Raw genomic sequence first — 115,338 nt, forward strand, 5'->3', positions numbered from 1 at the left:
GTTCATGAGAATGATGCACGGAAATAATGAACTGAGAAGAAATAGTTTTTTGCAAAACCCGTGCCTGTTTCACAAAATTGCAACCCAAACCTGCATATTTGAGGGAACTATTCCCAAAAGCCACATGGCAAATGAGTGCACGTATTAAAAAATAAAAAGCAAGCATAACACGCCAAATGTGACAGATTTGCAAAAATTGAGAAACGGAGAGGGAACTGATACTAATAGATTTCCAAAGAGGGAAGGAATGATAGTGGCAGTTTTGTAAAGAAGTGAAGGAACTGATATTGACAGAACAGCCCAGCTCTAGTTCCTAACGCAGGGTGTCCCTGGGAGGGAATGTCAAAAAGGCAACATATTGGCCTTCGCAACGCAGTAGAAGCCCTGCCTCTTTTTATATATGGCGCACGTGATAAAAAACAGGCTTCAGTTGCACAGTTGCAGCCGCCATCTTGAAGCCCATGATGCCCCACCCTGGATGTCCCTTCTGCTGCCTTCGTATCATCAACGTGAGAAATATTTCCACCAAGGAAGAGAAATCTTCCCTCACCACTTGTTTATTCTTTTGGAGAAAGGCAACACACTTGAAAAATAACTCCCAACCTTGTTGTGTTACCTCCACATCGTGAAGATTTTCCACATGCAGTAGAATGAACCCTCTACAGTAGTAAGGCGGGGTTGTACCACCTTCACAGGACGGAGAGATACTATCGTTGACGGCTCCCCCAACTATTGAACTTCACAGAAAGTAAAATCCCCACACATTTGGGAGAAAAACTGTAGCCATCCACTCACTCCCATAGTGCTATTCTACCAAATACAGCAGTGTTGTTTCAATGTAGGGATTCTGAGCATCCCATTATCGCATGCAATGCAATCAATACACATTCAATATCTGTATACCGTATACCACCCAGTGTCACAATGGCTTGTAACTTTAATAAAATAAATAAAAATGATGATGATGGCGACGATGATGATGGTGTCTATCTTGTCCTCCAGCAGCTCAAAGTAGCAGAGATAACACTTTCTCCTCCAACTATGTCCCCACTGCAACAGCTGTACGAGATAGGCTGAGCTAAGTCTAGTTTCATGGGTTGGATGTGAACCAACATCTTGGTCACTATACCACACTGGCTCAGCAAGGGTCTAATGGAGCTCAGTGCAAGGTCTGGAGAAGCCTGGTGCCCTTACCATGATCTCTGCATGTCATTGTCCCGGGCTTCTTCTTCAAGGCTCTGTTGGCGCCTTCGGTGCAAGGAGGTAGGATTGGCCTAGAAAGAAAAGATGGATCTGTTTAATTCAATTACTATTAGGAGAAATCCAGGGGGTGTCAGTAAGCGGGGTGGGTGACGAGAGAAATGAGGGAGGACAGGGTGGTAATTTGAGTTGGGTAGGGCCAGCTGGAATTTTCCAACTTTTTTGGCCTTGAGGTCAGATGGGTTCTAGATCTTCTGTTTGTTATCACTCAGTTAAGCCCATGTCATGGTTCTTGCTACCGTTTCTGTGTCAAAATGGCTAGAAATTATTTTCAGCAATTGGGCCAGAAAAATTCCAAGCTGTAGTCAAAGGGGTTCTTTGGACCACAAAGGAGTGTGGCCAGATGGCCCTTGACTGGCCACACTTGTTGTTTGGGATACAGAATCCACAGTGCTCACCACCAAAGCCGGTACCTGTTTGTTTATTTACTTAAAAAATTAAAAGGGCTTTCTCTGCCTTTCTGCCAGCACAGGCAATACAGAGAAAAATTGTAATTAAAACAGCAGCATGTCAGTAATAAACAATCAACATGAGAACACAAGCATTCACTATAATAAACATAGAGAGTCAAGAGATCACAAAAATATTAAGCCTCATTCATCATTCATCACCCCTCACTTAGCGACTGCCTCATATAGCGACTGTTTGCAATTACGAAGGAGATGAAAAAATAACTTTGCAGCCAGTCCTCGCCCTGATGACCTTTGCAGGCTTGTAGAGCAAAGGAAAGCTGAAGTAAGATCATAAGTACAGTTGCAGTTTCATTTAGTGACTGCTTTGCTTAATGACCAAGTTGCCGGTCCCAATGGTGGTTGCTAAATGAGGACTACCTGTAACAGCATGATGCAAAGGAGCTTCCAGTGGAAGACCCTGCCTTGGCAGACAAAACAGAACTGGATTCCTTTAACAAGGCTTCAGTTGGGATGTGCAAACAGCATAATCAGTGTCAATCAACAAATGGTTCAGAACATGCCAGATGAGCTTTAGGACCCTGGCAAAGAGACGCGATACCTGATTCGCCCCCCAAACGATACAGGTTTCTCCAGTTCAACGAGGAGATATCATAGTCATAGAATTCTTGGATGCCCTGGGCTGACTTAGCCCGAATGTTGTATAATTCATGGTCAATCCGCCTCTTTATCTGCAACCTGGTTTGTCCTCCTGCGAAGGGGAGAAAGAATAAGTGATCCTCCGCATTCCTTTTCTCCTGTAAAACACTGCATTGCTTTCAGGAAGAACTGCCTCACTCTTTTCCTGCCATTTCTGGAGCTGATGAGAAGACAGCCAGCATCAAACTCTCAGGGGCCCAGCTGGTCACCAAGATATCTCAACCTTTTTCGTAGGAGGAAGATGGATGGATGAACTACAGGTCCTTGCTTTGCGTGCCCTAGATGCAAGACTCATATTCCTTGTAAGGAATGTCATTTAACAAAATGGAAAAAACCTTTTGGCTGGGGGCCCCAAGATGGACTCTTCACTGCAATGCAATCAATTTATACTGATCTGAGGGCCAAGTCCTACATTCCAATTAATGCAGTTGTACTTCAGTTGCTCTGTGTCCATCTTTTGCCTCCCGCCCCTTTGGTGAAGCAGAGCAGAGGTCCCAGACTTTGACTATTAGTGAGAAAATATCAACCTTGTTTTTCCACCCTGACCTCATCCTCTCCATGTTCATGTCCTTGGGTGAACGGTATGGTATTTTATTAACAAATCATGGTTAATCAAATGATGGTTTAATGGAATATGTGAACCAGGTTTTTGGCTGTACTCCACAGTATCACATCATCTCAGGTGGAAGAACCCTACATGGGAGGACTAAAATGGCACTCTGTGCATGCTTGCTAACTGAGCTTTCTAGCTGAGATGTCACGTGAACAAACTGCTTATGATAGCGAAATGCTTTCAGCTATGGCTTTTCTTTTCCATTCGCGCTACCTCCATCCCAGAATTATACACAGAGTCCAGATTGATTTTCCAAATCAGTGTTTTCCCAACAATCTGTTCATGAGGGAAAAACAGAATAGCTCTGGAATGCTTTGTGACTGAGAGCCCTCAATCTGGAAATGCCTTGCATCTGCAGGGGAAAAAAAAAATCCATCCAAGATCTGCTGGCTGTTCTGCTCTGTTGGAAGGGATCTTGGGGTCATTTGGTGACTCTTTTTTCTCCAAAACATGCTAAAGCATTTCAGAGAGACGGCCACCACTTATCCTTTGAGATAGGTCAGGTTAGGAAACTGGAAGGTTCCAGGAATACTACTTTATCCTTGTCAGATATAATAACCGAATCTTGAAAACCTCTGCCATTTCTTAAATCAAACACCATCATGGTGGGGTTCTTCTGAGTCACCTTCTCATGCCTCCCCTTTCCCCAGGACTGAGTTGCCTTTCATTTTTTCCCTTAATGGCTCTTGCGTGATCTCCCCCTTGTTCCACCACCCGAACAAAAGAGAATGAAACGGAGGGCAGCCACTGAAGTATGGACTGTAGACATCCTGAAGAAAACAAATACATTCCACAGGATTTCATCATTAATCCCCTGCCCAACAGAACAGGAAACAATACACCAGATTGAAAGCGCAGGAGCATTGCTGAATGAGACAGGGAGGTGAGTAAACATCCAGGTGGACTTTGCCACAAGGAAGCAGCTACTGAATACCTCTGCAATGTCCATTCCCTCCTTCTCTTGGCCTGCAACCACTTTCCGCGGGTTCGAGGGCTGCACTGGGCTTTGCGCGATGAGGTGCATTAGAAAAGTAGGCGGGGCCAGGATTCTGGTGGTTTTAAGGGGTAAAATGGGCTTTAAGGCTTGAACTGAATCTCCTGACTCTTTAAAAAACACACCAAAAAAAGGGGGGGGGGTGGAATAGTTGATCCTATCTACCCTGGGAAGGTTCCATAGCCCATAGAATAGATGACAGGAGGCTGAATGTGATGCACGGGCTACATTTTTTAAACCCCTGCCTTGGTAAAACTAACAACAAACCCATGATCGTGTCTACACACAGTAGATAGTTCCAGAAATTCAGTGGGACCAGGACATTTTGCTGCCTGGAAAAAAGAGGGCGCACCCACAACCCCTAACCTCACTTGACTTACAGAACCCAACCAGAACTTAGGTTAACACTGACTATCGCAAGCAATCCAGCTAGCGTACAAGGGCTACCCAACACCCTGATTTTTGTGCCCCCAGGTCTCAATCCAGTAGCATCACTGAATTTCAGCACTGCAGTTAGGAAACATCAGCAGGGTGATTTCCTAACATGTTCATGTACAAAACCCATGAAAACTTTAGGATATGTTCCCAAATATGCTAAATAGAGTTTTGAAAAAAGAGAACCAAACTGTGCCAGAAAAGACCGCACCCAACAGCCAATTGTTCTGGTTCTGCCCACATTGGTGCTGTAGTTCTGCCCCACCTGGTCTGGCCAGCAGCCTCTCCCCACCCAAAAACATTAAGTGCAGCTTCCAGACTCCAAAGCTGCTCACCCCTGTGCACTTTCTCTTTCTTTCTCCAATGCACTTTCTCCAATGCACTTTTCTTTCTCCAATGCACTGGCAGGTAGCAGGTCAGCTTTGGAAGACATGTTGCTTTACCTACTAACTCTGTCTTCCAAGGTAGATGAAGCCAGGGGAGATTCAAAACAAATACAGGTAGTCCTCAACTTACGACCATTCATTTAATGACCATTCAAAGTTATGACAGCACTGAAAAGTGACTTACCACCAGTCCTTGCACTTATGACCACCACAGCATCCCTGCAGTCACATGATCAAAATTCGGGTGCTTGACAACCAGCGTGTCTTTATGACAGTTGCCGCATCCTGAGGGTCACATGATCGCCATTTGTGACCTTTTCAGGGGGCTTCTGACAAGCAAAGTCAATGGGGGAAGCTGGATTCACTTAATGACTGTGTGATTCACTTAACGACCATGGCAAAAAGGTTCTAAAATTGGGCATCTCACTTAATGACCATACTACTTAGCGACGGAAGTGCCAGTCCCAACTGTGGTCATAAGATGAAGACTACCTGTAGTCAAGGGCCACTATTGTTCCATCACACACAGCTTCTTGCTCCACCTATGGTTAGGCTTGGCCCTAAGCCTCTGTCTATAATCAAGCATCAAGCAAACATCACTGAAGCAGGACTACATCTTTTCTTTGTTTCCTCCCTCCGACCCTCTGGCTCTTCCTTCTGTTATTTCTTCTTAGTTAAATTCTAGAGTGTTATTTCGTTAGGGTTTTCTTGTTCTCTGGAAAGGCCCCAGATATGTTGAGGGCGCAGCATACAAATCATGCTGGAGTCCAATATTTCATAGTTGCATGGAATGGATGTTTTCGAAATTCTGTTCCCAGCTAAACGCAGGAAAGCAATGCCTCAGAATCACTAAAGAAGGGAAGACCCCAGAACTATGCTGGAACCAAGAACCATGATAGAATGCATGTTTGGTTTTTTCCCCATAGCATCTTACCCAGAACCAGCGTCCAACTAGATATGTCATTCAGGTTGTTGAAGCAGTGAGCAGCTGTTAGAACCCAGGTGTCTGAAACCAAGGCGCCTCGGCAAGAAGAATCCGCACGATGCTAGAGCAAAAATTAGTTCAATGTAAGGTTAACATCCCAGAATTGTGCTGTAGGTCAGCCTTCCTTGATCTGGGGGCCCTTCAGATTCCCGTCCTTACCCATCCAACGGGACCAATTATCTGGGATAAAGCTAGTTAACCTCGGGGGGCCACACTCCTGTAAGCCCCTACAGAAATCTGGGAAGAGGAAAGAGATCACAATGGCTTGGGGGGCAGCGATGGAGAATCCCCTGTACTCACTGTGTTTTGCAGAAGCACGTGCCACGGGCTCTTCTGATCCCATCTTGCGCTGTCAGAGTAGTTTGCCAAACCACATATGTCCTCCAAATCTCTGGGGTCTAAGATTAGGTTAGAAAATTAACAAATCTGGGGGAAAACTGATGATCATCAGTCGTGACATTTTCCACCCTGGGTTGTATCCTTTCTACACAGATGTTCAAGCTCTACATCGCCTATCACTTTTTCAGCACACCAACACAATGTGCCTTCCGTCCCAAGGCCCCCATTGACTTGGTTTAGTGACAAAATTTCTCACTTTTTTTTTTTAGATTTTTTTATCCCGCCTTTATTATTTTTATAAACAACCCAAGCCGGTGAACGTACCAAATACTCCTTCCTCCTCCTCTTTTCCCCACAACAACAACCCTGTGAGGTGAGTTGGGCTGAGGGAGAGTGACTGGCCCAAAGTCACCCAGCTGGCTTTCGTGCCCAAGGCAGGACACATTACCAGAAATGAGGTTCGGAGATTAGCTTCGGCATGTGGAAAATCAACCTGTGTATGTCAACATTTTACTCTGTGTGTGTGTGTTTGTGTGCGCCTTTGAGACAGTGTTGGCTCCTGGCGACTGCCTGGACAAGTCCCTGCAGTTTTCTTGGCAAGATTTTCAGAAGTGGCTTGCTATGGCCTTCTTCCTACGGTTGAGGGCACCCAGTTGGCTTTGTGCCCAAGGCGGGACTAGATCTCAAAGACTCACAATGTCTAGCCTGGTGCCTTCAACACTACACCAAACTGGCTCTCTTATTTCCAGCACTGCAAAAAGCAGTTGTCATTTCTATTTCATTCTGAATCTTATTACCTGCTTTGCATAAATAAAATGTTCCAAAATAGGGAAACAAACAATTGAACCAATTGAACCACCTACAACTGAACAAATTCATTCATTCATTCATTCATTCATTCATTCATTCATTCATTCATTCATTCATTCATTCATTCATTCTCATATATATATTCATTCTTCCTTATATTAATTAATTATTCATTCTTCCTTATATTAAATTAATTAATTAATTAAATAAATAAATAAATAAATAAATAAGGGAGAAATGATGCAGGAAGGGCTGGTTACATACAGGCTGGAATATCTACTTTGCGGGGGCCTCTTCCCCCAGAAATTCTTCCATCACTGGCCAATCCATTGCTCTACCCTAACCTAACCTTAACCTTAACCCAGAGAGATGGCCCAGCCATTTCATTGCCCAACGATGTCATGACCACCGCCTCAGAAGGTAATGCAAGCCAAGAGTTCTAGTGAAATGATATCCCGCCCCCCACCCGAAAATTTCTGTGCAGAATCCAGATGAAAACACAGAAGCAAAATGGTGGGAAAGAGTCCACCCATGTTGCTTTGCCTCTCTGGTTACAAAACATGTATCTTCATGAACATTGACGTGTTAACAGCCTGTCATTTCTAACACGTGGTTTGTAGACCAAAAACGTTATGGAGAGAAATGTTTGAAAGGCCCTAGAACCCTTTGTCCTGAAACACACACCCAAGATGATAAAAGCCTACAGGATGAATGCTGCTCAGTGGAAGGTGGCGAGACTTGTGTCCTTTCATTTGCACAGTTGGCCCAGCATGCCAATTGTGATCCTTCTTGAGCCAAGAACAGTTATCCACACTTTGGTTACAACCCATCCTGACTACTGCCATGCATTTTACATGGGGCTACCCTCTAAAGTGTCCTGAAATTGTGGAGTCCTTGGTGCTCTCTGTTTGCTTGCAGATGTTTCATTACCCACCTCACTCGCACTGATGATGCTACCTAGTCAGGTAATGAAATGTCTACAAGCAAACAGCCAAGCTCAGAGAGCACCAAGGACTCCACAGTTCGACCCTGAACTACAGATATTCCCTTCTAGTGTCCTGAAACTGCAACAGCTGCAGAACATAGCAGCCAGGCTGCTGACGGGTGCAAGATACAAGGATCATGTGGGGCTGTCCTGAAGGATCTGCATCGGCCTCCTGTATGTCATTTAACCATCGAAGCCCTAGATGGCTTAGAGGCAGGTTATCTATGAGACTGCTCTCCTGCTACCAACCTGAGTCACTTTGTGTGAGATGGGTGGCTATAGAAATGCAATATATAATCTAACCAACAAACAAACCTCCCCAGGAGAGGCCCTTCTGAAGATGCTTTCTTAGTAATGTTGTGAGTCAAACTGAGTGTATATTTGTCATTTTCTCTAGGTATGCCAACTGAAGGAATACAAAAATTGTTGCAAAGCCCCTTGGGTTTCTGTGAGAGCTTCACACCTAGGATATTTCAGCAGCTGCTTTGAAATGCAGGAACCCAGAACAAGGGTCCTTTGTTTGGTGTCAAGCTCCCACCGATGGCACAAGAAGCAAGCTGAACCTTGGGCAGATGTATCAACCCCTTGCCCCTTTTCCCCCTTGCCCGCCCCCCCCCCCATCCCTGGTGAAGGAGAGAGATCCTACACACCCAGCACATCTTCAAAAGCTTTCCTGAGTTCCTGTGGATTTTCCATCACAAAGACATGCCGTTCCCCTGTCTTCTTGGATGCAATCTCATTCATGGCACTCCAGTCCACTTCAAGGTTTCCAATGCCAAAAACATAGATATCTGAATGAAACAACAACAGGACATGTTTTCACAGGACAGCCTGGAAGGGAAGATGGGACAGTCCCCAAATCTGATCAACAGGGGTTCTTTCAGATTCATTAAGCCGGTTAATTAGCAGCGAAATGCAAGAATGAACGGGTCGGATGCATTAAAAGCCGTAGGAAATAAGAAAATAAGAACTTAACCTTTTAGAATTCATTTTGAGGGAAATTAAGCAGATGGGGAAGATTTCCAGCAAACATGAGAGGAACACAGCTGGGTTTTTTATACTGTGTTCTATGAACCCTGAGAAGGTTTGCAGTGACCTAGAATTTTATTACCATTTCTCTGCGGGTTGCCCAGGAAAATACCTTAACTGAAATTACTTTTCCTGGAGAGATGCAGGAGCAAATATATTTTCTATTTTCAATTATTTCTGCATGAGATACTAGCATGACTTTTTAAAATTTGCTCCTGCGGCTTTCCAGCAGCACCTTTTTCAACGGCTCTCTTTCTAGTGTGTTAATCATGGATGAGCTGCTAAATTTCCTACTTCCATATCGGCACGAACTGGCAGCACATCTCCTGGGTTTTAGACAGGAGTTGCCCCTAATCTTACATCTCCTGGGAGCATTTGCAAGGAAGCCATGTCCTGGACAGCCTTCCCCAAATGTTCCCTGAAAATGGAAGTGGTGCTTCACGTGAAGCCTGATCTCAGCTCTTCATGATGACCCTTGGATTTTGCGAGAGATTGAGACAGCAGAGGTGGGGAAAAGAAGTTTGGTTTATCTAGAAGAAGCCATTCAGAAGAAGCAATGCAATCCAGATGTGAGAGACAACCTGGGAAAAAAGGAGAAAAAAATGACTTCTTCTATATTGATCGTATTGAGTGATCATATTTATTATCGATCATATTTATATAGCTGCCCATCTCACAAAAGAGTGATTCTGGGTGGCGTACAACGCTCAATTAAAAACCCATAAATACATATAAAACAATCATTAAAACTATAAAAACGATAAGAAACACATAAAAGAGGAGAGTTCTCTATTAACTATATTAACTGTAGTAAGGGAGCTATTGCAAAATCTCCCCGGTCCCCTGGGAGCCCCAGGCCTGGTCACATACCCAGGTTTTGAGGGACTTGCAGAATGTTGAGAGGGATGGAGCTAATCTCACTTCCTGGGGGAGAAGATTCCACAAGGTGGGTACCATGGCAGACAAGGCCCATCTCCTGGGACCTGCCAAATGGAATTCCCTGACAGGCGGGACCCACAGCATGCCTTCTCTGGCAGACCTGATGGGATAGGCAGATGTAATTGGGGAGTGGTGGTCCCTCAAATAACCCAGCCCCATGCCATGAAGGACTTTAAAGATCAAAACCAGCACCTTGAATTGGACCCAGAAGCAGACTGCCAATCAAAAAATGATTTCTTGAGGATCTCCTCATAACAATCAGAGAAAATCAAGTCTTGTGGCTTCATAAAAACAAACCCATTTATTTTGCATCATGTCGTTGACTCTAGTCCACAACAGCTAAGCTACTGTATACTATGGTAGGTTTTCAGTTGAGCAGTAGTTCGGTCTGCTTTAGGAAAACAAGACTCTTGAGGGGGCTCTCGCTGTCACAAAGTAGTCCAATGATTCTCTTGAAAAATCAAGCATGATTTTCTTGACTCACCGAGATAATCTTTTCGGTTTGCTCTCACATTCACGAGTTCTTCTATCTGGCGCACTGCAGTTTTGGGAGAACCTCCAAGATTGGATTTCCCTTAAGACAACAAAAAGGTTAGAAGACAAAATCGGAGAGCAATTCCCAGCTCATGTGCTAAGGCAAAACAAGTGGGGCAAGAGGAACAATTTGTGGAAAATTCAGAGATGATCATACTGAACTGGTGTGCATGTTCTTAAATGAAAAAGACAAATATGCAAGTTAAGAAAAATGGAGACATGGCATAATTCCTGGGCAGCATGGAGATCATAATCAGGCAGGCCTCTGACTATGTTAAAAACAAGTGGTACGGGAACTTTTTAAAATCCATTTGATCTATAGGCTGGAGCTTGGCTCTGAAACACATGGCAGCCTTGCTTTATACCAAGTCAGACTAGTTCTCCATCTGGTGGAAGCTTTTCAAGGCCACAAGAAGATGTTTCCATCACGTTCCCAGGTGGTCAAAAGAGGGGATCAAGAGAGGGATGGTCAAAAGAGCTCCTCTTAGAACAGGAGGGGGGGCTTTCTGTGGTCAAGGACTGCACTCCAAAAAATGGGTCCTGCTGATGTAACTTTCCCTTTCTGTCACATTAAAATACACGCACACAAACACACACGTAAAACTTGGCAGCAATTTTTGAAAGTTTTCTGCAAGGGGGCAAAGCTTTGGGGAAGGACAGGTGGGGTACCACATCTTATATTAATTCTGAAATTATGAGGATCTAGTTCCTCCCCCCACCCACCCAAAAAAGCTTGGGTAACTGGAAGAGAATCAGAAAAATGGACTGTCCTCCTCATCTACTATTCCTCAACAGAGTCCAACCCTCACCCTCATCCTCCTTTAAGCTTCTCTTTCCCCTTGCCATGGTTCCCATGTAGCTAAGCTGCAACAACAATGGGAAGAAAAGAGGTGGATGTTCTCTTTTCTCTGACATCCTGGTCTCTCTCTCATATTGGTAACCCACTGAATCAGTCATGGATATCCAGTGGTTTACAGTAATAGAAAACGTCATACAAGTGGGGGGGGGGGAAACCATAAATAATTAAAACATCCATAGTAAAGACATATAAAATAAGTTCACCTGATTCCAGTGGAACCCATGATCCCCAATATAAGCCAACCAAATTAAAATAACATCAATTGCTAAAAGTTCATAGTCTTCAACACTAAGTTTGGCAATTCTGGGAGAGCGAGGGGGATGGAAGAAATAGTGTTGCCCAAGGGCTTCAGAAATTACAGAGTGAACTACATCTTCCTCTTCCACATCCACTCAGATGGCTTGGCAATCCCAACACTATAGCACATGGCACGAGGACAAATTTGATTCTCCCAAGGTTTCTACTGGGAATCCACGGATGGCTTGCCTTCACTGCTGCTTTTGCTGTTGGAATTATTTTAGTAGTGGCTGGAACAACTTTTGGTGGGAAGAGTGACGGAGACAGGAAAGCCACCAAATTTCATTGTCAAGTCCAAGACCGTTGGCTGTATCTCGATTCCTACTTGATGCTGGGTACTGAATGTGGATATTTCTTCATTCAACGCATGTACTGTCACTGAATTAGGGCCCTACCCCTTTGACTGCCTGCACTTATCAAGGTAGAGAGTTCTTTATCATACCCAATGTTTTCTATCAGTTGTTGGCCAAGGAAGCCTCGTGCCTAGAGATTATCTACCTTATCCTAAGTCAATCATGCCGCTTACAACAGCGCTGGCTAGATGGTGAATGATCTCTCCCCACCCCCCACCCCCAAAAGGACTTTCAATCTCCCCATTTCTCCTCACCATCTGTGAGCAGAATGATGGCGTGGCGGACTTTGCTCCACTGGTCTTTGGAAACGGCTTCTTCGTTAATCATCATCCAGTAAACAGAAGTAAGGGCTGCGTGAATGTTGGTTCCAGTCGCATTGCCGTGATCTGCAAAAAGGGTTCAATAGTCTTGAGAGTTCTTCTTTTTTTAACCACATTTTCTCTAAGGTGTGAGATACTTTAAAATATAAATGCAGAATACAAAACGACAATATCCCAGCACAATGCAGGAGGCAGCAAGCGGGAACTACAATCGATAGCATTCCCCAGGGCTTTGTTGATTTCTTCTATTCATATATGAAAAGAGTGGAGAATGCTATCCTTGGGCATGGATGAATAAGAGTGCTGCCATAGATTTCATTAAGCATCTAGACCATCACACTTTGCAGTGGGGTGAATGCTGCTATGAAAAAAAATCAGGCTCATCTTTTTTCATGCAAAAATCCTCAAAGCAAACCAACCAGTTTGGTCCAGCAGGATGGATACACTCTGGATCCCATTAGTTGAAGAACATCACCTTGCAGGACCCCGGAAACACACCTTCTCTGCTGCGATTGCTGTCCTCTGGAATGATCTCCCCCGTCCCGAGATTTGTGGGGCTCCCTCCCTTCCGTTGTTTGGGAAATTGTAGAAGACCTGGTTGTTCTCCCAAGCCTTGGGGACAGGGGGATTGTGGGGCCCCCTTTTGATTGTACTTTGTTTTCTTTCGGCTTGGTTTAATTTGTTTTTGTTTTTATATTTTGCTCTTCTGCTTTGTGGAATTGTTCTTGTAATAAATTGGTAAGGTAAGGTAAGGTAAGGTAAGGTAAGGTAAGGTAAGGTAAGGTAAGGTAAAATAAAATAAAATAAAATAAAATAAAATAAAATAAAATAAAATAAAATAAAACAAAATAGAAAACTATGCTTCTGACTGTGTGGAAACAGCAGTACTCTGGTTATATTTTACTAAAGTGCTCAGAGACGGTAGATTTGCATTTTAAAGACCTGCACTGCAGAGATTTATCCATCAATGATAAGTGGATTCATTTCAAAGAATGAAAATCTGGTAATATATATTTAAAGAAAAGATTCAGGTGCCCTTTACGTTAATGGTTTAGTAAATTAGGGGAAGATAACTTACATATCTCTGTAGGCTAGGAGACGTTGTAAACAGCTATGCCATTTTCTGTGGATTTTTTATTTTATTTTTTATTTTATTTTTTATTTTAATCTCCCAAACCAATATAATGTTCTACTAACACAGACACTGAGAGCCAGTTTGGTGTCAGGGTTAAGGCACCAGGCTAGAAACAGGGAGAGTGAGTTCCACCTTAGGCACGAAGCCAGCTGGGTGGACTTGGGTCAGCCCCTCTCTTCAGCCCTAGGAAGGAAGCCGTAGCAAACCAAATCTTGCCAAGAAAACTGCAGGGACGTGTCCAGGCAGTTGCCAGGAGTCAAGGCAGACCAAAACAAAACAAAAATACAGGCACTAAATCAAACAGGCGTTTTATGAATGTTCTGTGGAAGGGAGATGAGGAGGACCGTATTTTGGTGAGGTTTATACCTGTAGCTGGGAACTTCAAAGTTTCTGGTTTTTGCATTCTAGCAAGATTTACCTAAAAGCTTTTTCCTTCCTTAGTCAGTCCTGTGCTAATCTTTTTTTCCCTCAAACACAATTCCTGTTGGTAGACAACATTAACGAACACAGTGCCATATTCACTGTATTTATAATACAATCACACAGCAGTGTACGCTGTTGTAATTCCGGGGGAGATACGGTGGCGTTTGAAAGATTACCCTCTGTTTTAGCCTTTGTTTTCATAACACAAATGCACGTAGTAAGCCCCAGACATACTATCTCCGTGCCACTACAGCAGGGTTCCTCAACCTCAGCAACTCTAAGATGGGTGGACTTCAACTCAATTCTGGGAGTTGAAGTCCACCCATCTTAAAGTTGCTGAGGTTGAGGAACCTTGCACTACAGGACAAAATCACAGCATCAGTTTTTCTGTCTTCTCTAGGACTATCCTATCTGGGCTGCCAACATCTGGATGACCACCACTGTGTGGTCTGCATTTTTGAGATGGTAGCCCAAATGGATATGGCAGCCCAAATGGATATGATAGCTCAACTTTCCAACAACTCATAGGCCAAAGGCAAGGTTGACTTGACTGGCTTCCATAACAGCAAGGCAGCAAGATTTTGGGAATGGGTGGGAAGGAAGCACACGAGGCAAAACAAATGGTCGAGGCTTGAAGCAAGCATCCAAGCTTTTCTTCATTCTCTTGATGGCTGCCAGCACAAATTAAGTTTACTTCCAGGACAGCTATCTGATGTTGGACATGTCCTTCTAGACAAAAATCCAAAAATCCTATGTATGTGTATGCGTGAGTGAGAAAGAGAGCAGGGAAAAAGTATGAACATGATATTGTATATGTGTATGAGACATTTGTGGGTAAGGGGAGAGTCTCTCTATACAATGACACAACGACGTGGGGCTTGCATCATAAACTTGCATCAGACACTTGCCTGTTTTGACCACTCCCCCCTCTGAGACACCACTGATGAGAAGCAATATATAAATATTTTAATTGAAAAAAGGGCTTCAGGGAAGCTCGCAGCCAGACCATGCAGAATCCACCGGCGGTAGCTAGCGGGGAAAAGAGGAACTGAAAGCGCCGCTAATTAACGGGCCACCTGCGCCCAGCCAAACAGGAAAACCGCAGCGGAAGCTTTTAACTATAAACTGATAACGGCGCGAGCCAGCAATGAACGGGGCCGCAGGCAGCGAAACAAGATCGCAACGCAGCACAGAACCCGCGGGCTTGCACGTAACGGGGAGGAACCAACCCAGCTGGAGGGGGACTGGCAATCAAGGACAATGGACCCTGACTGATCCTGCCATCATGAACAATCAAGGGGGATTATTGGGGGCCAATAATCCGCAGCTGCAACGTGATCGCGGGGCGGGAAAAAAGCGCGGGAAGGGGGGAATATAACAAGTGATGCAATTGTACCAAGCCAGTCCTGGCTTTGCTTGTGACTACTACATTACGCATGAGTAAACCTTCTTTGTGAACCACACGTGTCACGAGAGTTTCTCTGTCGAACGGGGCAAACCTCACATAAAGCCAGGACTCACCGTTAGCGCTACCCGGTACCACCGAGGAGCGTTTCCTTTTCCAGTACAGGCATGACCAGCGACGAGGAATCCGTGGGTCAGCTGGAGCACGAGGAACCCAGGCTCGAGGAGGGACGGTCAGAGCCACCCAGGAGCGACGGGACAGCGGCCAGGACCGGGCACCCTCCAGCCGAGCGGTGGTCGATGGGTGTGAACCAAGGGCCAGACGGTTCAGGCGTCACGATGACCCGAGGTTCAGGGTCCCGGAACCGCGAGTGGGACGAGAAGTTCGCCCGACTAGAGGAGAGAGTCGAGCGGCGCCTAGACGCCATGGAGGCGATGCTCCAGACCCTGCTACAGAGAGTGGGACCACCGGCGGTGAGCGAGGGGGCGAGCAACAGGGGTGGCGGTCCGGCACCTCAGCCGGCACCGCCCACGATGCCCCGGTCGGTGGACCGACGGGCGGCAGACGCCCTGAGACTTCGAGGTATCACTGGAAAGTTCTCAGGGGACCCTGAACAGCTGCCGCACTTTTTGACGCACATTAGGGGGTTCATGCAAAGGGGTGGTCACCTATTCGCTAGGGACGAGGATAGAGTATCCTACGTGGCCGAGCTGCTAGATGGTCAAGCAGCTAGCTGGGTGGTCGGACTATACGATGCCAACGCGGCGGAACTACGGAGTTTCCCGGACTTCATGCAGGCGCTCCGGGACAGATTCGAGGACACATTGAGCGCCAAGCGGGCGGAGGACGACATCCTGCAGTTCAGACAGCGGGGCAAGTCGGTATCAGAGTACGCCCTGGAGTTCCGGAGGTTGGCAGAGAAGCTCACAGACTGGCCGGAGTCCCTGAGGGTGAAGTATTTTAAGAGGGGGCTCAATCCAGAGATCCTGGAGCGGGCACTGGGGCGGGACGACCTGTCCACAGTGAAAGATTGGATCTGGCTGGCCGGAACGGCTGAATCGGCATGGCAGCAGATCCAACAGAGCGCGAGGCGACGGGACCAGACGAGGGACCAGCCGAGGGAGAGAACCCCCGAGGAAAGGCGGAGCAGTCGGCGGCAGTCCACCGGGGTGCGAGAGGCGACCAGAGCCCCGAACCTGTGCTTCCGGTGCGGAGGCAGAGGCCACCGAGCGGCGCAGTGCCCGACGGAGCGGGAAGGAGCCTCACCACGGCCTGAAGTCAAGCCCCCGCGTGCGACCGGGAAAAGGGCCGGCGACCGACCGCGGAAGGGGGCAGTGGCGGCGGTGACCGAGAAAGGACGCGGGGGGTGGTCGACCCCGGAGACGGCGTCCTCCGGAGAGGACTCGGAGCCGGCGGGAAACGAGGCGCGCTCGCACTGAACGGCGTCCCAGTGCGAGCAGGGGAGTCGAGGCACGCGGACCCAATAGGAGATGAGGACTGCCCTCCGTTCTGGGTGAGAATACACATCCGGGGGGTGAGATCCGGAGGGGAGGCACAGCTGCGGGCGCTACTGGATTCAGGCTGCACCCACTGCTTGATGCACCCAGCTGTGGTCTCGGGGCTCGGATTACAGCTGAGGCGCCTCCGGGAGCCCATTGCATTCAGCCAGCTAGACGGCACGCTGGCGGGGGGGGCCAGCTCAGTATTACACCGAGCCGGTCCAGATGACGATCGGGAGTCACCGGGAAGAACTGAGATTTGTGGTGGTCCCGGTGGCCGACTACGCGGTGGTACTCGGCTTGGCGTGGCTGCGGCGACGGAACCCACGGGTCGACTGGACGGCGGAGGCAGTGCGGTTCGGGGTCGACAGACCGGCAACGTGCGAGAGCAGAGGGGACCGAGCCGTGGAGACGGGTGCGGCCGCAACCACAGACGGGCAAGTGGAGGGTCCGGGACACCAGGAGACGGGGCGAGAGCAGACGGAGCCTGAGACCCGGCCGGCAACAGCAGCAGCAGCAGCGCCGGGACCCCGGAGACCCGCAACGATCCCGAGGCGTGGGGAGGCAGCGGCGACTGGCGAGACAACCGCAAAGAGAGAGGCCGGGCCCGGGGAACCCACGACGGGCGGCGGAATCCCAAGGCAGTATCGAGACCTGGTGGCAGCGTTCGGGGAGGAGTCCGACCAGCTCCCACCACACCGGCCCAGTGATTGCGCCATCGAGTTAGAGCCAGGGGCGACCCTGCCTAAGCCGAAAATGTACTCCCTGTCAAGGAGAGAGATGGGGGCTCTGCGGGAGTTCATAGACAAGAACCTAGCGCGGGGATTCATCCAACCCGCGAATTCACCATTAGCGGCCCCGGTACTATTCCGGGAGAAGAAGGATGGCTCGCTCCGAATGTGCGTGGACTACCGGGGGCTGAACGCAATCAGCACGGAGTACAAATACCCCCTCCCCCTGATGAAGGACTTGATGTCGCATCTGTCTAAGGGGAGGGTGTTCACAAAACTGGACTTGCGCGAAGCTTACTTCAGAGTCAGGATCCGCGCAAAAGATGAGTGGAAGACGGTGTTCAACACGCCGCTCGGAAGCTACCAGTTTTCCGTGATGCCGTTCAGATTAAAAGGGGCCCCGGGGGTATTTATGCAGCTAATAAATGAGGTGCTGCACGACCTACTCTACCGGGGCATCCTGATCTACCTGGACGACATCCTCATCTACACCGAAACCCTGGCGGAGCACGTGAGCCTGGTGCGCACGGTGCTCCAGAGACTGCTGAAGGCACAGCTGTACGCAAAGCTATCGAAATGCGAGTTCCATCGAGAGCAACTAGACTACCTCGGCTACCGAATATCCAGCCGGGGAATTGAGATGGACCCGGCGAAAGTAAAGGATGTCCTGGGCTGGGAAGCGCCGCGAACCCGGAGGCAACTCCAAAGCTTCCTAGGGTTTGCGAACTTCTATAGACAGTTTATCCCGAACTTCGCCCAAATCGCCCTTCCCCTAACCGACCTGCTAAAGACCAAGGGCACTGGGAAACCCCCCAAGCCCAGCATGGCACTTGCGTGGACTGCAGAATGCCAGGGGGCGTTTGAGGAGCTAAAACGGCGGTTCACAGCGGAGCCGATCCTGCGCCATCCCGACCCAGATCGGCGGTTTATAATCCAAGTAGATGCGTCAGACGTGGCAACGGGGGCAGTCCTGCTCCAGCCCAGCCCGGAGGGGGCCATCTACCCATGCGCCTACGCCTCCCGCAAATTCACCGAGATGGAGAGGAGGTGGATGGTGTGGGAGAAAGAGGCGTACGCAGTCAAGTGGGCACTGGCCACGTGGAGGCATCTACTGGAGGGGGCAGCTGAACCGTTCGAGGTGTGAACGGACCATAAGAACCTCGAGGCCCTGAAGACCCCGCGTAAGCTATCCCTCAAACAGGCGCGGTGGTCCCAATACTTCGGGAGGTTCAGGTTCACACTAAAACACATCCCCGGGAAGCGCAACTTCCTAGCAGATGGACTGTCTCGCATGCCTCAGCACGCCAGCCTACGGGAGGAGATCGTGGACTCCATCATCCCTGCCAGCAGACTGGCTGCAAAGGCGGTGACCCGAAGCCAGACCAAGGGGGAGCGACGGGACGCGGCGCCTGAAGTAAGGCAAGGGTTCGCGGAGGCGGCGAAGTGGGACGCTTGGCTCAAGCAGAATCGAGAGGCGCTAACCAGCCAAGAGGGGTTGTGGTGGCACGAAGGAAAGCTGTACGTGCCCGAGGGTTGCCGACGGGAGGTCATGGAAAGAGCCCACGACAGCCGGAGCGCGGGGCATTACGGCTTCGTAAAGACGCTCCACTTAATCCGGCGGCAGTTTTGGTGGCCCACGCTCCGTAAGGACGTGGAGGCGTACTCGGGGGGTTGCCCGGTGTGCGCGACGGCGAAAGGGGCCAAAGGCAAACCTAGAGGGCTACTCCAGTCGGTAGCGGAACCCGACGGCCCATGGCAAGAGGTCGCCATGGACTTCATAGTAGAGCTCCCGGAGAGTAAGGGGAAGACCGCCATTTGGGTGGTTACGGACTTATTCTCTAAACAAGCGGACTTTGTAGCGTGCCGGCGAGTCCCCACAGCAGAGGGGTTGGCGAGACTGTTCGTGCAACATGTTTACCGGCTCCACGGCGCGCCCCGACGGGTCGTCAGCGATCGGGGCGGCAACTTCATCGCGCGGTTCTGGAGGGAGTTCCTGAAGCGGGTGGGGACGAAACAAGCCCTTTCTTCCGCGGCGCATCCGCAGACGGACGGAGCCACGGAACGCCTGAACGGGGGGCTCGAACAGTACCTGCGCTGCTACGTGGGGCACCAACAGGACGATTGGGCGGAGCTACTACCATTTGCGGAAGTGGCATACAACAACGCCGTCCACAAGAGTACCGGGTTCTCTCCGTTCAAAGTAGCCACCGGGAGAGACTTCGTCCCCATGCCGGAGTTGCCTCAGCCGGAATCCCAGATCAACTCCCTGGATGCCTGGTTCGCCCAAATCGACGCGACCCGGCGAGCGGCGCACGCGGCATTGCAAAGAGCCAAAGCCGACTACAAGAAACACGCGGACCGCAAGAGGCTCCCCGAGGAGCAGTGGAAAGTGGGGGACCAGGTGTATCTGTCAACCAAAAACCTAAAGACGCACCAGGCATCGAAAAAACTCAGCCCGAGGTTTGTGGGGCCGTTCCCCATTGCAGAGGTCATCAATCCAGTAACCGTCAGGCTGACGCTCCCGAAAAGCCTCGGGAAGATCCACCCGGTGTTCCATTGCAGCCTGCTAAAGCTGCACCAGCCGGGGAACGCCTGGCACAAGACAGAGGGAGTGCCACCACCCATCATGGTCGGGGGGGAGCAGCATTTCGAGATCAACCAGATACTGGACGCCCGGAGGCACAAGGGGCAGACCCAGCTCCTAGTGCAATGGAAACATTTCCCCAAGTCCCACAGCGAATGGGTGAGTAAAACCCACATAAGGGCACCGGACCTAGTGCGGGACTTTTACAAAAAATACCCCGGGAAGCCGAAATAGAGCCGGGGGGGGAATTGTCTTCAGGGGGGCGGTATGTCAGGTTCAGTCAGCACGGGGCTTCAGGGAAGCATGGGGCTTCAGGGAAGCTCGCAGCCAGACCACGCGGAATCCACCGGCGGTAGCTAGCGGGGAAAAGAGGAACTGAAAGCGCCGCTAATTAACGGGCCACCTGCGCCCAGCCAAACAGGAAAACCGCAGCGGAAGCTTTTAACTATAAACTGATAACGGCGCGAGCCAACAATGAACGGGGCCGCAGGCAGCGAAACAAGATCGCGCGCAGCACAGAACCCGCGGGCTTGCACGTAACGGGGAGGGACCAACCCAAGCCGGGGGGGACTGCCCATCAAGGACAATGGACCCTGACCGAACCTGCCATCATGAACAATCAAGGGGGATTATTGGGGGCCAATAATCTGCAGCTGCAACGTGATCGCGGGGCGGGAAAAAAGCGCGGGAAGGGGGGAATATAACAAGTGATGCAATTGTACCAAGCCAGTCCTGGCTTTGCTTGTGACTACTACGTTACGCATGAGTAAACCTTCTTTGTGAACCACACGTGTCACGAGAGTTTCTCTGTCGAACGGGGCAAACCTCACAACGTACAGAGATATTGGCACAAAAATACAACGTGCAAACTGGTCTAAGTGACTACCTTTGTAATTCATATTCTTTTTCATAATGTCAAGCACCAGATCTGCATCTTCAGCTGCATCGTCCCCAATGTCGACAATTGTCTTGGGCTGGCTGGCATAAGATATGACTGAGAACTTGACCGGAACTTCAAAGCTAGCAATCTGAGGAGTGAAGAAAAGCAAAAACACAAAAAAAGAGGATTACATTTCGGAGAACATCCAATAAATAGGTAATGTTCTAACTAATTACCATCAAAGGATCTTTTTCCATATGATGTTTTTCTACCAAGGTCCCTGCATTTCACTGTAATATTTTGCAAAGAATTCTGAGGCATATTCCATAGCACTCCCTCAGTTGATATGAAGCAGGACTCAGGTCCGCTCAGTTTCAAGGTAGCCTGAATTGACCAGGAATACACAATAGTCTTGGGAGAATCAATTGTGTTGAGCAATCCCTCTTTCAGGAAACGCTGGTTGCCCTCCTATCAAAGCATCTGAAGTTTTGCTTTTCTATAGTCAGCAAGCAGAATTATAACATTAGTTCTACGTAGCGCATTTTTCTATCATGTTTTTACATGACTAAATCCCATTCAGCAAAGGTATAACTTTCAGCAAAAATATGACTTTACTGAGATCAAAGGTATAACTTTACTGAGACCAGTGGCCACTGGCAATTCACCAAAGGTGTCCTATCATGTTAATTAAAAGTTTCCTTCTTGTAGGCTCAGTCCGTTTGATGTTTTGTGCTTCAACCCAGCAGATGGAAGATTAGCAATGAATTCACTCTTAATTAGCCAGCTCCAAGTCCCCACTGCATGGCAGGAGAAGAGCTTCTAAATATAGATAGGCATGCTTGGATATTTATTACACTGATATCCCACCACAATCAAACAACTCTCAATGGTTATTTTCTCTTGGAATTTTGACAGCATGCACAGATACTCTCATAAATTTGTTGCCAGGGTTAGGCTTGGCTATTTGCAAAATGGCTGCCCCAGTGGTGTTAAACAAACAGGCAATCTGTTCTCTTCCAGTTTTCCTAGCCTTCAAGGATCTTCTCTTCTACAGGTACTCCTCGTTATCTGACTACAGGATGGACCAAAATTTATGTCACTAAGCAATTTGGTTGTTAAGAGAATTGTCACATGACTGGAGTTGATTTTATGACCTTTTCTACAACAGTTGTTAAGTGAATCACTGCGATCATTAAGTGAATCCAGCTTTCCCAATGGACATTTTTGCTGGAATTCACTTAACAACCATGTGATTCGCATAATGAACATGTGATTTGGTTAACAACCATCATAAAAAAGGTTGCAAATTGTGATCATCTGACCCCAGGGGGTGGTGTGACAGTTTGCAATGGTCATAAGTGCAAGTACAGGTCATAAAGCACTTTTTCCAAGGCTGCTGTAACTCCAAATTGTCATTAAACGTTATTAAGCGAGGACTACCTGTATACCAAGTTGCCCTTCTTGGCCTCCCCATCTTTATATAGGTGGGGAAACTTCCAAACAAAACACCAAGCTGAAGTCTCCCAGGTGGACCCTGGAAAGATTCTTATAAACTCTTCTTCCCAATCTAGTTCCCTCGAGCTGTATAGGTTCAACTCCCAGAATTCTTAATAATGATCAGGTCAACTGGGGAATTCTGGGAGTTAAAGGCCAAACATTTGGAGGGGGTCCAAGTTGGTGCAAACTTCAAAATAAAGATGCAAAAGGCTGGTGCTTTTTTTGACAGCTTGTCAAGTTTCCCTCTTGTTTTTAATTAAAATTATCCAAAAATATACATAAAAGATGGCATAGCTGAAGTACAGAGCTGGCCAGCTGCCCATGGAGATTTTCATGAATACCATCTGGCGTAATGGATTTTTTTTCCTTTTCATTATTTTACAGTGAAGTAGCCGACTTTAGGCCACAGCTATTAAAGGGCAGAATGCTGCAAATGGCTCATTTTTGCAACAAAGTTTGGGAAAATCATTTGCATTTTCTGTTGAAGTTGAATCCTGTTGAATTTTCTGTCAAACTAAAGCAGGATATTCTTTATATTTACTGAAAAGGATAGGATTAGCTGTCCGTGTTTGTTTGTGTGTCATATTAAGGATTGGAGTCACTAATACATTGATAATTTGGGGGTCAGCCAGTCTTTGCATTGTTCTTAGAAAATCCTCTTAACAATACACCAGCAGCTGAATATGCAAGAATGGAATCCAATGTTTTGCTTTGACCTCCCAGCCCTATTTCAAAACTGGCTTTTAAGGCATTTCCTCCTTGCAACATTCAAGGTGTCTGTACTGCAAACTTACAACTGAATAGGTGTGATCACCCCTCAAGGAAACCCATGAATCCGTGTTTCTCAAACTGGGCAACTTTAAGACGTGTGGACTTCAACACCCAGAATTCCCCAGCCAGCATGCTGGCTGGGGGATTCTGGGAGCTGAAGTCTTCATGGCTTAAACTTGCTAAGGTTGAGAAATACTGCTATAAATGGTAGTTCCAACATGATCTTCATCAACCTCTTAAATTTTGGAGGACACCAGGGCACTAAAAGAAGGCCCATTCAGTATTGATTAGGAACCAGATGTAGTTTTGTTCTTAATTAATTAAATGCCAGATGCAGGAGGAGATTTCCAATGGGATTGAAGCATGCAATGAATCAAAGGCGCTTGCAGAATTGAGTGCTTTTGGCAAAATGAGGAAAGCGGTGTTGCGTTGTTGCACCATTAGTTCAACCTGACATGCCCACAAAAGGGGAGGAGTTTGCTTTCATCGTTTGTCCCCTCCGGGGTGTCCACAGATGAAGTAAAAGAAGATGGTTGACACAACTGCACGATCAAAGCCCCACCCCTTTGCCCGTGCAGTGACATCACATGCATGTACAAAGGGGTGGGGCTTTGATTGAATAGTTGCAACCACTTTCTTGATTCTTTTTACTCTCCCCTGAAGATCCTGCTCCTCCTCCTCCTCCTCCTCCTCCTCCTCCTCCTCCTCCTCCTCTATTAAATGCATGCCACCTGACTCTCAACAACTCTGGCAGCCCACAACAATCAAATAAAGAAATTATGATGCCCTTGTGCTCCCCCTGGATCCCTCCAGCAAATGGTTCTGTAGTGAACGAAGGATCAACTTTTCTTTTCTCACTCCGATGCCAATAAAAATCACCTCCCCCTACCCCAGCAATTAGCTAAAACTTTCTGTTGGCACCAACAGATATTTATTTTCTAAGTTGATTTACCATACTAGTAGGGAAGGGGTGATTACTTTAGGAATGCAGTCAGGGAAAGATGGCTTAGGACCTGGTTACCTACAGGACCATCTTTCTCCTTTGCTTCTGCAAATGTGATCAGTAACATCTGGATCCCAGCTGTAAAGCACACGTATGAGTTCTATGGGATGTACTTCTTGACAGCTGTACCTGCCCTGTGGAACAGCGTGCCCCAAAGTCCATAGGGCCTCCATCCTGTTGGTCTTCCGTAAAGACCTGACTCTTTCAAGAGGCCTTGGAGTAGAGAGGAGTGATGCTCCTGATGGTGGTTGGTGGTGGAGAAGACATCCATATCAGTTATCCTTCCCAACACACAACTATTCTTCTTTTGGTTATTCTTACTTGATGAAATAATCCTACGGGTAACCTGCCTAGAGCCCCTTAGTGCAGGGAGTAAGGAAGATGACCTTGACAGAGATACGCAGGATCTGTTGCATTGGCAAAAGGGGCTGAACCATTTTTTAAGTCCAGAGTAAGAAGAGAACACTCAGAAGGGGCTCAGACAGATGCCTCTGTAATTCAATGGAATATAAGGAGGAGGAGGAAGCACAGCACAATCAGACTTGCAAGATTCTGTTATTATAGCCAATCTCAGTCAAAGGAGTTTTAGCCTTCCTGTGGAGTAGTTTTCCTCTGTGGTACCTAGTGGAGCTGACACTTACAGATTGAGGCAGCATGCAGATTGACAAATAAATAAATAAACCAACATAACCGACTCGTGTACTCTAGTCTTGGTGAAGATCCCTCTCTCACTTCCAGCATTTTGGGATTTAATTTTGTACACACTCTGATCTGGTTGTTTATCGTATGATGAGCCTGGGTTAGACCTTGATGACCATTAAGTTCAAATTAGTTTACATTTGCAGCATAAACATGTCTGGATGTCATGAGTAATCAGCGCTATTGCTAGCACCACCACCTCCCACTTCTTTATCCAAGTCATATCTACAGAAACTCACCCTGGTGATGATTTGGCTTACAGCATTTTTAAAAATAGCAAAGTTACGTTCAGTAACGCTGTGAGAAGCATCCACAAGGAAGTAAACATAGAGGAAGCTCTCTTTGGTCAGTATAAGTCTTCGGCCTAAAGATGAAGCTGGAATGGAGAAGAAAGAAATTATTACTTTCCATCCTAGGCAAACAAACCTGCTTCTTCTGATACCAGATACCAATGGATGGAAAGTGGTAGCAAGGAACTGCAGGCCAGAGGTATCTATGATGTTTCAGAGGACTTCTCAGTCATAGTGCTTGTCCTCTGGAACCCCATTCAGCCCCGAGATTCATACTGCTCCCATCTTGACTCTATTTAAGTGAATCCTTAAAACGTGGCTCTTGGGTTAAAGTGGATGATGGATTCCTTGTGGGTTGTCTTGACCTATTAGATGGCTGATGGTTTCTCCAGACTTTCTTCTTTTTGGATTAGGTACATTTTGGTTTTTATTATCTTATTTGGTAGGCTGCTTGAGTTATGACAGATTGAATTATGACAGTCTATATATTTCATCAATCAATCAATCTATCAATCAAATATGCCATAACTTATTGAGGATTTTTGAGAATAGACCAAGAGCTGTATGACAAAGGACCAAAAGTTGCCCATCTCTGCCTTAAATGAACTTAAGTTTGATGAACCATTCCACTGCTGGTGATAAATTATGAAAAAATGTGTTCATTTTGGCTTCTCAAAATTTTCTAGCTCATTTGAGGATACATTGAGGACATGGGCTGACCATTGCAAGGTTGTAGCACCATTTTCAAACTTCTAAGGTTTATTCTCTCTCTTTCTCTCTCCCTGCTACTACAAATGACATATTTGTAACTATGCTGGCAGTCTACCCACCTCCCTTGGACCTCTTCCACAATAATCCAGGCCTGGCATCATTCCTAGACATCGAGGAGATAAAACGGTGATTGCCACCAAAAAGCAAACAGAGAAATTTTCATGGAATTGGCTTGTTTTTCTCTTTTCCCTTCTACAATACGAGAACCTAGGATCCTCCAAAGAAGCTGAAAGTGATTCTGATCTCAGAAAAAGATGGACAACCCAAAGGCAAAGCCATAGAATTTGCTTTCACAACATGTACAATGAAATTGACCTGATGAATAGCCCTAACATAACCATTTTGCCTAATACACGGTTTCTCAATCTTAGCCCTGGATTCTGCAAGTGCCTGTGACGCACGGCATGCTTCAGTCCCACTGAAAATCTCCCCATGGATCTGGCATTTAATTAATTAAGAACAAAACTATATCTGGTTCCTAGTCAATATTGAATGGGCCCTCTTTTAGTGCCTCCAAAATTAGATTTTAAGAGGTTGGTGAAGATCATGTTGGAACTACCATTTATAGCAGTATTTCTCAACCTTAGCAAGTTTAAGACATGAAGACTTCAGCTCCCAGAATCCCCCAGCCAGCATGCTAGCTAGGGAATTCTAGGAGTTGAAGTCCACATATCTTAAAGTTACCAAGTTTGAACTTAACTATTGCGCTGCTGGATCAGATTAATTGTCCATAATCCTACAATATTTGTTTTGGAAGTCCACTGTCAGGACGTGAGATCAATAATCCTCTTCCCATCAACAAGTATTCAGAATCAAGTATTCAGTGGTCTCCTGAACATGACCATAACATAACTAGTAGCCATTGGCAGCCTTATCCTCCACAAATTAGACCATCGCTGGTAACTTTTCCTTTTTTCAATGTGCATCGTGCATGCATGCTTTCAATGAGTATGCATGTGCCTGGGACAGTTGACAACAAAAGGGCTGCTTTGGAATTTAGCCAATGAAAGCAAGACTGGAAGATGGTCTTCAAGAGGCCTTGAACCTTTAGAAATGCTAGTATCTTTCTAGGACTGATACTATTTCAGTGTTAGCATAAGTTGGTGATGTCCTTATTTGTCCCTCCTATATTTGCAATCAGAGAGATATTACAAAATTCCAGATTCTCCAAGGCTGGTGGTGATACCAGGACTCGTGATTGTTGCTGATCCCTGAGCTGTAATCCCAAACTATCTGATAGTAATTTGTGGAGGTCATTAAGCAAGCAATGTCCAGCAAAGCTTTTGTTGTCATGACGTCACGAGCCAAACTCTATTGTTTGGTGAAATGCAACCTTGCATGGGTGTATGAAATGAAGCTGGGGACAAGAGCCAGCACTGCAAAGCTCTCAGCTAGACTTCAAGCCCACCCCCGAAACTGCCAAGCCTCCTTGCCACGTTCGCTGCCTATGAGTACAAAGAAGCAGGAGGACCCCAAACTCTTTCCCTCCCCTTCTGATGGCTACATGGATTAAGCCCCTTTTCATCCAAACGCCCTTCTGAAACTTTGCACAAATGGGTGTTTTAGTAATAGCAGAGGAAAATGTTCTTAGTCAGATCAAGGGATCACTGGAATGGTGTCAAGCCCCACATAGCTGGGCAAGATTAAGGAAGGAAGTCCTTGGTGTTCTCTGAGCTTGATGGTTTGCTTGCAGATGTTTCATTACCCAACTAGGTAACATCATCAGTGCTAGTGAGTGTGGGATTTGCTCCCTGTTTATATACAGTAGCTTGCCTGTATATTGACTAAAAAAGCTAAGAAGGAAACAAAAGAGCAGAACACATCCTCTCCAGCAGCCCACACCCAGATAAGCAGGGATTGACACCAGACAAACAAATAAGCAGAGAACAACACCCTAATCAAGGAACTACCAAGGAGAAAACCACACCCCCACCAACACTGGCAAGCCACTGTATATAAACAGGGAGTGAACCCCACCCTCACTCACACTGATGATGTTACCTAGTTGGGTAATGAAACGTCTCCAAGCAAACAACCAAGCTCAGAGAGCACCAAGGACTCCACAGTTCAACCCTGAGCTACAGACTCTCTCTCCTACTGGAAGGAAGAACTGCGTAGATTTCTGCAAAATCTCTTTTCATGCATATCTGGGATTAATGCAGTGTCCTAGAAACTAGAAGATTATTTTTCTACTTGCTTTCTATTGAGTCCATTAGGGAGAGCCTCTCTGAATGATTTGAAATGCTTCTTCCTGGATTTCCCACCATCCAGATTGAGTTGCCATTTATGAGATAAGCTGCTAATAGATTCACCCGCTGCTATCTCTTGATTAATTATTTTCACTCACCCTTCCATTCCTTTCCCACAATCTCTCACATTACCTATTTATTTCTAAGCTATAGGCTCAGTCTGAATAAGAAGCTTCCATGACTTTTATTTAAACACACACACACACACACACACACACACAGACAAATATTTCATGATTTAGAACCAATACACAAAACTTATTGGTCTTCAAACTTCATGAAGAGGTCAATGAGCTGAAGAGTTTGGGGATTCCTGCTCTAGAATCTCTCCAAATACAGGTACCAGTACAGGTAGTCCTCACTTAATGATGGTAATTGGGACTAGCCACTCCATCCCTAAGGGACCTGGTCATAAAGCGTGACATCACATGACTGTGCCAACTTACAATGGCAGTTGTAGCAGTTCCAGTTATCGTCATTAGGTGAATCCCATGTAGTTGTTAGGCGCAATGTCACAGGATCACCATTTGCAACCTCCTGCTGGCTTCCCCATTGACTTTGCTTGTCAGAAGCTGGCAGTGAAGGTCACAAATTGCGATCATGTGACTGTGGGATGCTGCAATGTCATAATTGCAAGCCAGTTGCCAAGTGCCCAGATCACAATCACATGACCGCAGGGACACTGCGACGGCTGCAACCATGAGGACTGGTCGTAAGTACCACTTGTTTAGCACCATCATAACTTCGAACGCTCGCTGAACGACTGGTCGTTAACCGAGGACTACCTGTACTAGATGTAGGTTTGGCACTTTCAGTTATACTGCGCTTCCTGGAAGACCATGCCACTTCTGCCTGGAAAAAAATGAGTTTCTGCCCCTAGCATGAACCCAGAACCTTCCTGAAAATTCCCACTACTCACAGCCAAAATAGCTATTGTCATGTTCTACTGGAACGATTGGAATTTTAGTCTTCCTTGAACACGGATAATTATCCAATTAAGATCCCAACCTCTCTCTTGTTTATGAATCCAGCTTCACCCATAATAGTTACAACTCTGGAGAAAAGAGAACTTAGACTCACGTTGAGATGTCCCAGAAGGGTCAAACTCGAAGGCGGACACTTCACTCAGAACACCTGTCAACGAGGCTCCGAATTCAGCTTTAACATCTTCAGCTCGGTCATAAGAATAGTGGGCTGTGGGGAAGAGAGAAAGTGAACATCTTCTGTTATTGCAAGAAAGATGAAGAGATTGCTGAGAGATTGCTCTGAACCATCTTTTGTACTTAATCTGACCATGGGTTTATCATCCATTTTTCCAACCTAAGAAATGAATTCATTTTTTTCTGTTAAAACAGCCACAATATTGTTATTGTCAAATACTGGAAATGCAAAATACATCTTTATCTGATTAACTGGTATTTCAATGTGTCAAGAAAAGCATTGGCTGAATAATTAGCATGATAACAAAGTGTGTTTTAAAATCCTTTAATTCAGAGTTTTTTATTAATATCTGGAGTTCATTTGTTAGCTGTGTTAACAAAGTATCTCCGAATAGCTTGCCTTCACCATGCAGGAAAAAATATTGGTATTCCTGGCAGAAATATTCAGAGTGACTGTAATTTTTTAAAAGTTCTCCTTAGTTACATATATATAAATCCCTAAGGTGTTTTGTGCTGGTTTTGCTCCCCCCCCATTTTTGTTTTCTGTATCATTTACGTTCTGGATACTTTGTTTGATTCAATACAGAAGCAATTTTTAAAAGATGGTGGTCCCAGAGGAGGGTCAAAAAAGTCAAGATGGCCACCAGACACCTATAATCAAAGTTCCATCCCCCCCTTTTTTTTACAGGGGTTGATGTGATCCCCCTGTGGGCACCTTTGATGGTGGAAAGGCCAAGACTTGGTTTTCTAACAGGAAAACTGAGTCTAATAAGTAAGAGATAGAAGATAAAAAGCGGGGATAGAACAGAATCTAAATTAGAATCCAAATTCAAGTAGAGTAAGAATCGAACTTTGTTATATCCAAATTCCATTCTTACTGTACCTGAATTTGGCTTCTATTCTATAGACAGGATTCTTCAACCTCTCTTGAGAATTCAGACAGACAGCATGGGGTGTAATTACTTGGTATAAAACCATTTTAACAAATGCTTCTGTTTGGATCTGTTATTTCAAAGGGATAACACTGGCATTCACTGAACTTGGACTAAAATATTCCAAAGTTTTCTCTTTTTTTAACAGCTAAAACTTTATTTAGCAATAATACAGCACATGCAGATATCGATAGAGCTGTATATTCATTTCCCTCTTTTAAAAGGTACATCAACAGTGCTCTGTGCTTGTTTTATTTTTTTAGTCTTATTAAAATCCTTTTATTTTATTTAAAACAAAGGTGTTTCTTCAAAAAAGATATTATCAAAAAAGATCATTACTGATGTTATACAATTATTGCTCGATGTAGCATTAGTCAAAGACACCAAGCAGCGTGTATTAAGTTGTTTTTATGATATGAAAAAGAAGTATACATTTTTGAGTTTAGTGCCAAAATCTCAGTGCAGATCTTCAGTGCAGATCTTCAGTGGTTAAGTATGATCCCTGCTAAGTTTTATAAGTTAGAAGCAGATGTGAGATATTTTAAAACCAAAGGAAGCTGAAAGAAACAGACAAAGGTTCCGTTAGAAAGAAAAACAGGAGAGAAGTTAGAAAAATTGAATCTGAAAAATGGAGGGGAAGAACACTGTGCTGGTGAAGTGTATGAATATCTGAAAGAAGAATATTTCAGAAATGGAGAAACCTGGATGACTGGACCTTTCCAGGAGTTTGTCCTCATTTGATGCCCTCCAGATAGGTTGAACTGCAAAACATGCATTGGCAGAGGATAATGGGATTTATTGTCTAGGAAATCATGAGGGCATGAGGCTGCAGATGGGCGCCTTACTAAAAGGTCAGAATTTAACAATAACAGTAACAATAGCAATAATCATAAAGACGGGTAAGGAACATAAGAACCTGAAAGGAACAAGGGAAATTGAAAAGTAAATGCATGTAGCGAATATACAAAAGGATGGAGAAGCCAGGGAAGAAGTGGTGGCACTGGAGGTCACCTAGTCCAACCTGCTGGAAGAGAGATGTCCTTGAAATGCATACCTCTACAACTTGGCTGCGTACCAGACCATTCGCTGTCCAGCATGCAGACCCGCTGGGATGATCCAATCAAGTCTAAGCCGGTCTGACACTGGAACGAGACCTGGTCACCAAGACGGTTGCCTCTCCCTGTAGCAATCGCCCCTGGGGGGATAGCAAGGGCACGGCAGTGCCCCACTGTGGAGAGAAGAAGAAAACACCAACACAGTTGTAGAGGTGAGACTGTACCAGATGATGTGGGAAGACACATGGCTGCTGTCGTACTGCTCCCAAATGCTTCTTCATTTTTTCTCATTTTTACAGCACAGCATATTCTGTGACCTGGGTGAAGGGTGGATGGACGGTGCTATCACAAAATGTGATGATGACCACCAATCTGGATTCTAAGTGGGCAATCTTTGTTTAAGTTGAACAACTGAGCTGTTTAGCATGGAAGTTTTTTAGTGTACTTCCATAACAGAGTATATGCAACAAGAGCTTTCCCTGAACCCCAGAGAAGACAAGTTGGAGCTGGGGGTGGAGGCAGCATCTTTGTGGCCAGGAAGGGACACCTATGGGAGATGGGCATATTGAAAGCCTAACAAGATTCACCTCCATCATCGCAAACAGGGGAGGTCCCGTTCCATTGGCCGTTGGGCTGGCAGTACCGCTGGGATGAGCCAAGAAGCTGGTACCCGTCAGAGCACTCAAAACTCAGGATGTCACCAATTGGGTGAGAGTTTCGCCGTGGGCTGAAAAAGCCATTTTCAAAGCTCGTCTGCGCAGGGCAGCGTATGTCTGCAAAAGAGAAGAAACCAGAACTAAAAGAGCCAAAATGTAGGCACAGAATCTGAATTAAAATGGTAAAATGAAACTAGAAGTCATGTTTCAAATGGAAGTTATATCTTGCCTTTTTTCCATGGCATTCGTTCCTCCAGCCCTGGGAGATGGGGTAGGAAGAGAGATCACCACTGGCCCAAAGTCCCTCAGGGAGCTTCTGTGGCTGAGGGTGGACTAGAACCTGGGTCTCCACACTCCTAGTCCAGCTTTTTACCCACTAGACCACATTGGCTCTTGGGCTACAAAGAAGGGACTGACCCAGAGTCACCCAGCTACCTTCCTTAGCTGAGCAGGGAGTAAAACCTGGGTCTCCCTGCTCCTAATCCAACACCTTCACCATTACCCGATATTGGCTCTTGGGTTGAGAAGGAGGGACTGGCTCAGAATCTGCCAGGACTAGAACCCAGGTCTCCACGCTCACAACCCAACACTTCTTGTACCATCTTTAAATGTCCTCACTTATGCTGGAAAATGCTACAAACGTGAAATCTCTCCTTTCTGGTTTCACAAAGGTTTCCAGTTCCTGTTCCTGCAGAACAGCTATTGTAGCGTTGCCTCGATACTGAAGATCTCCCAGATCAGGACTGCAAAAATTCAGATAGTCACTAGATGGCAGGAAAGAGTTAGGATGGTCTTCTCCTTATGTTGCCCCCAGTGGCGGCCTGGAGTCTTGCAACCTAAATCTCGTCGTCCTTGCCCTCCAAAGCAGGACATTTAAAATGCTGGGAAACTCCTAGTCTCCACTGCGAAAGGACCAGAACCAGAAGTAAATTAATCCTGTTGGGAAATCTGGTTGCAGAGTTTTAAATCTTTCCTAATTTTTAAAGAAGCCATTGTCAAATTATGTTAAATCGTTACTGTCAACCAGAGCCCAACATGCCCCACTGCTTGGAAATGTTCTCACTGTCCTTCCCATTCCAGGCATTTCGAGGGAAAAAACATAAATGTGAAGTTTGCACTCTTTTTTGAGGGGGGGGACTTTCACCACTGGCACCCTTTGGCAAACTTACTGTAAACCTACTGTATTCTGGGCAGCCTAGGAAATTGCTACAATTGCATCAGTATAAACAGGATCTGGCAAGGGGAGAAAGAAATAAAAACGCCAATGGGTATTAGGAAACGTGATGATTTTAAATTAATACGGAATGAATACTTCATTAGAGGCCTTGGCTGACAACCATTAACGCAAACAAACCAGCATCCAAGAATAAATCAAAAGCTCAAAAGTTCTAGCTGATCAAAAACAAACCCACTCCTCCTCCCTGTGGGAACCACTGAACAAACTAGAGTGCCTCTATTTATAATTTGTTAAGTGATGTGTAAACCAGGATGTCTGTTAACAAACTATAACTACAGCTAAGAGTTGCATGCAAACTACTCTCTTGCTTGTTCAAAGAAGAATAAACCAGATAGCTCGTTCCTACGGAATACTAAACAAATCATAAACTGAGGTTTCCTACAAGTTTGCTTGGTTTGTTCCTGCGAGCAGGAGAACCCAGTTTGTTCCAGATACACAGATTTCTAATTTCTCTTGGCGTGGGAATTACATGTGAATGTAGCCAATGCATTATAAGGGAAGGCTAGAAACGTGACCAGAAGGTTCTTCATTTTTAAGGAAGATAACACTGCACTACACTTGGAGGCATTGCGAAAGAGTTGGGTTACCGTATCTGGGCTGCAAAAATCCAGACAGCGAGAAAATCTGGAATGTTGCAACCCTAGTAGAGGAACCCTCAAAAGTAAACGAGAAATTGATCACACGGCTGAAATTCTTAAGATAATGGCCAATGACAGGAAGACTGTTCCCATCTTATGGATTTATTTAGAACACTGTTTCTCAACCTTGGCAACTTTAAGACCTGTGGACTTCAACTCCCAGAATTCCCCAGCCAGCCTTGCTGGCTGGGGAATTCTGGGAGTTGAAGTCCACAGGTCTTAAAGTTGCCAAGGTTGAGAAACATTGGCTGAGACATTTATATGGCCACCCACCTTAAGCAAATAACTCTGGGCAGATAACAACAAATACAGAACCCAATACCAAAACAGAGCAGAAAAACACAATTCAAAGCAATCATAATAAAATACAAGAGATGTTTCACAAGCAATTCACATGCTCCAAAACATGCATATTGGGGTCCACGAGCAGCCTGGCTCTAAGGGAAAAGCCAGATTTTTCAGCAGGGAATATAAGCCACACTCATTTAAGCCTTTAATAGACTTAATGCACGTTATAAAACATTAACATCTCCTGTGAGAAGAAATTGGGAAGGCCCTACAAGTCCTGCTCTCTTTTATCATCTCTTACAGTACTGTCATTGTCCTGTCTATACAGGTCTTAGCGGCAGAAAATTATTATTTTTAAAGCACGGCCCCTAAAGGTTACTCAATGCTAACATAGACAGACCCCCAAGTTTTAGCAGCTGTAATGGGCAGAAGGAATAACTTAGAGGAACAGGAGGAAAAGCCAGAACCAAGACAATGGTCAGATAAGAGAAATCTGAGTCCAAGCCAGAACTGTAACCTGAGAAGGCGTCTCAGACAAGACCCTCCCTAGTTCTCACAAAGATAAAGGGAGGGAGGGGGGAAGCACATACAGACTTGTTTTGTTATGCAACCCTATACGAAAAGTAATATTAGCATTCATAACTCTGGTGTCCTAGTCTGGTCTACCTTGAAGGGCTGACAATAGCTCTTCTGGCTGAGCTCCTAATCATCAGCTCTCCCCATACTCTCTATAGAAGTAGTAATAAAAAAGTATATGAGGGGACATCCACTGAGGATGGGTCAAAAAAGCCAAAATGGCAGCTGTGACCGCACCTCTGAAGCCCCACCCCTTTTTACATGCACATGTAAAAAAGGGTGGAGCGTTGATTGTATGGTGCAGCTCCATCTTGACTTTGGTGACCCCCTCCCCACAGACGCCCTTGATACAGGATCATCGGATTCTTTCCCCAGCAGCAAATATTAAGTAGAATCTTCCTACATTGACCAGATACCCAAGCTGAAGGGAACACATTAAAGGAAAATGCCGTTCTGCCATATCAGGGCTGGTTGTGCCATCTCGTCCTTTTTACTTCCTAAAATGTCCTATTTCTGTAAAGAGGGCAGAAAGCCAGTTATGGGCCTTACCCTGGAAAAGTCAGAAATCTTTCTGGGCAGCAGCATGCTGCTCTATAAAGATTTGATTGATTGATTGATTGATTGATTGATTGATTGATTGATTGATTGATTCTGGGCAGCAGGTACCCTCGCATGATTTCCTGCAATGTGGCAGGCACCAAGTGTTAAAACAAGAATGAATTCAGTAAAACGTCCTTTGCATTTTTTAAAATTAAAAATGGCCCAAATCTCATGAGCATTTGTGCAGAAAGCCACAGATCTCAGGAGACTGGGCTATTGCATGGGATTTGGGCCATTTTTTAATGAAAATGGGTGTCATTGTGACGTATAATTTGGGAAGTCCATGGAGGCCATCTAGAGGTGTCACAGGCATCATGGGTCTTGAAGGGGCTGCATTGCATCTTCCCAACCCCTGCGAGAGTAGGCTGAAACTGCCCTAACCTGAAGATGAAGTAGGCACTAAGTAGAAGAGGATAAAAACCCAGGAATCTTGTCTAAAACATCTCATTGGGGAGGTAGGTAAGAAGGAAACAAGTCATTAAGGAAACAAGGGAAAAATGCCATCTGAACCAGACAAAGGAAGCTGGGCCTGAGGACGTGAACAGAGAAAAAAAATCCTATCAGTCAACAAAGCAAGAACTGAGCTTGGTGGTTTTCTTGCAGACATTTCGTTACCCAACTAGGTAATAGGTAACAAAATGTCTGCAAGAAAACAACCAAGCTCAGAGAACCCCAAGGACTCCACCATTCAACCCTGAGCTACAGATACTCTCTTCTATTGGTAAAACAAGAACTTTTGGGGATAAAAGAGGTCCTGAAGCCTGCCCACCTAGCTGACAAGGAGTGGGTAAGTAGGGATGAACGTGTGTGCGTGTGAAAAAGAGCAAATGTACATTCCTGCTAGGAAGATTTTGCTGCTACTTTAAATTCACTGGGTCTCCGTGAATTCCAGAGAACCTGGTGTGCCTCAGTGTTAGATTGAAAGCGATTTGGGTGTGTGCCTAATTGCTTCCCACCTGTTGCCCAGGGCTGTGTGTCTTGTCTGTTCTAGCCACGCCTATCTGGAAAACCCAGGTAGAAGGCAAGGGGGGCTTAAAGAGATCCGCTTTCCTAAACAGGCTGTGAGTGTGTGAGTGACTGACCATAAGCCGAACCTGGGGGCGCCTGTAACATCCATGGACCAAAATATTCCATGAAACCACCCACATGTAAAAAACGGACAAGTCTCTCTCTTTCTATACGTTGCAGCTTGTAAATTACCTGTCTAATTTTAGAGTGAGCTGCCAGGGAGTCCCCAGGTAGTTAAACACATACCTCTGCAACGTGCTATGTTGGTAAGGGTTCCGCTGGGGTGGTGCATTGGAGTCCACTTGGCATCTGGCTGGCAGACCCGGCTGGGTGTGGGGTACGGGTAAGTGCCAGCTGGGCAGGAAAATGTGAGGATGCTTCCTGGACGATATCCATCGGAGAGAGAGATCTTCCCCCCTTGGATAGATGCTCTTGGACACGAGGATGTTGCATCAAGGACCGAATCTTGGGTAGCAACAGCTGCAAGGCACAGGAAGGGGATGTCACTGGCTTAGGGTTTAAAATAAGCTCTTTTTATGACATTGGCCCTTGGAATTTGGGATCAATACTCCCTCCAGTTCGTGCATTAGGATTTTATGCATTGATTCGTTTATGTATTATTAGATTTATAGGCTGCCCAACTCCAGTGCAACTCTGGGTGGTCTACAATATAAAACAAATGTCTGGAAAAACAAACCCAATAAACAGATCTGCCACCCAAGGCATGGAGAAAGAGCCAGGTTTTAAGAGCTTGTTTAAAAGCAGTCAGGTTGTGGAGGGGGTGGGTGTACACATTTCTGGAGGGACATCATTCCGGACAGCACAACAGAGAAGGTCCCCTTTCTGGGTTCTATCAAATGCCTGTTTGATCAATGGGACCCAGAACATGCCAACTCTGCTGGACAGCCAGAAACTACAGAAGACAGACAGTTCCTCAGATAATCTGGCCCAACCTCATGAAGGGCTTTATAGTAACATTTATTTATTACAATTGTTTGGATACCACCACAATGGTCCTAAGCATGATATAAGAAAAAACATCTCAACAAAATAAAATAAAGCAATCCTTCAAGATGCCAGTCCAGGTCACCTCATCCGTGAAATATCCCCTGAAATAAAGTGGCTTGGATAGCCTTGAGGAAAGCCAACAAGAAGAAAGGGTGGACCTCTGGTGGCAAGATGCTCCAGAGCCTTAGGTCCACCATGGAAAAAACCTGCCTCTGGGTCTGAGCACCCCTCACCTCTCACAGGTTTGGGACCCTAAGCCGCATCACCACGAAGGAGAAATAAGACAAGGTTTCCAGAAGGAATTGTCTAGCTATGATCCTATACAGGTTTAATAGATCATCAGCAGGCTTGTGCAGATGCAAACTTTTCAGGGTCTGAAAATCTTTTCAGATGCAAACTCCTGCAGGTGTCTAGTTTGGAAAGATCTGGGCTCTCCAGATTTACCTAATCAGTGGGCTGTGAGGGCCTGGAAAAATGGGAGAACCTGTATCTTTCTAACCTGGCATCTCCAGGAGTCCACCAAACTGTTGATGATCCCTGTTCTCTGAGAAGTGGTGGATAAAGCAGGAAAGCTTCATTTGAGAAAGCTGGACTCTCCAGCTGTGTTAGGCTTCTCTCAGCTAACCAGGCCAATCAATGCAAGGATATATTTCCCAGGCTCAGACACATAGATTTATTGTAGCAAATCTATGAAGCCAACTTGGAAGATGTCCACTGACTGCTGTGCATCAAACGCGAGCTCTGTTTACAACAATCAGCATTTCAAATTCTTGCCCTTCATTCTGCAGCTTTCTCCATCAATAGGGCTAGAAGCAATTCTCTTTGGGATGGGATATACAAAGATACAGTTTCCATCTTTTCTGGTAACAGTCTGATCTACTGTTTTGATGTGAGACTTTCAAATGTTCACCAAAACAGAATGACCATAGAGGGGAGTGACCAAAGGGAAAAGAGCAAGCTCACACGAACCAGAAGTGGCTGAGAAATGCTAGGAAGGAAGGAAGGAAGGAAGGAAGGAAGGAAGGAAGGAAGGAAGGAAGGAAGGAAGGAAGGGAGGGAGGGAGGGAGGGAGGGAGGGAGGGAAAGAAGAAAGAGAAGAGAAGAGAAGAGAAGAGAAGAGAAGAGAAGAGAAGAGAAGAGAAGAGAAGAGAAGAGAAGAGAAGAGAAGAGAAGAGAGGAGAGGAGAGGAGAGGAGAGGAGAGGAGAGGAGAGGAGAGGAGAGGAGGGGAGGGGAGGAGGGGAGGGGAGGGGAGGGGAGGGGAGGGGGAGGGGGAGAAGAGAAGAGAAGAGAAGAGAAGAGAAGAGAAGAGAAGAGAAGAGAAGAGAAGAGAAGAGAAGAGAAGAGAAGAGAAGAGAAGAGAAGAGAAGAGAAGAAGGAAGGAAGGAAGGAAGGAAGGAAGGAAGGAAGGAAGGAAGGAAGGAAGGAAGGAAGGAAGGAAGAGGAGTATCTCTAAAACAAGCCAACAACTATGAGAGATTCTTTTACAGGCTTATTAAATAAATGGACTCTTAGTCTCTTATGCAAACATTCTAGGAAAAAGAGTTGCAGAAGTTTCAAAGAGACCTTACCTTAATGAACTCACTAAGAAAAGAGGGCTCCTATCTAATTTCTCCAGATTCTGTACAGTAATCCAACCCAAATTCTTGGCATTAATTCCCATTAAACAAAGTTGGTATAAATCTTTGTTTATGCTCTGCAGTGAAGGGGCTTGAGAGGTGGAATAAGATGATGAGCTCACAGAGTGGTGGCCCAGTGATCATGGTAGAGCTGCGTGTGCCAGGCCCCTTATCTAGCCTCTTGAACAGCTGCCTGTTGCCCACATGAATAATGAAGCATAGCTGCCTATTGCCATTCACCAGTTCACCAAGATTCAATACCCAGTCTTGCTGGAGTTTGCTGTTCACTTCAGCTTGGTGTTGGTTGAGGGATAAAATGCCAGACCCACGAGGTGGACCAGACCTGAAAATCTACTCCATAGGGAGACTAGAACGATACTTTATTGGTAGCCAATAAAAACTTATTTCTGACAAATCCATGCTGACTTCTACTAATTGAGCTGTTGTTTTCCAGGTACTTATGGACTGGTCACTTAAAGATATGCTCTAGAACAGGGTTCCCCAAACTGGTCAATATCAACCCTCAAGAGTTATTATTGTTATATTATTCATAGTACTATTAGCTAAAGTAGCACTTAGTAAATCATTTTCATATAATAAATGTTTAGGGGTCGATGAACAATCTGAAATTTCATGAAGGGATCGATGAGCTGAAGAGTTTAGAGAACACTGATCTAGAATCTCTTCAAATGCCAGTATCAGATTGATTGGATTGTAGTTCCCCTGGTTTTTCTTTTCTTTTCTGTCTTTATGAAAATGAAGGTAACATTTGCCCTTCTCGAGATATCTGGTATCTTACTTATTCTCCAGGATGTTCAGAAGAAAACTGATGGAGCAGTTACATACCGTTTCTTCTATCTTCTGGGAAGTGTGTTTGAAAAAAGCCCACATTGGCTTTCTTTCATTAAACTCATTCTTCTAAGTTTTCACCTTCCTGCATCATCTCTACCAATCTAGACTGCCTGCATATATTATTCTTCAATGTACTATTTATTGTCAGGAATGGAGAAAGGGACTCGTAACATTTCTGTACAATAAGCAAAAATAATCTGCTTGCTTTTGGATATTATACTGTACAGCCTGACTTGAATAAGCAATTGTCACTGCGGGTCCACATCAGGCAGAAAAATAAATTCATCAATCCCTGCCCTCCAAATTGAGATTTCAAAATGGGGGAAAAAAATGCAAACAATTTGATTTGAATCTTAATTTGCTGATGGTACAAAGTGTCTTCCCCTTCCATTTTATAGCTCACAGATTAGCCAACTTCATAGTTGCTTCACATGCTATTTCCTGCCTTCCCCAAAATAGACAGATCTGCAAGAATTGGAAAGAGAACAAAACAATAAAAAAGTGATTGGAAAGGGCTCAATTATTGGAAAAACAAGACGGAAACGCTTACTAAGAAGTACGCCTCTTTACAAATGATGGAACTATGAAAACCTGGGTAAAGAGGCGTTGGAATGAACTGTGGAAGTAAAAACTGTCCACAAACGGAGATAACAATGCAGTAGATATGCCATTGCTCTATTTGTATCCTGCTATTCCTCCAGAGCTCAAATAGCACACTCCTTTATCCTCACAACAGATTTGTGACACAGGACAGGTGCCTCCTCCCTGCAAAAATGCACCCTAGCAGTTGCTTTTTTCTGCTCTGTCCCAGCCCTTGAGGCAGATAGCTTAAAGTAGTGTTTTTTAAAGTGTGGCTCTAGGACCTCTGGGGGCCCTCCAAGACCCTCTCAATGGTCCCCCAAATCAAAATGATTTGCCAGTCTATCTTGAAAAATAATACAATATTAAAATCCCCTCAAACAATCGTGAGAAGCAGCAGTGGCAGCAAATGCATCCATTTTAATTTCTAATAGGGTCAATATCGATCAATATAACTCATGCAAACAAAAGCTCTTTTAGGGTCCTCCATAATTTTTAAAAGCGGGGAGGGGTCCTGAGAGAAAAAAGTTTAAGAAGCACTGGCTTAAAGCATCCTCTGCTCTACTGACACCTGAGTAGCATCTTCCTCCTTATCCTCACCCTGTCCGAGGGCAGCCTCAAAGCGTAAAATCTGCTAGATTTTGTCCTCCATTACACTGTGAGGAAAGTCAGTGCTTGGGAACAGAGGAGCTGGCAATGAGGGTGATGAATTTCAGGAAGGTCTAGTTTTTTGCCAACTCAAACAAGTAGGAAAAGGCCCAGATAACTTCTGGGGAAGAAATAGTGAACTGAAAATGGCTCTGCGAAAATTGGAGCTGATGACCGCAGCAGAATGAAAAGCCAATGAGTAGACTGGCTTTGTAATTCCTCTCTGGACAAGGAGAGGACATGAGATCACCCACAAGTGCTCCAGACAGTTGCTCCTTGTGAAGAGACAGCAAGGCAGTGGTCTCTGGCAGGTTTAGAACTCTGGAAAATGAGGGAATAGCCATCTTTTTGCTCAAACTGTGGTTGGAGCCTTCAAAAAGGACACTGGGTTCACATGCTTCCTTTTCTAATCACTCTTGGATATTGCTTATTAACTGCTTTTCAACTATTAGGAACCTTTGCATCAACAGGTTTTACAGCACCAGGTGAGTTTTCTTCAATCCTTAGTGAAAGAAGTTTTAAATACAAGTTTAAGGACTTAAAAAACTTTTTTTTTTTGGAATAAACAGCAAAAGGGTGATTAAAACTTTGATTTTAGAAATTACAAAGAGATTAAGAATCCAGATATATTTGAAATAAGATTTTGGAATTAATTATAAAGAATCCTTCCTGTGGGAAAATGCTTTTGTTTTGAATTCTTAAAAAAAAAACATGATAAGACTTTAAAAATTGGACACTAGAAGGAACTAAAATTACAATTAAAGGAGAAGAACACTCAGACTCAACTTACAAATACAGAATGAAGCAAAATATTTTAACATTGAACATATTGAAGGATATTTTTGAAAAATGGACCCAGAAGTTAATTTTAATAGTGTCTGCCTCTATAGATAGACTGTGTTTAAAAGATGTTACGGAAGAGGAACAAGTTTTACCTGACAAAATTGACAATGATTTGAAAGTAGATTTAAAAATGACAGGCTACAAAATATTACACTGGATACACAAAAGAAACTGGCTGATGACTTAATAATTAAAAGGGATATACAAATAATAAACCAACAGAGTGACCTGGATAATTATCCTATATTGGATTTACCGAAGAGGCTTGTTAAAGTTTTGAAGAATTTTGTGAGAAGGGACAAAGCAAAAATGAAAAGAAATCAAGTTCTAGGACATTATTTGAAGGGACTAAAGATCAAGATAGTTATAAGTAAAAGGAAGAAATATAAAGTTGGCTTATTTGATCAAGGTTAAAATAGATACGTTGTTATCTCTGGTAATCCTTAATGGACTTTTGTTGACATCAGGAGTGAAATGCAAGGTTTTACGAATTTGTTTACAGAGATGGGATATGGGAAGAAGAGATCATCTGTTTTATTTTAAGAGAAGGTGATAAGTTACTAAAATTGTTTATACTTCTTGTGATGAAGGGGGAAATCCTTTCTTTATATATTTTCTTCTTCTTTATTCTTCTTTTTCTTTCTTTTCTATTTTTTCTTTTTTCCTGCACCGTCTTTTTTTCTTTTTATTCTTTCATTTTTTTAGTTTGCATTCGTTTTTATTGCTGTAATTGTAATTTTTAATAAAATTACTATAAAAAAAAAAGCAAGCTCTACGGACTCATTCTCATGTGCTTTGCTGTGGCACAAACATGGCCCCATAGTTGATTTTTAGGTCATTTCCTCACAATGTTGTCTTTGCCTCATCCCCAGCCCGTAGCTGAAGCGGCTCAAAGTTGCCTTCAGTTTTCAGATAGCATTTTCCCTCTCCCAGCAGTTTCTCCCATAGATACAATCTAGGCAGGCTTCATCAACGATGGGCCTGCTGGCGCAGTCAGGAGTGAGATCTGCCCAGTTCCTCTCAGCTATGTTGGGCTGCTGAAGGCATATCCCGTCCCCTCCGATCCCTCAAGAACTGTCCTCTGTAGCCACTTTGGCTCACGTTGCACCAGAGGCTAGAGCCCTGGTTTCCATAGAGGCATCAGCCCCTGTAATGCCCCGCCAAACTGTGTGTCACATCTTATGTGTGCTTTTTATAAGCATGGGTTTGGTGTCCTTTGGAAAGAATGCTACACCCGTGTTGTTTTCACATGCTGTCCAACATTCTGTGCTGCGCAGAAAGTCAACCTGACCTGGGAAAGAGAACCAGGTTCTACCAGCTGTGTGTGGCTCATTCTGTCACCCCTAGGTGCATTACAGCTTTCCCACTGCTTCTGCCAAGAAGAGGTTTCACATGGCTATAGTTTACTCGTTTGATGGGTGGTGAGGTCTGTCCTGTTTTGGCCAGTCCATTCCGATTCCATAGCCAGCCATGGACTACTTCCAGATGCTGCTGGACACAAGGACAGCTGGACTCTTTTACAGTACCACCATTCCCTTTCAGCACTAGTCACAGATAGAGATCACTCATTGTACTATATTCTTTCCTGCACCATCCCAAGCCCGTACAACCTGTCCCCCAGGCTATTTTGGAGCATGGGTTCAGCACTCCTTCAGAAGACCACGAGACCCACGTTCAAAAAGTGCTCAACTGTTAGATCACACATGAAGAGCATCTCCACAGCTGCAACCAATTGGCCGTTCAACTTGACAGATGGCTAAACATGCCATTCTAAAGGCCCCTATACCTGTCTAACTCCACCCCACAGTTGTGACAGGCAACATTTGGTGAGAGGAGAAACAAAGCCCAAGGAATCTACTAATGTAGTTCCCTCAACTTCTCTGTAGCAGGGCCTGCCCTCTGATCCGGATGGTCTCCACTCTGCTCTCATTCAGAAGAACGATGAAGACCTGGTTCTTCACCCAGGGCTTTGGAAAGGGAGATTCTTCACTTCCTTCCATCTGGTCTGTCACACTTGCCATCTTTTTATTTTTTTATTTATTTTCTTTTATTATTAAATTTATATGCCACCCATCTCTCCCAGAGGGTGACTCTGGGGGGCTTACAATTAAAAACCAAGCCAATAAAAACAATAAAAATATAAATACCCCCTGATTAAAACACAAATAACAAATCTATAAAAGCAATATACAAATCAAGAAGAGGGGGGAAGCAGTATCAATCATCCCACGAGCCAGCTCCAGCAATGTGAGCCCCCATCAAGGCCCCCAGGCCATCCAGCATAGCCATGTTTTTACACCTTTGCAGAAGGCCAGGAGAGTGGGGGCAGCCCGTACCTCAGCTGGCAAGCTGTTCCACAGGGTGGGGGCCACGGCAGAAAAGGCCCTCTTCCTAGACCCTGCCAGCTGGTATTCCTTGACTGGTGTGGTCCACAACGTGCTCCTTTTTCCTTTTATTGATTTTATTGTAATTTCCTTTTCAATTGTTGTACGCCAGCCAGAGTTGTTGGGAATTGCGTGGCATACAAGTTAAATACATTATGGTTGGTCACACAGTCAGCCAGATGTTTAGACTGGATTTGGCATTTTTATTCACCTATCGAGCTCTTCCCAAGGACCTGGGATAGGCCGATGCTGTTGTTTGATGGTGTTAAAGGTATCATTGCAGGATATAAGCTGTTCCAAATAAAGCTGCCTTTTGCAATTGACTGATGGTAATTTTGTCACTGCTGATGGTCTTCAAGTGGTGCTCCAGATGTTTTGGGATTGCACCTAAGATGCCTATAACTATTGGTATACCTTGGCTTTCTTTTGCCATAGTCGTTCTACTTTTATTGGCAGGTCTTTATATTTTCTAATTTTCTCTAGTTGTTTCTCTTCTCTCCTGCTGTCTCCAGGTATTGCAAAGTCCACTGTCCAGACTTTTTTGTCTTTCTTATCAACAGTTGTTAAGTCTGGGGTGTTGTGTGGCAGGTGCTTGTCTGTTTGAATTCTAAAGTCCCAGAACACTTTAGCGTCTTCATTTTGTAATACTTTGTCTGTTTTATGGTCCCACTAGTTCTTGCTTGCAGGCCAATGGTATTTCTTGCAGATATTCCAATGGCCCATTGTTGCTCCTTTGTTATTATTATTATTACGGTTGGTCTCACAGCCAGCCAGATGTTTAGACTGGATTTGGCATTTTTATCCACCTATCAAGGACCTGGGATAGGCAGATATTGCTGTTTGATGGTATTAAAGGTATCATCGTAGGATATAAGCCGTTCCAAGTAAAGCTGCTTTTGCAACTGACTGATGGTGATTTTGTCAATGCTGATGATGTTCAAGTGGTGCTCCAGAAGTTTTGGGATTGTTATTATTATTATTACTATTATTATCTTGTCCCACATTCAGTCAATAAGGACACTACCAGTCACCACCCTTGTTATTGTGGTAAAGCAAGGATTGGCAATTTGGGGCAGCAAATTTTATGCTGGCATACTTTTCTGATGTCTCAAGGACAGTTTAAAGCTACTATCAAGTTTTGCCCTACGAATTTCTTGGATGAGCATACATTTGACCGCAGAAAACTGAAATCTGGGAATTTGAATTGAGGCTTCCCCAATCCTATTTTGGCTACAAACACAGGACAGGTTTAACCTAGGTTCATAAGCCATGATTAATTCAGTTTTGCTCCTTTTCTTACTTCATACAACACACTGAACTAACAAAAATCAACCAAACGAACTACAGTACAGGAGCCAAGTTCCCACCACACACGAGGAGGAAATGTGACTACTTCGTGAGTCAGTTTGCTGTACCAACTCAGCTTCGATCTGCTTTAGAGGGCAGATCCCGTCAAGTTCTGCAGAATTTTGCTTCCACTTGCATGAATTTCTTTGCTGGTTTACTTTACACTAGAAATCCCGTTCCCGTTTTACCTGGGAGTAAGTCTCACTAAACCGGTGGGATCTACCGGAGATCAGGCAGAATCCCAAGAAACGTAAGCGCAGGATGGAAGGCTAGGAAAAGAATACAAGAACGAGAAAGCAACATCTTGATGGGGAGTGGAGCCGCTAGACCAGTGTTGTCCAAACTTGGCCACTTTAAGATGAGTGGACTTCAACTCCCAGAAATCCCCAGCCAGCAAGGCTGGCTGGGGAATTCTGGGAATTGAAGTCCACTCATCTTAAAGTGGCCAAGTTTGGACAACACTGCGCTAGACGCTTTAAAGGTGTAATCTTGCGCAGGATCCCACGGGCATTCTGCATAGGATTAGAACTCCCAACCGGGGAGGTGGAGCGAAAGACTCGACGGGCAGGGAGCGGGGTGTCGGAAGAGCGGCCGAGAAAACTCAGCGTGACAAAATCGAGTGTCACGCGGGAATTATTCGGAAGAGGGCAGGAAAAGCGCACCGGAGCCGGGGCATAGACAGGTGCCCCGGCCGCCTCCCGCGCCCCCGCGTCCCCGGGGCTGCACCGCCGCCCCCCGCCGCCCCCAGCGCAGGCAGCAGCGAGAGGCAGGGGCGGCTACTACCTGCCACGAAGCCGGAGAGGAAACAGAGGACCGGGATCATGGTTCAACGCCGCCGCCGCCGCCGCCGCCGCCGAGCCCGGGCCGCCCTCCTCTTTCACGCCGCGCCCCGCAGAGTGGGAAATTCCGCCCCAAACTCTGCAGCCGAGGGGAGCGCCGCGCCACCGCCGCGCCCGCCTTTCCCGTTAGAGAAAAGAAAGTGAATGATGGTGGGAGGGGTGGGGTGGGGGGAGTTGATTGGTGGGAAAAGGGAGGGTTGTACAAGCTGGGTCAAAACCGCTCCGGCACCCTACTCGTGTGGCTCAGTCTGAGTCTTTCCAGCGGGTCTGAGCGGCCGTGCTCGGAAAAGGATTTTCCTGCCTTTATTTGAACTCATCGAAATCAAAGCTGCTGCGGGCGAGGTGGGTAGGGGGAAATCCTTCCCCCCACCCCCCCGGGAGAAAAATGCAGTTTGGCCATAGACGGACGTGCCCGCGCATTCCCACGTCTCTGAGCGGCACGCGCCCGCCTGCCTTCCCCGCCACCTTCGTTCTTGCCTCCTGGAGCAGCTGCTTTGACTCGGTTGGTTGGTTGGTTGGTTGGTTGGTTGGTGAATTGCTGGCTGTGGCGCTTGCACACGACGGCATGCGGAGGTTTCCCGCTCGGGCGAGCCTCCCTCCTCCCCGCCTTGATTTCCCGTAAATCCAGTTTACTTAAATTCGGAGTCAAGGCTGGGAACGCCGCCCCGATCGTTCCCACCTTGGTGAATACCTGGGTTTTCCCATCCCGGTTCCGTGGAATGGTATCACATCTCGGGGGCTTCTGACGACAAAACCAGGAGGACGTGAAACTCCTTACGGCTTTCGGGGTTGAGGATTATGGGAACTGTAATACTTGGATTTGAATATCCAGCGGGCACCCGGTTGGGAAAAAGCTGCCTGGGGCTGCTCTGCTAATTGGGCTGAATTTTAATGATTAACGTAGAGTTGGACCAGGTCGAAGGGGACAAAGGTCTCCCTTTACAGTTGTTTATCCCATTCAAAGGAGTCTCTCTGATACACCAAAAACAGAGGGGAAAAAATCCAAGTAATAACTGGGGGAATCCGTCATTTTGAGTTTCCCCCATTGTCCTCAGCCATAAATTCAGAACAAAATATCTCAAAGCAAAGGAGTTAAGCTGATTTTAGGATTGATGTCCCTTATTACTTAGGACTGATATTCCTCCTTTGCTCCAGGTGCCCAAGGAGCAGACGTGCCATTACCTCCTCCAGTTTCTCCCCACAACAACAATCTTGTGAGGTGGGATGGGCCGCAAGAGAGGTACTGGTTCAGAGTCCCCCAGGAGCTTCTGTCACTGTGGCGGGATTAGAACCTGGATCTCCCTGCTCCTACTCCGGCACCCTCCCCATGACCCCATCTTGGGTTTGGGGCTGAACGTCTGTGGCTGAAGAGGCACCAAAATCGGGGTCTCTCCTTCATTGCTACATCACCCCCATGGCTTTAGGGCTGAGAGGAAGAGACTGTCCCTACATGGCTGAATGGGGACTTAAACCTGTTCTTCATCCTGCACCTTCACTGCTACACCACACTGGCTCGGGCTGAGGGAGAGGGACCGGCCCAGGGTCCCCAGGAAATTTCTGTGGCTAAGCAAGGACTAGAATCTGGGTCCCTGTTTGGACACCTTCGTCACTGCACTGTGCAGGAACCCCAGTTCCTACGCTGTGTACAGAAGCTGACTCAATGGGCAGCAGGTAAATTGCTGCAGTGGTCTGTGGGAATGACCTTGGGAGGCAGGAGGAAGAGCCACAGCCTAGATAAATGGAATTTGAGTCCGAAGGAGGAGGGGTGGAAAAAGCGTCTCAGAAGGGACCCTCCCTAGTTTTCGGGAGAGTAAAACTGAAGGAAGGGAGGGGTAGTTTCAGACTTGCAAGATTCTGTTCGTGTAACCTTACAATAAAGAGAGAGCTAGTACTCCTGTGGGTGCTTCTGGTCTGGACTACTTTGCAAGGCTGGTAATTGCACAGAAAATGGGGTCACAACCTTCAGTGTGTTTGGCGGCAGCAGGCCAGCTTATGGGGCCAGAGTGGAAGGCACTGGGCTGTGTGTGCTCGGAGACAAGAAAAACTGGGATGAAACATTTGCGCCACCCAAAGGCCAGATAGGAGAAGACAGGTGGAAAACTGTCCTAAGTCAGAACGCTTCCAGTTTGTCTCGTCATCTGGCTAGAAGCAAAAGAGGAGAAGCCTCTAATAGTTGGGTTTGTAAAAGGCAAAATTGTGAAGTGTCCAGCAACATACTTTAAGAAGGGTGTGGACAAACCAGAAGAAGGGCAAAGAAAGGCAGCGAGAACCACCAAAAGTCTGGAACCTTGGCGGACAGATTGAGGGAACCCATTAGGTTTAGCCTTGAAAAGAAGAGCGGGATAAATAAGTTCTCCCATCAGAGCAGTGTTTCTCAACCTCAGCAACTTTAAGATGTGTGGACTTCAACTCCCAGAATTCCCCAGCCAGCCATGCTGGCTGGGGAATTCTGGGAGGTGAAGTCCACACATTTGCTGAGATTGAGAAACACTGCACCAGAGGGTCGTAATAAACATTACACACCACAAGAGTCTTTATTCTTGTTGTATGTCATGTTTATATTATGACCAAAAGGCCAAAATAGCAAAGTACATATATCATTGAAAGGTTTAGCAAAAGATAAAATAGTTTGGCAGATAAAATCAATGAATAGATACTATGCAAAACATTTCAAACCTCAAACTTATTCATAGATTAGTAAGGACCTTGTTTTTATAGCCATAGTTAAATTGCCACTGTAATTTTAGGACTTTTATCTGAGGGTAAACTTTAACATATTCAGAAATATCTCTTCCTGGCCTCAACAGTAAAATCAGCCAGATGATGTCATGCCAAAAACTCTTGTAAAAATCTCAGTGCAGTAAAATGTGGTCCACGTTTCAAAGTCAGTACCATTACAGGGACGATGTCTTTGAGAGATGGGAATCTTTTGCAGTCTACCATATCGCCTATTTGACGGCAGCACGTTTAATTTGGCTTTAGAAAGGGCGATTCTATATTTACACAAATGCATTTCCTATTGAAAGTGAGGAATTGCTAGGAATGTTAGGAAAAACATCCTAATGGAAAGAGCAAATCAGTTGTGGAATCAATTGCTAAAGAAGATGTTGCTGGGATACACTCAGAAGCTAGACAGCTTGTAGATGTCTAAAGGGAGGAAATGGGGCAAATGGCAAAATGTGGGACATCCTCACACAAAGGCCATAACTTACTGACTTGCATCAGATGTTGGGACACAAATACATGGTTCTGACATTTATATGGTTACATTACTGTGCGTGTGTGGTCATTTTGGCATCATCGCACTATGCTGTGGACATCACCGGACAGTCCTTTTGGGGATGTTTTATTTGGATCCCCAAAGTGAGCAGGGGGATGGATTCAAGGGCCTTTCTCAACACTGCAGTGCATCCCACCCCCCTTCATTCAGTTAGATTAGGAAAAGCCCTTGAAGACCGATTCAAAGGAGGTGTTAAGCAATTCTACCTTCTCCCAATTCCACTTCCTTCTCTTCTCCGTGGGACAGACCAACGGCCTCCTAGACTTTTCCTTTGGTCAGGTGGTGGTCCACTTACATGGACTCATCCCACATTCTTGCAACACTTCCTCCTCCTTGGTGTCCTCCTCTCCTTGACAACTTTCTGGGTCCTGTCCTCCTCAGAGGTCTTCACAGAAAGCTCTCTCTGTGTTCTTCATCTTCCTGAGATTTCAAGAAGAAAGAGTGGCCTCCAGTTCTTTCAATGGAAAGGAGCATTGCAGTTTGCTAACCTTCTTCCTTGTTCGCTCACCCAATTTTACTCACTGGGGCTCCTGAAGGGGACCTCAGCTGTTGATTTAAGTTTCCTGATAGATATATATGGCAGAAAATATAGAGGAAATCCAAAAGCTGTAGTGAGGTCTGCTGAAATGTCCTCTTCTGCTCAACTACTCCCCTGTTTAACTATTAAAGCTGCTCTTTTTGTCTCTGGTTACCTTAAAAGATTAGGAAAAGAAATTAGTTGAGTTTTTTTTAACTGGTACCTAAATACTATCAGGTTTACTAGCTGGCGAATTGATAAAGAGCTTAGGAGACCTCACCAGAAACATTACAACTTGAGTAAAAAAGTGAATCTCAACTCTTAAGATGAAGCAAGTCAGTTCATTTTCTATAATAGTATAAAGGAATACTTCCTGGAGAATTTAGCTCTTGATATACCATAATCTCTGAAATGAAATAAATATTTGGACAACAGAATGAACTATCAGGCCAAAGATATCCACAGACCAATCACAAATTACTTTTGACCTTATCCCTTCAGTTCTCCCCTCTTTGGGTTTGGTGGGGGTGTTTTTGCATTTTCTCTTCTTTATTCTATTACACCTATGGCTCTGTATGTATTGCTAGATTACAAGTCACAGGATTTTCCACCACTGATGAAGCTGACTGTGCCTGACAAGAGTTGAATTCAACAGTGTTCCAAAAGAGTCTATGGAATACCGCCCCCCCCCCGCTTCTTAGCATAAATGTCTTTTCCAAGTTCTTCACCATTTTATTAGTTAAATCTCTTCTGTATGGCACAAATCTTCCCTAATCGTCATTTCTGAAAGTACTAGAAGCAATATATATTTATTTATTTGCCATTATTTGTGTAATGGAATTATGGAATTGTGTAAATGTGATGGAAAGTAATTTTCTATTGCAATTGCAATCTCTAAGAAACAATAATACGATGATACAATTGCAATCTCTAGCAACAACAAAACCATAAAACTATATCATAATAGTCCTGAAAACAATATAAATTAAGACTGCTGAACAGATGGCAGGCAAAACATAGGTATCAGTTTGTTATTTCACAGTCTCATTTTTTTTTAAAATTTCACAAGCTATGTTTAACAGCTTTTTCAGAAGGTGACTAAAGTAGAGACTAGCTGGATTGCAGAGGAGAGCTTCTTTCAGAAGGTCAGGGCAGCAACTGAAAGCACTGGTTCCACACCACCGTTCCCTTCATCTCTTGGGAACATCTTCTCATGAGCAGAACAGACAGGTTGGCCACAGTCAACTTGCAAGAGATGGTCACGTGCATATCCCGGGCCCACGCGATTTAGGGCTTTATAGATTAATGCCAGCACCTTGAACTGTACTCATAACCCTACTGGAAGCCAGTCCAGTACTTACAGTGTAAGCACCATACTGCCAAGCAAGTTCATACTAGTCAGTGTGCAGGCTGCATCAATGACAGTTTCCAGGTGGTCTTCAAGCTGGAGGGTATTGTGGTAACCTCACACCCCAGCTGCAGCTGGGCAAAGGCATCACGGCTTCCGTCTGTTGATTTAGGTGGAGCTGTGAATACAGGAGCGCTGCCAAGTTGTGGACCTACTCCTTTGGAGACAACGTCATCCCCTCCAGAACCAAAAGGGGAGCCCACCAATCTACCTCTGGACAAATCGTTTCTTTTTCTTGCTGGTATTCAGTTTCAACTCCTTTCATCTCACCCAGAGTCTTAGAGCCGCCAGACATTGAGTGAGAGCTTCCACAGCATCTCTTCAGCTCCGTGTAGAGATGAATAGTTGGATATCATTCACATATTGACAATATTTCACCTTGAACTGGCAGATGACCTCCTCTGGTGGCTTCATGGAGATGATACACTGTATAGTATGGGGGAGACTATCAAGGTCTACAGTGCCCCATATAAAACCCTAACCCTATGAGCCTCATCCTTCATCCCCCATTACTACTGACTGATACCACCCACTCAGGAAGGAGAACAGCTGTAATACAGTGCCACCAGTCCCAATTCCTGTAGGTGTTCCAGAAAGATATCATGATCAATGGTATCAAAAGCAGCTGAAAAATCTAGCAGGACAAGGAAAGCTGCATTCCCAATTTTGCTGCCCTTACACATAGCACAAACCTGACTAAGGGCTCGTACATATGTTCACTTGTGTTTGCTCTTCATTTTCCACCACAAGCATCTTTTTATTTATTTACTGGGTTTATTTGCTTATATACCACTCCTGTCATTACCACCTTTGAGCAGAGGACATACCCAATGTCTATATATCAAGTTAAAACAATACAATAATGATGTTTCTAGTCACTGGAAATAACCATCATTACAATAATAAAATAAAAAAGAGTAACATAACATACTGTAACGTCTATATCACCTGTGTTAGATTTTACCATGATTTTTTTCTTTGCCACTTCATCTTCTGAAGCTCCTTGGTAAGTCTGATCTGTGGTCAGGAAGATATTGCAAAGGTGCCCACACCATAATAAACTCCATATCCCAGAAGGTAACTAGGTTTGTGGAAGAAGTGGGAACTTCCCAGCCACTATTTAGCTGGGAACTTCCAAACACCTGGGAAGCAAATTTAATTAATGTGTTAACAGCTGGAAATCTACTATGGGAAGCTGGTTGTTTAGCAATGGCACTGGAAAAACTAAATTTGTTGCATTTTGATGACTTCTGCCACTAATGAAGGCCACTGTTTAGCTGGGAACTTCCAAATGCCTGGGAAGTAAAAAATAAATAAATAAAATACTCCTTTGAAGGTAATCGCAAATTCCAAACAGGGGATGCTGTTAAATGTCAGTTTAGGCCAGTGTTTCTCAACCTTGGCCGCTTGAAGATGTGTGGACTTCAACTCCCAGAATTCCCCAGCCAGCAAGGCTGGCTGGGGAATTCTGGGAGTTGAAGTTCACACATCTTCAAGCGGCCAAGGTTGAGAAACAGTGATTTAGGCAGTTGCAGGACTTCTAAAATCTAATGACTCTGTTAACAGTTGAATATCTATCACGGGAAGCTGGTTGTTTAGCAATAGCACTCGATGAGAAAAACGAAATGTGTTGCATTCTGACGAGCTCTTGCAACTAGGAAGAGCTTGTCTGGCTGATCTCAGAGGCTGCGTGTGGACGCTGCCCTCCCAGCCTTTCGGAAGAGGACGGAGCTGCTGTCCAAAGACGGCATAGGCGGGATGCCTTCTGCTCCTTCCAGCCCATCTTCCCCTTTGGAAACCTCGTCCTTTTCCCTAAAAAGAGGGGGGGGGAAAGTCCCTCCATCTCTACAAAAGCCGTTTCCAAGGAGGGGGGACCCGTTGCCAAGGTGATTTGGAGGAGGCTGAAGAATGCACCCCTCCCCTCTGCCCTCGAGGCGCGTGTTTATGACGTCACCAGCCTTAAAGGGGAAGAGGGTGGGCATTTAAAGGATCCACGGGTGGATTCTCCCACAATGCAATGAAGTTCTTTCTGCCTCCTTCTTTCATTGACCCTTTTCGGAGTTTTTTTTCTTTTTCTTTTTTTATCTGGCTGACAAATATTGGCCCCCCATTTCTGGCCCTTTAACGAGGCCCCTTTAATTCCTTTCTCTTGGCTTGCCCTCTTTTTTGGCGATTTGGGGCCGTCCCCTCTCCTCCAAGAGAGGGGGAACCGCGATCCAGGTGAGGGGGGGGCGGGAAAAGGAAGGAGAGACTGGGGAGTGGGGTGCGGGGGCCGGCACCCGGGAGGGGGGGTCTCCGGAGCTTTGCAAGGGAGCGGAGCTGGTGCTTTGCAAGGAAGAAAGGCGCGTGCAAAGGGGGAAAGAGGGAGACCGAGCCGGAGAGCAGCAGCGGAGCGGGGGGATCGTGCGCAACTCTGCATGTGAGCGGGGAGCCTCGCGAGGGATCCCCGTCTTGGAAACGCCGTGCAAACAAGCGGAGGGGAGGGGAGCGCAAGCCTTTCTTGCAAGCCCGCGCGAAGCGGAGAGGTTGCAGGCTACGCTTTGTGCTGAGAGAGAGAGAAAAGATTCCCGCCTTTTTCTGAGTCTGCAAAGCGGTGCGGAGCCTGCCTGAGCTCGGGCTTTGCAAACGAGGAGGCGCTCCCTATCTCTTGGAGTCTCCGGCTTCGGAGGTCCAGCGCTCTGGGAGGGCACCAGGTTGGGAAAGCCGAGGAGCAGCGTTGCACGCTTCCACGTATATCTGTGCCTGCGTGTGCCCCGGGGCTTTGCCGCTTCCGAGGGCGCTCCCTTTGGCGGAATTAACGCCACACCTCTCCAGTGATCATGTGTAGAGTTAATCACACTTTCTCTTGCAAGCGCTCTGCGCTTGCAACTTTTGTGCAGCGACATAGTTCAAGCTGAAGTTCGTGCACACATCAGGATGCTTGTGTCCTGGAAAGCCACGTCCGTGGGCTGATGCATCAAACGTGGACTCTGTAAATTAAACATACAGCTGCCTTATTAGGTGAAAGATGAGCGGGACATAGAAAACATTTTGGGAAATGAGCTGAGGATACAGGCCTATGTGTGGGCTTCTCTTTTTCTGTACAGACAGTCCTCTACTTACGAACAGAGTTCCAAGAGGCTGTTCATAAGTCCATTTTGTTTGTAAATCCAACCACGGCACACCGCATGCATACGCCTGGAAGTTGACAGCACGCCACATATGTATACATGCATGCCGTAAACTTTCGGGTGTACGTATATGGCGCACCGTATGCTTCTAGGTGTACATACACATGCACACCATAAACTTCCAGGACCTTCCTTCAGGGACCTTCGTTGTTGGAGTTGTTGGAGGTTGTTCATATCAGTGAAAATTCGTAACTTGAAAGTTTGTAAGTAGAGGACTGTCTGTATATGTATATGCAATATTCATCATGGAGGAAACTGAATGGCACATAATCAAAATATGCAATATGGGCGTTGATGTTTGGAAGGGAAGGCCAGATTTGCAGATTATATTGCATGCAGGTGCTGAACTAAAGAGCAGAATAACGTTATTGGCTAGATTCCCTTAACACCGCAAGCCAAAATCAAAACAATCCTATATGGCTTGATGTGTTGTGTGAACCAAGATGGCAGCTGTGTTTGAACATCACAATAAGTCCTAGCTTTTTGGAACAAAAATGTGTTTAATCTGTTTGGCTCCCCCCCCCCCCGCAAGTATTCCTGCAGTACATGAATGATGAAGCAATCAGAAACTTGAGTTGTCACTGAAATTTAAGGAAAGGCTGGGTTCATACATCATATTAAACTAGGGTTGCTGTATTTGGACTGCAGAGCACTGTGCAACCAGTAGATGGCAGCAAAGGGTAATTCTATTTCCCAGACCTCTTTGCTGCCATCTAGTGGTGGTTTGGGGCTTTGCAACGCAGATGGGTCAACCCTGTGCTAAATTGTCATGCAGCTTGTTTAGATTTAGAACATTTATGCAGTAGTTTGTAAAATGTGGTTTATAGCTTAGTATGTGGTGTGATTCCAGCCGCATTGTGGTTAATTTTAACCATCGTTTGAAACAAACAAACTTCCACGTGAGATATGCTTCAATTTAAAATGAACCACAGTTTAGGGTACAGATGACATGCTTGACTGCTCTCATTCTAAAAAAGGAGCAGAAGGTTCAGGATGGATATATATTTCATGCCCAGCCATTAAACCTTAGTTTATAAACCACAAAGGCTGGGTTCAAAACAACATGGTAAGCTAAAACCAAATAAACCTCACTATGGCTTAACATACTGTGTGAACTCAGCCAATATTATGGATTTTGTTTTTCATTTAGTTCCCATAATCCCAATTAGGGATGATTAGTTGGGTAGGACTTGCACGCTTGGATTTACCCATGGACACACTGCTTCAAAGAGATTAGTGCCACAGGTCGAAGTAACTACTCAGATGTGCAAACTAGCAATGAAATGGAAATCGAGTGGCAATGTATGAGAGGACCCTAAATGAAAAGCTGTAGCAGATTGAGACTGGCCCAGGATTCAGAATCAAATGTGCTTTGTATACCTGAAAGAAATGGGCCAGGGCTGGGGTGAGGTGTAGGCAGGCTAAAATGGAAGCATTTGAGGGAAAAGAGCAGATTAGAGGGGATTGTTTTGGCTGAATGAGATCTGACAAAGGCCTTATTTTCTGGGGCCCTATTAATCAGAACCAACTGAGTTTACAGTTGTGCTGCCCTAGAATGTTTTAGGACACGGTCTTAAATAAAGACCATAGTGAAAGTATTGTGCTTTAAATGTGCCTTTCATTCATTTGTGGTTTTAGTGTTCCTTATGTTGGTACAATTCTAAGTTGCGTATAGCAGGGTTCCTCAACCCTCAGCAACTCTAAGATGGGTGGACTTCAACTCCCAGAATTCCCCAGCCAGCCATGGTGGCTAGGGAATTCTGGGAGTTGAAGTCCACCCATCTTAAACTTGCTGAGGTTGAGGAACCCTGGCATATAGTGCAAATCCTAAGCATGTTTGTTCAGACGTAAGCTTAACTGACTTCACTGAGCTTTGAGCTATAAAATGCACGCTTAATCTTAGAAGCAGTTACGTGTAAATAGATGTAGGATTTGTCACGTATAAGATCAGGATGGGGGCAAGTGAGATGAAGAAACCAAGTCAAAGGAAGGGAAACCAGGAGTTATTTTATGTATCAGCCAACCTTGGAAAAGATGTTAATAAAGATGGGAATCTGAGTTTCAAAAAATTGGGTAGGTCTGATGACAAGGCTGAGAAAAAATAATGTTTCTTCGGCTCGCCCGTTGTGCTAAGACTTAACTGTGGCACAAGCTGGATTCACACATTGCACTAAGCCGTAAACTAGAGTGAGCGAGTTCATACAGCATGAAACCAGATAATCAGGTTATGTCTTAGCACCTTGGACAGGTGGCATCTTTGTCCAAAGTGAGGTTATTTAAAATCTTAAATCCAGTGTCCTCTTCCTCTTTCTTTTTTTCAGTGTCTCTGTTTTCCTTGACCCTGACCCTCAGCTTCTCCTGCTCTTCCTCCCGTGTGGAATTTGGCACTCTTTTCCACCTCGCGAGAGCCAATGGCATCTGGCGTGGAGCTGCTTCGCTTCCAGCTCCCTGGCCACGAGGCGGCCACCCTGCGCAACATGAACCAGCTGCGCTTTGAGGAGCGCTTCTGTGATGTCACCATCGTGGCGGACAGCCTCAAGTTCCGTGGCCACAAGGTCATCCTGGCGGCCTGTTCCCCCTTCCTGAGAGATCAGTTCCTGCTCAACCCTTCCTCCGAACTCCAGGTTTCCCTCATGCACAGTGCCAAGATCGTAGCCGATCTTCTTCTTTCTTGTTACACTGGAGCGCTAGAGTTTGCCGTCAGGGACATTGTGAACTATCTGACAGCCGCCAGCTACCTACAGATGGAGCACGTGGTGGAGAAATGTCGAAACGCGCTCTCCCAGTTCATCGAACCCAAGATCAACCTCAAGGAGGAAACGGCCAAATTTGGAGGCTACCGGAAATTCAAGTCTTCCAGCGTAGTGGGTTGTTCTACCTCATCCAGCAAAGTGCACTCGCGCAAGAGGTTTGCTGAAGAATTCCTCAGAGTCTTGCAAATACATCCACACAAAGTTACTAGCCTGTTTGGGTGCCCCCTTCCCCATTAGTCCAAGTTCCTTCCTAAAAGGAAAAATAAATCCGTAGAAAGATCCAACTTTTTGAAAAATGTTCCCTGCCTGGTTGCCTAGAGGTGATTCTTACTCGCCACAGGCAACCAACTTAAAGATGGTTCTTAATAGTATTTCTTTAACTGTGTGCTATAAGGAATATATTGGGTAAGTAAGGTAATAGCATCATATCTGGGCAGCCAAAGAAATAACAACTGTCTGCTTCAGTCTTGTCTATCCTGCATACTTAATTTGTTTAAATGAAATGGGTTTATTTTATATGCTCAGAATTGCATGAATATTCAGTATAGCTTGGGAGTTTCTGAGACTGGAATCACAAGAAGGTTGTCATATGTAACTTGGCTGTCATAGATTTTATTTCACTTTATTTTTTATTACATTTATATGCCGCCCATCTCCCCCAGATGCAGTACCACAGATGTGGTACCACAGGGGTGAATTCTGTGTGAAGCACCTTGGACTTTGTTGTGATTGAAAATAGAGCCGCCATCATTTTTTAATGCATGGGCTGGGTTATGTCTGGCGTCCTCTGATTTGAGTGTGGGCATGCTTGCCATGAGAAACAGCTCTGGGCCTGTGATCTAGTAGCGATTCAGACTCTGTGAATCAACCCTAGAGATGTTCTCCATCCATGGAACTACTCAGAGCAGTGGCTGGAACTACCCAGGTCAGAGGGAGTTCTGAGAGGTGATAACCACCTTTCGGGAGTGTGTTTGCAACGGGCAAGGCTGATCCAGATGCAGGGAGGGAAAAGAAGTTGCCTTATATCAAATTAAGCCATTGTCCCAGTAAGTCCGATATTGTTGATTTGGGTTGGATACAGTTCTTGAGGGTGTCAGCGAGGGATTTGGGGTTTATACGTAGTCTAATGGGCATTTGTGCAAATTCTCCTGGACACAGAGACTCCTTACGAAAAGCAGTTGAAAAACAAGACAAGTATCGCACCCAGTATCTAAGCTGGTATTTCTCAATCTTGGAAGCTTAAAGATGTGTGGACTTCAACTCCCAGAATTCCCCAGCCAGCATGGCTGGCTGGGGAATTCTGGGAGTTGAAGTCCACACATCTTCAAGCGGCCAAGGTTGAGAAACACTGATCTAAGCAGATGATAAAGAGCAAGCTAGCATTTCAAAATCCTGGAAAAGCTCACCTTTCAACTCTTGCTGTCCTCAAAAGCAGCACTATTTTTTTTTTCGAGGATCAATGCCTTGCCATTGAGTTTAAAATAGTTTAACCAGAAGACACACAGCAGTTAAATGCCCAGTCCAGTAACAAAATAGTTGGAGCAAACCCCAAAAGCAGAAGGATAAAGTGTGAATAAGATATCCCATAGTAGCTTAGATTCTCAGAAGATTAACGTAGATGGTACTTTTTAATTGCTCCAATAAAAATCTGGTACATAAAACAACAGCAGCAAAGGCATGAAGTGAAAGACATTATCTGCGTGAAAATTTAATACTGAGCTAGGATTACTTAATGGAAACTTCTGTAAGGAAGAAAATAGAAGATGCGTTTTTGGATTGTATCTGCTTCCATTCCGAAGGTAAAGAACGTGCAGAAGAACCTATAAGAAAATTCTGCTCAGGGATTGGTGTTTCTTAGAGTACGTGCACACATTCACACAGACAGCAACCCCCCCATGCACTTGTGTGCTCACACACGCACACAAGCTCTGTGTGTACCTTGGAACTATCTCTAGAATTCAGCAATGTGGATTTTGGTTTCCACACTGGAGCTCAGCAGTCATTTAGAGTCTGGTAGATTTAGGCAGTAGATAGATTACATAAATAAGTAGACAAACTAGCTTGTTTGGAAAAGTTCAACATGTAGGGAGCATTACTTTTAAGTAGCATTTGATGAAGAGAGTTACTGGTTTTGAGGGAGAATTGTTTATGACTTGGACCTCAGCACACCACTCAGTAGCCAAGTGACCCATAGCTCCAGCATAGTTGCCTCTCCCCCCGTGGACATTAATGATTTGTTTAGGAGCAAATGGTGAGCAACACTGCTGGGAGTGTGAAGAGTCATGTATTCCTTTCAAAGGATCCGTTATCTGTGGATCTCAGGGTCCTTGCTAGCTTCTGGTCCTGGTTGATGCCATACCTTGCTACCTTCTGGTGGGCTATCCCACACACGTCTGCCTTTTTTGTCAGTTTTCCTCTTTGTTATGAGAAGCAAACCTATGTGAATGTTGATTAAAATCTTCCTTTTGGAGTGTATTTTCAAGGAGTAACCTCAAAGTAGGAAAGAATGCTTGCTACACATACTGTTCCCCGCTTTGCTGTACTGAGAAGAATTGCCTGCCTCCAAAGATGGATGGAGCCAATTAGACTTGAGAATATTGACTTGCAATAATGAGCCAATGGTCTGATTCCTTGTAGGACAGCAGCATTACCCATGTCTCAAACTTTCTTCCTCATGTTCTAACATTTGTATTTTTCTGGCTGATAGGTCCATTCAGCGGCCTGTTAAGCTGGAGTTCCCATTGGAAGAAGAGTTGGAGATGAAGGCAGAAGAGGAAGAGGAGGAGCAAGAGGAGGATTATGGGTATGAAGATTCTGTCTCCGATATCTGTATTGTGAAGATTGAATCAGCCATGGAAGTGGCTCAGCGGCAGAAGAAGCAGCAACAGCAACAGTTGGGCACCAGCTGGAGCAAAGATACGTCTCCCCAGCAAAGTTGGAACAAGGAAAGTTCACCACAACAAGCTTGGGACAAAGAATTATCTCCTCCACCAGGGTGGAACAAAGCTGAATCTGGAGACCAGGAAGAACCTCAAGTCAACTCTACAGTGGCAGAAGCCATTGAGTCTTCTCCAGAATCTACACCAGAGAAACCTCAGCATGGTGTGGTAAAGGCCTCCTACAGCCTCTCTGAGGATGCTGTAGGTAAAGGCCTCCTGATCATCCCTGGGGGAGGCTACTTGGAGGAGACCAGCGAGGCAGCAGCTGTTGCTGCTGAGTGCCAGAGCAGCAGCAGTGGGATGGGACTGGTGCTTGCAGGACTGAGTGGTCGTCCCTTCTCCACCTTTCCTGTGGTAGGGAGAGGTAGCAGTTCAGGAACACTAGGGGGAGGTAGTGGGATCTCAAGAATCATCTGTTGCACCAAGTGTGAGGAGGTCTTCCAGGGGGTGGAGAAGCTTGTCTTCCATATGCGGGCCCATCACTTCATTTTCATGTGCCCTCGGTGCGGCAAGCAGTTCAACCACAGCAGCAACCTCAACCGGCATATGAATGTTCACCGTGGGGTGAAATCACATTCCTGCACCATCTGCGGGAAGTGTTTCACTCAGAAGTCCACACTCCATGATCACATGAACCTCCATAGTGGTGAGAGGCCATACCGCTGCTCTTACTGTGATGTGCGCTTTGCCCACAAGCCTGCAATTCGCCGCCACCTCAAGGAACAGCACGGCAAAACTACAGCTGAGAACGTCATGGAAGCCAGCGTGACCGAGATCAATGTCCTCATACGTTGAAGGAGGAAGTAGGGGTAGCGGTGGGAAATGGAAGGGGGACTCCTGAGCTCTGAGGGAGGGACGTGGGCTAGAGGGATTAGATGTAGGGGTAATGAGCCAGGATCCCTGAGTTTTGTGGGATAGGATTAGTGCTAGTATGCTAGAGGGGTGGAAGCCCTGGATTCTGTGGACGGGTGTGGGAAGGGCTAGTGGATTAGCAGAGTAGACCGTACCTGAAGCGAAGCTCCTGGATAGTCTGGGAAGTGAAAGGGATCTAATTAGTTGGAATAGAAGGCCGTAGGAGATGGGATTCCTGGGATCTGTCCTCATCCTGCACAGGACCCTTATGCCCCATTATCAAAAATGGCTACCTCTTTGACAGCCCAACCCTAACCAGTGCTTGCTCAGAAGTCCTATGGGGGTGGGTGGGGCTGCCTTCCAAGTAGGTGTGGTAGGATCGTGGCTGTGGGTTGTTTGAGGGGAATCTCACTTGAGATACCTCCTCCTCCCCTAAAGTGACATGGATGAGACCTGACTTCATCTCAGTCAAAGAAATGGGGAAAAAACCTTCAGCAGTATAGCGTAGAGGGGATTGATCTCCACCAACTTAAGATACCGTTAGTAAATGCTGCCAGCCATCTGTTGCCTTGGACCTTCTCTCTGATCTTGTCATCCACTCAGCCACCAGAACAGGTCAACGAAGAGCCTGTAGATGAGGCTTTAGGACATCTGAAGCCTTAGAGAACCTAAACCAGTGGAAGGAAAGTTGGCAGCCACCTCAACTTCATGGGTGATCCTTGCTGAGATTGAAATCGTTTGGGCAAAGAAAGTCTCTACTGTGATGTTTGGTGGGAACAGCCCACTCGTGCAATTTTATCCAGATATAAAAAAAGGCAATAATTCTACAGGAAATGGCAGAGGAGTGAAGGGATAAATAGGCTGGTCTGCCCCAAAGGATCTGCTGGAGGAAGTAGCAGGGTTGGTTGTATTCTGCTCCTCTTCTATAATTGCACCACGGAAGTGCCGCCTTCATCCTCCCAAGACATTTTGGTAAGAACAGCCGATATGAAGGAAGTTCCTTGTCCACGGGACTGTGAAAATAAGCTTAGAATATGGTATTCAAGATGGGGAGCAGGCCTTTGCAGGTTTTGATGGCGGACAGAAGCAAAAGAAAAGAGAAAGCTCTCTGGGTCACTTGCTGTTGTCACATGATTTGGCTTTTCTAGGCACGAGGCATCGATTTATGGAAGGAACAAATGTCCTGGAGAATGCAGAGTGTTGTCTTTTAGAAAACATTTGTGACAAGCACAGAATCGTTTTTTTTCTTTAGTTTTATTAAGAAGGAAGAAACTGTAACAGAACAGGAAGAAAACCAGAAATGCAGATGTCGGGCTTAGTGCTGTTCACACATTACAAAACCATGTTTAAATTAATAGGATAATGGCTATATCAGTGTTTCTCAACCTTGGCCACTTTAAGACGGGTGGACTTCAACTCCCAGAATTCCCCAGCCAGCCATGCTGGCTGGGGAATTCTGGGAGTTGAAGTCCACCCGTCTTAAAGTGGTCAAGGTTGAGAAACACTGGACTATATAATATATAGAGAATGGAGTTGCTTTTAACTGCCTAGAAAACTCAAGGAAATTTGATCAAATGGCTTGAAGAGGCTCTTCCCTCTCTGTCAAGAAAACTAATTCAGATATTGCTGAAAAGTAGTAAAATAAGACCCTCCAAACTGACCTTGATTCCTGGTGATTTCATGAACACACACATGTAGTTTTTTTTCTTGGCCACTGTGGAAGTTGCTTTTTGTTTCAGGATTTTTTTTTTTCCAATTTCCCAGAGAAGTCTACAGTCCTGGAGTTTTTCTAGTGGTCCTCCGCTGGCTTAGCTCTCTAAGATCAGCTGAGGTCTCTTAACAGCGCAGGCAACTTACCTATTAAACATTCGCAGCTGCAGATCTGTTATAGATTTATCCTCCAGTGTTGCATAATAATTATTTGGCTACTTCCCCCTTCTTGAAGTCTCCATAAATCTTCAAACTTATATTCACACATTGTGCTAAGCAGGAGTTTTTGTAACCATGGTTTATTAAACCATAGTGGCTGGGTTCAGACAACTCACTAAGCCTAAACATTCCCTCTTATGGCTTGGCATAATGTGCAAACCCAACAGAAATTTTTGGAAGCATCCTTACAGGACTGGGGGATACTTGATGCTTAAAAGTAATCAACATGCCAAGCTATGAAATGCTGGATTTTGCAATCTATAGATGGAGAAAGTCGATGAAGCGGGGGCGTAGGGTGAGAAACATATCAAGTACAAAATCTTAAGCCTTGTCCGTTGGAAAGCCAGTTGTGGCTTTTTGGGTGTCCCTGGATGTTGCCCATGCACTTTCAAGAAACTATCAATTATTTCGAGGGCTGGAAAAAAAATTCTTCAAAACAACCAAACAGGGAATTGAAATGTTCTGGATTGCTGTATTGGATATTGAGTTGTGAAAGGGCAACCTGCATTGAATCTCACCATGCTGGAATTGCTGCCACAAGTGACTGTGGGGGATTTTCCTCCTTGAGATGACAAAGACTTTGATCCCATGGACCCTAACTAGTTTTTTTTCCCCCCATTTTATTTTGTTCTTAAAAAAATAAATAAAAGCAACCCTAATACTGGTGCTCTTGACTGGATTTCATTGGGGAAGGGAACCAAGATTTCAGACTCCTTTGCTGGGTGTCCTCTCGGCTCCCAGATTTTAAGAGGAGAATCTATCCAGTGGATCTGGACTTCTGCTCACAGAATCACCCGGCCAAATGTGAACCATAGTTAGTCCAATGAACTGTGCCAAGCGAAAGCCAGACCAACCCCAGAAAGGCTCACTGCCCACGGTTCTTCAGGAAATGAAGGGATTTGCGGCCCTCCCCAAACGCAAGAGCCTTGCCACCAACTACGAGCACTTTTTCACAGATGGACATTCTTGCAAAAGCGGTCTTGGGAAGCCTGATCCCCAGGTACTGCCCCCGTGAACAAATATTTCTGCCCGAAAGGTAAGGCGTTTGGGACATACTCAAACAACACCCTGGCCGATGAATCTGCACACGTTCAGAGTAGATCCCTCCACCCCAGTGTATCAAGGGTATTAAAAAGGGAAGCAGGCATCTTTTTTCTCTCTGCCCTATGCCTGTATTTTTTTTATTAACCTGTTATCCTCTGTGCCAAGGGCTCACGGCAAAACGGCTATTCCAAACGGCACTCCTTTTGACGCACCACCAATCCCATGCACACTTTTTTGTTGGCATGGAACGGTGATGTTTTCCTGAGGAAATGCACGCGAGACGCCACAGCCAGGAAGCCAGGTGAACATAGGAAAACGCATGGACCTCTTAAAAGTTACATTTTGTATATGTTAGGCTCTAAACCACTGTTTCTCCACTTGGACAACTTTAAGATGCGTGGACTTCAATACTCAGAATTCCCCAGCCAGCCATGCTGGCTGGGGAATTCTGGGAGTTGAAGTCCACCCATCTTAAAGTTGTCCAGGTGGAGAAACACTGCTCTAAACTCTGTAGCGCAGCTGCCTGACGATGCCCTCCCGGCCGGGAGGACTGCAACCCCCATAATCCCCAGCCCCCGTGGCTTTCGCCGGCTGGAAATGCTGGGCGTTCCAGTCCTAGCAGACCTGGGGCACCAGACTGGGGAAGGCCGCTCCGGCGCCTCTTCCAAAGGGAGCGTCCCGGGCCTGAGCGCGCGGTGCAAGCTCGGCCTCCGAGAGGTCCCGGGCATCGCTCGCTCGCGCGCGCGCCCTCCTCGCTCTTTGTCTGAGCCGGATGAATGGAGGCGCTGCCCCTTTAAGCGGCTCCCTCCCCCTCCTTCCCTCGCCCCGGGGCCGTGACGTCAGCGCGGGGCCGGCTCTGCTGCCACCGCCGCGCGAGGCCATGGATGATGTCGGAGCGGGAGTCGCTCAGGTTTGGGTCGCGGAGGGGGACGGACCCGGGCGGCGGCGGTGGGAATTGCAAAGCGGCCGTGCGAGTCGGGCCGGGGAGCAGCAGGAACTCCCGGGCTGCCTCGGCCTCGCCGCCTCCTTTCTGGCTCCGTGGGGCGCGCGGGGAGGGGCTGCGCGCTGAGGAAATGCAAAAAGGAGGCTGTGTTTGCACCTGGACGGGAGCTGGAGGAGCGGGCGGGGGGAGGCGAGGAGGAGGCGTGACCTCTCGTCCTGCCAGCTTCTCCGGTGCAAAGAGAGAGAGAGAGCGAGCCGGGGGTGAGCCCGCGGTCCTGCACGGGTCCACGCGGGTCGCGGCTGCAGAATTCGGGCATCCGTGGCAGCCGGGGGGAAGAAGAGGAAGACGCTTCCCTTCAGAGCGGGCGCTCGCTTCGGAGCTGGCCCCCGCCGCCTCGCGTCCCGTGACCTCCTCTTCTCACGACCGGTGGACACGTTTCCCCCTAGCCCAGCTCGCAGCCCTTGTGGCGTTACGTCCCGCGTGCATCCTTCTCGCGTTAAGAGCCCGCCCCTCCTCCGTCCTCGACCCTTCCCCTGCCCCAGAGGCCGCGGGGAACATGATCCTCGCCCTCTCTTTGTTGAGGGTTAATTCATAAGGAGAGCGCCTTAGAATGTGGCTAAAAGTATTTCGCAGGGATTTTTCACCGAGTTACATTTGGTGGCCCTCCTTTCTGCCCAGGGCAGCATGAACGGGGCTCTCTGGCTGCCTGGGCTCACACAACTGGTTAAGCGGATGGCAAAAGCTACCTGCAGGGAACATGCTAAGCCAAAGTAGATGATCTGATTCACAAAACAGGGTAAGAATCATAGAATGGAGGAATTGAAAGGGATCTTAGAGATCACCTAGTCCAACCCCCACCTAGTGCCACATTGCACGTGCCTTCGAGTCAGTGTGGACTCCTGGCGACTGCCTGGAGTGGTCCCTGCAGTTTTCTTGGCAAGATTTTGGAAGTGGTTTGCCATTGCCTGCTTCCTAGGGCTGAGAGTGCGATGGGCCCAAAGTCACCCAGCTGGAGCCCACCACCTCTGGAGGAACGCTTTTCCATTGTTGAATAGATCTTGCCATTAGAAATGTGTTTCTGATGCCCAGCCCAAATCCATATCCTGGTAATTTTAAGACCGCTGTTTTTTGGCCTGTCTCTTGAAACCACTTTGAACAAGCCTTCTCTGTCTTTTGATAGCCCCTTCAGTACTTGAAGTGTGTTTCCACAGTTTTCTCCACAGCCTGGCTTCTGGGAGTTGAAGTCCACCCATTTTAAAGTTGCTGAGGTTTGAGAAACCCTGCTCTAACCATTTGCAAGTTTTTCCTTCCAGGCCCCTTATCCCCTTGGTTGCTGTTCTCCACTTTATCAGCGTGTCTTCTAAAATATGGAGGCCAGAACTGAATACATTATCCCAGGACTGGTCTGACCAAGGCAGAAGAACAATGACTTTTCTTGATCCTCACATGATGCTTTTATTGATGCAGCTGAAGGTTGGCTTGTTTTTTTCGCAGCTGCATCCTTCTGCTGGCTGATGTTCAGTTTGTGATACCCCAAGACCCCTAGACCTTTTTTACAAGTATGGCTGCCCCATCATCTTATGCCTTTGATTTTTCCAACTCATATGTAAGGCTGCCTTTTTAAAAATACTCTGTTTTAAAATTTTAACAGATTTTGCGTTTGACCCTGTTGTTTCAGCTTATCAAGATCCTCTTGATACCTTTGTATCATCTGCAAATTTGATTATTGTATTATCTAACCCCTCATTTAAGTCATTTAGAAATAAAAGACCTAGCCATTGTCATTGGTTAACCATGGTTTAAGGTGTTATACAAACACCACCCTGTTGTCTATCAAACTTATGAGATGAGACAACCCTCTACCACCCATTTTCCTGACTGAGGAAAAGTACTGTAGTAGTTCTGCCTCTTAAAATTAATGGATTTTGTAGATTTTATTAGGCCTGTCCGCTTTTACAGCAGTCTTGACACCAATCTTTGTCAACCAACAAGCGCTGGGTAGGGAGGATTTTAGTCACATCACATCTGGAGGACACCAAGCTAAGGAAAAAAGCCTTGTCTCTTGTAGATTCAGGCTATGGTCCTCCATTATCTTCTGAAGCAGCAGCCAGAGAAACAGAAATCAGTAAGAAAACTTATAACCGGTCATGATTTGTAGAATGTAGTTCTGTTTGTGGATCCAGAACCAGCAATACATAAGTCCAGTGAAGATTTACATATGTGAGTGTGCTAAAGAGTAGATCTTGGTTGTGTTTATGACATGCTCATTGCAAAGCTCAGCTAACAAGCTCTTGTACGGAGGCCTGTAAGCACACCCCATCCTACAATGTAAGCAGCACTTTATTTGAAGTTTGTGGCTTACCGGAACAGCTGCCATCTTGGATGTCCAGACTTTATAAACTGCAGCAGACCGCAGTGTTGCCAAAATGAAAATTCTTACACAGTTATGCAGCTCCATACATGCAAAGCACAATCAAAGAAGCAAGATTCACTTGATTTTCTTTAATGAGTTTCGATGCCAAGAATTAGGGTTTCAAATACAAAATCTTGGAAACAGGTAGGAACACTCCACCCCTCCTTTATTAATGAGTTAATTTAGGATTTCCTGGAAGCTTCTGAATTCTTTCCCAGAACATTTGCATGACGGACTAAGAGTCTGTTCATTTACTAAGCCTTTAAGAGGATCTGTGTTTAGAGATCCTCCTCTGTTTTTTCCAATCTGAGTCCAATCTCGCATGACAATGATGTCATCAAACAAGTGCCACCATCACCTACTTGCACACTACATTGAACACAAGGGTGTAATTTGTGGGATTTCATCATTTGTGCGCCCCCCCCCATTTGCAGACCCGAATCGTACCATGAGATTAGATGCACCATATCGGTGCTTGTTAACCATTTTAACATGAACCTGCTGTATGAAGACAGCCAGGGAGGATGTAAGAAGGTTGTAATAAAGAATAAAAAACAAAACCTATCTGGTGCATGCTCTGTTCTTACAGTCATGGAGACACGTACAAGGCTATGATAGGATGTCGTGAGCAGCAACTAATAGAGGGAAACACCCAGCTCCTGATCATGGGTGCCCCTGCATCATTGCAGTGAGTTGTGGAGTCTTAGCCTTCATGAATGGCTCTTTTCAGGCTGTCTTGAATTGACAGCCGTTGCAATGTTGAATGGTTGGACCATGCCCCCTGTCAAGGAGGACTTTCTTTTCTCTGTCTTGAAGCTTCCACTATTCAGATTCAAGGAAAGATCACAAGATCTAGTATTAGGGGAGAGAGAGAGAATGAGATTGAGTTCAAGCTTCACAGTAAGCTATGGATTCCTAACCATGGTTTATGGAATATATTCCAACTGGCACCATGCACTGTGCCAAGGATGCAAAACCTTATTGACTGGGGAGCCACATCAGGCTTTGTACGGCATGTGCAGGACCATTCTCCCAACTTGGGTAGGATCGGGCATTGATTCGGAGGAATGCTCAGGATTTTTAAAGGCTCAGAGGCCGTTTTAGCCCCTTAAAGAGGCCCAATCCCACAAACGGTGGTGGTTGCAGAAGGCCCCTGGCAAGCTATAGAGAGGGGAGGAAGTGACAACATCTGCAACATGATGCAAACTCTGCCTCTGTTCTACTTGCATTGTGACATTGCAACCATGGATGCGAGGGGCAGAGCTTGGATTATGATGTCACAGTCCATGTTTCCTTCTTTAACAAAATTGTGGCCTGCTGCAGATGCCCTGTGATAAGCTGCACTTTTCTACTCCTGCCTAAGCCGCCTACAGGAGCTGGGTGCTTGCTTTGCTCTAAATTATAGTTTAATTTTGTCTTAGGATGCAAATCCAACTATTCATTTCTGGTGTTTCTTTTTCCTCCCCCCCACATCATGTATGATTTGATACACCCCTGTAATTTCATCTTCATTCTGCCCACCTTGAAGGCCCTCTAGATATTCAATCTTAGACAACTAAAAAAAGCATTTAAGAGAGAAAGATTCCAATTATACACCTAAGATTCCCAATCTCTTCATAAAATGTCTGTGTTCATGCAATACAGGTAGTTCTCAACTTACGACCACAAGTGGGACCGGAACTTCTGTTGCTAATCAATGTGGTCATTAAGTTAGTCACACTGATTTTATTATCTTTTTTGCCACAGTCGTTAAGCGAATCACATTGTTAATCAAATCCAGCTTCCCCCATTGACTTTGCTAGTCAGAAGCCCTTTGGGAAGGTAGCAAATGGCAATCACGTGATCCTGAGATGTTGCAGCCATGATAAATACGTGCTGGTTGCCAAGCACCCGAATTTTTAACATGTGACTGTGGGGATGCTACAATGGTCATAAGTGTGAGGACCCATTGTAAGTCACTTTTTCAGTGCCGTCGTAACTTCAAACGATCATTAAATGAATGGTTGTAAGTCAAGGACTACCTGTATGCTGAAATTGGCTTGTTTTAACCTAATATGTTGTTCCTTTGTTCATTTGTGGTTCAGTGGCTTGAGTGAGCTTAGAAGACTGTGAGTTATCTTGATCAGATTAACCATAGTCCCATCTCCCCTATAGCAACAGAGAAAAGGAACTGCTTTTGGTAAATGAGGCAGGTTGGTATTGTTGTAGGGACTGAATTGATAGGACAGTGAATGGGATCTGGTAATTGACAATAAACTACCTGTCATTGGCTGGAGGGAAGAAGGCTTGAATCTGATGTGCTTCATTCAGGTGCTGGAAATGGGTCAGAAGAGTTCTAACACATTAGCTCAGGTTAGAGAGAAATTTGGGGAGCAAAGAAACCAAAACTCATTTATTTATTTTATGTATTTATATTTCAAATTTGTCACCACCCATCTCACTGTGGGGTGACTTGTTATTGTTGAGGAAGGAGGAGTTGCATCTGAGGGCTTGTTTTAGTCTAGCATAGATGAGAAAGTTGGTATATTCAGGTGCTGGGTTTGCACTGCATGCTTACCCACAATTTAACCATGGTTTTTAAAATGGGCCACAGTTTGGGGCTTTGCACAGTCTTTTAAGCTAGGAACAGGGGTGCTATGTCCCATAACATGCTAAGCCATGACCAAACCAAGGACATAGTAGCTTTGTGGCTTATGCTGTTAATATATTAGGAAACGTTGAATGGGAGTTGGTTGTTTACTGGGGGATGATTAAATAGCTGAGACTCAAGTCTAATTAAGTGAATTAATATATCACGGTTCTTTCCCCCAGTAGCAGATTGTACATTTGTGACTGGGAGCAAAATAAATACAGTGGGGCAAAAAAGTATTTAGTCAGCCACCAATTGTGCAAGTTCTCCCACTTAAAAAGATGAGAGAGGCCTGTAATTTTCATCATAGGTATACCTCAACTATGAGAGACAACATGGGGGGAAAAATCCAGAAAATCACATTGTCTGATTTTTAAAGAATTTATTTGCAAATCATGGTGGAAAATAAGTATTTGGTCACCTACAAACAAGCAAGATGTCTGGCTCTCACAGACCTGTAACTACTTCTTTAAGAGGCTCCTCTGTCCTCCACTCGTTACCTGTAGTAATGGCACCTGTTTGACCTTGTTATCAGTATAAAAGACACCTGTCCACAACCCCAAACAATCACACTCCAAACTCCACTATGGCCAAGACCAAAGAGCTGTCGAAGGACACCAGAAAGAAAATTGTAGACCTGCACCAGGCTGGGAAGACTGAATCTGCAATAGGCAAGCAGCTTGGTGTGAAGAAATCAACCGTGGGAGCAATAATTAGAAAATGGAAGACATACAAGACCACTGATAATCTCCCTCGATCTGGGGCTCCACGCAAGATCTCACCCCGTGGGGTCAAAATGATCACAAGAACGGTGAGCAAAAATCCCAGAACCACACGGGGGGACCTAATGAATGACCTGCAGAGAGCTGGGACCAAAGTAACAAAGGCTACCATCAGTAACACACTACGCCGCCAGGGACTCAAATCCTGCAGTGCCAGACGTGTCCCCCTGCTTAAGCCAGTACGTGTCCGGGCCCGTCTGAAGTTTGCTAGAGAGATTTGGATGATCCAGAAGAGGATTGGGAGAATGTCATATGGTCAGATGAAACCAAAGTAGAACGTTTTGGTCTAAACTCAACTCGTCGTGTTTGGGGGAGAGAGAATGCTGAGTTGCATCCAAAGAACACCATACCTACTGTGAAGCATGGGGGTGGAAACATCATGCTTTGGGGCTGTTTTTCTGCAAAGGGACCAGGACGACTGCTCCGTGTAAAGGAAAGAATGAATGGGGCCATGTATCGTGAGATTTTGAGTGAACACCTCCTTCCATCAGCAAGGGCATTGAAGATGAAACGTGGCTGGGTCTTTCAGCATGACAATGATCCCAAACACACCGCCCGGGCAACGAAGGAGTGGCTTTGTAAGAAGCATTTCAAGGTCCTGGAGTGGCCCAGCCAGTCTCCAGATCTCAACCCCATGGAAAACCTTTGGAGGGAGTTGAAAGTCCGTGTTGCCCAGCGACAGCCCCAAAACATCACTGCTCTAGAGGAGATCTGCATGGAGGAATAGACCAAAATACCAGCAACAGTGTGTGAAAACCTTGTGAAGACTTACAGAAAACGTTTGACCTCTGTCATTGCCAACAAAAGATATATAACAAAGTATTGAGATGAACTTTTGATATTGACCAAATACTTATTTTCCACCATGATTTGCAAATAAATTCTTTAAAAATCAGACAATGTGATTTTCTGGATTTTTTCCCCCATTTTGTCTCTCATAGTTGAGGTATACCTATGATGAAAATTACAGGCCTCTCTCATCTTTTTAAGTGGGAGAACTTGCACAATTGGTGGCTGACCAAATACTTTTTTGCTCCACTGTATAATGTATGTATGCATATAAATCTAGCATTTTAAAAATGAAAGCATGTTGATTTTGAAAAGAAGACATCCATATACATAGTACATGATACGCTCTCCTTCAACGCATTTCAAACCCCTAAAAATACATCTAAAATGTTGGCCCTATCAACTTGGTTGGTCTGGAGGGGCCATTAGAGTAGTGCCAATGGCCAGTTATAGGCTGAGGGTTATCTCCTCTGCAACAAACCATAGTGAAGTAAACCATGATTTAGCATTCTGTGTAAGCCCAGGTAAACATTTGCAAATTCATCTCAACTTGAGTTTTGAATTTCTTTTTCTTTTTTTCTCCCCCTCAGGATGAGGCCCATCGGGGATTAACAGGGGCGCCAGCTCTGGTGGAAGTTGAAGCAGATGAAATAGGTAAGATTTATGGAGGTCCAAGATTGGAAGCTGGAAAAGGTGCTGCTTTCATCTGCAGCCCTGATTTGAAACCCGTCAACTCTAGAACCCTCCTGGGCCCTGAGAGACTTTGTCTGTGTCTTTCTCAAGATCCTGTACCCTCCAGAGAGGACTCGGAGCTCTCTTCAGGGGCCTTGTCTCCTCGGAAGACCAAAACTGCACTGGGAGGAGTAGGAGACAGCCTACTGGTCTCCAGCAGAAATGGGGACGATGGAGTCTGGACACAAGCGACTGGGAGTGGAAAAGAAGGGGGATGCACGTCTCCAGAATCGGGGGGCATCTTGGCCAGCTCAAATACTAGTCCCACCCCCGGGAGCAAAGGCCTACCTGGTGAGTCAGAAAGGGGATCGGTGACTGAGAAGCACATCAATAGGAAGGTGGTTTTCCTTTGTGGAAAAAACTAGAATTCTCTGGCTGACTTTTTTGAAGGATTTTGGTGAGGAGACCTGTAAGGCTATGGTTGTGTGATTTCTGTTGGATGATGTGCTGCTTTGCATTTGTGTTCTGTGGCTGGTGTTGCAATTACCTCCATGTAATTTAGAAGCTTCCAGGAAATTGGGGTATCATGTCTTGATTAAGAGGTTGTCTTGGACCAGAGAGATCCAGGTACGAGTCTTCTCTCAGCCACAGAAGTTCATTAGATGACTTTGGGCCAGTCACTGTCTTCCCAACCTACGTCCCAGGGTATTTGTCTCTTCTTCTGCTTGAATGTTCTGATTTCTTTGGGATACTGGCTGCAAGGATTGCATGGAGGGCTTCAGTCTTCTAATGGGCTCACCACTGCTTTTCCTGTGACTTGCTGGTTTCTCTTCTCTCTTTGAGCCACTGGTCATGCCCACAGGGAGAGACAGCAGAGGCAATGTGGTATAATGTGAAGGTGTTGGATTATGACCAGGGAGAGCCAGGTTCAAGTCCCCACTCCCCTATGGAAGTTTGTTTATTTCTTGGTTTATTTCTTGGTTTGTTTGTTCATCATATTTATATAGCCTCCCGATCTAGGAACTGGTGCACAATACAAAGCTTTGAAAGGCCCTCCTAGCCACGACTGCCACCTGCTCTTTGAGCAGGAGTTATGAGTCTAGGAGGACCCCCAGGTTGCGCACTGGGTCTCTTTGAGGCAATGTGACCCCATCCAGCACCAAAGATGGCATAGCCCTAGCACCAGCAGGCCCCAAAGCCACTCAGTCTTGCCAGGGTTCAGTTGAAGCCTGCTGTTCCCCATCCAGACCCCACCGCCTCCAGGCACTGGGATAATTTTTTAAAGTTTTATGTTTTATGTATTTATATGTATTTATGGTTTTAATGTTTTGTGTGAACCGCCCAGAGTCCCCCATTGGGGGGAGATGGGCGGGGAGAAATTTAATAAATAAATAAGACATCAACAGCATTGCTTAATTCACCAGGGGCAGAGATGTCTAGCTGGGTATCATCTGCGTACTGATGGTACCTCACCCCCATGGTGATAGATGAGCTCACCCAGCAGCCTCATGTAGATGTTGAATAGGAGTGGAAAGAGCACTGACCCCTGTGGCACCCCACACACTAGGGGCAGGGGGTGGGATCTCTCTTCCCCAATCACCACCGATTGGAATTGACCCTGGAGAAAGAAGGCGAACCAGCACAGCACCATGCCACCCACCCCCAGTCCTCTGAGTTGATCCAGAAGGATACCATGGTTGATGGTATCAGAAGCCGCTAAGAGGCCCAGGAGGGCAATAGAAAAGAAGTTGGGCAAGGGTGGATGCACAACCCCCATCCTGCCACTGCCAGAGATCATCCAAAAACATGACCAATACCGTTTCTATCCCATACGTGAATCTGAATCCTGACTGACAAGGATCCAGATAATCCAGAGGGGGACTCTGGCCACCTTCTGTCCTTTGGTCCAGCCCACCTCAAAATTGTAGAGGTGAACAGATGGAGTAGAGAGTACTCTGTATAGCTCTTGGAGCCTTGAGGATAGGTGAGATGTGAATCTTCTTTGTTTGTTTTGCTATCTTCAAATTCATTCTTGACCCCTGGAGGCTCCCCAGACAAGTCCATGTCATTTTCTTGGCAATGTTTTCAGAAGTGGTTTGCCCTTGCCTTCTTCCTACGGCTGAGAGAGAGACTGGCCCAAGGTCACCCAGCTGGTTTTGTGCCTAAGGCAGGATTAAAACTCACAGTCTCCAGGTTTCTAGCTGGTGTCTTTAACCACTACAGGTAGTTAACAACCATAATTGGGTTTGGCAACTCCATCGCTAAGCAGAAAATCATGTGACCACGCCAGCTTACAACAGCAGTTCCGGCAAATTCCAGTTGCCATCTTTAAGCAAATTCTGCGTGGTCATTAAGCACGATGTCACATGACTGCATCTTGCGACCTCCTGCTGGCTTCCCCATTGACTTTGCTTGTCAGAAGCCAGCAATGAAGGTTGCAAAGGGCGATCATGTGACCACGGGACACTGCAGTCATTATAAGTGCAAGCTGGTTGCCAAACACCCGAATCATGATCATGTGACTGTGGGGACACTGTGACGGCCACAACTTTGAGGACCAGTGGTAAGTCTCCTTGTTAAGCACTGTCATAACTTTGAACAGTCACTGAACGAGTGATTGCTAGGTAGGGACTACCTGTGTACCAAACAAGTTCTTGGAATATGAATCCCACAATAAAATTTCTGAAGAGATGTAAACTCTTTCAAGCTCAGCAAACACCCTGTATCTAACCTACCAGACATATTGCAATGGTGTTCTGACCAGTCTAGAAGTATTCCATACTGCTTCCAATCTAGAACCACTGTTCCAGCTCAAAATGGGGTGTTTCAAGGTTGGATGTCTTCCAACCCGGTCAGAACCATTGTCTCAACCTCCACTTGTTTTGCACTTGAACCATTCTGTGCCCTGCTAATAAAAGACATCGGAAGCTGCTTGTATCAAATGGCACGTTCGGCCTTAGTAATGGTCCACAGGAGCTTTTCCCAGATGACACCTGTATTGGGGCTACAGCTCCTAGAATTTCCAGCTGGCCTGACTAACAGCCAGCTGAGAGTGTGGGCAGCTGTAATTCCCTGCAGCCTCTCTCAATCTTTTTATCCTGGAGGAACCCTTGAAATAATTTCCAGGTCTTAGAGAACCCCTACATAAACATTATATACTACTAAAATTCTGATTGTGTTTGTACCCTCAAGTTAGCCCAAATGGTGCATTATACCACAACAATTTTTGAATCAAGGTACCTAAAATCCACTAATTTAAACAATGAGTAAAAAATCCGGGACCCATTATGCCTGTGGAATTGAAATTTCCAGGATGTTCAGACCAGTTTTATTCACTAAGTTGTGGCCGTTGCAGTGTCCCCGTGGTCATGTGATCATGATTTCTGACGCTCCCTGCCAGCTTCCCACGAGCAGAGTCAATGGGGAAGCCGGCAGGAAGTTGCAAGTCACGCCTGTGCCCACTGCTTCTTTGCCTGCCCGTGATCATTCTGTTTAGCTGTTTAGGTAAGTAAATATTGACTTATTATTGAAGCTCGTTTGCCACTACAATTATTTTTCTATTTATGATGTATAGTCTTCTTAGATGATGACGGGACCATCCAGCATTGGGGTAAAAAAAATATGGTCAGCCTAATTATGCCGTATAGAAAGAGAGGGGGGACGTCATGGTCAAGAGATGACACCAAACGTCGTCGGGACGCGGCGAGGAGGAGGAGAGAACAAGAATCGGGTGAGGCCAGGGCCACACGGCTCCAGGATCAAAGAGTCAGGACAAATAACAGGAGAGGAGGAGAGACAGAGGAGGAGAGGCATGCGCGTCTCCAGAATGACAAGAACAGGCACCAAAGGAGGAGAGCAGAAGAGACAAAGGAGCAGAGAAACGCCCGTCTCCAGGATCAGAGAGAAAGAACAAATAGCAGAAGAGGTGAAGAAATGGAGGTTGAAAGGGCTGCGCATCTCCAGAACAACAATGGAAGCCACAGAACGAGGAGACAGGAAGAGACGGAGGAAGGAAAGGAAGATCAACTTGATAATATGTGGCAAGGAGTAATGACCGGGAGAGTTGCTGGACGCGACAATGCCCGCCTTCGACGACAAGACCTCAACAGAGAAAGAGCAAGGCAAAATGCACACCTCACATGGTGTGATAATGTACTACCTTTCTCTCAAAGGATGATCCAACAGGTCACAGGGTTGTCTAGTTATATTTACGGTTAGCATTGCACAGCTCCCAACGTTCAAAAAATAACCTTTTTTTTTTTTCTCAATCATCATCTCTTGTGGAACCCCAGTTGAGAAAGGCTGATGTAGAGGGTATCATCTTTGGGAAGGATGTAGATGGTGTTACAATTTGAAAGCATTTTTCTTTAATATATTCACCTAGGGATAAGCAGTAGCTTTCTGGGGCAGTAGGCCATTGTCTTTCCAAGCCCTACTAGAAGAGGCCAAGGGTTGTCTCCTCCTGTTCCTTCTTAATCAGAAAGGAGAAGCAGTTGAGGTGCAGGAGGAAGGCAGAAAAGCAGCGGGCCCCAATACTTGGCAAGCCTTGGCAGATTCTTCATGTTGCTAATCCCCCAGGACTTTGGTGAGGGAGAGTGAGGCCCCTTGTTTTATTCCATCTGTCGCACTTGCTGAACTTTTATCTTTTATTGTATTGATTTTATTGTAATTTCTTTCTTTGATTGTCGTGAGCCACCCAGAATCGTTGGGAGTCAGGCAGCGTACAAGTTTATGATTATTGTTGCTGTTATTCCTACATCAGCTCTGCCCTCTTTTTATTTATATATATATTTAATAATATTTGTGGCCAATTTGGGCCAATTTGTGACCCAATCTGGGAAGAATCTGGGGAGTGCACATTAGCACAAGAAATAAAGATTGTAAGGAAAAAAAACCAATGACATAGTTAATCCAATCAGAAATGTCTTTGATGGGTTCCCACAATCACATAATCTAGAGCCAAAGCCTTGTTGAATAAGGCTGATTTTACTAGTTCGTGAAATGTGCTTCATGTGGAACTGTCACGTGGATCTTCTGTAGCTCCACTTCAGCTGCATTCATGTAGTCTAGACTGGGTGTCCTCACAACTCCTTCCCTTCTCTTCAGGTCATGCTGCTAAGACTTTCCCATCATCCCCCAGCAAAACAGCTGGACCCAGCCGTGCAAAGATGTCCCTTACCGGGACCAGCAAGTCCCCAACGTCTATCCAGAGTCTGGCTATGCGCTTGCTGACTATGCCTGGATCACGTCTTCCGGGTGATTCTGGGTCTCCCACAACAGAAGCCCCAGCTCCAGCCTCAGCCCCAGTCCCAGATTCAGCCCCCACTCCTGCTCTAGCAGTGACCTCTGCTCCTGGTCAACCTTCAGCCCCAACCACTGAAGAAGTCAAACCCAAGGTTCACAGGGCTCGGAAAACAATGTCGAAGCCCAGCACTGTACAGGTAGGCTTACAAACGTACCTTCTGCCCAGGTTGCTGATTCAGAAGATCCATTGCTTGATTGTGTACAATGCTGTTTTGGCTACATGGAGAGGTGGACTTGGAGATTGAGTTGTCTTTGTCGATGATGATGAGAAGGCTAATTTACAGCGTTTATGATTAGTTCAGTAAGGCACTTAGCAGACAACCAGGTCCAGAGGAATTCTTATATCAGTGTGAAAGTTGACCAACTATGACAAATCTTTAAATAATAAAGTACAACTGTTCCATATCACTAAAACAGCAAAACCAATTAAGATACAGTACATATAATCCCACTTTGCCATTAGGCTGCAGAATGATGGTGCATCTTATGATTAATTTTAGCAGCTGAGCACCATGGATTCTTACTACCAGATCACCAAGAAATGCTTTTCAGTGCGTAAATGTTTCTTTTGTCTAGACCAGTGTTTCTCAACCTTGACCACTTGAAGATGTGTGGACTTCAACTCCCAGAATTCCCCTGGGAATTCTGGGAGTTGAAGTCCACACATCTTCAAATGGCCACGGTTGAAAAACACTGGTCTAGAAGATTTGGCTGGTTTTCCCCCAGTGAAGGGATCTCGGTATTTCTTGCAGGCCAAAAAAAAGATGGAATGTGTATTTCCCCACATAAGGAACTTACAAATTCGTTGCTTCTTCCAGCAACTGGTTGCATAACTAGGAGAACTGGTAGCCCAACTCAACTTTACTGTGTATCTGATCAAAAGTTGTCTGTGCATCCAGTCTGATTGTGACCTGGCTGTGCGTCAAAACACGTTTCCCCACTCTTTTTTCCTAACCATCCCTGAAACTCAAATACCTAATAAAGGTATTTCCTCAGTGGGTATTGGATTTCTTTTCTTCATAGCCAACAAAACTACAATTGCTTTTGATGCTTAAGAATGGCTAATTTTGGAAAAAGGTAGATCATCTGGCTTGGCATCCTTATTTATGGTATCTTCCAGCTGGGTGGGAGTATGATTTCCATTACCCTAAATGGCCATACTGAAGTAACGGGCATGATAGTCCAACGTGTCTGGTGGGTACCAGGCTGGGGAAGCTGAGCATAGACCCAAACAGGAATTCTGAATTATTCTTCTAAACAGCTGCAAAATTCCATTGTGTGAAATATGTGGGCTTTTTCTATTGTATTTCTGCACCACATGAGATTTCTGCTTATACAAATGGATGGGGCTGTAGTTAAAAAGGTGAAGTCCTAACTGTATGGATGATCATCCTTCGTTTTCTTCTTCCTCAAGGTGCCTGAAAAGAGGGTCTCAGAGATGTTACATTTCCGTGTCTCAGATGATTTGAGAAGCATTGAAGAACCAGGTATGGAGGCCACAGATTTAGAAGGATACCTATGTAGGCTGGTATAGAAAGATATTTGGGTCTGAAGGTGTTGGCTAGAGCAGATTCCTCAACCTAGTCTTCTATGGTTGCCCAAGATTCTGAGAATTGTAGTCCCATCACTTGGGGGATAGGGGGAAGGCTGGACTAGAGTCTACCAGATGCTCATTTCACTCCTCTTCTTCCCTCTCTTTCTAAAGAAGAACCTGCGAAACACAGGAAATACGATTACATGGTAGACGCATTGCACAAAAGGATTCCCCTTTCGCTTCAGCGGTCAAGTCCCCGAGCTACTACAGAGGTGCATCTCTTCCTTTTAAATGCTCAATGGTTCTCTTAAGGGCTGAGGGTTGAATTTAAGCCCCACCAGTCTGATTAAAGAACTTCTTATCTGCATGAGTAAGGATGGCTTTCAGTCTTTGACTTCACTGAATAAGGAGTAGAAGCACCAGGAAGAAAGCTCACTGATTTTAAGATGATTATATAGCCACCCAGAGTCGTTCTGTGTGAGATGGGCAGCTGTATAAATGTGATGGGTGGGTGGGTGGATGGACGGATGGACGGACAGATGTAAGATGATGCATAGATGCGTCCAAGCAAAAATGGAAGTGAGCAGATCTGGGTGTTAAAATTGGCTAAGGAAGTCCTGCTAGTAACTGGGAAAGGTGGTCCTGTTGATAATACTCTGGTGTGTTTTATTTTTTGAACTGAAAGAAATTTAAAATAAATGCATGTTTCTGTGAAACAAGTCATCTTAATGCCTGAGGTAGAAACTTCAGGTTTGCTATGGAGATTTTCTACTGATATTTGAGGCTAATTTGGTGATTGTGCTTCCTCTGTGGTTGTGCTCAAATGATAGAGCTCCTTGTTTTCAGTACTTTTGTATATTCTATTTATTATTTAGAGTCACCTTGTGTGAGATGGGCGGCTATATAAATATGATAAATAAAATAAATTAACTACCTGATGATAATCCTGGTGGAGACGGACAAAATCATGAAAAAAAAGTTACAGGACCAGAATAATAAAATACCTGTATTTTATTTGTATATGCATATTTGTATTGTTCATTTGCATATGTATTTTTGCTATCAAGAGAATTTCATTCCTGGAGGAATAAACCATTGTTTGCCATTGTTTTTTAAATGGTAGCTGCTGCTTTTATATTTGTCACCAGTTTGTTTTAATATTAGCAACCGCTTTGAGTCCCTTGCGCAGTAGAAATATGAGTGAATTTGAATTTAAAATTAAAAAAAAATGAAATGGCAAATTTCTTTCATTTAGCAAGTCCCAGTTTGCTGCCTATGAATGGTTCTAACTGTGCCTAGTGACCAGGGGCCAGCCCTGGCTCTTGGGCTGCATTTTTAACATTGATATATTCTTGGAAACTAGGACAGAAAAGGGAGTTTTTCCAAACACAGGAAATGAGGAAAGACATTTCAGGCTTATTTCTTAATCAAGGCCTTGATCTGTCACCTAGGGAATCTATGAGAAAGAGATTCAAACAGCTCGCAGAGATCCTGCGACTAAAAATGAGAATTGTGGTTTTCTTATTTAGTTTCCGAGATTCTGTAATCTCATCCCTTCTTCCTGGTATGAAACCTGATTAACAAGACTCTGCAGGAATCTCGCTTCCTTGGCCATGGGCTGATGTTAGGGGTTTGACAGATGGGGTATCAAGGAAGCAGGACAGGCCAACGTGGAGTGAGGAACACGGGCACAGCTTTGGGGCTGGGAATCTCAACCAGCCAGCAGACAGATCTTTCTACCGCAATAACTTCCTGATGGGCATAGATGAATTTTATGCCAAGACTAGAAGCTTGGTTTTGCTCATCCCTGCCCACTTTCCTCCCAGCCTTATGGCTAGAGAAGAGAGGCACAGCCTTTTCAGCCATGGCCCCTGCCCTTTGAATTCCCTTTCAAAGATCTTCTCCAGATCTTCTCTTGATTTCTTTTCATTGGCAAAGGCAGCAGCAGGGGAGGGAAGACCTCTTTATTCAGGCCTGACACGTTACCTGTTTTCTGTGATTTCTGCCCATTCTTAGGCTTTGGTTTTAGAACAGTTTCTCAACCTTGGCCACTTTAAGATGGGTGGACTTCAGCTCCCAGAATTCTTCAGGACTTTAACTCCTGAAGAATTCTGGGAGTTGAAGTCCACCCATCTTAAAGTGGCCAAAGTTGAGAAATTCTGTTTTAAGAAGTTGTTCTGAAGCTAGGGGAAAAAAGACACGTATGTTTTTGTTTTGCCCGACTTTGATGCCAGCCTCTCAGAAATGACTCCCCCCAGTAGAAAAGCAGAAAACATCTACCCCTTCCTAGGTAACCCGAACAGTAATCTCCCCAAGGAGGAACAACTTCACCAGCTCGACACCCAGCATAAAAATAAACCTTCAGCAGTTTTTAATGAAAGACATGCTTTTCTCTAGATCACGGTGACAGAAGAGATGACAGCTCCAGCCACGGCCTCGCAGGAGGACGGAGGCCAGGAATGGGAAACCGAAGTGGGGGATGACTTTAGCCTCTTCTACGACAGCTATTCTGTGGATGGCCACGTCGATTCGGACAGCAAGGTATGAAGAAGACGATGCTGAGAACTGGAAGCAGACCCCTTGCAAATTTAATGTAGTGCCCTTTGACGTTAGAGATTTCACAGGACGTTGTCCACGTGTTTCACTATTAAGTTGCAATCAGGAGGACTCACAACTTATTTTGGGAGGAGGTGGGGAAAGAAACATGGAAATCTTGGAAAACTGCATTGAACAGCAATACCACAATGAGTGGTGGTGGGTTTTTTTTTTTAGTTTCCCTCTTGTGTCGTAAATAAGAACGTTGAGTTTCCCTGTGGCTTTTAGTGAACAGATGCTCCTTTAGGAAAATACCTGGTTGAATATACCTTCAGAATATTTATCAGTGAAAGCTTATTCCAGATTTTCCCTGGTCCTTACATAGGAAGTTCCATCAGGACAAGCAGCCTTGATAGGAGCTCTAGTTGGAACTGGAAGCAGGTCCAACTGCTCTTCCTGTCTTCTCCTTTCCCCTCCTCATTTTTTAATTCATTAATCCATTCATTTCTTTTGGTTATAGTCTGATGCAGATGTTACCGGAGAACACATGAGTGAGGAAGAGGAAGAAGAGGAGGAGGAAGAAGAAGAGGAGGAAGAGGAGGAGGAGGAGGAAGAAGAAGAGGAAGAAGAAGAAGAGGAAGAAGATGAAGATGATGAGGAAGAGTCAGGAAACCTCTCTGATAGGGTGAGTTGAGACTCGTCTTGGTTGGATAGGGATTCATTCATGGTGGCCCCTCAGTTTATTTATTTATTTGTAAGATTTCTGTTACCCACTTCAGTCTAAACCAGTGTTTCTCAACCCCATGCTGGCTGGGGAATTCTGGGAGTTGGAGTCCACACATCTTCAAGTGGCCAAGGTTGAGAAACACTGGTCTAAACAGTTCTAAGATACAGTACTTTTTTTCCCGCTGCTTTGCACTGTACACTATTGGTGAAACCATGTTCAAACAAGCATTGCCCAGATGGAGAAGTAATATCTGTGTTCCTTTCTCCACATTCATATAGTTTATTTCCATCTGCTTCATCCATGACTATCTTACACAAGTTGAGGAGAAAGAATACCTGGAGGCAATTTTTTTTTTTAAATTACAGATCGTACCAAAAAGGTTTGGTCTGAAATTCAACAGCGGCCCCACCCATTTTTGTTTCTGGTTCAGTGGAGTTGGGCGTTGCTTTAGATTTAGCTGCCAGAAGGTGCTTTGGGGTATAAACCTCTTACTTTAAATGCATAGAGCAGCATGGCTGGCTGGGGAATTCTGGGAGTTGGAGTCCACCCATCTGAAAGCTGCCAAGGTTGGGAAACATTGGCGTAGAAGTTAATATTTTGATACGTCATGGCCCATTTAGTTTAGAGGCTCCTTGTTTTATATTACAGTGTTCTAAGTAATTACAATATATTACTCTATCAATTGGTGTTTTGTTTTACGTCTGTACTGCCCTTAGTTATAAGCACGTGATGAATAAAACTATTGCTACTGAACTATTAATTTGCACTCCATGGGCCCAAAAGCACAAGAGCTGTGGGTGGCTTTCAGGCCCCTGTTGCCAACCTCTGGTTCCTTCCTCCAACAGGAAGTTGGCTTATAGTAGATGAGGCTCTTTACCCATTTAGCCCAAGATGCAAAGAGGAGCCTCCTGCACATAGACCCATCGTTCCTGGCCCTGAGCTGTGGTCCTCCTCTAGTCTCTGCTCACATTGCCTGGGGCTCTTCTGTTTTCCTTGTCCTCCAGAGCACGGCCTCCAGCTCCAAACGTAAAGCCCGGAAGCGCTGGCGACACGACAGTCCATGGATCAAGCCATCCCGAAAACGCAAACGCAAAGAGCCACATCCCAAGGAAAACAAAGGTGATTTTCTCTCAGGGCAACCAGATCTGAGATGCAGAGCACTTGTTTCTTTCCCTCTGCAGAAGGGAAAGACATGGTACCTCTGGATTCTGATGGGAAAGCTTGGCTGGAGGTATGTCAGACCAATCATTATTGTAGGAAGATGCTGGCCTCTTGTAGGTTGAACCTTTCTCTGGAAGAACACAGAACTAGCCATCTAAACAAAATAATACTTAAATAACATGTGTGGCCTTAGCTCAGACTTCCCCAAATTGGTGCCTTCCAAAGGTTAGTAGAATACTGGTAGTCCTCGCTTAACAACCATTCGTTTAGTGACCGCTCGAAGTTACAACAGTGCTAAAAAAGTGACTTATGACCAATGCCTGAAGTTACAACTGTCCCAGCACTCCTGTGATCGTGTGATCGTGATCCAGGTGCTTGGCAACCAAGTCACACTTACAACAGTTGCAGCGTCTCAGGGTCATGTGATCGCCATTTGCCACCTTCCCAGCCAGCTTCCAGCAAGAAAAATCAGTGGGGAACTGCGTCATTTGCTTAACGACCGTGTAATTTGCTTAACGACCGCCGCAAAAAAGGTAGTAATATCAGGTCCAATTCACTTAACAACTGCCCTGCTTAACAACCAATTTTTGGATCCCTATTGTGGTCATTGAGCGAGGATTACCTGTACAGTTCTGCCAACTCCAACCTTCATTTTGAGCAGTTGGGTTTGATTAGAGTCCCAAATCATTTGGGAGCCCAAGATTAGAAGATGCTGATTTGTTTCATTCTTCCTTCACAGAATTTGAGGCAAAATGCTGGGTTTTCACTTTTCTCCCATTTTATCCTCATAATAACTTGCAGGGAAAGCTGTGCTGCAGATGAGTGGTTGACTCAAGATCTTCAGCTGAGATGCATGTCTGAACGGGGATTTGAACCTGGGTCTTCTTGGGCCTAGTCTGATCCCACTTAAGCACTGAGGAGGCCACCACTCTTCCCCATAATGAGTTGTTGGGAGAGGATGGAAGATAGGGCTAAATAGACCATCTCCACACTAGATTCTTAAAAAGAGGAACCCTCCCAGGTTTATTAGAGAAATAGTAGCTATTTGTAGCTACTGTTTACAACAGAGGGTGCCATTGTCTCTACCTCAGGTGGCCGATGCCTTACTCAGCACTTGGAGTGCCTAATCATCTTTTGGTTGCCCAGTTGACAGAGTTCAGCTTAGACTGGCAAAAAGGAGAGCTGAAAAGTGGGCCTTTCCAGGACATGCATCTTCTCTTCTCCCCTTTCCATTTCTGATGAGACAACTTCTCTGGAAAGTGAGCGGTTTGACAAATTGCCCCAACCATCATTAGAGAAATAGTAGCTGTTGATGTGATCTGAAATTATCTGGGAGGTTACAAAATCTGAAGTGGTTGCTAGCTTCATTCAGAACTCCAGAGTGAAACCCTCTGAAAGAATCTCTCCAGATAGAAGGCCATCAGAATGGCAGTTATTTAATGAAAAGAAATCAAAAAGCATCTGGGGTGCTTTTCCTCAGGGTGGACATTCTCTTCCTCTTTTTCCCTCCTCAGGCCTGAATGGTGGCCCGTCAACCACCCAGAGCGAGTATACGGAGGTGCCTCTTGGCTGCCTGGAACTGCCCAATGAGGGGGCGCTGTCCCCCAACAATGCTGGTGTGTACCTATCCATCCCTCCTCTTCCTTTGGAGCAGTGGGTTCAAGAATTCAAGCTGTGTTGTTGTTGGGGGGTAGTTTGAGTAAATTGTATATTCCTCTTTTAAGAGGAGAATTGTTCACAGCTTTCAATATGACTTACATACACTGTGCAGGTGAGCAACATCGTTGACTGTAAATGAAGAGCTATCAAGGCATATCTGACTATCAGACCAGAGGAAAGAGAGTGGGCTAGGGGTACCTTTTGAACTCTTGCCCCAAGAAATAATCTTACTGCTGTCTTTTTACAACTTGGGCTTCATCCATTGCACCTCCTACCACAGTGTTTCTCAACCTTGGAAACTTAAAGATGTGTGGACTTCAACTCCCAGAATTCCCCAGCCAGTCATGGGGAAGTCCACACATCTTCAAGTTCCCAAGGTGGAGAGACACTGTCCTACCTCAACAGCAAATCATCTTGGACCATTTTTAGCTCATCATTAATGGACCCATAGGTTGAGCAGAGCCTGCAAGCTCAGGAGAACGTGCATTGCTGAGGAGGATGGTGTTGATTCAAGACCAGGGTGGTAAGATGGGAAGCTGCAGCCAGAGCAGTAGGTTGGCCCCCACCTCTTAAGCTAGTGTAGTGCCTTCATAAGCTGTGGAAGATGCTGTCCAATTGCCACTGTTGAAGAAAAGTTGCATGGTCAGCCTCACTGGCTTTTGTACATGGAAGAGGGTGCCACCTTTTCAACCTCAAGTCACAGATGTCTTACTCAAGACGTAGAGCACCTGATAAATTGGGCTGCCCAATTGATACAATTTGGCCTAGATGGGCAAAGAACCTGGACCTGCGTAGCTGACAAGTAGGCCTTTCCAGGACACACATCTCCTTCTCCCCCTTCCCAGGTGTGTCTAATGAGACAAGTTCATTGGAAACTGAACGCTTTGAGGAACTTCCGCTGTGTTCTTGCCGCATGGAAGCCCCAACCATTGAGCGGCTTAGCCAGCAGGCTGGAAATCAGTGCATGGCAACTGAGAGTGCTGATGGGGAGGTAAGCAAGGATAGGGAATCTGGAATGAAGAAGGTCCAGCTGGCTTTATTTAGGTCCTTTCCATTTTGCCCTGTTGATTTGAAGTCAAAACATCCATCGCAGCCTCTCTGTTGCTTCTAAATAGTGATAATAACAAGGATTCTCTTTGATAGTTAACTTAGCTGGAGGGCGCTGATAACAGAGGCCAGATATGGGCTCAGGGGCATCTGCAGGGGGGTGTCAAATAAGGCAAAGCGGTGGCCATGAATGTATGAGCAAAGCCCCGACCCCTTTTATATCACATGAAAAGAGTGGGGTTTGATCATGTGGTCGCGGTTGCCATCTTGACTTCCTTGATACGCCCTGTGGACGTCCCTGCATGGGCCCATTAAGGAAGGGGAAATGTCAACATGCTTGAAGGCCCCCTGAGTTTTACGGAAGTACAAAAACGTTTATTTAAAAAATGGAGGGGGCAGCACATCCTGAACAGCCCATTAAGGACTGACCTTTCCATAGAATGTTAAATTTCAGTTGAAAAAGAAAGAAAACATAGAAGGGGAAAGTAAAATATCCTGTAATGGACTGGAATCTTGGAGAGCTGTGCTTTGGTTAGCAGGTAGCATATGTAGTTAGTCCTTGATTAGCAGCTGCCTTGTTTAGTGACCATTTGCAGTTATGACGGTGATGAAGAAGTAACTTTGCAACCAATCCTTGCATTTATGACGACCTCAGGTTTGTAAAACAAAGGAAAGCTGAAGTAAGATCATAAGCACAGACACGGTTTCACTTAGTGACTGGTTCTCTTAATGACTGAGTTGCTGGTCCCAATTGTTGCTAAAGGACGACTACCTGTATAGCAACATTTTGTTGAGGGTCAGTTTGTAATAATACATAGCTGGCTGGGGAATTCTGGGAGTTGAAGTCCACACATCTTCAAGTGGCCAAGGTTGAGAAGCCCTGCCCTAATGAATTGCCTCGGTGGGACCTGCCCAGAGAGGGAGGGAGACACGTTCTCCTTTGTGCCTTTACAGTTAAACGGCTGCAGCAGCAGCATCTTAAAGCAAGAGACAATGCGTCCCTCCAGCCGGGTTCCACTCATGGTCCTGTGCGAAGCCCATCGTGCCCGGATGGTGAAGCATCACTGCTGCCCTGGTTGCGGCTACTTCTGCACGGCGGTGAGAAAAGAAAACCGGCAGGCGTGTGGGGACCCGGTAACGGGGTGAGCGGGTCGCCATCAGAGGGAGGTATTTGAGGGGAAGAGCATGGTTCTTGGAGCTGTCTCCGCCTGAACGAATCCATTGGTAGCCAATTTGAGCCCAGGCCTCAAGTTCAGTTAGAAGAAAGCATGGCTGAGTTGGTCAGGGGTGTAGAGAGGGCCAGGCTTCTTCAAATACTTGCCCTAGGTCCAGTCATCCTGCTGGTGACAAAGGTTGGGTTTTCATATCTTTAGCTTCCAGAAGCGTCAGCTCTGTCATTTCTACAGGCCTGGTTGTTAATTCCAACGTTGGCTATCCAGTAATCTTCCAAATGTTGTGGAACTACAGTTCCCAGCAGCCTTTGCCAGCTTGACCAGTGGTCAGGAACCCTGGGAATTGTTGCTGAGCGCTCACACACGTAAGGTTTGGGTGGGCACCCCAATCCCTGACACCTGTTTTCTTTTTTCTCAGGGCACCTTCCTGGAGTGCCACCCTGACTTCCGTGTGGCACATCGCTTCCACAAGGCCTGCGTTTCCCAGCTCAATGGCATGATCTTCTGTCCACACTGTGGAGAAGATGCTTCAGAGGCCCAGGAGATCACCATTGCCAAGGCGGACACCTCCACGCCTGTCCCCATCCCACCATCGCACGGCCAAAGCGCTTCCGAGTCCACCGGCCGTGCTGACACCACCCAGCCCAGGTGAGTAGGCTGCGTCTGGCAGGGATCCCAGTCCCAGGTTTTTTGGAAAGCAAAAGGATGTGTCTTTTTTCTTCATAAATGGAACCTTCTTAGTATGCAAAAACTTATGCAAAAGGTCTTCTGCATCACTCTCAAGCTGTAAAGCAAGTAGGAGATCTACAGGCCCTGCGCTGCACCTCCCCCCCCCCTCCTCCTCCTCCTCCTCCTCCTCCAGAGGGCAAACAATTTGACCAAATCTCTGAAATTAGGAGCCGGGCATCTCTCAACTTTGACCCTGCCTACAGGGAAGCAATTTGCTCCATTCCTACCTCTAAATCCCATAAAAAACCGACCTGCCCCACCTGGTCAGGCAGAGAGGGCATGTTGCAGAACCATCAGCAAGAGAATGTTGGCAGGTGGGGCCCAGGAAGAGAGCCTTCTCTGCTGTTGCCCCCACCCTTTGGAACATTCTCCTCCCAGAGGTGCAGCAGGCCCCTACTCTCTTGGCCTTCCAGAAAGGATTGAAGACCTGGCTCTGCCAGCGGGCATGGGGCAACAATCTTACCCAATCCTGGGGGTGGTTGGCATCTTGATGACGCTCCCCGAGTGACTGCCAATTTTAACATCTATCCTTGAATCTATTTATTCTCTATTTATTTAGGATTACTGTATATTGTAAATTTAATTGATTTTAACTGCTTTGTAAACTGCCCAGAGTCGTTTCAGCGAAATGGGTGGTGACAAATTTGAGAGAGAGAGAGAGAGATGGTCTGCTGTTGTAGTAGCATTCCATAGACTATACAACAGCAGACCATAGGAATGCTACTACAACAGCAGACCATATATATATATGTGGACAAAGTCCAGAAGACAGTGGTAGTGATAGATGTAGCAGTGCCAAGTGACAGCAACATCAGGGAGAAGGAGCATGAGAAGCTGGAGAAGTAGCAGGGCCTGAAGGAGGAACTAGAGAGGGTGTGGAAAGGAAAGGCCAAAGTGGTCCCAGTGGTGGTAGGAGCACTCGGGGCCATGACTCCTAAGCTGGGAGAGTGGCTCCAACAGATCCCAGGAACAACATCCGAGCTCTCTGTCCAGAAGAGTGCAGTGCTAGGAACAGCTAAGATACTGCGCAGAACCCTCAAACTCCCAGGCCTCTGGTAGAGGGCCCAAGATTGAGGAACACACGTACCACCCATGGGGTGAGAGGGGAATTTTTTATATATAGATAAATAAATTAAAAAGACAACATTGCACTGCTAGACCTCAACAGCAAAAGGGCCACATCTGAACAGGGCTTGGGAGGGTTAAGGTAGATTTGTATCTCAAGATCTTCCATTTCCCCAATGCCTCCATCTTACTAGAACGTTACGATTTCTTAACTCGGTATCTTACTACTCTGTTTGGCCTTTCCTCAGTGCTCGGATGCGTGGGGGCTCAGGGGTTGAACACCCAACAGATGATATGATGGGCTTCGGTGGCCCAGGTATTGATAGTGCAGGCCCACGGCTGACTCTTCCTAATGGGGCTGTGCTTTCGGCCCAAGGACTGCCAGCAGGGGCTGGACGGGAGCAACTAGAGCGTGCCCTGGTGGTACAGGAGTCGGAGCGGTAAGCAAGCTTCTGTTCTTGCCCTCTCTGCCTTGGTGGAAGGACCGTGATTATCGTTGTTTCAACAAACCTTTGTGGTTTGATAGCAGTGGTCAGGGCTTGGCCGCGAAGCAAGGGGAGAACTCTTCATGTGTGCTGAGTTACCATGATTTCCCCCCTTCTGCCCTGTCTTTTGCCTTCCGCAGTTTGCCCTTTCTCCAAATTTCATTTGCCTGACCGAGAAAACTCTTTGATCTCTCTCCTCTGTCGCTCCCAGGCGCAAGAAGCTGCGATTCCATCCTCGTCAGCTGTACCTCTCAGTTAAGCAAGGAGAACTCCAGAAAGTCGTCCTGATGTTGTGTAAGTTGCCCGGGATCTATGGATGTGGATGAGGAGGCCAGCGATGGAAACAAGAGCATCCTGTTGGGTTCCTGTGTAACAGTGTTTCTCAACCTTGGCAACTTGAAGATGTGTGGACTTCAACTCCCAGAATTCCCCAGCCAGCAAAGCTGACTGGGGAATTCTGGGAGTTGAAGTCCACACATCTTCAAGCTGCCAAGGTTGAGAAACACTGCTCTATAAGATTAAGGAGTAATACTGGAATAGAATATTGGCCCGTATTTAACAGCTTCTGTGAATTACCATCCAGGTTCTGTATTTTTCTTGGGTTCATGGCTGCTAATATGACCAAATAGGACCTGAGGATAATGACATAAAGTAGGACAGTTCAAGGTGCTGATTGTTACCAGTAAAGCCCCACATGACTTGGCACCGAGGTACCTGTGGGGACACCACTTCTAACTAGAATCAACCCCCATGGTCCAGGAGGAACTGTTGATCGTTGGCATTTCCACAACGGTGGGCGGCTGATAGGCACAGCTTCTCAGCATCAATATCTACATGGCATTTTCAGATATGGTGCATTGAAAGCCCCTTGAAAGGCTATATTCAAAGTGCAGGAATCTGAGGCTCGACGCCCCTTTTTTTGCTCACACACCAAAGCATGGTGTTGTGCAGTGCTCCCATGAGTTGGTTTTTGGAGTCCGATTTCAAAAGGGGAGGGGGAGAAATTTATCAGGACTTTGTGAAAGGTGAAGACATGTTCCTCTCGTCTTTCAACGCTTCCTGCACGAAGATTAAAATCTACCATTTTGTTTTGGTGAATCTGGAGCCAACTGGGGCAACCCGGTTTGTTCTCTTTTCCCTTTCTTTGTCACTTATCTTCTCTTTTTTTTTTCCCCAGTAGACAGCTTAGACCCCAATTTCCAGACTGAACAACAAAGTAAACGTTTCCCACTACATGCTGCGGCACAGAAGGGCTACCTGGAAATCTGCCATGTTTTGCTGCAGGTGTGTGTGCGTGCGTGTGTGTAAGCCTGGGCCTCTGGGCTCCGCTGGTTTCCTCTCCTCTCCTTCTTATATGTGAGGCTTGACTTGTAGAGCTATCAGCACCAGCCCCTGAGCAAAATCGTAAATTAACATCCCTTCACCAACTTTTGTAAGTTGCAGTAGGTAAACTCCCTCTCAGGAGCTTAAAGATTGCAGGCAAATTTGATAGTAAGAAGAAATACTAATATCTGCTTGGATCATTTCACTCTTTTTCAGTTATAGTATTCTAATCTATAACATACACAGCACGGATTCGCTACTTTTTGGAAGTTCTGCAGCCTGTTTTGAGAAAGTGGGGTTCAGATTCCTGATTCGCAGTAACTTGCATGCAGATTTGAATGTACATATCCTTGCTCAGCGGCAACAGCAGATTGTTGGCTTTGCTCCGGGGTCACAATTTTACACTCAAAAGAGCCTTCTGAAAGAGTGAGGGATGGAAAGGTTAAAGGATGAAAATACACAGTTCTGGGTTTGCTGAGAGAGAGAGAGGAGCTGTTGAATATTCATATTTGAAATATGACTGTATTAAATTGCCCTGAATCCATTGGTTGAAATTGGCATACAGGTAGTCCTGGTTTAGCGACCACAATTGGTTCCGGTGAAATGGTCGCTAAGTGACAGTCACTAAGCAAACCAAGGGATAGAGCAAGAGAGAGATGCTGCAAAGATCACTGGTTGCGATGTGGTCTCAGTCAGATAAAGTTCTCTGGTACAGTGTCCTGAGCCTGACCTGTTTTTTCCCCCCCTTTTTTTTCCCCCTAAACAAGCAATCTCTTCCTGAGCTGCTTCTCTATGCAGCCCATGCTTTCCTAAAAAGTGCTAACTGCAGATTAACCAACTCAGCTCTGCACCTTAATTAGTTGATTAGAACCCTCCTGGCAGACTCCCAGCTGCTGCCTGAAACTGACCAGACTTTAATCAGTTTCACACTGAAGGCGTTTGTTGCCCTAAATTCAGGCATTGGTGGCAAAGTTACTTTTGCATCACTGGGGTAATTGCAAACGGTTGCTATCCAAGGCAGTCACTAAATGAGGACCACCTGTATACCAGTTAAATAAGTAAACAGGCAAGTCAATTAGTAATAAATCATAAATATTCTCTCTGGCAGGCTGGAGCCAACATAAATACAGTGGACAAGTTGCGTCGAACCCCTTTAATGGAAGCTGTTGCAAACAACCATGTGGAGCTAGCCCGTTACTTGGTCAAGAGGGGTGGTTGTGTGTACACAAAGGTCAGGAGATGAAGGAAGAGCTCTTCTGGTGGAAGGAGAGCTGTGTGGACGGGAATGGGGTGGGGACATTTTCTTAAAAAGGGGTCAGTGCAGGATTCGAGTTGCAGCTTTTCTTTTTCTGCAACAGTCCTGGGCCTTCAATAAATATACCACAGGCAGAAATTGCACATGTTCAGTTGTTTCGGTCCATAATGGCTCAATTTCTATGTGTGTTGCTGCTTTTAAAAGAGTAAGACTCTTCAAAATGTCATGTAGGAAGTACTTGCCATAGCATTTCTTTGCAACATGTGCCGTGTTTGAGAGAAATCGTAGATTGGTGGAGTCTTGAGCTCACTCTTTGTTGAAATAATTTCTACTTGAAAACTTGACATTCAGCATCAACAATGCTTTTTTTAAAAAAAACCGTATTTTTTGTAACAAAACCATCTTTAATCTTAAAAAAAAAGAAACTTAAAAAAAATGAAAAATAGAAATTAAGAAAGGAAAAGGAAAAAACTATCTTATATTTTATATTTATCAATAGTCACCGGATTACCAATGAATTTGCTACTATAAATATAAACAATATAGTATATTATTGAAAGATATCCCAGAATCTCTGCTGTAACAACACATACTGCTGCGTCTGTATGTGGCTGTATTGACTGGTAGAAAATACTGCCTTTTCCAGAACAAATAGACCACACATTTCCAACAACCCACATCAATAATGCTAGTCCACTTGGTCTAACAGGATGACTCAGTGACCGGGTTCAACCTTTGTATTGAGCATGGTTTGTTTTAACCATGGTTTGTTGAGCCTGTCAGAGTGGCCTGGATTGCACATCCCCCTGAGCCATTGTGCGCAAACCGCACGGGCTGGGTTTACAAAAGACCCTGAGCCGGAGCCAGAGAAATCACAGGAAGCTTAGCGTAATGCATGAATCCAGAGTTTGAGGCTGCTTCTTGTGGGATGAGGGTTCAAGAGGGTTCAAGATGTTTTATGAGAATGATAAAAGTAGGGAGGGGACGTTCTGTATTAAGGGTACTGTTGGAAGAGAAGTGGCTGCCATGCAAGTTAAATCAACGTTGTTTCATTCTTCCCGATGTTACTGCCAAAGGAGGATGACGGATCTACCTGTCTCCATCACGCTGCCAAGAATGGAAATGTGGAGATGGTCACCTTGCTCCTTTCCACGGGGCAGGTGGATGTCAATGCCCAGGTGAGTGGGGGGGCTGGTTCCTCTTGGTGGGTGACAGTGGCTGCCAGGTTCACCCAGCAACAGCTCTCCTGGACCTTCACACAAGCCGGTTCTTTCTGTTTCTGGTTTAGGATAACGGAGGTTGGACCCCCATTATCTGGGCTGCCGAGCATAAGCACATTGAGGTGATCCGCATGCTGCTTACCCGGGGAGCTGATGTCACCCTGACTGACAATGTACGTGAGTTTGGGTTTCCTTGCAGGGTGAGCCCCAGGCTTGTGAAGCTGTTCCAAAGCAAAGGGAGTGGGATTTGCTTTTGGGAACCAAAACTGTGGCTTGACGAAAGAAATCTCTGGTTCAATCTACATGCAGAATGGACAACTTCAGGTTGTAGGTTGCCAGGGCCAGCCCATTGCAGTTGGCCCCTTGCTTAAAAGGAAACCCCTGCAAATAGAAAAGTAGCACTAGGATTGTTCTAATCTGGTCCTTTGACTGTATATTCTGTAAGAAACCATTTAAAAACTGCAAGTTCTGGAGTGGCGCGTTCCATTCACCTCCTTTAATATCCAGTCCTCCCATCCTGCTCATAAACAGATTAATCAGCTCCACTTACATAAAATATGCAAACTGCCAAGAGGTGCACAGAAAAAGATCGGGCTACTATTTTTTCAGGAGACGACTCCCAAAATAGCAAGTCCCGCTGTCTCGAGCAAGTTGTATCTTCCCATAAATGTGTTTTTCCAAAAGAGCAAGAATTACAAGGCTGTTGACCTGCGCTTTATCTGGATTCAGTCATTACCCTCATAAATGCAACTAGGCTGAAATCAAGGTGTCCCAGATATTTCTCTCCTAGCCCACCTGAGGGAGCCATCGTTGCACTCCTTGCAGGAAATGAACTTAATACGAACAGACAGACAAATGTGGAAACTGCCTATATTTGCTTTGGAAGATACAGCAGCTGGAGAGCGGGGAATCCTTTTCGTTCCTCCCAAACATACATACATTTATTTATTTATTTATTTATTTATTTAGCAAATTTATGTTTATGCTAAACATGACTCTGGGCGGTGCACCGCCAGCAACAATTAAAACGATATCACAACCCTGTTCTCAGCGGCCATATATATTTATATTGTGCTATATGGTACTTGCTTTAATTGTCTTTATGATGGTTTGCCCGGAGTCACATTCAGTGAGATGGGCGGCTATAGAAATAAATTAATTAAATTAAATTAAATTAAATTAAATTAAATTAAATTAAATTAAATTAAATTAAATTAAATTAAATTAAATTAATAAATAAACAAATAAGACACTTAAAATAAACGAACATAAATAAAAGCAAGATTGCAAGAAAATAACCATTTAGGCCACTGTTTCTCAACCTTGGCCACTTGGAGATGTGTGGACTTCAACTCCCAGAATTCCCCAGCCAGCCATGGCTGGCTGGGGAATTCTGGGAGTTGAAGTCCACATATCTTAAAAGTTGCTAAGGTTGAGAAACACTGATCTAGGCTCAGTACAATCATCGCGCAAGCTCCCCATGGGATCCCCAAGGTTGGTGGAAGAACCATGTTTTGGGGGCTTTTTGAGAGGCTAACAGGGATGGGGCTAACCTCCACTCGGTTAACGATTGTGGTGACAAGGAAGCCACATGCTCAGAACAGCAGCCTGAACAGAACTCAGGAACAAAGCATAAGAAAGCAGAACTGAAACCAAGTCATCTCCTTTTTTAAGGACAGGGCCACCCTAGCTGAACAAGCTCATTCTGTGGAAGAGGTTCCCTGAACTTGAGCGTCCCCCCAAGAAGCCTCTAGCCTACATGCTTCCTCAGTACACCAGAAATGATGGCGAGCAACCAGCAGTGTCATTTTTGGAGGGGGGGTAAAAATCACATGGTTACGGCACTGCCATTGAACGCCTGTTCCTTTGTACATGCATGCAACATTGATGCATGTACAAAAGGGACTGCCATCTTGACTTTTCAGACCCCTCTTGTGGACACCACTGTGAGGGATAGAGGAGAACTTCTGTAGATCTTTACGGGCCAGCACAAAGTTACTACAAGGGAACGTGTGAAAGTTGGGCCTCCTGCCATGTTGCCCGTCACTCTTTAATGCCTTCCTCTTCTTCCATCCAGGAAGAGAACATCTGCTTGCACTGGGCCTCCTTCACCGGAAGTGCGGAGATTGCCGAAATCTTACTGAATGCCCAATGTGATCTCCACGCTGTCAATTTCCATGGAGACACGCCTCTGCATATAGCTGCCCGGGAGAGCTACCACGATTGTGTCCTGTAAGCAACAGGCAGTCGGGAGATTTCTATTTCGGATGCTGTGTTGCAAGATGGTGGGAGACTAGCAGTTGCAAGGCCTTTGCTCTAATCCCCTATATCCTTCCTCCTCACGTAGCCTGTTCCTATCAAGGGGAGCCGACACTGAAATACGGAACAAGGAAGGGGATTTGCCAGTGGACCTGACCTTGGAGAACTCAGATGTTTGGTTTGCCCTTCAACTCAATCGCAAGATCCGCCAAGGCATCCTTAACCGTTCTGTGCGCACGGAGCGCATCATCAGCAGGTGAGATGGTCAGGTTGAATGGTTGCATACAAGCAGATTTGGTTGGGTTTCAGTTTCTTTTTCCTAGTGCTTGTCATGTGTTCAGGCACATGATTCCAGTAGGAGGGGCTTCTGCTTTAGGGTACAGCCAACAGCTGCATAGATCTATAAATAGGCTTCCCCAGGGAGCTTACAATTCAGGGTAAGTGGAGAGGAGCTCAGATGGAGTTTAAAAAGTTCAGAAATAGAACAGGTGTTTAAGACAACTACTTCTACAAAGAAAAGTGGGAAATCTATCAAGTGGCACTTAGTGGTGGAATCAGTTGAACAAACAAGGTTTATCAGGAGGGAGAGATAAACTGGATACCTGACATTTCACAGGGTTGAGGACTTGGATTTATTCTGCATAGCCCCTAAAGGTATGCTGAGAAACAGTAGATGGAAGCTTAATACAGGTAGTCCTCGTTTAGTGACCACAATAGGGACCAACAACTTGGTCGCTAAGTGAAACCGCGACTGTGCTTACGATCTTACTCCAGCTTTCCTTTGCTTTGCAGACCTGCGAAGGTCATAAATGCGAGGATTGGTCATAAAATTACTTTTTCATTATTGTCATAACTGCAAATAGTCACTAAAGGAGGCAGTCGCTAAACGAGGACTACCTGTAGAGAGACTGAAACTTGAACTAAGGAGAAATTTCCTGAGTGTGAGAATTATTAAGCAATGGAACAGCCTGCCTCTTGAAGCTGTGGGGGCTCCATCACTGGAGGTTTTCAAGAAAAGGTTGGGTAGCCATTTGTCTGGGATGGTATGAGAATTCCTATGCAGGGCGGGGGGGTTGGACTAGATGACCCCCAAGGTCCCTTCCAACCTTAGGATTCTATGATTTCTCCTAGACAGTGATAAAGAGAATAAAGCACAATAAAGAGAATAAGCTGTGACAATGGGAAAGGAGTGGAGATTTAGGATGTATCCACATAAGTGTCACATGTATGTATATATTGACTTATTTTACAATGTTTATAGTCTACTCCAATCCTGGCAAAATTCTGGATGGGGTACAAGACAGACAAAAAAAAAAAAAAGGAACCTAAACATAACATTAACAGTATCATTAAAAGGATCAGTAAATGTTATAGGTGCCCTTCCCCTAATCTAACCTAATCTAAGGGTCAGAGATTATGAGGATGCTGAGAAAAAAGCAGGAGAAACTCTAGACATAAACAGTCAATAGATGGGAGTTTGATAGTGACTTATCTCAGGATTTTTCGAAGTTTGTCCGGCAAGAACTTGGTGGGGTACTGTGAGAACTAAGTTGGGGGGGGGAAGCTCCCAGTTTTCTATCCTTAGAGCTTTGCTTCTTGATCAGGGTTTCTGGCATTCTTTTTTTTCAGACTAACAGTTTCCATAGCCTAAAACCAGTGTTTTTCAACCTCAGCAACTTTAAGATAAGTGGACTGGGGAATGACTTGCAAGATTGATGTCAGCCTTACCAGGTAGACCAGACAGGAAACATGAGCAGATAAGCTAATTCTGCTTTAAGCTACATTAACAGAAACTTGCAAGTCTGAAAGTACAGTTCTCCTGCTGTCTCCTTTACAGCCTGAGAAACTAGGGAGGGTCCCTTCTGACCCTCTTGCCCTGCCCACTATCCAGCTGTGGGCTATGCCCTCTCTTATCTGACCGTTCCCTAGGCAGCATCGCCCCATCTCCCAGGGTCTTTCCCACATACCCTTAGAGTTTATAACTTTCTAAAATCGAAATTTTAATCACCCTTTTGCTTTTTAATTAAGTCCTTAAACTTGTATTTAAAACTTCTTTCGCTAAGGATTGAGGGAAACTCACCCGGTGCTGTAAAACCTGTTGATGCAAAGGTTCCTAATAGTTGAAAAGCAGTTAACAAGCAATATCCAAGAGAGATTAGAAAAGGAAGTATGCAAACCCAGTGTCCTTTTTTAAGGCACCGATCGCGGTTTGAGCAAAAGGTGGCTATTCCCTCGTCTCCCAGAGCTGTAAACCTGTCGAAGACTGCTATCTTGCAGTCTCTTCACAAAGAACAACTGTCTGGAGTACTTGTGGGCGATCTCAGTTCCTGTCCTTGTCCGGAGAGGTTCAAAGAGCTGGTCTACTCGCCAGCTCTTCATTCTTTGCCGCAATTGTCAGCTCTGATTTTCGCAGAGCCATCTTCCTCCGGAAGTCCACCATTTCTTCCTCCGGAAGTCCCCTTTCCCCAGTCTCAAATAATGTTATTACCCCCACAAAAAAGCCAGACCCTGATTGATTGATTGATTGATTGATTGATTGATTGATTGATTATTAAAATTTATAGAGCCTCCCATCTCATAGATATGACTCTGGGCATCTTACAAACAATGAAAAGAAATATAAAAACAACAAAAACCAACCAGCAACCATTGAAAAACAATATCAAAGCATATAAAAAACCAAGAGTTTCAGCAGCGGCAGTCCCAAACTGGATCCTTGACTCATAAACCAGCAATTACAAATTGCTCCTGCGAGGAAAATACACTTTCTTCACCTAAAAATGTATGTGAGGAAAATACAGTTTTAGGCGAAGAAAATGTATTTTCCTCACACTCCATTACCCCCAGTTTAGGAACCACTGACCAAAAACATTTGAAAACTGCTGGCTTATCTAATCAAAGGCAGTTCAGTCCAGACTGCAAAAGAGATTCTGCCTAGAGAGCTGAAAGATCTTTTAGCAGTTTCTACAAAGTTCTGCACCTTAGCCCTAATTCTTATATTAAAATGCCTTATGACGTCTGTGTGATTCTTGCTTCCTGGATCATCCCCTCCTTCCACTCCTTTGGTGGCCAAAAACTCTTCAAAAAAAGCCAGGTCTTAACGTTCCAAAAGCTGGCCAGGCAAGGGGCAGTCTTGTCTCCAAAGACAAATTCTTCCACGGGAGGAAGATGCTTGCTTCTGATCCCCCTTCCACCTAGCCTCCTGACAGAGGGAGCAGGGGACAGGGGCTTTCAGCAGGCACCTTCTACTTATGCATGTTGGATGTGCAGGTGCTCCCTGGAGATCTCTTGCCTGTTTCCAGCCCCGGAGAGTTCAGGTCCCTGTATCTTAAAACATAACAAGGTCCCAGAGAGCTGAAGCTACAGCAATAAATGGACAGCTAAAATAAAAAAGGACTGCAATGCCCCCTGTGTAGAAGCATCCTACATTTGGGTTCTTTGGAGTCAGAAAATGGGAAGGGTTGGGGGAACAAGATAAATTTACATACAGTTATGCACAGTGTAGAAAAATAGGCGAGAGAGAAGTTTTTGTCCCCTTTCCTAAGATTAGAAACAAAATTAGCTTGACAAAGGAGGAGATTCGGCAGCTAGAAGCAAATAATTCATTCAGCGTAGCTGAACTTGAGAAGTGACTGAATTAGACCAATTCATGGAAGAAAGTGATTCGCATTGTGATCCAAGGACAGGTGATATTGGGGCACATGAACTGTGCTTTTCTGCTTGTGGGCTTTCTTTCAAAGGCATCTGACTGTCCAGGATGAAGACGAAACTTATGACTATTTGGTCTCATCCTGTGTGGTTCTTGTGTTTACTGTTCCTGTCTAGTCTGGGGGATCAAGAAGTTGCAGCAACTCTGAGTACACAGTTCTGATTACCTTCTAGCAGTTCAAAGTCCAAGGTTGGAGAAACTTTCCCCTTCGTTATACCTCCGCCGATTTCAAGTATTTTAATTAAAAACAGGGGGAGAAGAGTGGAAAGATTTTCATGACGCTGTTTTTTGTCCTAATATTTCTTCCCTACTTTTCTGTATAAAAATAAAATGACTGAGACTTACAAAGAGGGTCCCGCAATCATCCACAGTAAACACTCATGTTAAGCAGGGTGGAATATCATTTAGCAAGATAGTGGAAGCAAAAGCTGTTAAAACACGGTGGTGTTCTTGAAAACTGCTGCTTAAAAGGGGCATCCGTCATGGGTTCTGCTTTCTTTCTTTAACCAGGGACGTGGCTCGTGGCTACGAAAATGTGCCCATTCCCTGTGTCAACTCTGTGGACGATGAGCCCTGCCCGGATGATTATAAGTACATCTCGGAAAACTGTGAGACCTCCACCATGAACATTGATCGCAATATCACCCACTTGCAGGTATCCTTTTAATCTAACCCAAAGCAGCAGGGCTCCCAGGTACAGCCAGCAGAGGGGAAAGCCGAAGTTGAGGGCCAGAAGCTTTGCCTGGCTCTAGATAGTTATTTTGGCCTGGGAGGGACCATGGTTTGGTGGGAGAGCAGATCCTTGGCGAGGCAAAGGGTCTCTGAAGTGATTCCTGGCCCTTCAGTTGAAGAAAGCTATGGAAAGGATTCTTCTCTGTCCAAGACTGATGAGCCAGTGCTGTTGGTTAGGGGAGGCAGTACAGACAGGAATTGGGGACAGCAATTTGCAATGCCTCCAACAGAAGAGAATCTGTGTAGTTCAGGGTTGAACTGCGGAGTCCTTGGTGCTCTCTGAGCTTGGTGGTTTGCTGGTAACATCATCAGTGCCAGTGAGTGTAGGGTTTGCTCCCTATTTATATACAGTAGTTTGCCCTGCCAGTGTTGGTGGGGGTGCGGTTTTCTCCTTGGTAGTTCCTTGATTAGGGTGTTGTTCTCTGCTTGAAAGAGAAAACAGAAGAGGAAAGCAGAAAACGATTGAAACAGAAGCAGAAAACAACATCCTAATCAAGGAACTACCAAGGAGAAAACCACACCCCGCCAACACTGGCAGGCCAAACTACTGTATATAAACAGGGAGCAAACCCCACACTCACTCGCAGTGATGATGTTACCTAGTGGGGCAGTGAAACATCTGCCAGCAAACCACCAAGCTCAGAGAGCACCAAAGACTCCACATCTGTAATGCCTTTATGTTGCACTACCAACATTTCCAAATCAAATGAATAGTTTGATTTAAGAACCAACTTTAAGTTTTGATTAAGATTTTTAAGAATTAAGCATAATAAGAATGGCTGGCAGTCTCGCAGGACAGACAAGCCTTGCAAGAAGACTGGTTCGAGCTCTTGGGAAATTTGGGGCAGTCTTTAAAAAAACATATAACCTCTGCAAGGCTAGCTTCCTGGCTATTGGCTTAACAGCGCTAAAACGTATAAAAAAGAGGTGTGGAATTGAAGCAGTTTGATTTCAGAGTAGTACAAGGCTGCCTGTTAGGTATGGCTCCTGTGCTCCCATTTTTGCTACCTCTGGTTTCTTAATGGCTGGCTTTGCATGTGGCACAGAACTATGGTTTATGTATTTCCTCCGTCTGGAGAGGCTACGTAGCTGCCCTAGCCTAGAGCAGTGTTCTTCAACCTTGGCCACTTGAAAATGCACGGACTTCAACTCCCAGCATTCCCCAGCCAACATAATTCTGGGAGTTGAAATCCGCGTGTCAAAGCTGCCAAGGTTGAAAAACACCAGCACAGAGGCTGGGTGGCGTTTGGCACCATCACCTGCCAGGTGTCACCTCCGTTTTCCCGTCTCTTCTTCTCACATTGGCAGCATTGCACATGCCAGGACGACTGTTCCTCCAGCAATTGTCTCTGTGGACAACTCAGCATCCGCTGTTGGTATGACAAGGTGAGGGGTTGCCTCTGGGGGGGCAGAAGAGCTGGTGAGCAAACTGAGAACCTCAGGTTGAGGATGTGCGAAAAAATCTACTTGGGCGCATGTGAGAAATGTCACTCAGCTACAATCTTCCTTTGTTAACATGCTTCCCTGGGCTTTTAATATTTAATATTTATTTTTATCAGGCCCTTAAAGCAGCATACACTCCCCCTCATGTTTTCCCCCACAGCTACAGCCCTTTAAGGCAGGGTGAGCTGAGAGAGGGGGACTGGATCCAAATCACTCTGAGCTTCCATACTCAAACAGGACTAGAACCTGGGTTCCTCCCCTCCATTTCTAGTCCAGGACTAACCACTACACCATATGACCTCTCTTTCCAAGGAAGTCCTCCTTTTTTCAGAACCTTACATGTCTTTTCAGGGCCCCTTTAACTGATGCTCCTGTTCGTGGTGCCAGTCAGGCTGGGCCTTAAATATATATTTATTGGTTTATTTTACAATACTTGCATCTTTCTGTTGAGGCTTCTCCTTTAGCAGGAGATTTGAGGAAAACTCAACAGCCCCCTGGCCTTTCAGCGTCTCCTCTTGGTTCTTGCTCCTCTGTCCAAAGGACAGATCATGGATGGAACCGGAAGGGAAGAAGAACAGTTTACTCAGGAGACCTTAAGATCCTGATCATTGCATGGCCAGGTCCTGATACGTGTCCCCTAGTAAAAAAGAATTTTTTGCAATTCTCTTGAGCTTTGAAATGTGATCTGCAGATCTTCTCAGCAGATGAGGCAGTAAACGCCAGTTTCTTAAAAGGAGGAAATGTACATATCGTCAACTTTCCTGATATCTGCTGCCTTCCAAATTCACTGTGGTCGTAATTTCCAGAATTCCATGTCAGTCTGCATTTCTGGAAGTTGTAGCCCCCAGTAGGTAGGCATCACATGTCAGAAAGTGAGGCCTAAATGATTCTTCTTCCTGTGAGAGGAACATTTATTTTTAAAGTTGACAACTCTTCTTCCCCCCCCCCGCCCCACTCTTGCTAGTTCAGACAGTAGAAATGGAAGGGGAAATGTTGCCAGCACATGTCCCACGGCCTCATTGGGGGGGGGGGAAGATGCTGTTACCATGACAACGGACCCATCACCATTACCTTCCCCTTTGTGTGTCTCTGCAGGACGGACGCTTGCTACAGGAATTCAACAAGATCGAGCCCCCCTTGATCTTTGAATGTAACCAGGCCTGCACCTGTTGGAGGAACTGCAAAAACCGGGTGGTGCAAAGCGGCATCAAGTGAGATCTTGGATTGATTTACTGTGTCTCCTAAACTGAAGAATGCAGAAGTCGTTTATGGGATAAAGGAACAGAGACTAGAATGCTCTGGAGGGGACCAATTTGGTCTAGCACTTAAGCCGCTGAAGTGGGAATATGGAGGCCCAAGTTCTAGTCCTGCCAGCTGGGTGATTTTGGGCCAGTCTCTCTCTCTCTCATCCTAGAAAGAAAGCAATGCCAAACTACTTCTGAAAATAGAAAAGTGCAGGGATTTGCTTGCCAGGAGTTGAGGGGGGGGAAAGTCTTGGAAATTAGAATGAAAGGGGGATGCTCACAGATTTCACTTGTGGAATTCACTGCAACCACATGAAATAATTGGCATTAACTTCTTTTTTTAAAAAAATCGATTTTGTTGTCGTTGTCTTATTACTGCTGATCATATTATGTTCCACCCTTTCTCCAGTAGATATCATAGCCTGTCCTTTCTCATCCCCTATTATCTGGGAATTTGGGGGATTGCAGTGCAGCGCATCTGAAGGGCCCAAATTGGGGAAGTCTGGTTTAATTATTTCCTGCTATCCAGGACAGGAGTCTTTTATGAGAGTTATTTTTTATTGGGCTCCCCCTCCCCCCTTATTTTGAAGACCCTATAGATAAGGAAGCTTAGGGAAGCAAGCTTTACGTTTTCACAACTCTGTGTGAAGGAATGGTTTGATGAAGGCCGCGCTTGGAGAGATAAGCATTCCCTTAGCCCCCAACAGGAGTGTGGGAAGGTTAAGAAGATGAGACTGGCACCACCCTAAGGAATTCACGGTATTTTGGTTTGCTGGCTTGGGAAGTTTAGATTCAGTCTGGAGAGATTTCTGTCTTTGAGGTAGAAGCTAATAAACGCAACAGAACTGTATCTGTACTGTCTCGTGGAGTTCTTTGGGCTGAACCTGACATTCTGCATCTTTCTAATTCTTATATTCTTCATCAAAGGGTTCGCCTGCAGCTGTACCGAACTGCAAAAATGGGGTGGGGCGTCCGTGCCCTTCAGACCATCCCCCAGGGAACTTTCATATGCGAGTGAGTGAAACCTTTGTCCATCTGGAGCTTTCCTTTATATGGGGGGGGGGGTGGAGGGAGGAAGCTGTATGCCTCCAAGGTTTGGGGCTTGTTGTAACATGCTGGCTTAAAGGAACAAGCCATCCTCTAGCCGACTCTCCCCTTGTTATGTTTCCTTGCATTAAAAGGTATGTAGGAGAACTGATTTCTGATGCAGAAGCTGACGTCAGGGAAGATGACTCGTACCTGTTTGATCTAGATAATAAGGTAAAGTCTCCGTGCTTTGTGGTTTGTATATTTTTGATTTGTCATTTTCATTTTTAATCATGATTGTTAAACAGATGAATAAATAAAGTTGGAAATTGGGCATCAGATGAAAGACTGCTTCTCCACCTATCTTCATATTTTTTTTGTCTGAACATTACACATATTTCTGTCCAGGCACAACACAAAAAACTCTGAGCAAGTTCCATAGAATAAACAGCAGAGTTAAAATATCCACAGTACAGTTTAACAAACCCAGCAGTTGGTGGAGGGTACAACCCTCATAAATAGGGACAATAAAGCAACAGCAAAACAAGAACAACCATGATAACATAAAAATAGAAATAAAGATGGCGACATCAAATCAAATCAGGGGAAGGCTGTCCGAAACAGCTTGTTTGTCAAGAGTTTTCGAAAGATCAACAGAGGGGTGAACCTCATCTCCAGAGCGGGGCTCTTCCACAAAGTCACGCTTCCTTCCTCCAGCGTTCTTGAACCTCCCAGAAATATGGGACTTATAGTAGTTTCTCCCTAAGAGAGCTAACTGGTTGGGCTGGTACTGGCTGGAGTAGGCAGTCCTACAAGTATTTTGAACACTGCACAGTGTCCCCACACATCTGGGGAAGCTTAACATAGCTCCTCCTTTTAAATAACCTAGCCATGTTGCAGCTGGCACTATTTTCCAAAAACAGCCTTCCTGTGCTGTTCCATTTTTAAGATGGTGCTTGTCCTCTGTAGTTGTATACTTCTATTAAAAATAGGTGTTTGTGCAGGGAAAGAACACAGAATGCTGCTTGAAAGGAGCAGACTGTTTTTAACAGAAAAGAAGGTCTTGTGGCTGCTTAATGACTAACTAACAATGATCACTGTTAGGTTAGTCATTAAGGAGTCGCAAAACTCTTCTATTAATCGTCTGTATCGTTTAAGTAGCATGCTCTATTGTTGTTGTCCCCCCCCGCCCAAGATTGAACAGAATATTCTTGGGGGGGGGGCGGTTTAGGACATCTCTGCTTTTACAAAAAAACAGCACAGATCCTCGTTTCCAGAGTTGGTCAGAGAGGCATAAATACAGTTGAAGCTGGAGCGGCAGCTTCCTTAAGGCATGAAGGAGGTGATGCAAATCTTTGATCTTTAAAAAAAGCAACAAACTGGTTGTGATCTGCAGGGCTGGAGCAGGTGTGTAGAGGAACTCCGGAATTTGCTTAGGGAGTCACAACGGGTGGGGCTGGAGCAGCAGGTGGGAGCAGACTGAGTGATTAGGTTGATCGCTAGGTGGCAGCAAAGAGATGCAGAAAACGTACTCTTTACTGCTATCTAGAGGTTCTCCAGATTTTTGCAGCCTAGATCTGGCATCTCCAGTACTTCTGCAGCCTGCTAGCTCTGCTCCTCCCCCAAAAGAGGGCCCAGAGCTGCTCCTGAGAGCGGATGGTGTGTGCAAACCCTGCACCCCATGAATCCTATGCAAATCAGTTAAAGGAGTGTTTCTTAACCTTGGCTACTTTAAGATATGTGGACTTCATCTCCCAGAATTCCCCAGCCAGCATGCTGGCTTATGTTTAGCCTAAAGAAGGGAAAGCTAAAGGAGGACATGACAGTAGTCTTCCAATACTTGAAGGGCTGTCCTAGAGTAGAGGGTGTGGATTTATTCTCCAGAGGTTCCAAGGGTAGGACAAGAACCAGTGGGTGAAAGCTTTATACAGAGAAGGATCCAAACTCAAAATAAGAAGAGATTTCCTGGGTATGAGAGCTGTTAAGGAACAGCCTGCCTCCTGGAGCTCCATCACTGGAGGTTTTCAAGCCAAGGTTGGACAGCCATTTGTCAGGGATGGTCTGAGGATTCCTGCCCTGGGCAGAGGTTGGACTAGAAGGTCCAAGGTCCCTTCCAACCTGAGGATTCTAGGACTATCCAGAAGAGTTTGGATAATGGTTGGTCTTTCCTCCTACAGGATGGCGAGGTATACTGCATCGATGCCCGTTATTATGGCAATGTCAGCCGCTTCATCAACCACTTGTGTGACCCCAATATCATCCCTGTACGAGTGTTCATGTTGCACCAGGACCTGCGCTTCCCCCGCATTGCTTTCTTCAGCAGCCGGGACATTCAGACTGGCGAAGAACTTGGGTCAGTCTCGGGGGAATTGTGTGTTGGGTGGAATTAGCCAGGAAGCTGCTGCAGGTTCGGAGTGTGGGGGGGAGATGCGCTCCTCTGCAAGTAGCTTCATGGTGGCTCTCAACCTTTAGCACCTTAAGTGCCACCGATAACTCTGTCAAAGAACCCAGGTCTGCTGTAAAGGCAGCGGGTGGAGAAATTCAGACTTGCAAGGTTGCAAGGTAGTCCAGACAGGAAGTGTGCCCAGATGAATTAATTCTACTTTATTGTAAAGTTACATTAACAGAATCTTGCAAGTCTGAAGGTACATTTCTCCTCTGTCACCTTTACAGCCCAAGAAGCTAGGGAGGGTCCCTTCTGAGACATTTGCCACACCCACATTCCTGCTGCAGGCTAAGCTACCTCTTATCTGACCGTTCCCCTGGCTGTGGCTCTTCCCCCTGTCTCCCTAGGCCAGTGTTGTCCAAACTTGGCCACTTTAAGATGAGTGGACTTCAACTCCCAGAATTCCCCAGCCAGCATGGATGAGGAAGTCCACTCATCTTAAAGTGGCCAAGTTTGGACAACACTGCCCTAGGCCATTCCCACAGACCATTACAGGTACCAAACAAACATGAACGTAGGCATAGAACCTCCCCTAATTAGGGGGTCCCAATTGAGAGCCCCCTTTCCTTTGTAACCTCTGCCTTCTTTCACCGGGGAAGGGTGCTCAGAAGAGAAGACTGAAGAGCCCAGCCATAAAAAAGAGGAGGGGACATGAGATATGCTGTCCTGAGCTCTTCATCAGGACTTTGAAAAGCTAGATTATTCCGGTACTCAAGGTGAACTAAGTCATCGTTATGCTTTTTTCCCCTTGTATCCTGGGCTGCAGATTTGACTACGGGGACCGTTTCTGGGACATCAAAAGCAAATACTTCACCTGCCAGTGCGGTTCAGAGAAGTGCAAACATTCGGCGGAAGCTATTGCCCTGGAACAGAGCCGCCTGGCTCGCCTGGAGGCCCACCAGGACGTGCTGCCAGACAGCAGCAGCTTCCCGGCCTCCCAGGCTTAAGCTGGGTCCTGCTGCCATCCTGCATGTCAAATTGCTCCTCCTCCCGGCCCCGCCCCAGCCCCGCCCCTTCCTTCCACCCGCCATGGACTCTCCTCTTGGCCCGGGGTTTGGAACACGGAGGCTGCTCTTCTCCAAGAGGAATTTGCCTTAAGAAATGCCAAGTTGGTGGAAGGAGAGAAGAAGCCCGAAGAAGCGTGCCTGGAGAGGGGTGGGATGGGTGGGGTGCCTGTGTGTGAAAGGAAATGAAACCTCTGCAACAAAGACAGCTCCTGGCACAGGAGAAAGGGCCAGATCATCTGCGCTCCTGACGTTTTTCCTCAACAGACCGCTTCTGAGGCACCCGCAAAGTCTGACCCTCGTGGCCTGCTGGAGAAACATCTGCAGGGGTGGAGTGTCTTCTTCCTTAGATTTTGTTTTGAAGTGAAGCCGAGGCAGATGCTGTTGTGCCCTTTCTCTTTCCCCTGAGCTCAGTGGCCTTCTGACATGGCCCAGCCAGATCTTTGGCACATGCCTCCGTTTCTCTACCTGGAGGCAGCCAGCAAAAGCAAGAAATTAGGAGCTCTCTCCAACTTGCTGGGCCAGGAAGACAGCCTCCACCAGAGGCTTGGGGATGCTCTGGGGTTTGCTGAGCACAGAAGCAAGGAGGTGGTCCAAATTCCGTGGCAGGAGGCAAGTTCCATGCGCTCTTCTGTGCATCCACGCATTGGGGAAGGCTGAGCGTAGAAACCAAGGGTCAACTTTAAAGGCCTTTTTGCCATCACTCGTGGACTTGTGCTGATGTGTGTATGTGTGTTGCTGGCTGGAAGGACCAGCGCCCGTGGTGGCCCTCCTTGGGGGCAAGTTCATTTTGGATCAAGGTTCACTTTTGAGTTGAAGCCGTAACTTGTCCACTCTCTGTCTCCAAGGCTCCGGTATTTTTAGTTCTTTTTTCCCTGTTCAACCCCAGTGAGGGAAGTTTGACTCAGTTTTGAGGGCCAGCCTTATCTCAGTCTCTTTTTTGTATGGGTTTCATAACTTGGGGGTTTTATAATGTAATTTTCTGGCACCGTAAAACCAATAAACGTTGGCAATCTGCTGGATTTTGATACGATGAAAAGCAGCTGCAGCAGCTCGCAGATTATTTAGTGTCTTTGTAGTCCATTCCTCTGACAAGTGCATGCAACCTGCATTATGCCTCCTAATTCACATACCTTTCCCAGGGCTGGCCCGATACTTTTCATTTCGCTGTTGGGGGCAGGAAAGTAAATGCCTCCACAATCAGCTCTCCAAATCCTTGAGACCCAGGGCTAGTCAAATCCTTTCAACATCTGAGATACACGACCCCCTAATGCCTCTATCTCTTCCTGTGTTTAAGGTGAGCGGTGCTTTAAATGACAGTGATTTAAATAATCCTCTGCTGTCCTTATTAAGAGCTAAATTAATAGGAAGCCATTGCATTCTGCTTAATTCTACAACTAGCCCTGTTATCTAGCCAAAGTAAGTTTTGGACAGTGAAGGTTCCCATTGCCAAAAAGGCGCGCTCTTTTGTAGCTTCAGGCCTCTGACAAGGGGTTTAAGGACTAAAAAGATACATATCTGGGGTGCACAACCTTCAGGGCTCCCCATGTTATTTTCAGAGGGCCAAAGTAGGTGGGCACAACTTGGATTTTTCACTGGGCACCAAGAAAGATTCTATGCTTTTTGAACATTTTGTATCTTGAAGTGGTTAAGTGACACCTCCAATTTTCAGCAGTTGTCTCTCAGTGACTCCCGGAGGACAGAGGGCACAGAAAGGACTTGGCAAGCCCAGATTGTCATTAATCTTGCAGGTAAACTACAAGTTTTAACCTACAAAGGCATGAAAGGCTTGAGACCTGGTCTCAAGCCATTCATGCCTTTGTAGATTAAAACGATCTGTTTAAACTGGAGGCAGTTTGAGAACAAGAGCTGCTAAAATGGAGTGGCTTAGGAGGAGGTGTGGCTGACTGGCCAACCAGGACTCTGAAAGCACCTACGTTTTATTTTGTGAAAAAATCTACGTATTTGTGGAGTCCTTGGGGTTCTCTGAGCGTGGTTGTTCAATTGCAGACGTTTCATTACCCAACTAGAGTACATCATCAGTGCTAATAGGTGTGGGGTTTGCTCTATTTCTATACAGTAGCTTGCCCTGCCAGTGTTGGTGGGGATGTGGTTTTCTCCTTTTTTCCCCAGCCAAGCCAATAAGGGAAGAAGTCAAGAGAGGAGGGGAGAGTTTCCCTACACAGCATTGAGGAGAGAAGAGCAGACAAGTGGAAAATAAAAGGTATAGGGCTAGCAGCTGAGGCTGGTGGGAGTTGAAGTCCAACACAATGGGCAGCTGCGACCAGGATGGAGAAATTGGGTGACGCGGCTAGAAAACGGAATAGGGAAGTGGTTGGTGTCCTTGAAAGGAGTAGATTTATTTCCTTGTGCAGTAAAAACTCCCAACAGAGGGTGAAACCAGAAGAAAACATGGCCCCTTCAGGGATGATGAAATGAATCAGGAAAAGAGAACAGGTTTATTGCTCGTTTACAGAGCACATACTTGACCCACCAGATCCCAATTTTAATCTGTAGATGGGTTGGAAATTAGCTCTTGTAATCCCTACTGATTGACTAGGAACATTTTGGTGCTGCTTCAGTCAACTAAGTACAATACCTAACTTTACAGGAATTAGCAGATTCTCGGTATTTTCAAATCTATTAAAATATAAATGCAATCAACATAAATCCTATTGCAATTATAAAAACCATAACTTACCTCACTGAAATAGCCAAATGCATTTCAAGCTCTCGCATCTTTGAAGGAGCCCTGTTTCTAAAAGCTTCCTAAATGTTAAAAGTGAGAGTATGGTTCTTGTAGCTGGGGGGGGGGGCAATTCACAAGGAGAGGAGCTCCTCCACAGAAGACTCACCCCAAGATCCCTCATGAGAGCTCAGACCCCTGAGATCCCTTAGCAAGTGCTCTCTCCAAGCAAAAACACATGGTCTCAAAGATGTCCAGGCCCCAAGCTACGTAGGACTCTAAAGATGATCACCAGCACCTTGACTTGCATCCAGAAACACATTGGCAACCAGTGCAGCTCCTATAGTATTGGTATAATGTGACAATACTGGGTGGTCCTAGCTAATATGTGGGCCACCACATTTGGCCCAAGTTTTCATTTCCAGGTGCTTTTCAAAGGCAACCCCACCTACAGGACATTGCAGTAGTCTACTTGGGAGGTGGCAAAAGCATGAGTAACTGTAACCAGCACCTTCTACTCCAGGAACAGTCACAACTGGTGCACCAACCAAAGGTGGGAGAAAGTCCTCCTGGCTGTAGCTTCCATCTGCTGTTCTAGCAGGAAATGACAGTCCAAGAACACCCCCAGATTGTGCATCTGCTCTTCCTGGAGGAGCACAACCCCATCTAAAGTCTTGTCCCCAAGTCAGCCAGCTTCTGAACCCAAAGGCACTCCATCTTGCTAGGATTCAATCTCAACCTGTTTCTCCCTACCCAGATCCTTATAGTTTCCAGACACCAAGACGACTTCCACTCATCTCCTGGACAGCCTGGGATATATATTTATAAATGAGTACCATCAGCATATTGATGCTATTGAACTATTTGATGACCTTCCATCAGATTCATGTAGATGTTAAATAAGATGGGAGAGAAGATCAAGTCCAGAGGAACCCCATACTGGAGTCCCTGAGGACTGATTCCCCTGCCACTGGAAATGCCCACTTAGGTAGGAACTGAATCACTGAAGAATGGTGCCCCCAATTCCCAACTCTAATAGCTGGTCCAGCAGAATACAGGTTTGAAGATAACAAAGGCTGCCAAGAGATACTGTAGGACTAGTAGGATCATGCTTCTTCATCTAAGCCCTGCCATAGGTCATTAACAAAAAAACCAATGCAATTTCCATCCCATGACTGGGCCTGAATTCTAACTTCTAACTGAATCTAAGGAGGGGTTGGAATTCCCCCTTCAGGGACTCTGATGCCTCTTCCTTGCACAATATGGCATTCACAATTGCTTGAACCCAACTTCCTGTCCACTCCCTAGCAATATTTACAAGCCAGGTGGGACAGGGATCAAAGCCACAGGTGGCAAAATACATGTCCTGGAGGACTCTATTCAACTCCTCACAATCCACTGATTCAAAGTCTTCTCAGATAATGTTGCAAGATACTGCAGATTCTGTTCAGCTGGCTACTATGAGCCAATGAGAGTGATAATTTAGGACAAGTCCAAGCCATCTCAGACCTCACTCCTACGGGTGCTAAGTTGAAATCACCCAACGTTAACAGCCTAAGTATCTCGACTACCAAGCCTCAGGTGAGGTCAACCAGCTTTTATGAGTTTAATAGTGGAGACTAAAACACCCATTGGTGTAGAGGAGTGTATGGATGGCCTTGAAGAAGGAATTCAATTATTGTTGTGTAAACATCAACTTAGTCCAGATAGAAGGGAGGGGGTTGAGGGGGGGAAAAAAGCCCTACCTTGATTCTCTTTCATATAAGATGGAGTGGGGAGTGGGGAGAGGGGGTGGAGAGAAAAAGTGTTTCTTAGGCTTTCAAGATTATGTTATCATACTCTTTAACAATCAAGTAGTGTTTCAGTGGTTCCCATGGTGCCTGTTTCCTGACCTACAATATTGGCATTGCAGAACATTGGGCCAGATTTTTCACCTCACACGAACAGCTTAGAAGTAGCTTACTGCTTTTCCCACATCTACTGGTACTTGGACTTCTCCCAGTGTAGAAAAATTGACACCAAGCTAGGTAGGTGAATCTTCTGCCTAGCATCAGGCTATTCCTAATAAGCACCCTCGCAAAATCCAAGAGATACTCAAATAAAGATGTCGTTGGCACTTGGCCCAAGGATAAGCTTATGCTATGAAAAAAGTGAGATTTAAGATACAAAAGGCAGTCAGAGACACTTGCATTTTCGGGGTGGGGGTCTTTGGTGTAGACCAGTGTTTCTCAACCTTTGCAACTTTAAGATGAGTGGACTTCAACTCCCAGCATAGCTGGCTGGGGAATTCTGGGAGTTGAAGTCCACTCATCTTAAAGTGGCCAAGGTTGAGAAACACTGGTGCAGACCATTCAGAAGATACTACCCTCCATTGGACCTGCTGGGATATCATCTGCTGCCTTGAAGGAGCCTCTGGCAGTTGAAGGAGGAAGTGTTTGGGTCGTATTTCTTTCATGCTTCTCTCTGTACTTTAAATCTTATAGCAAATAAACTTCTATGTACACTCATTACATGTGGTTATTGCCCCTGAATCCCAAAAGAACCTCTTGGCTCAGCTGATCACCAGGGCCACCTGAACTACCTTGAAGGGGCAACAGTTGAGGAGCACCAATGGCAGTTTATTACAGTGTATTGGAGACCAGAACCAGCCAGTCTAATGGGTGGGGCTGTAACCCTTTGATACAGGTTTACAATACACCCATAATTCAGAGGTAATGGTACTACAGACAATGGTTTATTGAGAATGTAAAGCACTAAGGGTAGAATAGGTTACTTGTTAAAATAAAGCTACTTCTCATTTTCTCCTCCTTGCATACTCTCTCTCTTTAGCCTTCATTCCCAGAGCTTCTGACTCTTAACCGTGATTGGCTGTGATTGGCTTAGCCTGGCTAACACCATTTCTCTGTTTCACAGTTAGAGTAGGGATGTTCTGGTGCAGCTGGAAGGGCAGTACATCAACATCACCCCCAGCTTGTCCTACTGGCCACACTTCACATAGCAGGCTTCATACCTGACCACCTGCTACACAAAGGTTCTTCTGATCTTCAGAGGCTCTGGATAGACAAGCACCGTGCCCCACCCACAACCTTCTCATGATAAGACTGATGGAATTTCTGAAGCCCATATGGGCATCTCTCAGTCAGGGGCACTCCCCCATCCTTACCCATCCAGGTTGCAGTAAGGAAGATAGGACATCAACTCCCATCACACCCAGCTTGCCTGCACATTGGCAAGCATAAACATTCATTTATTTATAAAGTTATTTATAGAACACCCCCTTCTTGAAGGACTCAAAAGGTGGTTTACAATACAGAAGTGAGGAAATAAGCCTGGCATTGGGTCTGCACATCTTGCTAAGCCATAATAGGATTTGTCTGGTGTTGGCTTCAGGGTTGGATGGCTCCCTTTCAGAAATTATTTTGTGGATTCCTACACTCAGCAGGGGTTTGACTAGATCAATGTCTCTCAACCTTGGCAGCTTTAAGTTGTGTGGACTTCATGCTGGCTGGGGAATTCTGGGAGTTGGTCCACAGATCTTAAAGCTTCCAAGGCTGAGAGACACTAGACTAGATGATCCTGTAAGGTCTTTTCCAACTCACGCATTCTATGATTCAATGTTATGTGTAACCAGTATTTTATTCAATAAACCATGGTTAAACTATAGGCAGTATTCAAGGAAAGCTATAATGGACAGAGTTGGTGTGGGTAGACAAGTAGAGAAAGTTGAGAGATATGGAGAAAGTAAAGGGCCATAACAGATTGCCCCGACATCCCAATTTTGAGACTCCGATTTGGTGACAATAACAATCTCAGTTTATCCATGTCACACAGTTATCATGAAAATAAAAAGCAGGAGGAGGAGACAAAGCTGTTTCAGGCCCAGATCTTCATGGATTTATAACAGTTATAACAAAAATATACCAAATTAATGTCTTTAATTTCTTTAATTAAATTAATAGCTAATAATAATTAAGCGCTAATAATTAATAATTACTTATTAATTAATTTAAAGTTCTTAAGAAATCAATGAATTAATATTTCAATGATTAATAATTAATCACCTTTAATTATTAATAATTATACTTTTAATTAATGATTAATTAAAATAATTATTACTTGAAATCATTAATCATTAAAATGTTACTTTCTTGAGACTTTGGGCCCTCAAATCCTTGAGCTTCAAGATAAAGATGTAGATTCCTAGTATTGCTCAGCTCCTGGTAACTTTATAGCTAAGGCCATGTCATTTTCTGCTTAACAGTCCGGGAGTTGTTCAGACACCTGCCTTTGGGTTGTTTTTTACAACAGGTCCCACAATTACAACATTTTCTAGCAAGGTTACACCACAGAGTTTGGGTGAGAAAGCGGTTAATATAGAGCCCGGAGATGCTGCAACTGTCTTTCATAAGAAGGTGGGATTGGAAACTCCTGGAGAGGTCCTCCATGCTCTGTATTCTTTTATGTGGCCCAGAAGGAAAGTTTTCATTAAGTATACCAGCTTTTTTTCACTGGCAGGAGCCCCAGTTGTCAAATTCCTTCCTTCTGTGCAAAAATTAATGGTGTAGGTTCACTCTGTTTCTTTCTGGCAATGCCTCGGGGTTAAGGCATTAATTCACATCTAAGCAAGCCTTGTGGCACGGTAGCCATATTAACCGAGCAGTTAACTGCTTGTGCTAAGTAGTCTCTCTCGTTCCTCCGCTTCTCTGCCGAGCATTTTCACAGACCTGCTTTTTTGCTCACAAGTAAAGTAAAACAGGAGAGCCCATTTGGTGCAGGGATTAAAGACACTGGATTCAGAAACTAGGTAAACCGTAAGCTCTAGTCCTACCTCTGGCGTGAAACCTTGCCAAGAAAACCACAGGGCCTTGTCTAGGCAAGTCCAGGCATCAAGACGGACACACACATATATAGTTGACAAAGGGAGGACTTGGGGACCTATATTTTAGTTTCTGGATTCTTACTGTATCCCTCCTACATCATGGCTGGTCCCCCCAGCTAATCA

The 115,338-nt window shown here is 45.6% G+C and overlaps 3 protein-coding genes across 6 annotated transcripts; 2 read left to right on the top strand and 1 right to left on the bottom strand.

Moving 5' to 3' along the window:
* Window positions 1-1,194: 1,194 nt before the first annotated feature.
* Window positions 1,195-46,582, bottom strand: LOC103049015 (complement C2; the record flags this gene model as incomplete). Its single annotated transcript, XM_088128625.1, is given in 15 exon segments — window positions 1,195-1,274; window positions 2,295-2,317; window positions 2,320-2,421; window positions 5,732-5,843; window positions 6,083-6,180; window positions 8,567-8,707; window positions 10,369-10,458; window positions 12,182-12,313; window positions 20,911-21,052; window positions 25,114-25,250; window positions 29,265-29,378; window positions 31,331-31,504; window positions 31,919-32,104; window positions 36,581-36,814; window positions 46,396-46,582. Coding segments are annotated over 15 exon segments (1,805 nt in total), but the record flags the coding sequence as incomplete, so codon positions are not given.
* A 7,074-nt stretch (window positions 46,583-53,656) lies between these two features.
* On the top strand, window positions 53,657-62,634 carry ZBTB12 (zinc finger and BTB domain containing 12). The gene is made up of 3 exons (XM_015889629.3): window positions 53,657-53,876; window positions 57,148-57,734; window positions 60,287-62,634. Exons 2-3 carry the CDS (start codon window positions 57,238-57,240, stop codon window positions 61,311-61,313), a joined length of 1,524 nt encoding a protein of 507 aa, XP_015745115.1. The 5' UTR covers window positions 53,657-53,876; window positions 57,148-57,237; the 3' UTR covers window positions 61,314-62,634.
* Window positions 62,635-65,187: 2,553 nt separating this feature from the next.
* EHMT2 (euchromatic histone lysine methyltransferase 2) lies at window positions 65,188-108,689 on the top strand. Of its 4 annotated transcripts, XM_088128623.1 has the most exons (29): window positions 65,188-65,253; window positions 72,490-72,553; window positions 72,683-72,922; window positions 77,678-78,012; window positions 79,290-79,362; window positions 79,581-79,681; window positions 81,807-81,950; window positions 82,465-82,629; window positions 83,676-83,790; window positions 85,347-85,448; window positions 86,337-86,482; window positions 87,493-87,636; window positions 88,129-88,358; window positions 89,753-89,944; window positions 90,201-90,283; window positions 91,167-91,273; window positions 92,421-92,543; window positions 92,671-92,772; window positions 93,644-93,745; window positions 93,856-93,960; window positions 95,865-96,019; window positions 96,135-96,302; window positions 100,266-100,410; window positions 101,796-101,873; window positions 103,026-103,141; window positions 104,102-104,188; window positions 104,356-104,434; window positions 106,378-106,553; window positions 107,413-108,689. In XM_088128623.1, exons 1-29 carry the CDS (start codon window positions 65,224-65,226, stop codon window positions 107,591-107,593), a joined length of 3,888 nt encoding a protein of 1,295 aa, XP_087984749.1. In that variant the 5' UTR covers window positions 65,188-65,223; the 3' UTR covers window positions 107,594-108,689. The 4 variants fall into 4 exon arrangements, with proteins under 4 accessions (XP_087984749.1, XP_087984746.1, XP_087984747.1 ...); XM_088128620.1 differs by lacking the exon at window positions 92,671-92,772; XM_088128621.1 differs by lacking the exon at window positions 92,671-92,772 and having other exon boundaries at window positions 91,170-91,273.
* The last annotated feature ends 6,649 nt before the right edge of the window (window positions 108,690-115,338 follow it).

The sequence above is a fragment of the Python bivittatus genome, unplaced genomic scaffold, assembly GCF_059951505.1.
Source record: "Python bivittatus isolate LINGU-HERP-01145 unplaced genomic scaffold, Pbiv_v1 ctg000800_np1212, whole genome shotgun sequence".
Taxonomy (NCBI): domain Eukaryota; kingdom Metazoa; phylum Chordata; class Lepidosauria; order Squamata; family Pythonidae; genus Python; species Python bivittatus.

Coding starts and splice junctions, on each gene's coding strand:
- EHMT2 (XM_088128623.1), top strand. CDS start 65,224: ATGGATGATGTCGGAGCGGGAGTCGCTCAG. Junction 72,923..77,677: donor CGGGAGCAAAGGCCTACCTG/GTGAGTCAGAAA, acceptor CCTTCTCTTCAG/GTCATGCTGCTAAGACTTTC. Junction 81,951..82,464: donor ACGTCGATTCGGACAGCAAG/GTATGAAGAAGA, acceptor TTTTGGTTATAG/TCTGATGCAGATGTTACCGG.
- ZBTB12 (XM_015889629.3), top strand. CDS start 57,238: ATGGCATCTGGCGTGGAGCTGCTTCGCTTCCAGCTCCCTGGCCACGAG. Junction 57,735..60,286: donor AAAGTGCACTCGCGCAAGAG/GTTTGCTGAAGA, acceptor TCTGGCTGATAG/GTCCATTCAGCGGCCTGTTA.